Source organism: Grus americana, chromosome 1 (genome assembly GCF_028858705.1).
Source record: "Grus americana isolate bGruAme1 chromosome 1, bGruAme1.mat, whole genome shotgun sequence".
Taxonomy (NCBI): Eukaryota; Metazoa; Chordata; class Aves; order Gruiformes; family Gruidae; genus Grus; species Grus americana.
The window spans coordinates 24,257,841-24,402,019 of NC_072852.1; the positions used below are offsets into that span (position 1 = coordinate 24,257,841).

The following is a 144,179-nucleotide window of genomic DNA, read 5'->3' on the forward strand; positions in this document are numbered from 1 at the left end:
TTTGCTTCCTCTGCTCACTCCTTCTCCATGCAAAACTCTATATTTTAATTAGTAAGAAACTACAGTATTTGAGTCAGGTAAGGAAACTATCATGCAGCACTGATCCCCATGGTCCTATTTTATGTTATATAGTGTTGCTATGTTTGCAAAACCTCAGGCACTAATACTTCGTTCATAGTTTACATTTTCACCAGAAATATCAATCACAGTGCAGGTCAGAAAAGGTAAAACAGTGTGTATGGTGTATTGATACTGGTTTTGTCTGGATGCCTCTACATGTGTTATTTCTGGTTTATGACTATGATGGCCACAGCAGAGAAAGCCACTGTCGAGCACCAGGAGCTCCTATCAGGACATGCTTCTGTGCGCTGTAATATATGCTGAACACAACTGAGCAGGACAGGAGATCTAGGTACCATGAGATATCAGAAGCCCAATTATCCTTACTCTGTACCAGTAGAGAACACCAGATGATTTGTCTACAGGTGAAACCAAAATGAACTTATATCAATTTTTAACACATTTTGCAGCTCCCTCAGACACAAGAAAAAGTAAATTTACAGTAAGTGTAATATGCTATATGGCAAATATTTGAGCTAAGCCAGGTTAGTGATTGAATTTGTTGGAAAAAGATTTCATTAAAGAAAAAAAAACCATAACTGAAGTTGTTAGTCCTGCAGTGAAACTATTGCAGCTTGCATATTTCATTGTAGAACTGAGGCCAAAGTCATAACACACTTTCATGTTGTACTAACTCTAAATTTAGGGAATCATGCAAGATTTCATTTTTTTTGTCAGCACCAAACTTTCAACTATAATAATCCATTAAAAGTAACACACTTTTCTGTAGTGCCCAATAAGAAAAAAAAATGCATCATGGTTGTTATTAGTCAAAGAAAAGAAAAGACCACTATTGTCTTCTCTATGTTAGTCTACGCTAACCTTATTTAAAGTTCTTATTAGCTTTGTGAGATAAGAGAAAACAAAGTAAATGAATCTGGCTTGCAATTTTCTATGTTTATAATACATGAAAAAGTAAAAGAACTAATTTCTGCCCCTAAAATATTTTCTACAGATAGATTTCTCATTCCCAGCTGCACTGATACATAGCGTACAGACTTCTCTTCCAGGTGTCTCTGGTGTCCCCTGTCCTTCCAACATGATTCATCAAAATCCCAGCCTACTCATGTTTAATATTTTCATCCAGTCATTGCCAAACTTCTCTTCATATAAAATCCTTCCAGTCTTCGTTCATTGGTGCACCAAATCTTGCACTGATCTTCTTCCACTCATTTAAAATTCCCTTGTAGGGCACTGATCATGTTTATTGGTCTCAGGAGCAGCTTTTAAGCAGCCTCTGCTCCAAGCCCTTCTGCTAGTTTTATTCTTTGATATTGCATGCTTATCAGATTGTACGGTGATCCTTTAAAATGTCACAAGTTAATCAGGGTCACCATTAAATGACAGAATTCCAGAACGGTTGAATATTGGAGAAATATTGCTTGTATTCAATGCATGTTGTTTATTCCTAAAAGTAAAAACCAAGCACACGAGATAAAAAGGGAACTGGGAGAGGAAAGGGTAATGTATTTTAACTGGAATACAAAAGGGGGTTTACTGATTTGCAGTTAGCTGGAATCTACTGGTGCTTACAGTCTATCTACCTAAATGTTTCAAACATAGATACCATTATTCATTTCATAGTAGTCTGATTTCAGTTTTCATACTGTCTAGTCCCCCTGGTGACTGCTACTTGATATTAATTCAGAGCAAAATTGCATGTCACTCTACTGCCTGTTCTTACCTGCTGTATGCCAGTCTGAACATGGTTGTATTCCTGCGGCAGGTGAATAAATCCTATTTACCTGTATCTCCATGGAGTTGTGATACCTAATTACTGCTTGAAAAGCTCTCTGAGATCATTGATTTAAAAAAAAAAACCCTTCAGCCATCCCAAGAATCATAATACAGTGCTCCTAATAATATCTTCAATTTAAAAGTCCTATAGTACATTTTCTCTGAATAGAGCTGCAAAAGAAAAAGAAAGAAGCTATCATTATGCTTGTTTTTTTAAAAAAACATCTAGATCAGTCAATTCAAGTATCAGAGCAAAATATATCAGGGCAACTCAAAACACACCCTAACACTCCAGGACCATTGTCAGTCATCCTCAGAGCACAAATTCAGTTCCTCATAGTACCAGTTTGTTACCAGGATAAAAACAGGTCTTTGACAGAAAACATGTATTCTGTATGAAGTCTACATACGGACTGTAGAAGCACTTAGAGACACTGTAGTTTGCCTCTTGACAAACTGTATTGGTTTCTTATTTTGCATACTGGAACATCTCTACAGCTAGGACTCCAAAAAGAAAATCCTAAATTACCTCAAGTGAAGTACAAAGAAATCCAAGATTAGATTTTGGCTCTAAAGCTTTACCAGTACTCTAACGCTATATCTCATAGAAATGGTGATGAATGATTTCCAGGATTCCTACTAGCTGATAGAAGAAGAGTGGAAGGAAAGACAGAAAAAAAAAAAATAAAAAAAATCATACTTCCTGAGGACTGTCAGAATGAGGTGCATTGTCATCAAAAGAAAATAACGCTGTGTATCCCTGGAACTGCCTGCATGGAAAGAAGCTAAGACACTGAGATGTAATTTTGGCAATACTGGCATTGTAACACTACCGCATTGTGGAAATCTTCAGTTGCTCTGTAAATGATTTTTCCAGTCTTTTTTTTTCTAATCCATCAAGTCTTCAGCTGCTGTTTCGGAGAAGCATACACAATTTCACTTTATGCCTTTTCAGATTCACCAACAGATTTATTTTATTTATGTCCAGAATCATGAACGGTCATCAACTTTTCTTTATTAAAAAATCAGTTTGTTCCCATAACTTGCAATCCTGTGGTTTACTCTAGGTGATTATGATCTGTATTTTAATGTCTCACATCAGCAGAAACAGAATGCAGGCATTTATTAGCACATCTGTCATTTGTTCCTATTTAATAGCATAGTCTATGTCTTATCAAAGACTTATCTCCAAAAATTTAGAGCCAGAAATCTTAATACAAAGATATTTTCCCCTAAAAGTATTTAAAAAAATAAAATCAGATTCTTTGTCCTAAATGAAAGTTGACTTCAATCAATACCAAACAAAAAGAAGATATTTCTTTTTTCAAAATCAATGCCCATGTCTAGTTCTTCTAAATACACAGAGTCATATATATACAAAATCATAATCTCACGAATTCAGTTACAAAAAAGTGAATTCATTTTCTGGTCTGTCACCCCACTTTCTGCTGCACTTTTTTATCAGAAGCTTTAAAAGTAATCTTTTTTCTCAAATACACCCCATGGTGTTGGTGACTTGACTGCCACCCCCAGTGATTTCCCACACTGTCCAATTGTTCTAGCTGTTAAAGACTTTTTCTTAATGTCTAACTTCTTAAGCTTTTTCTTTCCTAGCTTCAGGCCATCACTTCTTGTCATGCCATCTTCTGAGACAGTGTAATTCCCTTCATTCATTTTTATTGTTACCTTGATGGTGTTTATAGACTGTGATCATGTTCCTCCTGAGCCTTCCTTTTCCTAGACTATAAAATGTTGTTATTTCCCCTATGCTTATCCTTGGACTGAATTATTCTTGTTGAATCTCATTGTATTTCTTGACTCCCTCTCCGCGTCTTTCTTCAGTATCAGAGGTGCCTGCAGTTTGTCAAGTGACACGCTCAGTGGCACGTCAACCTCCTTCACATCGTTCTGGTGCATCATAACTATGCATGAGCTTTTTGCTGTGTTAAAAAAAAAAAAAAAAAAAATAGAATCTACTGGAGTTCACAACGTTCGGATGTATTCTCACTTGGAGTCCCTGGGGTGGGCAGGGCTGGACATGGCAGCCAGGGCCCATTTGGCGAGGGATGGGCTCTGCCTGCGGGGTCCTGCCCTTCTGCACCCCACCAGGAGCAGGGCAAACCAGGGGGGCAGCAAGCAGCAGCTCCAGCCCCAGGCATCGTCCCTGGGGACAGGAACGGGCCCTGAGAAGCAGTGTGCTTCCTACTTTCTTGCCCTAGAATTAACTTGTTTATAATTTTTGGCAGTGCCTTTCATACAACTTTTACTCTACTGGTGTGGTCAGGTCATTTTGCAATTATTTTTTGTGTCTCAGTGGCTTTCGTACCCAGCTGGTATTGGTTTTCAGAGAATCCTTCCATTTTGCTGGAAACAAGCCAGGGGACTGGGGGGACACGACTTAGAAATGAAGTACTGATTTGTGCTAGGCTGGGAGCCTCAGTCATTCAAATCAAAGGACATACTTCCTAAGACATTAATATGAATGTTGTAAACAGGAATGATATATCAGAGTAAAATATACCATCGGACAGATACATTAAAAAAAATCACTTTTTGAAAAGCTTCATTTCTATCAAATTATCTTCTTCCAAGAAAAAACAGCTTCACTAAGAAAAAATTATTTGTTCTGCTTAGGAGTAGTGAACTGGTAGAAAAAAGATGCAGCAAGTGTCAGATAACTAAAGTAAACCCTTAATAATTATGGTTGGCTAGGTCTCTCTGATGTCACCATTGTTAGGACTACAGCACACTATGGTCATCTAAACTAATTTGAAGAAAAAAAATATACTTACAAAGAAGCAAGCCCACGATGGGAAATTAATAAAAAGGTAAACAAGAAGTGGGCATGTTTCTGAGCATTGTGTTGTCTTTGTACCACAAGAGATGCTATCTGTAAACATAATCATGATTTAATTTACACTTTATTCTATAAAAGTACAATTCCTTTTACTTCAGAAATCCTATTCGCCTTTCTAACCCCGTTAGGTTCTTCACTTAGCTATTTCTCTGATAGACATCAAATCCATGCTACAGTATTTTGGTCCAGCTGGTGTACATCATACAGTATGCAATTCTGTAGATACAATTGATAGATTGAATTCCTTTACTGAAATCACTTTACCAGACAAATCAGGATATTGAGGACAAAGGATTGCTTTCGTTTGGTCAAATCACTTTAGTAAACCTATCTAGCTCATTAGCTGCCAAGCGCCATTTTACAAAAATGGCCACTTTTCCAAAAGAGGTTTAGATAAGTGGTCATGTGCTGGGCCTTCATACGGTGCTGCAGAACCCAGCGCACGCGTGCCAGGATAGTCATATAGTGCCAGTGGCACGTTCACAGAACCTTCCCCATCTCTTCAACATTTTTCCTGATTTTTTTCTTTTTGTATAATCTGTTGGTAAGGGGTTAACACAGCTAACGCAGAAATCATGTGAATTTGTGTAAACAGAATAAAAGATTAAGCTTATCATCTTTCTGTGTATTTCTCTGTGCGAATGCCCTATTAGGGGTGGATTTGCTGGGGGAAGGAGAAATATGGAGGTCAGATTATATAGTGCAACCACATAGCCCTATGCAGAAGAGGATGACATTCAGCAGCGCGTGTGTATGTATATGTTTGTTCACTTTAAACTGAACTTACTGGAATTGAATTACACTGACCTTTCTCTAAGTCCTTTCTGACTCTCCTCAGTATGTAATATATGTGTGTGTGTGTATATATATACACAGACATATATATTTCAATTCTAATAACTAGAAGAAAATAACAGAATCATAGTTAGTTACACAATTCCGTTCCATGCCTGTCATTTCAGTAATACAAACAGTATATGCCTTTTTTTTTTTTTTTTTTCCCCACTGGAATATGAAAGAAGACAGAGGAAAACACATTTCCACACTGCCATCCACTGATTAACTTGCCAGGACAGTTATTAGCCAGACTCCATTTGCAACCTGTGTGGCGTGCTGCTGGGAGAGCTGACAGCCAGAAGAAGAATGATGGTAAGGGGTCAAATGCTGCTCTGCTACCCAGGAGGAACCCTCAAAATAACTCCACTGACTTTGAAATCAAAGAGTGACCGCATTGGCACAAAATTCCAACATGCAGCAGGGCACAATGTAATCACTGCGCAGAGCATCTCTCTTCAGTAGATATATACTTAATGTTTCTCTGGAAATGTTTAAGAAAACGCTCTCATCTTCAGTCAAGTCAGGCCAGCTCCAGTGCCTATTGAAGTCCATGACAAGAGTCCTACAAGAAGGTAGCCTGAACTCTCCCTGTTATCTGTTATGCTCTTATGTTGAAGGCTTTCAAATGTTTCTCTCATTATTTCACTGACTTCAATACAGTTTTACAAATAGTTCCAAGACTTACTATGAAAGCTGAACTAGAAACAAAATTATTGTGTAGTTGTTGTAGAGAAGAAAGTGGGTCAAAAGAAGAAAGCTGCAGGCCGGGGTCTGGATCAGTTCCAGCAACGCTGCTCTTAGCTCTGATCTCTCTTGAAGTTCTTTCCTCTGTTCATTCATTTTTGGCACCATTTCAAACATAAAGACATAAATATGAAAGTTCTCTCTTTAGTAAAAATCTCATTTATATGGTATCCATGTATACTTTTGTGTCTCTACATTTTCTCTCCAATAATTTTTATTTATTCAGCCTAAGATTATCTCTTTAAATACATTGGTTTCAGACAGCAGCAAAACCAGCCCAGTATGTTATCTTGCATTTCTAGTAGTTTTCCCTTTTTCACTTATAGACCATTTTCTTTCTATTCCAACACTTATCTACAGTACTGCTTGCAACTCATTATTATGTGCAAATATCAACATCCCTGTGGGGCAGTGTTGTAATGAGGATCAAGAAATTCCATTTAAAAGATCAGGAAGGGAAGGGAAGGGGTGGTATTAGCACCACATTTTTACTTTTAAAGCTCCTCCTTTGCCATTTGAAGGAAATAAAACAATGTTACTTTTTGTTCCAAAAATGTATAAAATTGAACCGTAAGTAAGGCGTATTTTTTACAAAGGAATACCCAACGGATTTAATTATGCGGAAAGACTGTGACACTTATGGAATAAATATGACACTATATTCAAACCTTTTATGTATCCTTCATCCACTAGAGATTGCTGAGCTGACCTCACTGCAGCTGAGGAGTCAGAAATTTGATTTTTAATGTCATAATCACAGCAATTAGTACATAGTGTCTGGATATTTGACACATCAGGCAGAGGCGGAAAAGTCTGTAAAATACGGTCTACTGAGGTAAAAGGAAAACAAAATCAAAAAACACGCACAGACACAAAAAAATCCCAAACCAAAAGAAAACCCAGGTAGAACCAGAGGAATCCTGCAGAGCTGATTCTACACGTGCGGTTGGATTAGTGCCTCCAAGTGGCTCAGCTTCATGACCTGTAGCGCAATCAGTAAACCCTGGGTACCAAATCAAGGTTTAGTGAGGTTTTAAAGAAAGAGTTACCTAAATGCTGAGTTATTTAATTTTAATCATAAAATCAAAATACGAATTTGGAGGACAACATAAAAATTACTTGTGCTATTTCTCTGTGGGAGAACGAGAATTAGAGCGAGGAGCCAGGGGCCAGTGAGCGCTCTTCCTTTGGATCTGAGGTGATAACAGGGGGTAAATAATTGGTTGCCGTCTCTTTGTTTTATCCTTTCCTCCACCTGATGAGGCCAATTTATTTTCAGTTAGAGGAAAAGGCAACTGCATGACTGAAAATAACATTCATAATAGGATAAACAAAAAATAACCCTTATTATCTGAATGAAGTAACAACTCCCAATGCTCTATGGTATATCACAAGTGTGATCAGCCGTTCCTACTCCATGTTGTTATTTTAAATAAAAGAACCCATACTGGAGCAAGTGTGTATTATAAATGCATTTTAAAGTGTTTCAGTTTAAGGGAAATTGCAACACATGTGGATATAGAATCATAGAATCATAGAATCATAGCATGGTTTGGGTTGGAGGGACCTTAAAGATCACCTAGTTCCAACCCCCCTGCCGTGGGCAGGGACACAACTGTAAAACCATATTCTCTGTTATTCCATCTATTTTCTCAGTATATTGCAGATATATGACTATATAGCCATCTCTTAATTAATTCTTCTGCAGGCTACCTGCTTTATGTGGAGAGATGTTGGAAGGCTAAACGCTAATGCAATTTCTGACTGGTTAATAATCTCTTAAGGCCTATTACCAACTAGCACCGATCATTTCAGGCCCAAGGTTAAACTATGCTACACAAAGTCTGGTACAGAGCAGGCTCAGGAATCAGGGAGAGAAAATGGGATTCTTCAGTTTTCCTTCTTTATCTCCTTCTGGTTACAATGGAGAGAAAGGATCAAGAGACTGAAACAAAGTGGTCTGCCATTAGCCAAGATTTCTTCTCAGTTCTCACCTGTTTGAAAGCACTGCTGCTCTTTCAGCTTCTGCTTCTCACTGCGAAAGGACTGAGTATAATTTGGCATTGTTTAGGGTATATTTTGATGGGCTTTTTTCTTCTGTGGTGGAAAGTGAGGATAATGGAATGGTCTCCATAGCTAAAATGTTACCTGCTTTGAAGTTAACGGGACTGGATTTCATCACCTGACTGTAAGTGGGAACATGCTACTCAGCATGTGCCTAGTGCAGAAATTCTGCATCTCTTCTCCATCATTAAACAGTTTCAGTTCACAGTAGTTGTGGATCCTACTTTCTATTTAACGGAAGAGCAGAATTTAATTTTTAGTGGTCAATAAATACATATTCATGAAAATTTCAATAAGGGGTTGAGGTGAATAAATATCTCAGGGCAATATAAATTCAAAGTAATTTTGGAAGGTCAGTTAATTAAGTCAAAATTTCATGCTCTCCTTTAGTTTAACCAAATATGAGTTTCATTCATCTGGTGGTAGGATCTATTTCACTTAACTACGTGCCTAGTTTGGGCTTGTCATTCTTCTCTAACCCATGGAGAGAAATGAGCACACCCAGAGAGAAATTAATCCCATTCTGTATGAGAAATCTATTTCTAGCTACAATGACCCAGACTCTGACAATATCTCCACTGACTAAAGAGCCATCTAGACAACCACTTCAGGCTAAACAAGTAATTTTCATATAACTAAAGTAAGGTGAGACATATCCTATTCAAGTGTCAATGAAGTTAGCTTGATACCATTTTCCAGGCTAATAGAAAATAGTTATCCATAAAATTTACATGCACAAATCTGTGTTATCAACAAATAACGTGTTTTAATTAAAGTTTTTACTAGTTGTCAAGGAAATATCAAGCCACCCACTTTCATGTTAGCATCCACTTTGGAAGTGCACAGTCCTCCATCAACAATAGCCATTGCTTTGTGGCTACAGCAAATTTATAAAAAAATACTGCTCTGGATTCTTAAAATGTAGCCTATGCAGTGAGGAATTCTACTGAACAGCATCTGCATTCTTGAAGGAGGGCAGGTGACATATTTTGTTGTTAAAGGTGGACCTTAATTACCTTCTTGTGCCTCCTTTTGTACAGTTATTATGGACAAAGACTAAAATACTTGTTTCCAGAAATTTAAGCCAGATAAAATTATCTCTTAATTTTCCCTTTAGTTCACTTTAGTATTTGTAGAAGTACAAAGCATAATACGAATCTATTGACTGTCTATTAAACAAAATTAATTTATTCTGCCACTAAATCCTCCAAGTAACTTATAGTAATTTCTAGCTGTTAAGAAAATCCAGAGATATTTTTCAAGTCTCACACATTTCTGTATGCAAGCAGTGTGTAATGGTAGTTCAAGGTACTTTGTTCTTACTGCCAAACACAGAACAACCTTCCTACATTTTCTCTAACCTGGTTTTATACATAATAACCTCTTAAACAGGACTAACACTATCTGAGACATATTTACATTTATACTGGAAGATCAAAGATGCAATTTTTAAGTCAAAAGATTTTTTGAAATTATCTCAGACAGTGTTTTCCAAAACCATCCCAGAGAGATCATGATGCTATTTTTATGCCAGTCCCTCTGTCAAATCATTTGCACTGTCACTATGAGATTTGCTGCCAAGAAGGAAGGCAGCAGATACAGTACTTTTTTGTACGTGACAGCCACGTCACAAACCTGCTTCCTAGCTAAGAAATGTGAAATGTTTGTCAGGTTATTGGCATGAATGCAACAGTCAACACAGTTCTGCAAAGATGATGACACATGCTGTGAATCATTTTCTGTTACGTTTTCTTGTTACCCACTGGGCAATGGGTGTTAGGCGTTGCTTTCTGTGCCTGATCGACATAGTATTTAGAGTTGTTACAGCAGACAGTTAAGATCAAGTTGTATCGATTCACGAGCACAATCTGGAACTCCCCAGTTTGGTTTTTAATGCGTCACAGAGTCATGGCTATGGCAACACCGAGGAAGGACGACCAAGAACTGAGGCTTTGAAATGTTTGGGATGAGATTTTGCAGAGAGACAGTGATTTTTTAATGTTTTGGAACTGCAAACCCCACTGGTTAGAGCCTTATTGTCCCCTTCCGTGCCTACTTGCACGCTATGTGTAAGAGGCTTACTGCTGTGAGAGACTACACCAAGGGCTACAAATCTTTTCTTACTGTTTAACCTGATGTACCTACTAAAATACTATGTTAATTCCAGAAGGCTGAAGACTCTCAAAAGAATGCTCATGCATATTTCAGGATTCACACTGTCAAGAGGTGCCTCCTATCTTCTGAAATTGTATCTGCCCTGAGCTACAGAAGTGCGATTTCCATTAGTTTTTCTGAGGTATGTCAAAGGGATATAGTACTATAGAGTGCAGAACTGGCATGCACCGTATTTCATATATTCTTCCCTTTCATAGAAAAATCACACACAGTAAATGTTTTTCTGTTGACCTAGGATAGTGAGAGCAAACCAGATGCATAAAGACAGAGCTGAAAGGAGCCTCTTCGATCAGTTATTTCCTTTTTGTTTTATCTCCTGCTTGTTATGCAAGGAGCAGATCTATCACACTGATGAGCACGGTGTAAATGCCTATATTAATGGGTTTTCCCCAAAGTATGCTTTCAAAAACATTAATTTGCTCAAATTATGTGTGCATAGGGTAAATCACTTTAACAAACTGAAATCCTGCAGAGTTTGACTCAAAATCCTATCATAGGTCATATTCACAACAGTTTTAAAAGGGATACAGCTGACACGAACAAAGTGGTGTCGGCTTCAACTCATACCTGCGGAGGAATGAGAGGTCTCAATGCGGTTTTGATGGATGTGGCATGCCTATACATTAACAAGTATGAACAGAAAGACACCGCAGTGGCAGTCCTTCTCTACAGTGGTCAGAGGAGGCTGAGCCCACTTCGTAAGTCTTTTTAATGGCTACAGTGTCCTGCAATTAGAACAATGCCACCATTTTTAACTGCTCTCGCAGAGGAGACTCTACGTATTATTAAGTTGTGGCAGTAGTATTCTTTAAAATGTTGCATTGTTTATTTGTACTCATGTACAAATGAGTTTAAAACAGATTACGATTTAAAGGACAGAAGCATGCTTTTTTTTCAGCGTTTACATGCTGCATAAGTTTTAGTCTGTAGACATGAGCATCTGAATATGAAAGAGTTTTGTCACTGTATCAGATCATGTGCATTTATAATGCAGTGTGCACTCCTGTCTTTTGCAGCAGAGAAACTGATCATTGTAACAAAACCTAAAGAAAAGGTAAAGCTATGACCTCTAGGAAACATCGAGACATTTTCAGTATGTGCCTTAATGTTAAAAGAGAGAAATGTATTAGAAAATAGCTTTTCTACTTGGTTTCAAGAAATTCCCATAAGCTTTAGCAGCCTTTAAGATATTTTTTATTTAAAGAATAACACACTATGTAGAAGATGCAAATGCAGATATGGATGTAAAGTATTATTAATATTTTAAATAATTATTCCTATTAACATGGACATTCCTTAAATTCCTTAAAGTACTTAAATGAAATGACTGCCAGTGAGAACAAGAACCTGGACATTGTTCCTCGGGGACAAAATAATTCTTCTAGTCTGTTTCCTGGTGATTCGTCTGGTCGCAGCTCACAGTATTGGTGACTCGTTCCAGCTTGAAGCTTACGCATTTGAAGGCAGGGGGGTGGAGGGGCTGTGTCTTGGAAGCTGAGAACGTGTATGAACCCACTTGTATTTCACCACAGCTGATGGTCATCTTGTGCATCCTAAGTGACAGTCATACTAATCTATGGAAAAGGTAAAGAAAAAAGGGTTGAAAAAATCACTCAATAAGGTACAATAACCAAAAGGTTTTGCTGTTGGAGATCTGTAGACGGAAAGAAATCTGGATAGGAGAAGCTCAGGAAGAACACTGACACTTGGCAGAAGCCTACCTATGAGAGTGAAAATACATGTTTTGAAATAATTGACCAGCCTGTCACCAAAACGTTTCTAAAATTCCTTGTTGCTTGCCACGACATTTGAGATGTAGATGAAGGGGCTGAAGAGAAAGGTAACTACAATGGGTGTCCCGACTGTCCCTCACAGTGCAGTGAATGACTGCCAGCATCCCACGGGAAGGGTGCGCGGAGGATTACACAGATCTGCAGAAGAGGCTTACAGCACTGCAGGCCATGGAGCTTCTTTTCTAGAGAAGTAGGGACAGGCTAATGCCAATGAAAAGATGGTTCCATCATGTGAAAAGCTGGGGATGTCTTAGCACTGGGAGAATTTATTTAAGGATTAATTCTCCCAACTGATGAAAACTATGCAAGTAGCCAAGAAAATACACAGATAAGACAAACTTTCAATTGCTAAATTACTGAAGAAAGTTGTAAAAAATTATGTAGCGCCCATGCCTGATTTCAGTACAAAGGAAAAGGAAAATCAGGCAATCAAAGAGACAGGAAAGAGAAGGACTACAAGAGGAGGAAAATGGAAAGATTTATAGGAAAAAGGCACTAGGAACACAATCATTGATAGAATGAAACCTAATCTACTTGGAAAATTTGGTGAGGGCAGTAAAAAGCTCAGAAAGCTTGTGCACTGTTGCAAGGAACAAAACAGAAGAATTTGAATTACTGCCATAGGACATAAACCCCTTATATTTTACAAGCAGCAGACAGGCAAGAATAATAAAACATAGTTTCTGAAAGATATCTATTATTAAAGATAGCTAGAAATAAAAGTGCTGAGGAAACACTAAGTAAATAATGTTACAGGGAGAAGTGATAGAGCAGATAAAACTGATTCAAGCACTGGAAAATAGTATGGAGGAATTTGTTTCAAGGTCCAGAATCAACTTTAAATACTGATGCCGTCTCAAATCCTATGACTATTTATTCATGTACATTATGCAGAAGATTGAAATAGTCCTGAGAACTCAGGCTGGAACCCAGATGTCTTATACTGCGTTTGAGCATTCATTTCTTTCTCATTCACTTTGTTGTGCACTCGCTACGCTCTGAGGCTCTCTGTCCACTGGTTAATCCGGGGACTCTGGCCAGGACCTAGGCGCTGGTTTCCCCAGACTGGACTGCTTCTGTGCATAAGCAGGAGGCTGAGTTCACAAACCTGAGGAACTCTGAAGTTCAAAATGTTGACACCGAATTAAGCGATGAGTCCTGGGGAATAAGCTTTCGCAATAACTGTGTTGCATGTTCCAGCAACATGTCCACACTCCGCCAAAAATCCATCCTAGGTGCCAAAAAAAAGCCTCTGAATGTCACCTGGCCTCAGGAAGATTTTAAAACAGAGTTTGTTGAGACCTTCAGTTTCACAAATCTCTTTTGATCACAGCAGAGTAATTTCTTATGGGTTTAGGTCATCTTCTCTTACTGCTAAGTATGAAGAAAGCCAAAATTCATTTTACTTTCATATACTGTTCCCCTAAGCCAATCTGCACTGTTTGTGGAGAGGAAGAGTTTGAGGCAGAAGGAAGACAAAACAAATCAAGTGAGTAATAGCACGTTTTATTAGAATAGTCAAAGACAGATGAAGGAAATAGGTCCTGCTCCCCAAATACCATAGCTTTCTACACCTGGCCAATTGCTAGTAGAACACTTCGATTATTTGTTTTTCAAAGCATAGATAAGGAAGGTATGTATTTATGAATGTGGTGCTCCTTTCTAAATTCATTTACAAGTGTGTCTATACAAATTTGCAGATATGTAAACAACTGCATGTTTACCTGAGGTGAAGCTAATAAATGTTTAATGTATTCTAAAGCAAAATAACCTTTTCAAGCCAGTGCCACAGCTGAGTCTAATGCTTGCTGACAGACTCTATTTTGGCAATTATTTTTAAAGGTCTGTTTCTCTTCATTTTATTAGTGCATGATAAAGTCAAACCCTAAGGCATCCAATTTCTGAGTTAAATGATGAAATACAGTAGTTACTGAAGAGGACTAAATTAAAAAGATAGAAATAATATTATGTTTGGAAAAAAAAACTCCACGCAGAGTGATTTTTTAGAAATTTGGCCTCTTACAAACTAGTAAGTGTAAGGTGACAGTATTTTATTGGCAGGCCACGCTTTAAAAAAACCCGCTTTCTATCCTTTCAGTTGTACTAGATGGTAAGGTACATGTTGTTACCGAATGCAAGCTATAATACTAACCCCTCTGCCTTTGCACTGCTTAGAGTCAGTCGGTTGTTAACAGACTTGGTAGGAAAGGTATTGACAAAACTACCGAGAGAGGCAGCAAGCTGGCAAACCAGCAATAGCTATGCCGAGGGTGAGCGGATGCAAGCTATCGATTAAAAGCCTCTTCCTTTTGGAATTGCAATGATAGAGACAGAAATGTGAAGAGAAAAGCTGTCTATCATTTCAAAACATACCTTTTTGTCCAATAAAGCAGCATGAAATAACTAATCTAAGCTCAAAGACGTCTGTCACTAATTATCCAGACATTTCTAACACCAGGGGAAAAGGATTTAAAGCAGAACACCGTTTCATCTTCTTAGCACTGCTTATTTACATTTTATGGAGAAGTCTTAGGACTGAATGGTGGTGTGCAATATCTGGATGTAAAGGGCATTTGACCTATGTCTTTTTGGATACATGAAATATCACAGTGTCAATAGGAAACTAGTAATCAGTAGACATAAAAATCTTTTGAATTGTAGATGTGAGAAAGAGGCCTGGGACAGCAGCAATAATACCAGCTTACATAAGCTGTTCAAAATAAACAGGGTCTAGTAACAGCATTGCAGCATGACTACTAAATGGCCTCTGAGTCAAATAAATACTGCCTTTAGGGAGAATAAGCTTATTGATTACCTTGACCTTGATGGAAGAGTATTATTGCTAGTTACTGGTGTACTGCAAATAATCAGAAGCATAGGAGATGGGATGCATCTGACTGTGTGTAAATTCCTTCTCTGTCTATATGTAAGCTAGTAATTTAGACTCTATTTATAATGAGTGGTGAAAAAAATGGGAATTCTAGATGGTGGTATGTCTCATGTTAGAGAACGTATCTTAAAATAAATCAGATGAATAATTCTTGTGTTTTCCTTTGATGGTAATGGGATACCTGTTGTGGATCTCTACGCTATAAATGCACCTAAAGAGAATGTGATGAATTCTAACTCCAAATACAACAGAAATGAGGGTTATGTGCACATATATGTGTGTGAGAAAGCAAGAAATAGAAAACATAGCTATTTTAGGAAGCACACACTTTCACCACATGAACACTGGTTTATGCTGAGTGACTGATTTTCCGCAATTCCATTAGTATGAATGTATTTTTTAAAAGCTTCTGCTACTTCACTGTTAATTTCCAGTACATCTTTTTCAAATAAACAGAAGTATAACTTCTAGAATATGTGAATTAAACCTTTCAGTTTGTTCAGTCATTAAAAGAATTCAGCCATAGTGGTTTGAGCACTGTGCCACAAAAAAAGATGCAGACCGGACAAAGAGATGAGAGGAGAATAATAAGAATATCTAGAAACATGCCATATATGCAAAAAGTCCGAAGGACATAGGATTGCTTAGATTAAAAATAACTAAAAAAAAAAAAGGAATGGACATACTTGCAGTCTTGAAATACATAAAATACTGTTGAGAAGAGAAAGGAAGTAATTTGTTTTCCATTTCCACAGTGGATAGGAATAATGGTCTTCAGTCGCAGCAAGACTCATTTAGGGCAGACAGTAAGGAAACACTTTGTAACAATAAAGACAACGAAGTACTGCCAGTGTAAGCTCAGGTGTCATCATGACTAGAGGTTTTTAAGTGGTCAATCAAGCAACTGTCAGAAATGCTTTAGCTCTAATTGATCTCTAATTGAAGATAGTAGCAAATAGATTACATGTCTTCAGTCCTTTCAGGTGTATTATCTATGAGGCATATCTGCTAGACCCCAGATTCTGCTTCCCAGAACTGAGGAGAATTTACCACTCAGAAATGGTGCATTGTTTTCATCTTCTGATCTTCCAGCAATTAAGCTCTCATCAACAAAGACAGACTGTGAATGTACTTCAACAAAAATAAATAATCTATTCAAAGAGGAAGAAACAGGACTTATTAGTCATGGAATCATAACATCATTCAGGTTGGAAAGGACCTTTGGACATCATCTAGTCCAATCACCTCCTCCAAGCAGATACATATGTGCACCAGAAGGCTCTAATTGCCCTAACCACTCCATAACTGCCATTCTCTGTAACCTCTTTGCCTGTGTCAAAGTCAGCTCCACAGTGGAGATAGTAACACCCTAGAGGGATTGCAGCCCATGGCCTGTGGACCATGGAGGACCTATGCCAAAGAAGGTACATCACTGAAGGGACTGCAGCCTGTAGAAGACCACCGCCAGAGCAGAGAAAACCATTAAGAAGGAAGGCAGAGTAAAGAACAAGTAGCTGCAAAAAGAAATCGCTATGTAGTGACCCCAGCCTCCTGCAATGCCCACTGTCTCAAGGAAGGGCCTGAGGGGAGTGCAGACTAGGAAAAGGGAAGGAGAGGTGTCTGGAGTGAAGTTGAACATGGGAAAGGGGGAGGAAAGGTGTTTAAGTGTTTAAATGTTTGTCGTCTTTGCTTCCCAATACTGGATCAGTAATTAAATGTTTTAAATTGAGTTAAATTTCCAAAGTCAAGTCTGTTTTGTCCATGATAGTAATGGGTGAGTGATTTTGCTGTCTTTATTTTGATCCTTGAGTTTTCTCACTCTGTTTTTTCCTACTTTTCTCTCCCATCTCACTGTGCGTGTGCACAGGAGGACTGAGTGAGCACCTGTGTGAGTGCCTGACTGCTAGTCAGGGCCAATCCACCACACTAACGTAGTCCAGGATGCTGTTGGCCTTCTTCGTTACAACACTGTGCTGCTGGCTCATGGTCAGCTTGCTGTTCACCAGGACCCCAATGTCTTTCTCTGCAGAGCTGTTTTCCAGCTGGCCAGCCGCTGTTTGTACTGGTTGGTACACAGGGTTATTCCTCTTCAGATGCAGGTCTTTGAACTCCTCTTTGTTGAACTTTATGAGTTCAACAAGTCCAGGTCCCTCTGAATGGCAGCACAACCATCTGGTGTATCAGCCATTCCTCCTGGTTTTGTGTCATATTCAAACTCGCTAACTGTCCCATCATCCAAGTCATTAATGAAGAGGTTAACTAATATTAGCCCCAGTATCAGCCCCTGAGGTACACCTCTAGTGACTTTCCTCCAAATGGACTCTGTGCCACTGATCACAACCCTCTGGGCCTGGCTGTTTGGCTAGTTTTTAATCTACCTCACTGTCCATTTATGTAACCCATATTTTGTCAGCTAATCTATGAAGATGTTATGGAAGACTATGGAGGTTACGTCAAAAGCCTTACTAAAGTCAAGGTAAAGAATATCCACTGCTCGCACCTCATCCACCAGCCTAGTCACCTCCTTCACATTGGTTAAGCATGATTTCCCTTTCATAAATCCATGACGACAACTCCTGATTCCCTTCTTATGCTTTACCTTCTTGTGCTTCTAGTGACTCAGCACTTGTGGTTGCAACCCATCAGGCTGCACGGATTTCTGTATGTTCAGTTTGGTTATGTTCTCCCTAACATGGTCCTCCTCCATCAAAGGTAACTCTTCCTTGCTCCAGACTTTTCTCTGGTCTCAAGGGCTTGTGATTCCTAAAGGCTGGTTTTACCAGTAAAGGCTGAAGCAAAGAAGGCACTGAGTATCTTGGTCTTTTCCATGCCCTTTGTCAGCAGTTCCTCTTCTCCATTCAGCACTGGGGCCAGGTTTTCCCTAGTCTTGTTTTTGCTGTTTATGTAATTATATAATCCTTTCTTTTTGTCCTTCATATCCCTTGCCAGATTCAATTCCAGGTAAGCCTGGGCTTTCTTAACCCCATCCCCGCATGATCAGACAGCAGAGCTGCCTGCTCATGCTGCTCCCTGGCACAGAGCTAACTGCCGAGGTTGGAGCAGGTTGCTCAAGGACTTGCCCAGTTGAGATTCTGCAGTCTCTCTGTGCAACCTGTCCCTGTGCTTAACTGCTCTCACTGTGAAGACTTTTTTTGCACCTCCAATAACAGTCTAGCTCCATCTTCTCTAACCCCATTTCAGTAGGGGAAGACCCCCTTGGCCTAAACAAATTCAGCTTCACAGCCCCTCTTCGTACGTTTTATGCTCCAGGCCCATAAACATGTTAGTGGCCCTCCACTTGATTCTCTCCAGTTTGTTGATGTTTCTCTTGTATTCAGATACCCATACTGGGCAATCATAACTGTTTAATGACAAAACATTTAAAATGATGGTCATCTTCAAATTTTTCTCCTCTTCTGAGTAATTCTTTTAATTAAAGAAAATAACTTCTGACATTATTAAACAAAAAAACCATGCTGACATACAACAATAAAAATTTAAACAACCTAATCTTTCTAGCTAGCCATCCTCATCCCTATAGGGCTGGGATGAGATGGCTTGGGAAGGATATTTAAGGAACAACAGAAACAGGAAACTGAAACAACAGTTTTAGGAAACTGAAACTTGTTAATTGGATTAGGGCAAGGCTGAGACATTCTCCTTGTTCAAACCTCCTTTCTGCCTCCTCAGACTGTGAAATACTTGTGCATCTGGTCTGTTTATTCTTTCTTTTCCAGTCATCAAAGAAAAAAGGAATGGAATGCAGTGATTTGATTTTTCAAGATGCTTTCAGTCAATGCTATAGGGTTCAGAATCAGGGTTTGTATTTCTTTCAACAAAAAACCCAATAATCTAACACAGCCTTCTTTTAACATGATCCTTCTGAAAATTTGGACTAAGAATTTTAGGCTGATTGCTGAAACTCTCAGAAAAGAATCAGGAACAAAATAAAGGAGAAAAAAACCCCACAAACAAACATGTCATTTACTCATACAAAAATGGCTGACAGCATTACTGGTAATGTTCTAAAATATAACAGTAAAAATCAAATGAAGTCATAAAAATAGATGTTTAAATAACATTTAAAGCTTTAGCTACCCTCATAAGTCAGATGATGGAAGCTTTTACATATTTTCTTCCTATGTGTTACTACTATACTCCCATACAGGAGCTGCAATATTTTAAGGTGTAATAGGCAGAGACTATAATAAAATGTTTAAAGAATGGAGTTTAAGATGCTAATTTTCTATTCTCATGCTTTGTGTTAAGTGGGCCCCTACGTGCAATATGCTTATGATTAGAGAGCTTCCTGACAACAGGAAAGATTTGCCTATTTTTTCAGAGGTAATTAAGAAACAAAGCAACAATCGACCAACATTAGTACCATACAACTTTTCCAGCCCCTAGTCTGAGGAGAGCTACTTCTCTCAAAATATAATTATTAGTTATGATTAATCATTCTCCCATACAGCCTGGCTAGGATTACTGATTCACTTTAGAACTTTTCAGTTTATTGTCTCAAAGGAGGATATTTAAGCTAACAGCAAACAGGAATGATGCTGAGATGGAGGTGATGTCAAAATATTTAAACCAAAAGGGCTGAAACACAAGAACGTAATCAAAGCAAAAGGACAATGTGCAACATTTATATATTAGTTCTCGCCCTTCAACAAGGAAATGCCACATAACACCTGTCTTAAAGTCTGCTTGCTCCTCTCATTAGCTCTGCCTGTTTGATTTCATCTCTTAAAAATAGGTCTGTTGAAGGATGACTCCGTGCTTAGCTTTTATGCTGAGCAAATTTTTTTTGTTTGTCATGCTACAGAAATTATTGCACATAGACAGTGTGGTTAAAGTATACAAGTACACATTCACCCTTGCACTTCTCCCGTCCAAATTAAGGTTCTTCTTCAGATCCAGGGCAGATTATTCAGAAAACTCTAGCGACCCAGCTGCTTTGGGGGTATCAGCAGATCTTCTAGGGTGTTGTAGGCCATGCAACCCATTGAATTTAGCTTCACTAGACTGGAATAGCCACTGAATTAGCAAAGGTCCCCAAGACTAAGTCCCATTCCTTGCCAAAACTATTGCTGGGGAGCAGCAAGAGGCAGGCTGCTCCACAGGGAGGGTGAACCACAGGTAAGGTTAACCACAGCATCACAGTGTTCTCACCAGCGGGGTGCAGACCCACAGTATGAGTAGGGTGAGCAGAGCAGTGGGCCCCACACGCAGTCCGATGGACCAGACAAAGCTGAGGTAATGAGTCATGTCTAATGTCAGTCCAGGAAATCTAATCAACAGCTCAGGAAGGGCAGTGGACAAGGCTGGAGAGAGGTAGACAAGGCAAAGACTAAGGGCCCAAGCTTGTGGTGAATTGGAGCTCCTGGCCATGGACAAGGTGAGTGGCCGAGGGTCCCAGGTGAGGTTATTTCACAAAGGGATTCAGGAACCTCAGCAGAAGAGGTTTTCACTGTTAGCAAGAGGAAAATGCTCTCAGCAGGGCCCCTATAAACTGTCCTCCTACTTATGTAGCAAAACATCCCAGTCTCATTAGAGTTAGAATTACCTTGGGTAACCGACTGTGAAGGAAAAGTAAATGACTGTAGACAGACCCATAAAACCAAAGAAATAATTAAATAGGTCCTTGTGGATAAGTAGCATTCCAGAAAACAGAACAATGGTTGAGCCTATTTATTATTTGGTAGATGGTGTTCTGACTTTATGGGAAGAATTAAAGCTGCTTATTACTTCTCCCGTTTTCAGTATTGATCCTGGTATCGTAAAAAATAGTACTTGGATTATGATGCCAACTGGTTCCTGGGAAGGTAGAAAGCACACAAACCATATATTTTACATGTCCCTCCTGATGCAACAGCATCACTCATCCTGCCAGTTTCACCCATGATTAGTGTTAGTTAAATTTAAAATTAATAAAAAACTAGTATAGATTAAAAGAGACCTTCTTGCTCTTTGATTCTAGCCCCTTGCTCTCTGTTCTATAATACAATTCATAAATGACTAAGCTTAGCATTTGAAGTAATTGGTGGTTTTGCCGTCACTGTTTTTTTCAAGGCTACTCCAAGCTATTTCTTTGCATACCCTGTGGTCACGACGTGCAATTGTCAACACTAGTGGGTCTTAAAATCAAATGTTCCTGACAGATTTTAAAAAGAAATGTCTAATTTTATGACTGGCAGTATCAAGTTTTTTATTTTATCAATAAAAATTGATCAATTCTTATTCTTCACTGAATCCATGAATGGAAGAGGAAAAACCGTTACACAACTGATACGAAAACAAAGTCCCACCCTGCGAGGCAGGGATGGATCATCACAGTTTTCTCAGAAATATCACTGAGAGTCTCTCAATGGTGTTTGTCCAATACGTTGAATGAAGGGTCTGATCAGAATAAACAGCTTCACTTGACATCCATAGAGCACATAAGTGCTGCAAATAGTCATGGCAAAGGGAATCTCCACCTGACAAAAATTCAAGATAGTTTAAGTTATGTAGTGATATTTTTCTGTTTATCAGTTTTGCTTCATTCTGTCTCCCTTCCCCCAACTATTCTCCAGTCTGTGGCAGAGACATGGTAATAACGGAGTAACATTTAAAAGAATCCTCCTTCCTCCAGCTCTGCCAGTTTTTTTCAACTATCTCACTATTGCCAGTCTCTATTTATCTTATATTTCATGTATCTTTATACTACCGTGGCTACAACAGTACTACTGACGGTGAAGGAAGGTCACTAGATCAGCCTTAGTATTGGCACAACAGTTTGAGTGCTGGAGTAGCGGATTTGCCATGTAAATTTGGATAACATCAAGCTACTCTTACGAATAAGAAAAGTTGAACTGGCTCCTGCCTTACCAGGATCATAGAAAGAGAAATTTGGCTTTGAGGATAGTTCACCAGATCTCAAGGGAAGCTGTGAGAGAACTCAAGGGAAGATTCATTGGTCTTAGCTTAGTGTTCGAGAATTATTTAATACAGCTAAACAGAATTTTTAGAAAAGTAAACAACCCAAGGAGAAAGGATAGGTTTTTCTATTTCAATTGCCAGCTTTAACTTCGGATGTTGTGAGCTGGATCCATATCTCTCTGTACACCTGCCAATTACTTTTCCGTCAGGAAATCTGGTACAGCAAAAAGAAAAAAACCCTAGGATGGCCAAAAGAGCTTGTAATAAGTTACCTCTGCTCCTTAATAAAATCCTGATGTTTCCCCTTCAGAGAAATCAGTTTTACAGCATGAGAATCTATAAATTACATTTTAAAAACCTGAGGTAAAATTCTGAGGAGATTTTTTTTTTCCTTCTTATATGAATTTTCACTGGAAGAGAGAAGCCAAACTTGCTAATTCCTTTTAAGAGAGCTGACCCTTACTTTTCTTTTTATTTTGTGGTCATGAAAAATTCTGAATTTTTTCTAAGCCTGCTCCATATGACTATGGAAAGTTTTCAAAAAAAAATGTTTTATTTTACTTATATGTGATGCTGTTGCAATTACCAGTATTTGTCCTTAATATCAGCTATTGTGAGATGTCCTACTGATTTCACAGGGACTAGTTATGTCAGTAATATTAAATGCATGCATCTACAAGCACAGAGAGTTTAAAATAACATGAATTATTGCATGCCTTAAGCAGTTAATTTTATGTGCTTCTTGCATTTTTTGATGTTTTGTTGCACATTGCATTTACAGGAACAATTTTTTTTCCAAAGCTTCAGTGTATGTATTCTGGTGGTTCACAAGGGGCATAAGTATTAAATTCCTAGACCTAGGTAGTTGCAGAGAAAAGTTTGAACATCTGAGATAAAACACTTATGGTAACTTGAAGCAATAAAAGAAACCTTAAGTTATTTTCTTAATTAACCTTTCAGCCAGTTTCCTAAGTATGAAAGACCCAACTTACTTTTTCTGAATGCAGCCTTAGTAACTCTGGGTTGTAAGAGATCAGAGGGAGTTTTATGGAGATCAAGTAAAAACGAAGGGAAAAGAAAGATGAAACACCTGAGAATTATGCTAGCAAATTAAATTTACTGAGAGTATTCCTGGGTCTTGAAACCAGCTGGCACAGAAAAGGTTGTTTCCATGCTAGTAATCGCTGTTATCCTGGAAAATCCAGTGGCTGCATGCAAACTATCTATTGGCAACCCTCACTGGAACTTTCCAACTTCAGAATCATGCCCAGGAATTCTTTGGGTAAGTTATTTGTGGCACATGAAAAATCATGCCAAAAACACAAGCTAAAAAGCTAAAAGCTTACTAGCACAGGCAGTTGTGTTCCAGCATTCAGAAACCACTACAAATTGCATAAAGAGCTAACAGTTTGTGTCCAGTATTAGTTTTGGATGAAATATATATATAAATTTTTATAGATACATAAAATGAAAATATAAAAAATAAATGCCGGAACAGTCACATAATGTGGCAACAGCTCCTGTGGCTTCCGATGTATGTTCCAGTCTCAAACATTATGTCTACTCTCTAGGGACAGGTTGACACTGATTCAACTTTACATCATGTCCCTACATTGGGTTAATCTAATGCTACATTTACTTATTCAGTATTGATCTCACACATTGCTCTTCTGCCCCGTTACAGCTAACAGTCCCCTGGCAAGGGAACCGCTGCATTTTCACTGAGACAACCCACAGAGCACAGCACGGAGGCAAAACACAAGACGTCTGAAGTGCACGTGTTCCGTTTGCCACATATTTTCTATCATTATTTATAGCTCTGCCATTCTTCAAGAAAATCCTCTAACTCACCATCATGATCACAGAGCACTCTCAAGCTGGTTCTGCTGACCCTTCCACCATGCAGTAGAAGAGCACCTTACATGGACAAGGCTGGAGTATATGGAGCTGATGACCCGGAGCTATTAACAGGCTCCACAGTGTATAAGCTACAATAACATACAGCAAAAGGGAATTTCTCCTGTCTAGGTAAACTCTGTTGGTGTAAAGTTAGCAAAAAAATGTACACATGGACTAGACAAATAAAACTGTTCCCATGCAGCTCCAACCAAATCCAAACTGCCTTGAACTATGCAGCCGCACTGGCTACTTGCAGCTGACCTGCTCTACCATGGTGTATTTTGAGTGCACAGATCATGACCTCAGGCTGAGGAACCTTATTGCAGGAGACTACCAAACACTCCTACAAAGATGATTAAGGGACTGGAACATCTCTCATATGAGGAAAGGCTGAGAGAGCTGGGTCTGTTTAGCCTGGAAAAAAGAAGACTGAGAGAGGATCTCATCAATACTTATAAATATCTAAAGGGCAGATGTCAAGAGGATGGGGCCAGACTCTTTTCAGTGGTGCCCAGTGACAGGACAAGGGACAACGGGCACAAACTGGAACACAGGAAGTTCCATCTGAATATGAGGAAAACCAACTTCATTTTAAGGGTGGCCAAGCACTGGCACAGGCTGCCCAGAGAGGTTGTGGAGTCTCCTTCTCTGGAGATATTCAAAATCCACCAGGACATGATCCTGTGTAACATGCTCTAGGTGATCCTGCTCTAGCAGGGGGGTTGGACTAGATGATCTCCAGAGATCCCTTCCAATCCCTGCTGTTCTGTGAATCTGTGAATCTTGGTAACAGAAAATAGAGAGGAGAACACTATGGCTCTTGTTGGCCAAAACCAGCCATGATCTCCTCCTGTGGTTTTTTTTCAGATGATTAACAGAGTAAACACTGTCTCAAAGCACAAGAAATTTTTGAAGGCTTTGTGAACAAACTGCTTCACAAATTGTAGGCTGGCACAAATGTCTTGGCCTCAAAGAAAGCCAAAACCCATCCTCATATTTTGAAGCATTTTTCATCTCAAGGATAGAACATCAGTTTTGGGACATTTACAAACTTGCCAGGTGAAACAGTCAAATTTATTTCCAGAAAAGTGTTTTGAGCAAGAGTGGTTTGATTTGTCAAGTTTGGTAGCTCTCTCTGCTGACAGAGAAAATGTCAGGTGTGGTAGCACAAATCAAACTAGCTCAAGTGATGTTTGCATGCATGTAGCAAGAACAAAAGGGTTTTGTTATTACCCTGGGCTCTCTGACATATAACTGCCACAGCAGAGCCAAGCACGCCAGTTAGTGCTGAGACTGTGAGGAAGAAGCAATTGCATAAAAGACTGAAATTCACATTTCCAGTCCTGTTTGTGCCATAAATCCTCCAAGGACTTTGGTGATTTTGTGAGTATCAATTACAAATCTCTGCCCATGCATTCAAGTAATCTTGAGCTCATACTTCTGCCAACATCTGAAAGAGTCCTGCTGCTTTGGCCAGCACTGAAAGACCACTTCTTGTCCTCTGAAGCAACGCCACGTATGTTGCTCTGCTAAGCAACAAATCTGCTTTGCCTTTGTTCAGTGTCTGCTATTGTTATTCAGAAAAAGCCACTGCAGTTTTCAAAAAGCTGAACTAATCTCTCCACTTCATGCAAGAGATTAAATCAGTATAGGAAACAGTAGAAAAAATTGAATCCCTCAAAATTTCTACATCACATCATGCAATGTTACCGTGACGCTTCATTTGATAAAGTACAATGATGTGAATGAAACTTAATTCCAGCTTAGAACTCCACACATTCAGAATTGGTTTATAAGTTTGCATTTTAATTTTCCTCTTCACTCTTTTTTTCCCCTAGTAATTTATATAGTTTTGCTTCTTTTAACTTGTGGCATCTGTTAAAACATGGCAAAAATCAATTTCTCTAAAATAACACAAATCACATGTGTGAAAAGGAAGTAGCAGAGAGAACTATTAAGATCTACCCGACCTTTTGTTGTTTTACTGTCATATGTATTGTAACAGCTTAATACCCTGCTCTTCTCTGCAACAGGAAAATAAAAAAATAGCAAAAACTATTATGTGGAAAACTTCTTTGCAAACACAATTTCAAACGGACAACATCTGAGGAATGCAGAACTCAAGTTGTTTATCCAGCCTGTAAAATAAGTGGGTATTTTGCTCGTCCAAGCCCTTAAAGGTTGTATCCTCATCGTTTTTATAACACACACTCTAAGAGCTTAGAAACATGGACCAAATACTTCCTCAAGGGAAGCATTGAGTTTTCCCAGACCAGTGAGATTTTTCTGAAATAAATCTTTGCCGCACAGCAAACTCTGAGATGTTGTTAGATAATTTTTAATGAAGTCCTCCTGCTACCTTCCGAGCTCCTTTCTTTTGTTGAGATTTAAAAATCTCTTACACCGTTTCTAAATTAGTCACCCTTGAAGCAATCACCAGGGGCTTCTTTGCAGGTGTCTCAGAATCGGTTCCTTCAGAGAAATGTTGACTTTATAAACTGTGAAAAGATTGGAGAAACTGACAAATTTGTCAAGCCTGAACTGGACTGTAAAGAGCTTGTTTGATGCAGTAAATCATGTGAAAGCTATTTCCAAGGAGCCTTTTGACAAGCTGTCAGGACACTGCTTGGACAAGCACCGGGTAGCACTACTCAGGAGTGAAACAGTGACAATGGTAGGGAAACTCATGTCATTTCAGTTCTGTAGTCCACTTCTTGAGAACTAGTTGTCATATGATAGAAAACATCCTTCCTGTCAGATTGATGATATGTGCTAGGGCTCTACAAGCTAGCTGCTTAAAAGGTGCACGTTCACAAAGCGTAACTTCAGGTACAAGTGCCTAAAGTGTGCAGGTTCCTCCTTTCTCAGCCAGTGGTGAGAGACAGGCTCTTCCACAGACTCCTTCAGAGATCACAGGTGACGCTCCTTTCATGAATTCCCTCTAAAATGGCTTGTCTCCCGTGTTCTTGTTGGCCTGCTTCTCTAGCCTGTCGAGGTCTCTCTGAAGGGTAAGTAGCACAACCATCATCCACTCCTCCTAGTTTTGCATCATGTTCAAACTCGCTGAGGATGCACTCTGTCCCATTGTCCAGGCCATTAACGAAGATCTATTGGTCCCAGAATCAACTCCTAGGGCACACCACTAGCAACTGTCCTCCAGCAGGACTTTGTCCTGATGATCGCAACCCTTTGAGCCCAGCTCTTCAGCCAGTCACTAGTCTACCTCACTATCCACTTATCTAGCCGGCACTTAATCAGCTTGTCCTCAGAGACAAGCTGTTATAAGAAATAGAGCCGACAGCCTTACTAAAGTTGAGATAAACTGCTTTTCCCTCATCCTCCAAGCCAGTCATCTGTCACAACCTAAAGGGTTACCCAGTCTGCGAGTGTGTAGAGATCGTGACCATGGGTTCTTAGGATTCCATAACAGACAAGGACATGGAGGTTTTTATCATCTAAATTTATCTACTTTGTTACAGATTACCACAGCTACCACAAAAATCACCACTAGCCAGTATACCTATGATCAATAAGGAAAAAAAAATCCAACAGATTTGGAGCTATTACAAATTATTAGCAGCAATCAGTAATACAGGATCAATCAATGGTATGGCAGCAATCAATAATAGTACTAATCAATAACAGCAGCAATCAATAGCAACAATCATATAGCAATAATCAATGTAATAGCAACAGCCAATAACAGCAACAACCGATAATATTACAGGTTACTAAAAACATCATTAGTGAAGCAAACTTATCAACAATGTAATATTCATGTTCATATACTTATGAAAGATTACTTATATGGACATATAATACCTGTATCAACCAAATCAGACAGATTTCAGAAGGGGACAAACCACCCCAGAGGTGGAACCAACCATCCCAGAGGTGGGAGGACAAACCGAACTGACACCAAAAGTGTGGGCCCAGAGGGGGACCAACAGAATGACAGAGTCTCACTGCCAAGGTGATCCATGTCACAGAGTCCAAGCTCTTGCAGAAAGGTCATGTGGAAAATTCAACCTGTTTAGCAAAGTAAAAGTATGTGCAGCATGGGAAGTTCCCAGAGAGAAGCTCTGTTTTGGGTAGACATTAACTCATTTTTATATCATAGAAGCATAAGGGGGCATAGGAGACCACCACTTTGAGCAGCCAACAGGTGCAGCTAATTTTTATTTTTCACCTAGAACAGTCAACAGTTGATTATGTTTTCTGTTCTCTCAGACCAATTTTTATTCTTCCAGAACTGTTTTCCTGTTCTTACAGTTAGAACAGCCAATGGCAGTTACTGATTCTTACGAGGATGCTTCCCATTTTTGTGGAAAATTGTGAACAATTTTCAACAGTATTTAAAAGGACTATAAATATTTCTGCATTGATTTAAAAGAAAACAAATGTCAGACTCATAGCCCCACCTGATGAGCTCCCACCAGTACCTGACATACTTTGGTTTTTATAAGAGCCTTACAAAATTTTAAAGTCTACTATAGGGGTACTTCTCCTTAGCTATCAATAAACCTAAAACCTAACTGTTAGTCTCCCCTTTCTTGGAGTTCTTAATCATCCTAGTTTATGCCCTAAGGGAGATGGTAAAGATTTACAGTAAGTTATAGATGTCTGGACAGATAGTAAAATGTTAAATGTATCTTTTGTTGTTTTTATAGCTGCCTTTTTTCTTGTCCTGTTCTTTTTCTATCTTGTTTTCCATTTCAGTTCTTCATAACCCCTTTCTCTGGTTTTCTATGTAGATACACCTATGACAGCTAAATATTTCATATAAGGATTGTTCATGACTTCCCATAAATACCCACTAATTTCTGGAATGTCACTCTATATAGAGAGTCCACATAAATTCTCAGATTTACATGTAACACCTGTTGATATCGGGGGAAGCTGTGCTCTGTCATATGCTATCATTTGAGGCAGTACTGATAAAATTTCCGTTTTACCAGTAGCGCCTAATAAACATTTCTAGAACAATCTAATTCCTGACATCTATATAAGAAAGGCAGGTTTTTAATATTCCGACCAGTGTGTGATATTTTGTTTGGCAAGCACATTATGTGGGAAATCACTCTATATTTCAGTGATTATTAAGTTTAGAGTGAGATTATGGTAGCAAACAGACTACCAATTAATCAATGTCTTACTATTATCTTTACTATGAACTTCATGATTGTCATCTCTGCATCCTCCCATTTGTGAGATGTGCCAAACTGCAGTATCGCTGTCCTAAGAAAACTCAGTAGAAAGCCTTCTCCATGGAGGCCAGAGATGCTCACAGAATACAGAAACACTCAGCTTGTTTTCTTCTGATCCCAAGAGTTTCATGAAACTATTTTGAAGAAGGGTAGGTGAGAAAAAAGGCAGATTGATGGTATTTTCAGAGTTTAAGAGATGTACAAAGTAATTATCTTTAACCATTACTGCAGACCTTTTTTTTCCTTTTTTTTTTTTTTAAATTATCTCTGTGATTTCTACAGTAATTTAGCCAAATACACTAGCTGTGGGATATCTGAATCCTCTGGAATGGTTACCGGATATTTCTCCAATGAAGGTAATGACCTGCACTGTCTATTGTGATCCGTGTTTTTTTAAATCTTGTCCACCACAGTTCATGCCTTCTGGCTTTTTTTCCCTCTTGACTTTTTCTCACACGTGGAGACTGGCTCCTGTCAGACAAACAGGAAAATGGACAGATGACTCATTAAGAAATTGGCTTGGCAACACCTAATTTGCTGCTGTGCTAAAACTACCTCTCATCAGGCTGACCTTATTACCTCGCTGGCCTTCTCTTGTCTTCTACTGGTTGAAAGCACTTACTGTCAGCAGCTGTTGTTCTCTTCAGGACAATGTGGTGTTTGTTCCCGATACAGCTCCTGCTTGCTACGGTAATAAACCTAACAAATAAGAATAAAATTTGCCCACCCTGAGAGAAATTTAGAGCTGGATGTCAATAGAAATGAGAAATATCTTTGTCAATGCATAGCAATATCTGTTGAATATCACATAAGTCAGACTAATAGCTATAAAATACATGTTTTATATATTATTTGTTTGAATTAAAAGCCATGAGGCAGGCTGAGAAGAAAGTAATGATGAAAGCTGATGACAGCATGCAGAACTTCACATTTCTGATGATTCTAATTCAGTTCTTAAAGAGTGATGATGGGATATGGATTTTCTGTCTGAAAAAGCAATGTGATAGAAGTTTCTGTGTTGGTGTGGCAGGATTTTGGCAGCGGGGAGTTGCAGGGGTGACCTCTGTGGAAGAAGGTCAGGGACTGTCCTGTGCTGGACACAGTCAGTTCCAGATGGCTCTGGATCCATTGCAGGCCAAAGCTGAGCCCATCAGTGAAGTCGGTGTTGCCTCAGTGACAACGTATTTAAGAAAGGACAGAAAACTCCAGAGAGAAGGAGGGAACATGGAGAGAACGAGGGAGCAGAGATAGGAGGAGGGAACCAGAGGGAAACAGCAAGAGAACACAGAGGTCACCAAGGAACACCGAGGGCAGGAGGTGCTCCATGGTGGAGCAGATATTCCTGAAGGGACAGAGCCTGTGGAAGACCCATGCCAGAGCAGAGAAAAAGAGCAAAGAAGGAGCAACAAACAGAAACCACTATGTCCTGACTGCAAACACCACCTCCCCTCTGCTGTTGCTATTCCTTGCGCCACTGAAGGCACTGAGCGTAACCTGCGGCCACAACAAGGCGGGACAAGAGGTGTCTGATATGAAGTGAAGCCTGGGAGAAGGAGTGGTGCATTTTCCCTAAATGCTTTAATGCTTTTTTCTTGTTTTCGTTTCTGGTTCTTAATACTTGAAAGAGTAATTAAGTATTTATCTTAATTTGCAATAAATTAATTTCCCCAAGATGAGTCTATTCCGCCTGCCACAGTAATTGGTAAGTGATCTCCTTGTCTTTATCTCGACCCACAAGCTGTCTCGCTCGTGTTCTATTTTCTCCCCTCTCATGCCGAGGGTGGGGAGAGTGAGCGAGCAGCTGGGTGGGTGCTTGGCTGCCAACCAGGGCCAACCCACCACAGACTTTTTTGGTAATTATCATTTTGGTAATGTTGCTGACCTCTTCAGTAGTCCCTACTCCTAAAAAGAAATTAACCTTGTTTAGAAGAATCTACCTGGCTAAGCCACAGGGAAGCTAAAACTCCTGCAGTCCTCACTGCTGTAAATAATTCAGACAGCTTCAGATTTGAGAAGATATATTCAGACATGTAGTGTTTGATCAAATGTAATGTTGTCCTGTGAACAGAATCGCACAAAATATTCACATGAAACTGAAACAGAAAAGAAATACTCATATTCACCAAGGTGGAGATAAGCATGATCTACATGACTCTTCCTAATGTGTCTTCTTCGGAAAATGTCCTATTTTCTTAGAAAATGCCATCTTGGACATCTTCTCTAGAGCTATAAATTATATCAACATTAATAATCATATGCAAATAAATTGACCTTCTCCTGTAAGAAAAGACTATTTGTATTAGCAAGAGTTGCAAGCTCCAAATTTGGTGTGCTATTATGCTCCTTCATGCTTGACTGCTTTCTTAAAGATGCAGAAACCAGTATCAGGAGCCCTTGTCTATATTCAGTGCAAATGCAGCATCCAACTGCAATTTTTCAAAATAATTAGATGCTTGGTTGAGCACCTAGTTTTAGTCAATTCAGTTGAACGCATGTGTAATTATGATATATCAGAAAACACTGTTTACAATGTTTATTCCTTTTTGCTGCTAATCAAATTATCAAATTTTAAAATTTATTATGGAAACCACTTAGCACTTCTTTTTATATTTGCATGAGTTATCTAAAAGACAACAATTAAACCAATAACATTAAAACACACAAACCACAAAATAGAATGACACTGTCAATATACAAAAAAAGAACAAAGAACTAATGCAGCATGAAAATGTGGCAATGAACAATCATGCAAGATTGTGTAAAATAAAACTAAATTACAGCTTTTAAGCACGTATTAACCACATCCAATCAAATACAGTGAACATATACTAAGCCACAAAAAAGGAACAAATTGTAAATATTTATTTCACAGTCTATATATGAACAGACTTCCATCCTTGGCTAGTGATTGCTTTGGGTTCACGTGAATAGCTTAGAATAATGCCATCTGAGAAAAATACAGCTTTAAGAAGCGAATAAATTTAAAGTAAGTAAAAGTTTCACACCAAATCTTACAGAACCATAGAAAAATAGAATTGAAATAACCTTCAGAATGTATCTTATCCATCTATCTACTCTGAGACACACCAGCTAGTTAAACTAAATATTTTATTAACCTGGTCTAAAAAAATCCATTCAATAATGCAGATTTCAGGAAAATTATTCCATGCCTCAGCCTTTTTTTTTTTTTGGGGGGGGGGGTGCGTGGGTGTCAGAAAGTCTGTCCTATTGTCTAATATGAATAATTAATTTTGGAATTTAAGCTTATTAAGTCTTCTCCTATGTACCATGAACACAGAGAAACAATTATTCATTCTTTATTTCTGTTTTTTGTATAGCACATGACTCCACATGAGAAAAACATACTCTTTAGGCTAAATAACCCCAGGTCTTTCCATTCATCTCTGGAGGTCATGTTTCCTAAGCCTTTCATTGTTCTTGCTGACGTCCTTCAGAACCTCTCCAACTGACCTATGTTTTTCTTGAAGTTTTATGACAGAAACTGAACACATTACTTCAGCTTATCAGAGCTCCTGAACAGAAAGGTTGTTTTATGTATCTTACAGGTTATTTCTGTCATTTGTTCTTTTTCAGAACACAATGACATGGCTGACTCACAATCAGCTTGTGATTAATTCCATTTTTCTCTGAAGAACCGCTACTTACCCCATTGTTCACCTTCGTGTATTTATGCAGTTGACTATTTTTGCCTAAGTGCAGTATCTTTTGCTTGTCCCTGTTGACTGCATCTTATTTTTTAAAACCATTTTCTTCAATTTGACAAAATGCTTTTGCAGTACAACAAAGAATCAACATCCTTGGTATCTGATATTATTATTTAAGAGTCTTTCTTCAGGTTACCATGCTTCCCAGGTGAGCTATATTTTAGAGACCACAGCAACAACTTCATGGCCAAGGTTGTAAGAACATACCAGCATATTCTTATAATTCTGGAGAATATCTATTCTGACACTTTTAGGAAATTCAGCTCATGCAGTACCTCTTAAGAGCTCAGTAGTCTGTTAAGATCTTAACACAGCTGAAGAATCCTTATTTCCACAAAATTCCATGTGGCTTTAAGTCCCATTGAAGTCCGCAGCCATGTAAGACATTGAGTACCACACAGGTGCACTCAAAAAAATGTGGCCAGTAATGGATGAAATCACAAGCACTCTTGAGCTAAGCAAACTCTAGAAGTAAAGATGAGTGAAAAATCACCACTAAACTGTTATATCAGATGCTATCACAGAGGTCACAAGTTTTTCCTGTGCTTTCCCCTTATTCAGTTGCTGAAGAACACTCTTTCATTTCAGTCATGGTCAAAAAGTGCATGGCATATTTTGCCTCAGTTTAGGTATTTTGGCTGTCTCTAAATGTAAAACAAAAACAAAAACAAAAACAAAAAGAAAAACAAACCTTTGTTTACCATGTTTTGGAAAATGCTGTTTCTGTTTTTCGGTAACACGGAAGCTTCAAAAAACAATCACCTAGCCTAAAAAATAAAAAGATGAAAATGTTTGGAAGATTAAACACAAACATCTTCAAAGTTATGTAAGTTTTAAAATAAGGTGGCCTGTCATTCATGGTAGAACAAGTTCTGTTCAGTTTTTCACAGAACACTGAAGCTAAAGAGTTCAAGAGCACTGCATGCCCAATGCGTTAGCTTCAGAGGACCCAAAATCACTTAAGGTCCTTTGAGTTAAAATCTGAATTAAGGACCTCTTAGAAAACATTCAGGATATCTCAGGATAGGAATGATGAACATGAGTAGTCATAAAGTCATTCTATTTAAGCCACAGGTCTTTCCCCTCCTTTATTTACTTAGTTTTGATTTTCACTTAATTTTCCTTTTATTTTTGTCTTACTGAAAGCCAAAAGAAATGTATAATTGAAACAAACAAACAAACAAAACAAAAAACATTGATGCAAAGCCAAAGTGAGAATTAAATGTAAAAGAGCAGGAAAAACATAGAGATATAGATTTTGAATAATCCCGCTACAGACCATGAAGATAGAATTATCAGAATTGAGCCCTAAGAGCTAAAGATTTTTCAAGAAAAAGAACAAATGCTTTCTGTCCTTTTGGGGTATTTGATATATACCAAAAAGTCTGGGGTTTATTAAAGTGTAAATTTTATGTATTGAAGTTTTCTCCAGGCTGGAGAATGCAATGATGTCTAAAAAGCTGGCACCATTATCACACTAGTGAAAGCTAAGTAACTCATAGGAACAGGCTTCTCAGTAACATCTCTTCCCAAGTCTCCTCTTGCTTCCTCTTGTACTTTTTGGTTTCAGAGTATCTCGCTATGTTATAAATTAACTCCAGTTCTAACTGGCTCACTGACTTCTTTGTTTGCCATAACATTGTTATACACAAAAGGATTCCACTTCATGATGACATCTATAGGGTTCCACAGGGAGGACAATGATGCCTGTGATAATAACCACAGTGAGACGTTCATTCCTGAAAATGTAGATCTTGAATTTTCCAAATAAACTGGTTCATAAAGAATTCTAATTAAAAAATAATAAAAAAATAATTCTCAGGCTTTAGTATATATCATAGAAAAGCAATTGCTTCAGTTAATGAAAATAACAGAGCAAGAAGTACTTTACTATTTTACAGGTAATACTTAAATAGGTCTTACAGAAATAGTTCTATTTATCTGCACTCACACAACTGCATCCTTTAATAAGCTCTTTTAATGACTTCCTTCAGAATATATGCTTGGTTCCTGTCCGCTGTTGTCAACTTATCAAAATTCACATGCAATGAACGGACATACAAACAAAAGCTCCAACATTAAGTACAACCACTTAAAAGACTAAACATCCCAGTGATGTCATTTTGTTTTTAATTACCTTGTACCTATGAATGTTGTACTTTTCTTGCAGAAATATCTTAAGATATTCCTGTTTTTATTCCGGTGTTTGCAACAGAAGATCCAGTGCTTCTGAAGTGTTGGGGTTTCTTTTCATTATCTTACTCCCAGGAAATATGTCACGCTAACACATCAACTCCTTGGGAAATTTTATATATTAGATTTATTTTTGCATTAGTCTTCTTAGCCAGTATAAACTTATAAGCATCAGTGAAGGAAGCAGCAACTTTTATAGCTAGTCAGACAGCTGAGGTTTTAGAATAAGGAACAGTATCTCAACATTCTTAGAGCTAGGGAGTATTCAATTTAAAATATAGAAAAACTACTATGCAAAGAGATAACAAATATCCACTATTGTTCATTTCTGCAGAAGGCTTTTGGGTAGCTGCCTCATTAGAAAATAAAATCCTATTGCTAAGCAAATTAGCTAAGAACACAACCACAGAGCAAGCATACTTAATGAGTGTTTCAAATTTAGAAAAATGTTTCATTTTAAACAAAGAAGTAGACTTAATAATGGCAAACAAAAATCTAAAATGCAGTATCTGTGATGACTCAATGAATAGGATGCCCTTGAAACCAATGGAAAGACTAACATTGACTTCAAACAGCTTTGGGTCGAGTTCCAAAATTTACACTGACTGTAATAACTCTTCGTATTCTATTAACATTTGTCTTATTAATGCTCAAAACTCGAGTAAGTTTTGAAGTAGCCAGTAGGCACAAGAACTATTCCTTTGTGAGAGACTCCACTCCACACATCACCTTTTACAAGAAGACACTGAGATTTTCAGACATTTTTTAGAGTTGCTGAACCACAGAATTGCCACAAGCACAGGTATCTCCAGAATCACAGTAGTGGAGACCTTCTTCACTCCCTTGCCTACATTCAGTCTTGCTTTTCCCTGGATCCTCTCCCATTTCTTTTCCTTATCCCCTAAATATAAGTGAAAATTGTCTCCTGCCCAGAATGAGTCTTTCTTCACCCACTCCTCCGTTAGTGACTTATTCAAAGCTGGCTTCTTCTGGTCAGGGAGCCAGTCATGAATCTGCTCTGTGAGCTACTGAAATACCATCAATAGTCTGTGAAAGTGTTCCACTGCTATCATATAACTTGTACAATCTATAACCTACACAACTTGGTCTAATAAGAGGTTTATCTTTCTCTGAAAATCTTCCTTATTAAATTATGATAATGTACCTATTAAATACCTGTTAAATGTATGTTCTATTTATTTTTACATCCACATAAGCTATATCCATCTAAGTGAGCTTCAATTGCATCGAATGCTAATATGGTACAAATGATGACGAATTACTTATTTCAGTCCTCCATATATCCTTATTTCAAAAGACTAATTCTGGCCTCTGCATTTCAGGTTTGCCAGCAGTGACAACAAAAACTCATGGATCTGCCTGTCCTTTACAGAAGGAAAATCATTTTAGCACAGAGCTTTGTAGTGAGAAGCATGCTATAATCATACGATTTCTTATTGATTCATTGCACATAAACTATGTTTATAAAGATGCAATTAGTCAAAACACATCCTTGGAAATCATCTAGAAATTATTAAACATTTATACTGTAATCATTTCAGTAATTTTAATAAACCTGGATTTTTAACTTCTATTAGCCTATCAACTCTAACAAGCAACACATCATTTCAGATGTACTGCAGAGGATCTCTGCTCCATAACCGACTGAATTTGGCCTGTATCCATAAAAGTCTACTAAAAATCAAGTGCTGTCATCAAAGCAAAGTTAAAGGAGTAGAAAAGGGCTGTCTTTAGCTGTGGAAGTATTTGGAAATAGTTTTACAATAGCTCTCAAATGAAATGAAAGCTGAACCTTTTTGAGAGCTGCATTATTTAGAATCTGAGTGTATACTTCACATTTACCATTGTATCAGCAGCCGATGAAATGTCTCCTGTTGAACTTAGAAAACCGTATACCAAGACAGCTGCTAATGGAGATAGCCTGCATTCCTATCGGACAATTCTCTTGCTATTGTTTACTAAGATGTCGGAGGAAAATAAGGTCAAACAGGCAGAATTTTCAATATTGCTTATGGACTTGACCGCCATTGCAATGCGTGTTTTTCAAAACACATTCAAAAATCTTGCTCAGTATTTTCAAATGGCTCCAAAAATTTGAAAAAACCATGACCTTTAGGCAAGTTTCCCAAGCCCCTATTTAGTTTCCTGCCTCATTAACTAGATGTTGATTTAATGTATAAGGCTTCTATTTCTGAAAGCTCTGATTCAATATCTTACATTACATGTATTTTCGATGTACAGGGGGAAGTTCTGGTCTTGCTGAAGTGAATGGAAAGGTTTCATTATTTTCAGTGCGATCAGAATTTCAGTTGTATTTGAGGCTTTCAAGAATTCCTAAACTGGTCAGGAGCACGGGGATCAGTTACCTGTGGACCCCCTTGCAACTCCCCATTTTAAAACACAAGTTCAAGAAATAAGGCTACCATGTTGGTACTTATTTATGAACTTTCATTAAGCAGTGAAAGCTTTAAACATGATTTATTGAAAGTCACACAGCACACCAATGTCAAGATCAGAGTTCCACTTTTTTGGGGGGGGTTGGGGTTTTTTCCCTCTGCAGAGGTATTATTTTCTGCTATGATATGTGCAAGTTCCAGCACATTTCAAGACTACTGCAAGTAGCATAAGAACATACAGTACATATTTAATGGAACATTAAAAATCGCCTTCTGATGTAATTTAATTCAATATATTGTTCATCTAACTTCTCATATTGTCTGTAATATTCTACTGGCAGAAACTGGATACTTTCTTGAACAAAAATTAATAACTGAAGAGGAAGATGACTATCATTAAAAAAACAGTATTAGAAATTAAAGAATACCAGATTTCAGGCTAAATTTATGACAGACCCAACAACTGTTCTGTCCACACATAAAACTGGGATCTACTTTATTTTGTCAAAATTCTGCTTATACAACTTCTCCTTTGTTTTTCTCTTTTGATTATATATAGTACAGCACATACAAAACTCCAATTCCTCTAGGTTTGAGATGACTTTGTAGAATTTAATGCTAAACTTAGAAAAGGTAGCTGGGAACAGAAGCAGCAGCAGATGAGAGAAGTAAGATGAGAAGATCAAGTAACCATTTAAATTACACAAGAGTGCAACTTGCTGTTTCCAAATGATTTTAATTTAATTCATCTATAATGTATAAGCTTTCCATGATTTCACTCCACCATAATTATAATTGCTAAGCAGATCTTTTACAGACATGAAAAAAGAAACAGAACAGAGAAGCGCATCAGCAGGTTAAAGCCAAATTCCCTTACTTTGCACTCTCGAATTTTCCAGTATTTTTTACTCACTGATAAGGGGCTCTACAAATTTTTCAATAGTGACTGTATCCTCCACTGCTTTATCAACTTTTTTGCTAATCAATTTTTGATGGTGATCAAAACTGTTGTTTTCAAAATGTAAATTTAAAAATAGAGGTCATAAGAGAGGACAAACAATATTCAACCAGAAATGCTCACTTGACAGAACTTAATTGTCTAAAAATAAGGTTTTCTCCAAACCTTTTGATGGAAACAAAGGATGTGGGCAAGTGACACCAATCTTCTCAGCCTATCTACTCTGCTGTAGTTGGCTCGTCAGATGGCCAGATCATTAGTCCTCCAAGTAACCAGGTGCGCTTAAATTCCCATCTCCATCTTAGCTCTGACTGTGGGCTATTTTTATCATGCCTGTATAACAAGGTCTTAATAATATTTTTGCTTATAACCATGCATGCTACATTAATACCCAATGGAAGGTATAGGATTAAAATTTATTGAAAACAGTGATGATCAAAGAAAAGAACCTGTTCCAGAAAAGGTTGTCAGCAATGTAAATTAATACAAAACACAAATGTCAATGAATCCCCCTCCAGAGGCTTCCTGAACATGGATGGATTTAAGTTCCAATTTTTAAATTGAATTCAAAGTGTAACTACAACATTTCAGAGACTTAATTGAAACAGTTCCAAAATAAGGGGAGGGTTGTGAAGGAAAAGATTTAAAGGTAGAGAAAGGAGAAAATTATTTCCAGTGGGACTTTTTTAAAGTCACTAAGTGACGAGAAACAAGAAAAGGAAAGCTGTCCCAGATATCCAGTACTGCCGAGATGAGAAAGGGGAGAGAGTGCAGGCTGGCAGAAGACACATCTCTGCAGTACTGGAGAGAAAGCTGAAATCTCTAAAGGAAGAAGCCTTGCTGTTACGATGTTGAGCTATGTATACTGTAATTTTGAATTGGCAAGCAATGCAAAGGGGATCTTGGCATGTGTCAACTTGCAGGATCCAAATATCAGCAAACCTGAGGGACCCTGTGTCTCTGACAACGATGAATACTGGTTTTCAAAGGCTGTCCTGATGCCTCCTGCCATTTAAACAACACGCACCAGCAAGCAGCAGAGGTTGTTTTTTCCCCCCTACATATTTTTTAAACTTCTGCAGCCGACAGCTTTTAAGTGCACCTGAGCCAGGATCGCGTCATCCACATCTACCGGCCACCCAACATTGGGCCTGTCCCTGTCAGCACTAGGCGTCCCCTTCAATGAAGGCTGCGAGATGGGGCTGCCCCGGGCCTCCCCCAGCCCGCCGGCAGCCCGAGCAAAGGGGGGAAAAGGCCGGGCCAGGGCCGGACCAAGGCGAGGAGGGGCCTGTCCTCAGGGCCGGCAGAGCTCCTATAAGCGGGCCTGCACCGACACGGCCACTGGTGGCCAGTACCGCGGGGCAGGGGGCCGGGCGTCGGGCCGGGCCGGGCCGGGCCGGGCCGGACCGGCCGGCTGGCCGGCCGGCCGGCCGACCGACCGACCGACCGAGGGAACACTTTGTGCCCGCCCCCTCTCCCTCTGCTGCTCCCGGCCCGGCCCCGCCCGGCCTCTGCCCGCCCGTCCCAGCAGCACCTCCCCGCCTCCGCAGAGCGCATGCCCGCACGTACCTCTGGCGGGGCCGACGGCCGTGAGGGCAGAAGCGGAAGCCGGCGCTGCCGATGCGCATGCGCGGCCTGCCCGGGCATGCTCTGTGAGCGGTAGGCGCATGGTGCGGGCGGAAGTAGGGTTGGTGGCTGCTGCGGAGGATGCTCTCCGCCTCGCGCTCCGAGACAGGTACCGGCGGGCGCTCTCCGCCACCGCGGCCGTGCGGTGCTCTGCCCCCTCCGTAGGGCTGAGGGGAGCGGGCGGGCGGGCCGGCTGGCTGTGGAACAGGGGTCTCTCGTAGCTGCGAGACCCCGCCGCCTCGACCTGGCTGCTGGGCCGCCGTTGCCCCGGCCCCGCTGTCCTGTGCCGCCCTGGCGCTTTGCTAGGCTCTGCTTTCCGCTGTGAGACCTACAGTGACCTCGCACCGTCCTGCCCTCCCTGAGCAGCCCTGCACACGGGCTGTGCTGTGGCAGTCGAGTCCCCGCTTTGACAATCACAGTGCTTTACGGACTACACGTTCTCTTTTCCAGCACTGGGTGTACTGAAAATAAACTTTTGTTGTTAATATGCCCGTGCTAATGCACCTTTAACGAGTTACCAGATTAGACTATCGCAAAAATTCTAGACTACAGACTTTGTTCTTCACGAATGGTCCTCTTGATTTCATTAAGACTGCTGTATGACAAAAGATTTCTCTCGTCACTGATTGTAGGTTGAATTTGTTGTAGTTCCTTACTGTCTGCTTTGTTCAACTGTGTAAACGTTCATTTTTATGAGAAAATCTCACATAAACTACATGAAGAGTTTATGGCTGTGTCTGCGTATGTGTGCACATTTAAAGTGAGGCATTACTTAGTTCTTAATTGTTGTAACTTTTGCACAATTAGCCCAGATATTGCACTGACTAGTATTTGTGTTTACAGGGTCTTCAGATAGCTACCATTTTGAATGACCGCATCAATATGATGGTGATGTTCTTGGCTGTTCCTGCATTCCTCATGAAACTTTGGTGAGGTTTTCTCCGGAGGTCCACACAGTCATGCGTTTTATTCTCTGATTTGGAGAATGAGTTTACGTGTCTCTGCAAGTAGCACCTGCTTTTTAGAAAAGTAACCTCCTCGTGCCTCTGACTGCTACAGCTTCTTTTTCCCAAAATGACATTAATCCCCTTTATGTCATTTTTGTATGTCACTGAACTATTTCTTGGGTGTAGAGAAAGGAGTAATCTTTCCAATTTATCTCTCACTTCTTGTGCTTTCTTCGCTTTTCTGCTCCAAAGCTAATCTCTCATTAGTTCTTGAAGAAGAGTGTTCTAGAGGAGGCTACAGAGGAATCCATTTGTTGTAGTGAGAGTTAGCTAGAGTCAGGACCCAGTAGTGTGCATCTTTGGCTTAAGCAAAGGTTCAAATGTTGGGTGAATCTGAGTAATCTAGGCAAAGAGGTGTTAATTACTTGCTATCCTGTGCACTGGATTGATGTACTATATGATAAATCATAACAGAAAACGCATCCAACTTTGTCTTTTTGTTCCATGAAGTTAATTCTGGAGTCAAGATGGAGAATATTAATATGCTTATTTTTCAGTCTTGTTTTTTTCAGGATTAAGGACTTGTGGTTTTTACAGTAGAGTTCTATTGTCTATAATATTTCCTTTATATTTTGAATTTTTGGCAGTATGAACTAAGTGATGAAGCTTATCTTACACCTTACTTATAATTTAGAGTGCTACTAGGGACTTAACAAATATAGTGGACTTATTCATCAAATAAAGACAATGGGGAAAAGTCTTGCTTTGTGATCTCTTTGTCCTCTTCCAGAAAAATGCTTGTTTCTCTTGATCTGGGAGGAAGAAAACCAAGACATTAACTCTGACTGTCATTACCCTATTTCCCTTATATTACTTGTTCCTCTTATGTCCTCAGGTATATGAGGTCTATGGGACATCATTTCATTACTAGTGAAATGAGTTTTCTTCTGATTTGTTATCACCTGTTAATGTTCAAATGATCCTGAATCCTAGAAATTCTCCTTGCTCAAAAGAATTTAGCAACTTGTATATCCAGAATGTACATGGAGCAATTCCTGGCTCTAACAGGAGGTTGACTTGATCCCTTTGTCATGGCTAATAAGATATTTTGCACTGCTAGAATGTTCCCTGGGGCTTTAGACTATTACAAGGCATGTTGGGGGCTTTAGTTTAACATTGACAGTGTATGGGAACATTTTTGTATACTGACCTTGCTATCTACAGCTTTTTGTACTGAAATCTTTTTAGAAACTTTGTACTGCTTTACTATGTTAATTGCCGTACAAAATTTGGCTATTTCATGTTGCTTGAAGAAGCATGGAGGAAGGAGAGAAGCAGTGATGAATTGTCTTGATGATAAGAACAGATTGCTTTTCCTACGTGGCTTATTTTTCTTTTGTTCCTGTCTTTCAGTCATGTTGCACTGGTGTTCATGTCAACAGTTCTGTATAGTTAGTGGCTGCATTGTATTAACTTCACTTGCAACTGCAGGTTGTGGTTTCTTAATGATTTGCAGTGTGCACTGAAGGGTGATGTAACTAATCTGAGAGTTTAAATTCTGGTGTTTTTTCAAACATAATTTAAGATTTTTTTTTTATTATTACAATGAAAGTTTTAAAAGCCTAGAGAAAAAAGATGTAAGGCTTTCACAAATAGACTTAAATCGTCAGGTTCTTCCTACCACCCTATTTTGCAGTGCAGAGCTCAAAAATTACAGTGTTTAAACCTCTTGTAGAGCTACTGATTCTATAAGCGCATAAGCCTTTGGGTGTATATTTTGTCTCAAACACTGAAGTTACCAGGCTCATGGAGCTTTTATCTGGGGTGTGCTGCACCTAAAAGGAAATTCTAATTACTTTTTTTTCTGTGCGAACTGATGAAAAGACTGTGAGCGTGAAAGCTTTTCTTGTTTCTTGTGCATGCACCCCAGACCATACCCAGCTGCCTAATTCAGGTCTGTGGATGTTTAAACTCTCAAACTGCGAGTGAGAAGGATGAGGTAAAGTCCTTCAGATATATTACAGGAATTTTTCTCTTGCTTCTGGACTGAGAGATAGAAGCATCCTGTGACTGCAATATTTTGATGGAATAATGTCCTCATTCCAGAAGAAAAAAATCTAAAGTGACTGCTTATTTCTGTTGTAGGTTAACCGTTGCTCAAAGCCATTTTTACTAGGCAATTGTTTTCTGGTGTACTGTGGTTTAAGATGGTTTTTATGCTTTTGGAATACATGTCAATATTTTGTAGGCAATTAAGACAGAACTAGTGGGTTGTAGTAGATTGTTCCACTGTCAAAAATTTAATGTCTAGAAAATTGGTGGGCAGAAGGATGGAACAGAGCAGCACATAAAATTTCAGCCCATAGGCATCCTTGGTGTTACATTTTACTTGCTTAAGCAAGTGATATATATCGTTTTCCCTTTCAGGGTGTTACTTCTGGGTTCTCATACAGTGTACATCCTTTCATATAATGATCTGCTTGTTAAAATTATTAAGCTTTTTGGTCACACTCTCTCCATATTTTTGACACCTTCAGCTATTGGAAGGCAAAAGACGTTAGTGTGTTGTGCGTTCCTCCTGTTCCAGGAGTGTCCCATGATGCTGTCTACCTTTCTTGCAGCCTCTTTTTTTTTTTTTTTTTTTTTAAACAACCCATCCTTATGAATAGCTCTGTTTATGCCAGTTAAAGACTTCTTGAACAGCAGACTCAAATTAGAATGATTCTTGTCAGTGTTATGAAGTCAGCCTTTTGGGAACAACAAAGATACTTGACAGACTTATTTTCACTTAGTTGCTATTCAGGAGAGTGCATTAAAGATATCTTCATGTAGATTTGGGAAGCCAGTGCTATATCAGTTTGGTTTTGAAAATTTACTTTTATAGCTCTTAGAGCTGGATACTCATGTCTTTGTTTTTTTAATTGCAGAGAACAAGTATCCGGGAGCTTTAATGGTTAGCAGTTAAAATACATGACCTTACTTTTGTATGTACAGAAGTTTAAGATCTGAAAAAAAAGAAGTCTGGTTTTCTACTTGAATGTTGTATATACGAATGTCCTAAATTGTAGGAGTATACAGTAAGTAAATAATACAGGCAGGTCCCAGTGCATCAGCTTACGTATGGCTCCTTTTTAGAAATTCTCCTTTGTAACTTTGAAGGCACATGTGGAATATTTGTCCCATTGAAATAAATTGCAAAGGTTATTTTTAAATGAAAGCAAGGGAGCTGCAGAATTTGAAACATCAGTTCTTACTTTTAACAATGATGTTTGAATTGTAACAAAATACATCTTGCTGTTAGACATCTTTGTCGGGAGAAAAAGGAAACAGGAAAGTCTATTTAATTGCTCGAGTACCATAACAAGGAGAAATACATTAAGAAAAAGGAAGTATACTTTGTATATCAGAGATATACTTTGTATATCTCCCTAGCTCATTATAGTGTTGCTGGATGAAGATCAATATTGCTAATTAACTTTGAAGTTGACTGTTTCTAGGTGGAATAGATCAGCTTCTCAGCCTCCTTGAATATAATGTGAATTAGATACTTTCGACTGAAAAGCTTTGTAAGACTTCTAGTTGCTCTTTTCGCTATAGGCTTGAAATCTTAGTAAACTAATGACAATGCTATCCTGGTTCATGTTTGAAAATACAGGTAAAGGCATAATTTTTAGCGTCAGTTAGTGATATTTTATAGAAATTCTAACTTCTAATACTTCTCTATTTAAAGCAGGAAACAGAGGGAACAGCATCTGCATCTCCGCACCAGGCTTTTGCCTTTCCTTCAGCTCAAGTAGAAATTGAAACCTGTCTGGTGTTGCACCTCCCAGCTCTGTGCTGTGGTGGGTTGACCCTGGCTGGCCGCAGGTGCCCACCAAGACACTCTTCTCTTCTTGTCCTCTTGAGAAGGGGAAGTGACAAATACAATGAAATGCTCGTGGGCTGAGATAAGGGCAGGGAGATCACTCATCAGTTACCATCACGGGCAAAAGAGACTCAAACTTGGGGAAATTAATTTAATTTATTGCTGAACAAATCAGAGTAGGATAATGAGAAATAAGAACAAAGCGAGGAGAGAGGGGCAGGTAAATTGGAAGCTAGGAGAAAAACAAAAGGCAGTCATCCTATGTATAGTCATTTTGGCTGAGAGATCCTTGAACCAAAGTATTTTATTTTATAGAATTCTCATTAGTGAATGTGAATTCTTGATAATATCTGTTAGACAAGAATAACATCTCTGGGGAGTTTCCTAGAAAATGGGGAGGGAGAAAGGACGGTCATTGTCAACTGGAGAAATAGTTATGAGTAGTAAGTGAAGTTGGATATCTTTGGATACTGGAGTTACAGTGAGGTGGAATTTTGATTTTTCTGAAGAATAAGATTTTATTTTTTTTTAATCTATAATATTGCTGAGTGTCTGCAGCTATATGCATTGACTTCTCTTTATAAATTATGATCCAGTGGTCTTTCCATTTTGCAATGGCTTCCCATTTCCATTTAATTGTAAGTGAATATTTTGTAAGAATTCAGTCTGCCTAGCACTGAAAAAGCACTTCTGAACTGAAATGAAAACATAATTTAAGTTTTTATTTAGTAGAATACCAAGATTTTTTTTTCCATCCGAAAGTATAGGAAATACTTTTTTTTTTTTGTTCTTCACTGTCATATAAAAATTGATAAAACTCTGTCTGAAATTAGGACTGTGACTATAATACTGCCAGCTGAGTTTTTAGGAAATAGTGGTTTTTTGCTTAGTTTATTAAAACTTTCTGAAACCAGAAGATTAATAACGGTGTGACTTTTCTAGAGATACGCATTTTAAATAAAAATTGTACAGCAAAAAAAGATACCCCAAGAAGGAGATTACTGTGTAATGAGGAAATATAGCAATAACTGCTATTGCTAGATCACTTTCTTGTATTTCTCATATGTGTAACTTCACTGTAATAGACTACTCTTTCTCTCTCCTATTCTCAATATTATAACAGTGATGTCACCAAGAATTTATTTCATTGACTTCTAGCACAGTGAAAACAAACAATAGACAACACAGACATACATTTCTTAGCTTTTTTCCAGTGCATTCAGTGTTTAGCATTTGTAGATACCCATCTTTTTTCTTTATTATTTTTTCTTTGCTTGATACATCGATCAAAATGGCAACAAAATACTAAAACATTTGCAGTATTTTGGAATGTTTGCAAAAAAAGTAATTTGGATGGCTGTCTGTTGCCAAGGAAATGTTACTTTCTCTCTTCCTGCTATTCATGGTACTAAGAGATGAGGCCAATCCCTCTGAAGAATTTTAGTCTTACTTAATTAAACTTTCTTACTATGGAATAGGTAGATAAATACTCCCCTTCTGGGTAAATTGCAAGTTCTAGTAACTCAATTTGAACAAGTTGAGTAGCTTCAGGAGTCTATTTATTGTTTTTGTTTAGAGAAAGCAGCTATGCCTGTTCAATTGCTGAAGATCATTAAAGGAAAATCTGAGACTCCACTGCCAAGCCATTTGCAGAAGGAGGATTTGAAACATTTGCAAGAAGGCTTCGATCATACCAACAAATACTTTCAGGTAACTTGCTAATAAAAAAATTTTGGCTTCGTTTGAAGGATCTGGTATATTTATAAGGGACTTCCATATTCCAGCTCAGTTGGTGACTTGCTGCAGCTGTGTGTCTTTGTGTGCATCTGTTGCCTATTTTAAGCAATGCAAAATTATGACTCTGTTGAACTTCGTTGCATTGTTGCTATAGACTTCATTGATTCACTGTTCTGCCCCTTACTTTTACATTGTCAGGCTTAAATTTTATAAGAGGTTTTATTTTCTTTGTTTCTAAACTGTGGACCCACATTAATATGGAGAAGGCTGTACTGAAAACAGAGGGATTGGGGGGGTTAAGTGGTATTTTGTTTTTAAGAAAATAGTAGTAAGTACCACCATTCTCATAAGGATCAGTTTTCAGAGTAATGACTTCTAAAGGAGTTTTCCTTTCTCGTATGCAATATCCAGTTTTATGAAAACGGAACTCTGTAGCAACTTTCTGCATCAAAATCCAATTAGTTTTTTTTATCAGGTATGCATTAATATTTTACAGTAGTCCAAAGTATATTTCAGATTGGAAGTACAATCCTGGTGTACTAGTGAAGTGCAGAAATATTTTTTTCAGCCCTAAAACAAGTATACTGTGTAAAATGCAGTGTCAAATCTTAAGGGTTTTTGTTTTTAACCTGTTTTACTCTTTTTTTGTGAATGGTTTCGAAAATCTTTTTAAACATCCCTGACGCTTAAGGGGCAAAAAATCAACATCATCCCAGGCTTGCCTTCAGCCTGTTAGGGAAAAAAAAAAAAAAAAAAGCCGGGGAGGGGAACCTAATTCTGTAGAAAACCGTAGGTGGTTTGAATTCTTCAAAAATTGCACAACTGTTTTAAAAATATGAGCTGAACTGGCCTAATGATTTTCTGTATCCAGAAAGCATTTTTGCTTCCCCAGCTGTATATTCCCAGTTCCAGCTCTAGTGCTTATCTGAGCTTGCGATGAGTCCATTCATGAGAAATAAACTGGCAGAAGACTATCCATATTGATGGAGAGAGGGTAGTTTGCTGCTGCTCTCACTCTCTGGTCTGGTTCATTATGGTATCAGAGATGCAAGGAGTAGTGCAAGTAGGTAAAGCAAAGGAACAAAACTGCCCTTTTTGGGAGCAGACAGCAGTAGAGTGTGATAGGAGGTGATTTGATTGAGCATGATCCAGCCTCCCTTAGGTCTTGTAAAGGAACAAATGGAAACATCAATAACCAATGTTGCTAGTAAACAGGGTTTTTATTCCTCGGGGTGTAATTTTTCTGTCCGCATTCACCTGCAAGGCATATAGGCTTTCCTGCTTTTAAAAGCTATGTCTGCAAGCACCCTGGACACTGAAGAACAGGATGCTTGTTCAGAAAAGAAATGTTAAAGCAGGCAAACCAGATTATAGATTAGAAAATGTTTCTGCCAAAATAAATGTTTCCGTTAGGAAAGCAGAACAATTATTACCAGACTGTGATTTAAAGCATACATACAGAGTTATAGCTGATTGCTGAAAGAGAAAGTGTATAGAATCTTTTTCTCAGACTTCTGCCTTATATTAAGAGAACTTTATGTTGCTGCCACTGACATGGATTAGTAGGTGACTAAAACAGCTTGGCATAAAAACAGTGCAACTGGAGAGCTGATAAAGCTGATGGTAATGCACCATTAAATATGTGGGAAAATCCAGTTCTGCAGGCTGAGCTTGAAGTGAACCTTACAATGTACTGATGTTGGGTTATCTTAGCGGTGGCACAGCACACTCACTCTAGACCTGCCAAAATAGGATGAGGTCCTGCTTTGAAGAAGGAGGAAGGGGAGAGGAAGATTTTTATGAAGTGTGTTCTGGGAAAAAGCAATAAAATCCATTCAGGATGCTTCTGTCTGGCTTGTGTGCCTCAGTAATTTCATTCTTCTGAAACTTTTTTCCTTTCTGGTATCCCTCTGAACAATACAAATTTTAATGTTTGTGGGAACACAGTACAAGCAGTGTCCATACATCCTCAGTTGTGATGTCCCTTAACTGAACTTGATGCCTCCTCCTGTTAATTCATCACCCTCTGGATTTTGCTGTGGCAAAGCTGAACCAAACCTAAAAATTAGCTGCTAAATCAGCTGTTGGAGCAGACTGAGGAATGAGGCTGTGGCAAGGAAGGAGACAGATTCACTGGAGGAATTGCAAATAGTCAGTTTGAGAGTGAGTCTAGTGGCACGTGGAATGGGGAGGGTTTTGGAAGAAGTTTGTCTGTGGGCTCAATAAGCAGTGCAGGATTTGTGGGGGAAGAGTGAATTAGAGCAGGTTTTTCTATGGTAGGTTTTGCTGAAGATGAAGCCCAATAGTTTCAGGCATGTTGAGAAAGCAGTGGGTAGTATTTCTGCTGAGGAAGAGAACTAGAGCATACTAGAGCATTTTTTAGTGTAAGAAAATTAAAATATACTTTGGGTTGGAAAAGGATGATTTGTGGAGTCTTAGTATTTCTTTATAAAAGAGATAGTAAAATAAATTGTTGAATTTGATTTGGATTCCTCCTCAGTTAACATGTTGTAGGACTAATTTTACTCAGAAAAGCCTCTATAGTAACAATTAACTGCTGTGTATTTTATCCTAATTTGGTTTAAGATGTGTTTACTAACATTTAAGTCAAGCTTTCCACTGAATATGTGTACTATAAAATCATTATGATTTACCTGACTATCCTCTTAATGTTGCTTTTGTGCATTTATAGACAGATTGCCCCTGCTGTCTCTTTACAAGAAGCCTTTTATTTTATTTCCTGTGCTGCTTGTGTTGTTCTCTTAAACGGTTTATAGAGTCTTTTTCAAATTTTTGTATTTTTCTTTATTAAACCAATTTCTGTGTTGCTGTCCTCGAGAAGGATACAGTGGAAGAACACATTTGACAGACATTTTTGCTGCTGTTGAAGGAGAACCTCTTTTGATTGAGATATCATCTTTCTAACAGAACACATTTGTTCCCAAGAGATGTTAACATAACTGAGGTTGCTGGCCTGTGATTTTTGCTTCATTATAACTTGAACTTTACTATAAAGAGAGTATTTTTACATAATTAGTAGAACCTTTGCATCTTTTAGAGCATTTGTATTATTCAAAAATTAATAGGTCACTACAGTTTCGAAACTTTGTAATATTGTTCTCCCAGCTGTACAGGTTTTTTATTTTTCATAGATTATTTATCATCATGTACATTTTTTATCTCCTGACTGTGGTTTTGTTTTGATATTTATGTTGTAATCCTTTGCCAGTATTTTTGGGGAAAATGCTGTATCTTTTAAGATTTTGATCACTCTGCGTTTTTATCTGCCTTTCAGGTTTTGTGCTAAAACTGTAGCCTTTGTGCTATTATTGTAACTAGTAAAAGGTACTTCCATAGCTGCTATTTCATTGTTTAGTCTAAGCTTATCTAGTCAGTAGCATCTAAGTAGTATTGACATGTAATATTTCCTTTATTGTATCCTAAGCATATTGCTCTTCAATGCTGTCTTTAGCAGTTTTATGATTTTTTTTCAAGAATTCATATGGTAATTTGCACTTACCACTTCAATTTAACCTTTTTTTAGCTTACAGATGTTTCAGCTGTTATCAGTGTTTGAGTAACTTGGGCATATAGCCTTCGTTCATATTATTTTTTCTTTTTACTTTTTAGGGAATAGTTATTCTTTCCTACCCACTAACAAAACTCAGAGATGGGACAGACTTTTTCAAGGTTGTTCTTCAAGGTGAGACATTTAAGTACACATTTTAAATTTATTTTGTTGAACTTCTTGACACTTTTTTTAATATCGTGGTGTATCAAGCTAGTACCTGCTTTTTTAATGTTCAGTAACATGTCGCATTTAAAATCCTCTCTAAAAGCATTTGTTCTCTACAAAAATAGGTTACTTTAAACTTATGCCAGGTAAGTTAATTGAAACAATACAGTCTCTATGTTTCAGTAGAATTTTTATTGCACAATCCTTTAAAATACTGTCCTGGAAGTACATTAGCTATATGTACACCTTAATGGTATATTTTTAAACTGTTTGTAAAGAAGGACTAACAAAAATACACACTTAACAGTTACCATATAATATACATAGTATATACTGTGTAAGTGCATATTTAATATAGGTCAGTATGTTGATTAGCAGCAAAATATTTGTATTTCATTCTGTTTTAATCTAAGCAGTTAAAAAAATGGAATTTCACCTCATTACTCAGGTATTCAAATATCAGTAGACACATTAACACATTGAAAGACTTAAGTTATTCATCATATAATAAGTGATACTAGAAAATAGTATGTCCCTTTTAAGTCCAAAGCTCATCAGCCCTTCCAGTCAGGAAAGAGGATGATGATGTCATTAGTCAGGAGTCTATGTTGAATTCAAGGAACTTTCCATTTCCTTCTCAACTCCTTCCTTACACTGGTTAGAGAATCATCACTCATTTTGTCTGAGCCTTCCTGATTCTAGAAACTCTGTGACAGTGGCCGAAGAGCAGGCTGAGGGCTGCAGATCCTGCCTGGTGATACTGCTTGTGACTGGCATTAGCAGAGGTGAATGGAGTTGGTGGGACCTGAGGCAGTTTCCCTGCTTGCTTCAGGGTTCCCAAAGAGGGACACAAAACTTCCTTGAGTCTTTCTAATTTCATGTGCCTGTTCTGGAAGGCTGAGATTTTCTCCACATTCTCCACAGCCACAAAAATAAGTTTGTGCATCTAAATCATTAGCATTGTTTCTGAAACAGTAACAGGTAGAAGACTCTTAAAATAACACCGTAATTTCTGCTTTAGTCCTCCTGTAAGGCTATTTATTGATATGTCTATGTCCTGGAATATCTCCATTTTATATAGTTCTACAATATGATCTGTGTTAATGTAAAAAATCAAATGTGACTGGATAATATTTCTTTTCTAACACTATACACTGAATTGCCCAAGTGGAAGTCTTTGTCATTTCCATTTAATGTACACTGATGTACAACGTGCACATTTTAAATGGCCTTCTTATGAAGAATATTCTACTTGTTATACCTGTAGTTGGCACACAAAAGTAGTGGTATAACTACTTGAAACAATTTTCTGTCTGTAGATTAATTGGAAAGAAAAGTGTTAGACTCTGTAGATTAACTTATTCTGGAAATCTCTTCCCACTGCTGTTTTGTTTTGGAGAAGGAATGGTGATTGGAATCGCTTCTGCTTTTTTCCCTCTAGATTTGGATAATGTCCACAGAAGTTCACGGATCAACAGCATCAATATTTTGATATATGGAAAAATGGCAGAGGATTGTGCAAAAATTATACGCCATGGGGTAATATATATGTGTATTTTCTCATTTTAGGAATTGTTTTCTACAGATATATGTTGACCTCTTATCTTGTCTTTGTATAGCTATCACCAAAATTAGAAATAGTCTATTCAGTCAGTTCAAATCTATAATACGAACTAGAAAAAAAGAAAAAGTATTTGCTTAGAAAAAATTTACATAACAATAGTATCAAAACAAAGCAATTGTTTTTGTCAGTGCCGTTTACCTAGCAAATAAGGGATCCTGAATATGGATGATAGAGAAGTCATCCATAATTTGAATGTCTATTGCCATTTGATAATACAGTTTTTAGAATTAAATTGATTTAAAAGACAGTTACACTAGAAGCTTTTTTTTTTTTAATTAATTCAAAACTACGTATATGGTTTTCTTTATTGGCTGGGTGCTGGTATCTTACTTCGTCAGAGATGCAAGCTTGGTTTGATTAGCTGCAGGGTAGAGGACATTGGCAAGTCAGCTTGTGAGTTCATGAGACAGTATTGCAAATAAAGAAGGGAAACAAGCTGAAAACAATTACCTCAACTTAATATTTTTTATTAGATTGCCTGTCAGTTTTCTGACATTTCAATATTAGCCAGATATCAAATTAAAATTAGTGTAGAGTACTTCATGAAGTCATGTTAGTGCTTTTTCATTTGTGATACAAATTCACACTAAATCATAGAATGGTTTGGGTTGGAAGGGACCTCAAAGATCATCTAGTTCCAACCCCCCTGCTACAGGCAGGGACACCCTCCACTAGACCAGGTTGCTCAAAGCCCCATCCAACCTGGCCTTGAACACTTCCAGGGAGGGAGCATCCACACCCTCTCTGGGCAACCTGTTCCAATGCCTCACCACCCTCACAGGAAAGAATTTCTTTCTAACATCCAATTTAAATTGACCCTCGTTCAGTTTAAAATCATTGCGTCTTGTCCTATCACTACAGGCCTGGTAAAAAGTCTTTCTCCATCAAAAAGATGGAAAGTTATTTAGTGAAGAAAATAGGGCTTTGTTTTCACATTCTTAGAAATATTTGTTATGCAGAAAAGTTAAGGGCTTTCTCAAATATGGAAATAGCAATAGCTTAGTTAGAATTCTGTCAGGGTTTTTCAGCTTAAATGGACTAGTACACCTGAACTCTGGTGATCTGTATGTTGAAAAAGGGTAAAAATTACAGCAGACCTTAGGGCATGACATCAAAATGACACCTAAAGTCCAAGTTGCTCTGAATTTATGGAAAGTTTTCAGTTCAGAGACAAGTGTATTATTTTTATGTAATTCAACCATTAAATAATTACTTTTGCTTGGTTCCTAGCACTATTTATATTCCTTGAAAGTGATCTTGCTATTTCTTGCCCAAGAAAGAGTTTAGTGTTTCTCTCTTTTCAACAAAGATGTAACTGTTTTGAGATTTTTATCACTTTTCAAATTTTAGTTGAAGTCAGCAAAGAGTTTGGAAGTTACAGAACATGTAGGACAGACTGACAGGGCAGTGAAATTTATCTCTGTAAAAAACAAGGCTAAAAAAATATCAGTTTTATAAATTTTAGTTAATAGTTGTAGAAATTTATTTGAAGTTATAGTTGTGACCTAATGTAGCATTTGAAAGGAGGAAAAAAAAAAAAAAGCAGAATTGTGTATAGGGGAAATCTTCCTATGGAAATATTCTGGCACATATCTTTGTAGACCCTTCTATCTCTTTGTGAGTCTTGCCTTATTTCCAGTCACATAATTTGTCTTAATAAAAATTAAATTAAGAATGCAAAATAATCAATAATAATATTAAATAAATATTAGAAATATTTACTGTATTTTTAATGAAACTGTAAATGTCTTTAGAAGTCTTGCTTAGCAATGCAATTCCTTGTACTTTGAGGAATTTTTCTGGCATTATTTACCATGTGGCTTCCATCAACAAATAGTTGAGCTTGTGTCGTGAACTGAATGGGTTAAAACTTTGTTTTTGAAGAAATCACAACATTATCCAGCAAAAGGTGCTTACTCTGACAGATAGTATGGTGGTAGATCTTGGGAAGTATGCATTATTTGTAGTGTGTAGTCTGTTAAATAACAGGCTGGGTGAGAGCAAAAAGATTCTATAGGACATCTTCCTCTATTTACATGTAATAACCTATGCTGGTTGGAGGAGAGATATGTGAAGGAAAAGTCAATAAATAACACCTAGTGATTGTGAATGAAGGATTTCATGTAATTCTTTCAAATTAATTTAGCTGTAAGAAATAAAAACTACCTAGATCCTTTTAGTAGAACCTGTCTAGAAATTGTGCTGGTTTTGACCTTGAAATCAGCGCATGGCCCTTTTCATCCCTTTGACATGTGTGAGCTTGAGGGAACAACTCGGAGGGGCTTTGGGCTGGGTGATAAGGTGTGCAGGTCAGAGAGTGTTCAGTTGTACATTGGATTCTGCTGCGAATCAAAGCCTGGTTTTAATGTTTGTCATATGTTGCTCTCTTTAGCATGGCATGTCTTGAAGATCAGCAAAATCAGTTCAGTCTGTTTACGGCAGAAAAATCTTTTACAACCGTCAGATATGGGTAAAATAAGAAGTGACAGTCTCTATACAAATTTCTTGATTCCACAGAATTTCGACAGTGAATCCAGGATGGGAGGTTCCTGAACTAACCTGCTAAATGAACAAGCTGCAGAATCATTTTAAATTTAAAGAACAAATCCGTTTTATTGTCCAGATAAAAATACAAATCTTGAACAAGGCCCTGAGCAGCAGTTAGAGTATAGGCAGATCAGTACTAAAGAGCTGAGTAGGAAACCACACCCACAGGCAGCAGCCCTTAGACAGCCAGAGTGCACTAAAACCAGTGTTTGGTCCTCCCCAGTGAACTGAACCTTCATGGTACTTTCCACATGTCTCAGATTTGGAAGAATCTGAATCTGAGTAAACAGCATGATTTCTGAAACTAGCAGAGTTGGAATTCGGCAGTTAGGAAATAGATTTAATTTTAAAAAACCCACAAAGTTTTAGCCATTAAAGAATTGCTTCAGTAAGGTCCAGTACTTTGTTTGCTGCTTACAATTTCAAATGTCACCGTTTTGTAGTTTTCCATATCGTACTTCCCATACTTTAACAGCTTTAGCTAATTAGCCCAGGGAGAGGAGAGGAGCAGGCTATTCCCAAAAATGTGAATAACCATGTTGTTCTCGTCTCCTGAGAATCTTCACGTTCTGTAACAGAATAACCATGAGGGAAAATATTGTCCTTCCTTTATTGCAGTCTTTTCACAGGTGTTTTTTGAATGTCATGTTACGCATTGCGTATTACATGAGAATAGTCACTAGTGATCTAATACTATTCACTAAAACCTTTCCAGTTATTGTCAACCTGTGTAAAGGCTTGAGTCTGTGTAATTCTCAAGTTCTTCTGACATAGGAGAACAAGACAAGTCAAGTCAGCTGTACAGAGCTCCAACCCTGACTCAGCAACCAAGTCCCAGAATCTTGTGCAGCCTGCAATCTAATAAAATGCTGAAATGGGAATATTGTATAGCAGGGCAAAGCTTTTTAGCTGAAGGTTGATTCTGCTGTTGAAGGAACACCATGAGCGCTATCAGCAACAGTGAAAGGAAAGACGCATGCTAGCACCTGGTTTCTGCAAAAGAGCTGAGTTTCCTGAAGCTTGTGTTTGTGTGTGTATCTGGAAAGAATGAAACAACCTTAATGTATGTTAGCAGGGCAGTATGTTCCAGGTGCAAGGAATATTGAGTTGTCTAATTGTTTTGACCCATTTTAACTTCCTTAGTGCTGAGTATGGCTTTCACTTAGGTGACTTCCATATTATCTTTTAGTCAAAATATACATTGTATTCCTATTTATGACACCACCCGAAGATCACCATGCCCTAAGTAGTTTCGTTGTGTATTAAACTATCTGATCCAACTTATGTTTTCTGCAATAATTTTTTTTTTTCAGATCCTGTGATAACTAAATATATCACTGTCACTTAAGCTAGCAGCCATTCTTTTTCTTGTGCAAAACATTAAGGTTTTGGATCTTAAATCATTTAGAGTAGCATTGTCAGATTGCTGAAATAGCAAAAAAAGAGCCATCATAGTGCAATATTCGGCTAAAACTGTCAACTTTCATCAGAAAACTCTTTTATTTGTTGTAATCAAATAAACACATGAACAAAAGTCATTCAGTAAAAGCTTATGGAAGTGCTTTTGGTAGAAGGTCAAATAGAAATAGGGTTCCAAGTCTAATATGTTTATTGGAATGGATCAAACTGGTATAGCCCTGCTATACAGTTCAGGTACCAAAGGAGCTGAGTGTAAAGAGCTTTACATTGTATCAGAGTTCCCAGCATTATCTTTGCTCAGATGCCTTTCTTACCACCTCTGTCTCCCAAATGTATTTTCTATCTTCTCCTTTTTTTTTTGGTAAGATTGCACTAAAAAGGTGAGCTGCTGCAGGGACTGAAATAATTTCCCCCTTAAGTCATCCTTTTCTTGGTCACTTTGTGGTGTCTGAGGAACTTCATACCAAAGTGAAAGTGCAGTTGTAAATGCAATTGCTTCCTGTGACAGAATCTCAGGAGTGATGCCAGAGAAGTTTGTAATGTCTCTTTTGCTACCAGAAACCTGCCTATTGATTGACCTACGTATTTGACCCTTAAAGAAGAAATTGGAAGATAGTTAAGCTTACCCAGAAAGGAGTCAGTCTTCAGTATATTCAAAGGGGAATGATTCTTTTGCTTTATTCAGTGTGACTCTTCCCCTCTAGCCCTAGTCAAAATTAGCGCTCAGTCACAGTAGCATCAAGGGTGTGAAAATTTTAGCGGAATTTGGGGGGGGGGGGCGGGAAAGGCCTAGCTGGCATTGGTTGGAAATATGCATTCCGTGGGTAGAAGAGCTAAATAGAGAAATTTGAAGATAGCGTTTAGAATTTGGTCAGGACTTTTGTTTCTTGAATGTCTTGAGACTTTAGGGTGAAATTTCATGTCACATACTCTTAAAACAGAGTACATGATACAGCCTATGTAATCATCTGTTTATCACCCTTTCCCCATAGGACACCTTCGTAGTTGCAGGATTTAAGTTGGCAAAATCACCTACAGCAAGACAGGATGGTAGACATGCTTGCCACCTGGAGGTGTCTGAAGAAGCTGGATCAGCCATTTATGTACGTGGGTACCCAACATTTTTTTGCCTTTCTTTTTTTTTTTTTTTTTTACAAATACCAACCTACTTTACAGTAGAAAAAACAATGAAATCTATTAGAATCTGAAGTGCCACAGTTTATTTTATCTCAGTCCTCCCAGGTAAATTTGTACTTGTTGAGTGCAGAAATTTGACCTTAGTTGGCTTTAGATAGATCTCTGGAGCTGCTTAAACCATTCTTGTGCTTAACACAATGCAATAATGCAGACAGGGTAGAGGGTGCAAGAGTGGTTTTAGGTCTATCATTTTTAGTTTTTTCTGGGCTGTGACTTTGTAACTGCTTTAACTCACATCATTACACTTTGCCTTTGAAATACATGGATTCCTAAATTCTTAATTTTTAAAAGAGAATTACACACCTTTTTTCTGAGGAAAATATTCTTTTGTACTATTCTCACATCAGTGTTGTTCATCTTAAATGCTTCCATCTGTTGAGATATGGGAGTGGAGATTACCCTGTTCTGCTGCTGCTTCTATTTGTCTGTGGTAATACATCAGCAGTGCATGGTTGTTGAGGCCACTGTGTCTTTGCTTCAGGAAACATTTGCTACTCTTTTTAAGCCTAGGCATTAGTATTTTAAAAGTTACAGGACTTCCAAAAATAACAGAAGTTTAAATACCATATGATTTAGGATATTATTCTATATTTAGAAACCTGTAGTTGAGAGGGGAGAGGGGCTGGGTGCGGAATAAAACTAAGGTTTCAGAAAACTGTGTTGGACACTTCAGTGGTATATTTCTAATATTTCTTATAAAAGTTATTCTACCAGTTAGAGGCATCTGGTGAGAAAGTGTTCCACACTTTTGATCACTGTAATTGTCTACTATTGCTAAAAAAAAGGATGATAGCATTGTATTAAACTCTTAGTGACAATGCTGCAAACTCCATTCTGTAGACGGTGAAAAGGAAAAGGCACCTTCAGTGGAGAACAATCTAGCATTATACTATATGGTGATTCCTTTGAGCCTATCCATCAGATTTTAGAACAAAGTTAGAAATAATTATAACAACTTAAACACAAAAACACATATGAAAGAGACTTACTAAAATAAATTGTGTGCCAATGTAAAGTTTTGAACTTTTGTCTGTATAATTGTTGTCTGACAATAATTTAAAGAATTTTTTTTTTTAATTTCAGATAGGGCTTTTTTGGTTTTTTTTCAGAATTGACCTCTATAGATAATTAAGGCTTGGCATGCAGCTCAATGAGAAACAACATGAATTAAAATTATAGTGCGGACTGTTTAATGACATTATCTGTTGATAACTATGAGATACATATATATAGGTAGAAAAAGTAAGTTTTATTGAAGAGGATAGCAAAACTGTGCCCTGAGTCTTGTCAAATGTGTCTAAACTAAATGTACCTAAATTTTAGGCACTACATGAGGCAAGCAGTTGAGTATTAGCAGGACTTCATGACATGCAATCTAATCCCAAGGAAGACGTGCAGCTCACTGAATATGTAGGTTGTGCTGGGGAGCTGCCTGTCTCATCATTGACCACAGAATGGAGCTTGTGGCACTTAATTTACTGACACACTCATTGGATGCTTAAAATTAATACAAATGACCTGATTTTTTTGTGTGCTTCACTTTCTCAATTGTAAGTGTTCGCCCAACTATTTAAAATTAATAAATGGAAGTAAAACTAACTTCAGGAATGCAGTTGAGGGTGCAGAGCAAAACCAGGTTCTTAGCGGGAGTCTGCACTGCTGAGGTGATGCACGGCTGTGAGATGGGACCCTGTGTCTGGCAGACAGGCTGTGGTGTTGCATCAGGATGGCATCTGAGCCCTGCATTTCTCATTATAGGGTGGGTATGCGTTGGTGTTATATCAAATCACCACCATTATTTCTTTAAAAGACCCTACACTGAAGTCTAGCTTATACGTATGGCTCTAAAAGCTTAGGACCTACCTTTAAATAGAATTTATCCCATTCTGGTTCATTAGCCTTGACCATTTTTTTTTAAATTATTTTTCCCCCCAAAGGAGAGTAATGAGTCGTTGAAAGTAGACCTGCTCTAAGCATTGACATGTACAAAACCTAAACCCATTTAAGTTCTCTATTAAGCAAGTACAGTTTTCAATTTGTGGCCTCTGACTTTCAAATGCTGACTCTACTAATGTGACCTGACTTATATTTAACTAAGTCTACTTTAGAAAAATGTATGTGTTATTTAAAGTAGATTTTTGTCTGGGTGTAATTGGAGTGAATATTATTTTCTTTTTTTCTGTAGGATAAAATTTTATTGGTTTCAGAGGTGATTCACATGGCAAAAGTATTTATAGTGCTGTTTTGTATTTGCTTGTAGCATTATATTTGCTTCAGAGTTATCAAATGTTGTATTTGCAATGCCTCAGTTTTGTAATCAGTTTACTGTTTTTTTTCTCCCCAGATTTATACTAAACCAAGAACAAATGCTGCTTCAGAAACTGCATCTGTGGTGAGTGTGTATTTGGGATGTTTTTAAACCACATGAGACTAACTGCATGTAAATAAGAGTGTGTGGAATTCTTCTTCTTTCCTGTTTATTTTGTTTCCATAATGTCATTCCAGGAGTCATTTGTTTAGCTTTTAATTTTTCAAATAAAATGCCTGGAAAACAGAATAAAATATGAAAAAGTAGTACTTTTTCTATACTTGCAGCATAGTTCCCATCTCAATCTCAAAATAGGCTGCATGTTGGCTTAGGAAATATGAGCTAGAAAGGTAACTATCATTCTAAAGAAGATTGTATGCTGGTGCTTTAAAAAAATGGAAATATGAATCTTCCTTTGATTTAAAATCAGACTTCATGTACTAGTCTTAAAATTTCTTTTGATTACTGTTTGGAACAAGCCTTTATGTGTCTAAATTAAAATTCTACAGGAAATAGTATATTAAAGACAGAAATTGGTGTATGAAATTTTAGCCTTATAAAGAACAATAAAGATTTAGTACCAAAGATGATACAGCTTGGCTTCGTGTTAATTTTATGAAGAGTTTCATTTTTTTTCCCCTTGATATAGTAATTGAAAACCACAGTTTTCAGTCAGTTTGGCAGAACTTGTATTCTTGGAGAGACTAATCAGCATGTAATATAACCTTAAGATGAGAGGGGAGTAGTCCGTAAATAGTCGAAGGTAGTCCTTCTTTAGTCCTCCAACAAGTGTGTGCTATTTCAATAGGAAGACTTACACAATGGATGTGAGAGGTAAAGCCTCCCTGCTCCCCTTCCTCCAAGCAGTGATTCTGTGCAGTGACACTGCTAATAAGAATTACAAAATTATTTATGTACTTTAGAAAGCCCTTTGGATGGACATGTTAAAAGCAATCAGTAGAAAATCACTTTCTTTAATGCTTTATTGCCTGTGAATATGTATATATTTATCTTTAGAGAGTCTCAAGTGAATAAGATAGGAAAAAAAAAAAGATAATTTTTTTTTTAAGATGAAATAAAGCATTTTTGAGGGTGGATGGTGTTAAAATACAAAATTCTGGGTGAATGTTTGAATAGTATTTTCTTCTGTTCCCTAATTTTATCATGCCTTTCCAGTCTGTTGCCCCAAAATATGCATATACTCCTCTGAATCATCTTAAAGATGGAACTATAGTGAATTTGTATGGCGTTGTGAAATTCTTCAAGCCTCCATATGTAAGCAAAGGAACAGGTATGTACTATATTCAAAAGATTTAAAATCTTCTCTAAACAGAACTGTTCTTAACTATGCTTGCTAAAAATCAACCAAATTCAGGTGATCTTTGACCATGGTTCTCGGCTAACATCAAGGAAACAGAACAACAAATAGGTAAGGAATATCAGAGTCGATTTAGGCAGAGTGGTGGAGATAGCAAACAAAGAAAAGGACTTGTACAGAAAAAAAAAGTATAAAAGCCCTGCACCTGTCCTTGTGGGAAAGGATTTTTGTCTAACTATGTGCAATTCTTCCACTCTCGTGAGACCCCACCTGGAATACTGCGTCCAGCTCTGGGGGCCCCAGTACAAGAAAGACATTGAACTGTTGAAGTGAGTCCAGAGGAGGGCCACAAAGCTGATCAGAGGGCTGGAGCACCTCTCCTATGAGGACAGGCTGAGAGAGCTGGGATTGTTCAGCCTGGAGAAGAGAAGGCTCTGTGGAGACCTTATAGCAGCTTTCCAGTACCTAAAGAGGGCCTCCAGGAAGGTAGGAGAGGTGCTATTTACAAGGGTGTGGAGTGATAGGACAAGGGGTAATGGCCTTAAGTTGAAGGAGGGTCGATTTAGATTAGATATAAGGAAGAAATTCTTTACTGTGAGGGTGGTGAGGCACTGGAACAGGTTGCCCAGAGAGGTTGTGGATGCCCCATCCCTGGAAATGTTCAAGGCCAGGTTGGATGGGGCTTTGGGCAACGTGGTCTAGTGGAGGGTGTCCCTGCCCACAGCAGGGGGGTTGGAACTAGATGATCTTTGAGGTCCCTTCCAACCCAAACCATTCTGTGATTTTGACAATAAATGTTATGATCTGCTGTAAATGCAATGCCAGTATATTTGTTACTTGTAGAAGCTGTGCAACAACTGAATAATTTTTTCTCTCTGTGAGGTGAACTCTTACTGATTGTGCTACTTTTGCTAGAAGGTTGTACCATTTCACTAGCTGCTCAGTAAGTACACAGCTAGGTAATATCCCTTCTGAGTTTGATTAAACAGTAGAATTTCTTATTCGATGCAGAATTAATCAAAGTAGTTTCTGCTTATTATAAATTTACTGTGCATTTTAAAGTTGGGGTTTTTTCCCTTCTAAATGTGTTTCTAATTGGAAAAAAAAGAATAGATTATAATGGTGACTGTTGATTTTTATGGTCTTAATTATGCATGCAAGTTTCTTGAGTAATGCCAATACCCGTGAATTTGGCTTCTAAATACAGAAATTTAAGAAGTGAACATTAAATCAGAAACAAGAGTTAGTGGTTTGTCTGCAAAACTTTCGGCAAACAGATCTGTGTGATCTTGCTCAAAAACTACCAGCAGCAGTCTGAAGGAGATGCACTCAGTAAATGCCTTTGTGATAGCACAGTGCTATACCTGCAGTACCATGGCTTCCAGAATGAGGTTTACTTAAGCATAGGTAGCTTGAGTTGTATGTGGAATAGCTGAAGCCTGTGCAAACATGGTGGCACACCCAGATAAAGTTCCATGTCCAACTAAGGTTCAACTAATGGCTTCACTTTTTGAAGACCAAGCAATCTTCAGCCTTTGTTTGAAGCAGTCTGGAGTGTGAGTGGGAGGAACATCTGGGAGGTCTGTGCAAATGTGTGTGCTAGCTTCAGTATGTTGAACTAACTATACGGATATAATCTGTATTGTGGGCATGCTTAATTACTTCCATTTGGCGCATGTAGTATTCTTCTAGATAAACAGATGTACTGGCATGTCATGATTTAACCCCAGCTTATAGCTAAATTGTGGCTTCTCTGTACTTGTGGTCTGATGCTTGCCCACAGAAAAGACAAGACCCATATGTGCTGCTCTCTGGGCTATTGTACACTGTCAGCTGTAATATCGGCAGCCACCGGCCCAGTCAGCAGTCATGGTTAAGTTAAGCAGAATAACATAAGATTTTTCAAGAATATATTAGATTAACTGGGTACACAAGCTAATGAATAGCTTTTGGGAATTCAAGAGCATTTTTATGTGCTGTTGACCATGTCAACAGAAGAAAGAGTGTATCCGCAGCACTCGGGCTCAGTGCCCTGGTGTCTGCAGGACAGCAGTTCTGTGCTTCCCATACAGTTGTCGAAATGCATTCCCACTGGTGTTTATTATAGCAGGTGACAAGACTTGCTTTTGGAAAACCTTTCTGTTCTACATTCTTACTCAATGTTGAGAAGGCAGTAGCGTTTCCCAAAATAACTCTGAAACATAAACAAAAAAACAAGTCTGAAGAATATGGGGTAATCTAATTTAAACATTAACGTTTAAAAATAGATGTAGTCATTAAGTTGGGAACTGAGCCAGTAATGGTCCATCTGTTTTTATAGCAAATATAGTGCATGAGGTTTTTTTCCTCTTGAGACTAAATTAAAATGAGCATCATAGTCTGCATAGTCATTGATACACTAAAATTATTTTGCTAAACAGTAAATAGGCAATCTTTAAGAGGAAATATTATTTTAATTGTTTTGTATGGGAAAAAGCAAATGTTGTTAGAGAAAGCTGTGGAAAAGTTGGATGTCACTGTTTTTTCAGAAAATAATTAGGTTTTGATAGTCCTGTAGGCCAGTAAAAGTGGGGAAGTACAAATTCCAATTATTTTACATTATGAGTGTTAACAACACCACAGATATTTGTAGATGTAAATGAGGAATAATGGTAAGTGAAAATATCTGCAGGAACTCAGTGCATTTGGACTGGAAACAAAAAAGTATTCTGGTATCTAATTAGAAATGCAAACATTCATAAAGTAATTAATTGTGTGCGTGTTTGCTGTGTGTATAGCAAATCAAGTTATACTGCTAGCTTAGAAGTAATAAAAATTATTCTGCCCCTAGAGCTGAATACTTCTGTGGAACTGTGATGTGATTTAGCTACAGTTAATGCTTAAATAATACTTAATACTTTAAAAGTATTAATTCGGAGAAGGACTCCAGAGGGAGCTCTTCAAGATCAGAGATAGATTCCGAGATAGTAGTGAATGGGTGATGTTAGGTTGCTGGGGGCTTAAGGAGAAGGATTTGGGGCTGCCAGGCATGGAAAAGGATTGAAAATGGGAAAGCAAGCTGTACCGGGTGTCCATGCCCTGGTACTGACAGCGGGGGCTGCAGGGCGGCCTCTGTGAGGAGAGACCCACCACAGGGCACAACTGAGCCCCTTGGCCACAATGGTGGCACCTCTGGGAAAACAGTTAAGAAAGGGCAGAACGTTGCATGGCAGTGAGGAGTGAGGAAAATGTGAGAGAAACAGCCTTGAGACCCCAATGTGAGATAATCCAGAGGGGAGAGATGCTCCAGGTGCTGGAGCAGAGATTGCCCTGCAGCCTGGGGAAGAGACATCGGATGAGCGGATTGATCCACACTGCAGCCAGTGGAGGACTCAGGCGTGAGCAGGGTTATCCCACAGGACTGCAGCCCATGGAAGGACCTATATCTGGAGCAGGAAAAAAGTGTGAGAAGGAAGGAGCAGGAGAGAATAGGAGCTGTAACGGACTGACTACAGCCCCCCATTCCCCTTGCACTGCTGGGGGGAAGAAGTGGGGAGGTAGAGATGTTGGGAATCATAGAATGGTTTGGGTTGGAAGGGACCTTAAAGATCATCTAGTTCCAACCCCCCTGCTGCGGGCAGGGACGCCCTCCACTAGACCACACTGCCCAAAGCCTCATCCAACCTGGCCTTGAACACTTCCAGGGAGGGGGCATCCACACCCTCTCTGGGCAACCTGTTCCAGTACCTCACCACTCTCACAGTAAAGAATTTCTTTCTAACATCTAATCTAAATCCACCCTCCTTCAACTTAAAGAAGTGAATTTGAGCGTGGGAAAATGGAGTGGGGGGGAAGGGTGTTCTAGTCTATTTTTCACCATCCTACTCTATTGACAATAAATGAAATTAATCTTCCCCAAGTCAAGTCTGTTTTGCCTTGCGATGGTAACTGGTAAGGGATCTCCCTGTCTATCTCAACACACAAGCTTTTTCACCTTATTTTCTCACCTGTGCTATTAAGGAGAGGGGGTGAGAGAGCAGCTGGGTGGGCACCTGGCAGCCATGCTGGGACTATCCCGGTTTTTCATACTTTCCTTTTATTTGGGTTAGAAAAAAATGAAGATAAATGTGGAGAAGGGATCTTAAGAAACAAGTTTCCTTTGAAGATAAGAGTCTCAGGGGAATGAAAAATCTCTTTAGCTTAAAAAGAAGAGCAATAATAACACAGTCTTTATGCCTTCTCAAATGGAAGGACCAAATTAAAAAGTTTACAAAGCGCTTCTTTTGGGTGGGACATCTCATCATTGATATTCTTTTTGCTTCATGTTCCACTAAAACGTGGCAAGGTGCAAGTATAGTCTAGACCTGTACAGAGCAGAGAACAGTATCTTGTTTTTAATGTAGAGGATTGATAAATTATTTCAATATTGATTTACTCAGTTTGGTCTTTTCTGCACAGGCTGCCAAACAACATCTGTCACTATAGCGAACTTCTCAAAATCTCCATTTTGTAGTGTCTGGTGATTACTTGTTTATGCTAGACCTGTTCAAATGCTATCAGTCTTACAATATATAGTATATAGATGTAGAGAATACTTTTTATTTATTTGAAAAGTTGGGCTCTCACTGATATTCTCAGCCTGCATTTGTAATAGATTTCTTAGCTAAGTTTATAAGGAACTGAAAATATTAGCTTCATCTGTAATAATTCAGGATATTGCCGGTGGTGAACAGAGGTACTTTCCTCTTGAAAAATATTGTAGGTTTAAAACTCAGGCTTAAAAGCAAAGAAACAAACGAAACAAACAAAACAAACCCCACAAATCTTTTAAAAGTTTTGTTTCCTTTGTTCACCTAGCCGACGACCAAAAGGGTAAGAAGGGTAGGAATTAAATGTAGAAAGTAGTACTTTTACTGTTTGAGAAAATCATAGAAGGGCAGTTCTTGAAGGATCACATGGTCTAGATTTGTCATTTGTCCAGCTGCTTTAACAAGACTTTGGGGACCTGGGGACTTTGAACATCTTGCTTAGACAAGCACCGATTGCTGAAAATTATTGACAGCCATTCTTTCCAGATATGTAACAAAAATAAAGTTAAATGCGCTGATTTTCAATGTAACAGGTCTCTGAAACAACTAGTACAGGTTTTGCAACTGAGTTATTTGACAAGTTAATCACTTCAGTTTCATAAGTAGTAGAAATTTAATAGGGAAAATGATGATTTACTTAACAACTAGTCCTTGCCTAGATGTCATTACTAACTTCCTAATATATCTTCCCTGTATATTTTGAGTTCGGAATATTAAAAAAAGCACAATGCAACAATATCAATGGAGATCAGGGACACAATTTGAAGTTTCTTATTTATGAAGATAGTTGTGCTTCACTTGCTACTTTATTGTGAAAATATCTAAACCAGTTTTAATTTATTTGGGGTTTAGTATAAAAATATTCACTACTCAGTTAAATATTTCAATGGGGTTCTTTTTGTTGTTTGGGTTTTTTTTACTCAATGCAGAGTTGTGTCTGCTTGAGAGGGCCCAAAATGCTCAGTGATTGCACTGAATCGCTAGAGCATGAAATGGCTCTTGTCAGAAAATTCTGTTGTCGCATTAGATCTGGCACAATCCTATACTAATACATTCTCTTTCTGACACTGTTAATATCAGCTTTATGCTGGTACCTGTTGGAAGCATGGGCAGTGGAGCCACTGTACTTTATCCATATGGGTCTTTTTTCACTATATAGATATGTGCCTAGACAGAAGATACTGCTCCTTCTTACATACGTTAAAGCTTAAGGCTGAAACTTCGCACTGTGTTCCCACTGAAAGCAAGTGGTACCTAATTCACCCTTGTCAGTTTATGTAAGCTATAATTAAATGTTCATCATTTCAGTTGCCATTATTGCATTAGACTTATGTTAAAACACTGATGGATGAAATGAGTTTTCAGTATGATCATAAATTATTATTTATTCCATAGAAAGTTGTTTTAACTGAGCATGCTTCAGCTCAGGGTGTGTAGTTTGGAATGTCTATACGTGAGAATTTTCTGTGTTCTGAAAACTGTCCAAGGAAGTGTTTCAGATCCTGCTTGGTACAACAGACAGATGGGTTTCTGTCTGCTGGAAGTATTCAAAATTATGTTCTAGCTTTCCTTCCCAAATAGTTTGAGTCTCAGGTATTTTAAATTTTTTAACAAAGGTGATTCTCTCCTCTCCACCACCCTTCCCTCCCCACCTTAAGCCTCAAGCCAGTTACAAGTATTTAGCCTGAGTAAAAACACTAAACATAAAAGAAAAAGAGCCTCTGTCTTTCTAGCGGCCAATTACAGAGATTATGTGCTTGACCATGAAACTTTTGGGACATTGCAATGTGATGCTACTGCTTCCCCAACTCTTTCTCTTTTTTTCCTGCAGATATTAGTCAGTGTTTTCCATAAGGCAGGGAAGAATTATGGCAAGAAGAATCCTTGATGCTGGTAAACAAGAAGTCATAAGAGTAATATCCCATTTTTGTGGGGGAAGCCTCCACCTAGCTTGTTCTCTTAGATATATGCTGTATATTCATATGTCACATGTTGAATTAAAATCTCATTTTAGCCTACCTAGACATGCATGTGGACAGTAACCTATTTTATTTTTACAAAATATTTCTTAGAATCAAAATTAATAAAAGGTAGCATTTTCAGAAAGTATACGTCTAAAAACCTTGAACAGTTCCAGGTCAGCAGTTCTACATGCCCAAAATACAGCTTAAGAACCCTAAATCAGATTCTTAAAGGTATTTTGAAGCCCTAAGTTTTATTTTTATTTTCAATTTTTATTTGACCTTGAGCCAAGTTCATCAACAAATTCTCAGAATTTGCTTAAAACTATGTAGCTGAAAAATAAATTACTTTAAACTGTAGCATGTGGGCAACTTCAATTAAAATAGTCAATTTTAGTAAGTAATAGCAAACCAGATTTAGAGTGCAAAACAAACCAGTCAGACTGTTGTGCTATCTGATGGACTATTTGTGAGGAAACAGACTCACAGTTAAATCTGCAGTAGTTTTGTTCTTTGAAGTATTGTGTTCCATTTTATTTTTTTCCAAGTCAAAATATTGAGGATGCTTTTAAATTTTGCAGACCAGAATAAAAACTGTCACAGAGGTAAAGATGGTGATTTCATTTCTGGAGCCTAAAGATGAGAGTAATGTTCTTTTCCCTTCTGTTCATGGTGGTTTGTATGTGTTTCTTTTTTAAATAATTGCTGTTTCCTATAATCTAAAATTGAAGATAAAAATTAAAAAAAAATTAAAAAGAAAATGAAAAATGAAACGAATAAATAGTTAATAGAAAGAAATCTCAAGACAGTTACTTTGATCTACAATTTACAAATGATGGCATTAAAGCATCTGTTTAGCCAGATGCTTCTGGTAGTTACTGAGTGTTTGTATCTCAAGTGCATCGCCATGTTAGAAATAACAAGCTATAGTAAAACATCTTTGGTTTGATTCTTTAGAGGCCTTGTTTTAGGCTTCTGCACTATGTATATATACATATATACGCACACACATAGGGGTGTATGTATATTTGTATTATTTTTCTCCTTGTGTTTTGTTGAACATATTTGGTAAGTTAGCTGGTTCAACTTTTTTTTTTTAGTACAAAAACACTTGTGTATTGAATAACCTCAATAATTCTTGGAAACAGTATTAATGTTTGGTGTAGTTTTGAAGAGAGAATAATTTGCTATGATAATCTCTCTGTTCTTGTGTGTTTTGAAATATAAGAAACAGAAGGCAGTCTCTAATTAGAGTCCTTCATTGCCAGCAGCATTGCCACCAACCTTTTGATTTCTTTGCAAGAGGAAGCTATTGATCCAGGATAGTGGGTTTTCCACTTAAATGTTAGTCAGGAATACATATGTGATTGCCCAAATTTGTAATTTGTAATTAGACCAATGCATTGTACCTTAGAAATTTATACGGGCGTATTTGTTAGGAACTGCTGAACTCCTCCGTAAAACCAAAATAAACATATTTAATCAGTAAGTACTAAATGCCTTCCTACAACATCAGTAACTATTAATCTGGAAAGCTTTTGTAGTAATTCTGGTTTTGTTATGATGAGTGAAAAATAAGTTTGTAAGTGCAGCTGTAGATTTGGTTGTTTTGTTGGGATTTTTATATATCTATGCTGTGGAGAGATGCTGAATTTCTGAGCATGTGAATGACTGACGTAACTGTCCATAAAAGAGTGGAATTGGTATAGCATTTATAAAAAGAAAGCTGTAACCTGAAGAATGAACTTAAACTGGCATCATAGTGGAGGAAACTTAAGCTTTTCAATGACCGTTAGAATTACAGGGCTACAAAACATTCCTATTTCAAACTTTAAAGTCAGGACCTAGAAGTTGGAGATCAGCGTTCTCAGTGTAGTTAATGTAACCTTCCACTGATCTTGACTTGGAATTTTACTGATTTTAAGATAGTTTTTGCAGTAATAATTAATTCCTTTTGTAAAAGCTGCTTCAACAAATAGTTGTGGGGTTTTTTTATGAGATAAAATAAAAATCTAGGTAACAACTTAAAGTAATTGTATTTTTAAAGAACAGTAAGGACTAGTCTGAGAGGGTATGAGAAGCATATAAGACAGATGCATCACTCTGTGTTTCCTATTTAAACCAAACATTGCTTTTCTCTCCTTGTTATTTTCATAAACACCAGTTCTGAGGCATTACAAGCATCCTTACAGGTAGTTGCATTGCTGGTGGTCCCTCACATGATGTTAAGCTTGAGTGGGAGTACCTTTTCATAATAATAAAATATATTAAAGAAAAAAAAACACATAGGTGCAGTTTGGAGTTCTGTGTAGTATCAGCCTAAAGCCAGTGATTTTACTGAGTCAATCTAGTATGAAAGTTAATAACTTTCTTTTATAGTCTATAAATTTGCTGAACTGTGCATCCATTGTAGCATACTTATAAGCCAAATGATTACAAGTAAAAAATACCGGTGGTAAAATCTCCCTTCTTTAAGAAAAGTTATCAGTCAAGTAAATTTATCTAGTAAAGGAAAATTGATACCAATATGTAACCTTTTTTTTTTTTTTTTGGTACCTTGGTAACTGAGGGATTTTGCTTCACTGGAAAGTATATTGTGAAAAAATCAAAATTTTCAAAAGTTTGAGTAATGACATTTATTATATTGTTTCCTGTAACACTGGAACATTACTGATATTCAACAATTTTTTTTAGAGCTTGACTCATTATTTGTGCAGAAAAGTGAATTAAATCGCTGAACTATAACGCTGCTGTGGAAAGCTGACTAAGGTATATAATCACAGCATCAAACAGTAACGACAGTTTTGATGTGGAATGTTTTTGTTATTTTACTGTCAGCTCCTATGTTGGATTGTATCAGTGCACTCTGATATGTTATCCTGTATCTTCAAAGGATTGGAAGTCTGTGAACCATATGGTTTTTTCTTCTTAATTGCTCATATGGCTTTGCAGCTGACCTGTCAAGTTAACCTTTAGAATTCATACCCAAAGAAATACAGCAGTAATATTTGCAATTTTGTGTCAGCTATACTTTATACTGGCTATACTTTATTCATGTCTGTTTATCTTAGCATAAAATGTCAGATCAGGTGATACACAAACACTTGACCTTGTGCCTTTGGCAGGAGCGTGCAAAAGAATGATGCTTGGCAACTTTTGAGTGCAATAAATTAGAATTTATCATTATTGAGTGTGTGTAGAAGTCTTGGGGAGGAGGAGAAGTATCCATTTTATGGAAATACTTCAGGGTACTGTATCTGTAGGAAAATTAATTTTATTTTTCTTAGTAAGCTTTCACTGGATTTCTTTTTTCAACGCTTCAGTCACTGAAATCATTAGAGAATTTAAACTCCCGAGTTTAAATGATAGTAAGATTTAAGGGTATATTTGCTGGAAACAGCAGAATATTTCTTTTAAAGGCATAGGCAGGGCACATACGTTATACTGAATTAACATACATGCTTGTATCTGTCCTCATGCTTGGGGAATCTGTTCACTTAGTTTACATACGACAGTTGTTATCTTTTGACTGCATTGCTATAGTTTTTACATAATGCAAATCTGTCATTTTTAGTAAACTGATAGTATTCTCTTTTTCAAAGCTGTCTAGCAACAATTTATTTATGTGTGTCTCTATAAAATGCATGATGGAGATTATATCAACTTTGTTTTAGCGTTATAACATCTTTGTTCACTTTCCAGATATGTAAACTCTGGTTTAGTGTCATTATCACTAACTGCTTTGTAGAATTATAGCTAGGGGAAGTTGGGGGTTTGGTTTGGTTGGATTTTTTGAGAGTTGAAAAGATGTCAGTCACAGGCAAAATGAATCAAGCTCAGCTTCACTCCAGGCAACTATCCTTCCCCCTTCCTAGTCTCCACTCCTTGTTATTGCTGCAGATTACACTGTGTCTTTTAGGGGGGGCAAAGGGTGGCACAGGAGGTTGGGGTTGGTATATAGCAGTTTCTGTCTGCTGCTACTTGTTCCTTACTCTTTTTGTATTCCTTACTGCACCTTCCTTCTTAGTGGTGTCCTCTGCTCCAGTGCAGGTTCCTTCATGGGCTGCAGCCTCTTTGGGGGAGTACCTGCTCTGGCAGGGGTTATCCATAAGCCGCAGTCCCTTCATGGACATACCTGCTCCAGCATGGGCTTACCCACAGATCACAGTCCCTTCAACCTCCATCTTCATTTATAGTCTTCTGCTGTGTAATTTCACCATTGTATAAGTTGAGAAAGCTCACATTGTCAAACAAGAAGCTTCTGGACAGTTGTTTCAAATTCCTGTTTTATGTAAACAGTTTCTGTAGGTTGTTTGAATATCAGCAATAGAATTCATAAACATGTTAATTCATTGTTTTATTAATTTTGCTGCTTTATTATTGACTTGATGCCTGCTGAATTATGAGGATGTCTTTGTGTATAACTTTGTTTAGAGAGTATTATATGTTGAACAACGTATAATGTGTTCCCATTCTTGGTACCTCAAGAGAATGGATGCCAGTCTTCATGCAAGTCTGTTTCTGAGAGTTACAACTACTTTCTTTTTACACTGTTGAGATTCTATTGTTAGCTGTTACCAAAATGTAACATAAAAATTGGCAGAGAACTTGTAGTTTATATGGGAGTCCACAATAGCAGAATTATAGTAGGAGTAAATGGGTTCTGTATATAGAGGAAGTGTTCCTGCTCCTAGACCGTACAGCTGCATTTTATACGCAGGTCAGCTATATGAGTAAATTCACATTTACCATGAAAACATACATTCTTAAAATAGGTTTGTGAAAGCAGAAGTGTGAGTTAAAATAAATGGTATTAAGAAATTGGAGAGTTGCCCAAGTATTTCGGGTAGTTCAGATCTAGTTACTTACACTTGTTTTAGTCAGAATGAACAATAGCTACCAGAATAATTTCATTCACAGTTCCAGTCTGAAAGCACTGTGCATGCTGCAAACAGTTTAGATATATCTACTCTTTTCAGAATACAGAAAAATGCTAAGAGAAATATAGTTAGTAAATTACAGATTTATACCTGTGTGGAAAAGTACAAAATTATTTGATTTACAATTTGTCGCCACTCTTACTGACTTTGTGCTTTCTCATTTTAGCATTTAGGAATAGTATGCTCATATGGAACTAAGGGAGAGTTCACCATTGCAAGAGTTCAAACTTTAGAAATTTTAAATTATAAATCATTGAGTACTGTTAATATAATACCTAAAAATTGTGCTTTTTGCCTCAGGATTTTGCTAACTCTTTCTTAAAGCCAAAATTCTGTGTACATAAATGTTATCAAGGTTGTCATCAAGGTAAAAATAATAGGTTATATCATCATTGCTCTGTTGGTCTGCCGAAAAAGTTGTAATTCAGCCCCGAACTATAAATTCAGTAAATGCTAACATAAGTATGCAAAACAAAAGCACTCTGTCTTCTTGATGAAAAGCAACTAGGACAAGATGGGCAGGTGTTTGAGTCTCTAAACATAAAGCCAAGTTGATCTTGGGTATTTGAAAAGTTCTCAGGCAGGTTAACCAGCTACCGTGCTGTGAAAGAGCAAGTGTACTCTCACTCCATTTTACTTTCATGACATATCTGAGCACACAAGCTTCTGTAAGTGGAAATGGAAAATACAGGTTTCACTTATGTCATCTGCAAATACTGCTCTATTCTGGGCTGCTTTCTCTGTCATATTTGTGTCTTGTTTTGAGTTTACTTTTTAGGTCACTAATAGAAGCAAAATTTTATTACTGAAGTTTAACTTCAAAAGGGCACATTTCAGATTCTTACTGCACTTTCTAACTACCACTGTGTGACTAAATGTTTGCCGTATGTATCTTGCATATTTTAATGAAGGGAAAGATAGGTAATTTATCCTTTAATTTGCTTTTACAACTTGTAGAACTCATTACCTTTTCAGAAGACAGTGCAAAAATAAATCTTAAAAAAGGATTGTACAAGATTGTACATATCTTCCCCATTTGATAGAGGAAGTAATTGAAACCTGAAAAAATAGCACGCCTGTTGCAGGTAGAAGAAAAAATTTTGTATCTTGCTGGCTCGCAGACCTATGGTTACTTGCCCATTTCATTTTCAGTTATTTGGGCTAATTATTGGCAAGATGGGCCACACCTCAGTTGTTACAGCACTGTAACTAAATTGACTTCAGAAGAGTTACACAGTTCATAGCAGAAAAAAATTGGTCATATGGTTGTTCATCCCAAGTTTAATATCTCTGTATTAATAACTCTATAATGCCTATTATTCATTCAAACACTTTTATATCTTACAGATTATTGCTCAGTTGTAACACTTGTGGACCCATCAAATGTCAAGTTAACGTGCACTCTTTTTAGTGGAAATCTAGATTCCCTGCCAAAAATTTACAAAGTTGGAGATATTGTTCGATTTCATAGAATAAAGGTATGTATTAGGATGCAGGGGGGATTTATGTGTTTGCTTTTTTTGCAGTGATAGGACTGTGGGAATAACATAATTCTTCATGTACTGAAATTAATGTGTGGAGACGTTGGATAAAGCAATTGATTGATAAAACAGCTATGGTTGTGGTATGGACCAAAACTGGAAATAAGCTGTCAATTTTTTTTAAACAACAGAGCACTAGGCTGAGATCTCTCTTTAAAAAAGTGTTAGATGTGGCTCTGACAACTTCAGAACAGCATTCATTTTTTGAATATTTGTTAAAGTAGTTGACAAAAATCACCTGGTAATACTTCTAGATGAACAGAATTTAGTTGACGCAAATGTGCACACTTTATTCCTCTTTAATACAATTGAGGGATTACTTTAGAGCTTCTGGAGTTTAGATCAGCTGGAGAGTTACTCAAGTAAATATAATCTATCTGGGGTTGTTAGTGTGCAGTATGCTCTAGCTGCTGCTTTGATGTTTTCCTGCCTTACTCCATATTTATCTGTATCAAAGGCCATGAAGGAAACAGAGTTCATACCTTTGGTACTACTTCTGCTGGATGCTTTTCTTATGCCTGCTGCAACTGTATAGGGAAGAGGAACCATAATACGGAGACTAAATGGAAGTCTTGTAATGCTGGACCACACTTAAAGAGGTGTAGAATAATACCAAAGACGTGATTTTACCATGTTACACATTAATTTGCAAGATAACCATACATAATTTTATACTTTATTTTTGCTTAAAATTATTATAGCAGAAATGAATAAATATCCTGAGGGAGGCCAGTTAAAAAAACAGTTTGCATATTTGAACACTCTTGAGACATCCAGGAAATTTAGAACTGTACAAAAGGATGATGAAAGGGATAAAGATCAGTAGTACTAAGTATGTAAGTTTTGATATGTTGTAGTAGGAGAACAAAGAAGAAAAAAAAACCACATGACAATAAACGTAAAATGTGGAAAGATTGAAATAAAGTAATTGAAATTTGTGCCACTGAGATTATTAAGAAGGAACTTGTTAAGCTTCAGAAACAATCTTCAATTATTCATGTGTATTATAAATATTTACAATCGAGATAGAAATTAGCTAATTATTCTGGGTTAAGGTCATCTTTATGTGTAATTAGAGTGGAATTAAACTATATTTAGATTTTGAAGCTTGTGTTGCTAATCAGTACCTGAGATGTATTGCTAGTCTTGCAAGTTCATTGACTGGAAAGTCTTAAGCTAAATTTAGATCCTCTCTAAATCCAGTAGGATGACTATTACCCAGATACACTTATTTCTGAAAGTCAGTCGAGGTAGAAACATATTTATTTGTTCTGAAATCAAAATACATATTTTATAATATATGTGTGAAAAAGGAGAAAGTAGAAAGGAGACTGATTAAAATAAGAGAATTGAAAAGTTGCTTGTCCATGGTAGGTTAATACTTTATTTATTTGTAATGTGGGAAGTGCAGTTCAAAAAACCAAACAAGACCACTTCAGGGAAGTTATGTATGCACCCTCTTTTATGAAAACTAATAGTGTCAGGTCCACTATTTATCTTTAATATAAACTTATTAAGGAAACCTCACTGTTCTAATTCAGCAACAAATTTTTGAGGAGATCATTCTAAAATCCTTGTCAGTTGCTCCTTCATCATTCTCCAAGATCATAGAATCATAGAATATCCTGAGTTGGAAGGGACCCATAGGGATCGAGTCCAACTCCTGGCTCTGTACAGGACCAGCTGAATCAGAGCATATGACTGAGAGCGTTATCCAGATGTTTCTTAAACTCAGTCAAGCTCGGTGCTGTGACCACTTCCCTGGGGATTCCAGTGCCCGACCACCCTCTCAGTGAAGAACCTTTTCCTGATATCCAACCTAAACCTCCCCTGTCGTAGTTGATGTTTTAGTATTTAAAGATAGAGTCTGTTAATCCCTTCCCCCCACATACACTTCTATTTCATCACAGCTGAGCTGGTTTAAGTGGTTTCCAGCCCTAACTGTCCTCGTGCTGCTCACAATCCATATCTCCTCAAATACATAAGCTGACAGCTTGTTTAATTTATTTCTAAATTAGAATAATCTAGATTCATTTAGTTGTCTTTTTCTGGATGGGGATGTTTTGACTACCCCAGGCTAACAAACAGTTGACTGTGGAAATTTTCTTACCTGATCTGAACAGGTAGAAATCTCACAGAGAAGCCTGGTGCCAACTGCTGGGAGTGAACTTGGAGGGGGGTGATGCCTTCCTCTCTTTCACCTACAGCCAGCATAGTATGTGTGATTGCTGCACAACACAGTTTTCAATTAAAAAAAGAAATCAACTCTAATTAGAGTTCTAATTACACTGTCTGCAGTTCTTCCTTCACTCTCTTCTCCTTTTGTCTTCAAACCTTATCAACTTCTCTTAGCTTGCTGAATGGAAAGCAATCAAGGGTAGCAGAGGCCATAGTCTGGCAGAGCTGTGCTTACCAACAAGGACAGATATACATAGTCCTTACAGCATGTATTCACATTTCCGTGTCCCAGATATGCTTCTGAGAGACACTTCCAAGAAGTTGACGTTGATAGCAAACACGTTTTTAAAATGACTGCTCCCTGCTACAGTCTCAGCTGCTAATGAGTAACATCTCTTCGTAGTGACACAGGTGTTGGCAAAGTCCCGTGGTTCAGCACCAATAAGAACTTAATGGAGAGGATTCTGTTGGGATTACTCCGGGTAGAGTATCTTTTTTTGCTCAGTATTTGTTGCAGAGAACGAAAAATTCAAGTGTCTTACTAACAGAATTGAAAGGTAGCCAGTTTTAATTAGATTTCTGTTAATATTTCTTGAAATGCATTTTTATGGCTTCTTATGATGATTTCTCATGAATTATAGTACTTAGTGAATTGCAGTACTGTATTTGGGCCTTCAGCCACAGTCAGTGCTCTGCAGAGATGACAGTGTAGGGGATGCCCCGTCAACATAAAAATTAGGCATATGATCTAATTGTCTAGGTTCTCTCTATCTTCATGGCAAAGAAGGAATTATCTCAAGTGGAGTTTTCTTGGAACTTATTTTTTTTCTGTTTCACTGTGGATGCTCTTAATATCTTAGACTTAATGCCTAATATTTAAGCTGTTAAAGAGAGGGAAGAGGCAACCTGTGGGTACTGACTAAATTTGCAGTATTTTACCCTCATTTGACTTGAAAGTTTTGGCGTGTGTTCTGCCTGCCTTGTATTACTCAAATCCTGCCACAACAACAGAATCTAGGAATTTCCTCATTGGCTTTTCTGTAGCATTCCTTATTACCTCTGAGTTATTCACAAACAAGAGTTTATTTCCCCCCTCCCAGTGAAGTGAATTGGTATTTGATTTCCATTTTAATGTTTGGGAGTTGGAGAAAAGTGAAGCACATTCTTATTTAGGTGCTCATCTTATTCAGCATACTCTAGTTGTCTGATACAACCACCGTCTAGGATGTATTTTGGTGGGTCTTTTTCCAGAATACACACCATTGTAGAGCTATATGACTTGTGGAATACTTGGAGGATGAAGACCAAATGAGTCACCTCTTTACTTATGTGACTTCCTCAGCATAACACAATCTCTGTAATAATTACAAAAATCTAAGCCTTAATTTTCTGTATTTTTTTGTCATAATAATCTTGCTACTATTCTCCTCTCTTACTTTCGTGCCTTGACTTCTTCCATACATAGGCTCCAGTTGCTGTAACAAATGAAGCAAGAGTCTTAAAGATGACAGCTTCTTTGTTACACAGCACTAATTCATCACCACTGCAATTCTCAAGTCATGCACTGCATAAGAAAATGTCCTGTAGAAAAATAGGGTAATGGAATGGAGTATCATAATATAAATGCCTCATGGGCTGAACTGTGTTTGCACAGACAACAGTAACTATATCATCTACTAACTTTGGATTAATTATGGTTTGTAATTTTAATGTTTTAGCTTTGTTGTTAGATGCAGCATTCTAGATCTTCAGAATAACAAAATGGAGAAAAACAAGAAAAAACTAATTCCTTGCATGCCCTCAATTGCATATTGATCTGGTTCAAACTCTTTAGATTTACAGTATAAACGCACTGCTTCTTTGAGCAAAAGTACTTTTTAGCCATGATATAGATGGTTATTCCCTCCGTAGGTCAGTCAGTTGACAAGTATGAGAGATATGTTTTGTTAGTAAGCTTCTAAGCTGTTTGCCTGTCCACAGAGGGATGGGAATCTGAATATCAAGCATATGGAGCGTGGCTTCATAAAAACATAGAAGGATCAATCACACTCCTTTTTTTGTTATCCTTACTAGTTCTGTCCTGTCTCTCTTCTTGTGCATCGCTCTCCTTAACACAGCATTTGTTACCATAGCGTACTTAACATAGCATTTGTTCCACTAGCTTACCTACTCTGATCTTTAATCCAGTCTGCAGTTATTTCTAGGAGCAGTCTTACTTTGCTAGCAGTTTCCTTCTCTCTGTGTATTCCCTCCTTTAGTTTAGTCCAATTTGTCCCATGAAAATTAATTCCTTCTCTTTCTTTCTACCTCATGCAATATGGAAGGCACTGAAACACACACACAGGAGAAGTACCTGCTCACTTCTTATTCCTAGGCAGCTGTGGCCATAGCTGTCAGGTTGATAAGGGTGAGAGGGGAAGGTCTGGAGCTTAGATATGTAACACACTGAGTGAACATTGAACTCTGGGAGAATTTAACTGCCAGACTCTTAGTGTCCTCTGAGTAAATGTGGTCCAAATATATAAATTTGGCCAAAGTTAGGTTTGAAACTTTTGCTAAAAAGGATGTCTAAGAACATGTTATATATGGCACTGCAACCTTGTTTTCAAATTCTTACTCTGAAGAGTGGAAGCAATGAAAATTTTTTTTATTAAACAATTATGCAATTCTTTTTAACACAGAGAAACCAACATTTTTCTCAGAAATATCAGTTTTACTGTTGCTTTTGGCTTCCCTTAAAAAATTGTGCAAGGCATGCAACTCACTTTGAAGTTTCAATGGAGTTTGAATTAAAAACAAGTATTTGTCTTGTAGGGACTGAGAGAGTTCCTCCATAATTCGAAGTCTTAGAATTTTGCACATATGTTTTCTGAAAATTTCATCTGAGTACTTTTGGTCGAGTTACCTGATCATGTCTTAAATATGTAGGAAATATTCCAAAATAGTAATTTATTACTTTACTAGAATTTTCTCAAATATACTATGCCACTTTCTCTGAGAAATATTTCTAAAGTATCACAATGCCTGCTGGTTTTTTTAAATTATTATCAAAACAGGAATTATTTCATCTGATTTAAGTATATATTCTTTTTACGTACAGATTTTTTCTACAAAATAGTTATAATATGTTTATGTGAACTGGTAAATGTACAACGTAGTGTTAATTTTCTTCTTTAATTTGTATTTCCATTGCTGCAGACGTTTCTGATAATCTTATTTTGCAGACAGCAGTTCTCAGCAATAGTAGAGGATAAGCTATAATTTATGCTCCTAATATCTAGGTGTATTTTTCATGTCTTCATAAAAATTCATTTTATTTCCATATGACTAGCTTTGTTAACTTTCTTTTGGAAGGTGTCTGCAGATAGTTTTTGTAGTTGAATTTTCTTGTTGTTATATTTAAACATTTTCCAAATGGTTTAATTTATATAAGGACACAAATTATTTACTAAGTTACTTCAAATTGCTTCTCTATTTCATTATTACCTCTCTTCATACAGCTGGAGGTACACATGTACTAGGATTACATTATTAAAATACAAGAAAATATAATCAGCATACCATGTTATCCAAACTTACTGTAGTTTAACCTGGCTGGCAGCTAAAATAACCATACAGCCATTCGCTCACTCCTCCCTCACCTAGTGGGATGAGGGAGAGAATCGAGAAGGAAAAAAAAAAAGTAAGACTCGTGAGTTGAGATAAAGACAGTTTAACAGGACAGAAAAGGAAGATTAATAACAATAATAATAGAATTTACAAGACAAGTCATGTATAGCACAATTTCTCACCACTCAAAGCCGATGCTCAGCTAATTCCCGAGCTGCCCCACCTCCTGGCCAACCCCCAATTATATATGGAGAATGACGTCATATGGTGTGGAATATCCCTTTGGCCAGTTTGGGTCAGCTGTCCTGGCTGTGCCCCCTCCCAGTTTCCTGTGCACTCCCCACCTTCTCGTTGGCAGGGCAGTATGAGAAGCTGAAAAGTCCTTGACTGTTTGGCAGCGACTAAAACATCAGTGTGTTATTCTCATCCTAAATCCAAACCACAGCACTATAACAGCTGCTAGGAAGAAAATAAACTCTATCTCTGCCAAAACCAGGACACTTTTGTTTAGACTGTGATTTTCTCAATGTGAGAAAACATTTGCAGAATACAAGGAAATTCAGTTGTTTTTTTCACAGGAAACTTTTTTCGTATAAACACTATCAGTGACAATCATCAAACTTTCACGGAGAAATTAATCTCTGGATCTGATATGATGTTAAGGTTCAGGTTCAATTGCTTAATTAACTTATTGCTCAAAAATATGCTAAATTGTTAAATTAGTAACAATTTTAAGGAACCATAGTTATTTTTTGGTGTTGGACTATTTGTCTGTTTGCATGTTCTGTTATGGGATGTGTATATCATTCAAATGCTTGATCTGCAACTTGGAAGTTTGTCTTCAGTATTCATGATGGATTTTTTTAGCCTTCCATCCCATCCCACCCTCTTGTATTGCATGACACTCAGAATGGAAAGCAAGTATTTCCTGCTTCCAAATTAGTTTTAAAAATTTGGGGTTCCAGATTGTGGGACTGAAGTTGTTTTGATGTTGCCAGGTCTGGAGAGGGCTAGTGAGAAATGTCTCCAAAGGTCTTACTCTAACTTTTTTAGACTCTTAGTCCTGTGCAATTCCTAATAAAGCTCAAGAGTTTCAGCAGTAGTATAACAGGGACAAATTAAGGGGATTAGTTATTAAAATTATTGTAGGTGATGCTGGAAATACAGTGTATTGTATTCAGTTGCTCAAGCCTCCGAGATGGACAAATCATCATAAATCCAGGACTTTGATTTTTCTCTTAGAAGTCAATAACACAAAGGAGCAACTCCTATTTAATAGAAAGGCCATTGTTGAGCCCATTCATACCCTAAAAGACTTCAGGACAATTCTTTTGGGGTTTTTTTCAGCTAGTTCGAGGCATATAAACATAATTTCTTAACAAGACACCTTCTTAACCTTCTTCTGATTTGTTTCTTATTTAAAATGTCAGAACCACTGATAAAGTAATAGCATTTAACCGAAGAAAGCAACCTTTGTTTATAACCCATCACTCCTGAAATGGCAAGCAATACTTATGGGATGTTTCTAAGTTTTAAAAGCTCTGCGTTTCAGTTCAGACAGGTCTGAAACCCATGCTGTCTTGGACCAGTGGCTCTTAGATGCCATTCCGTTCTGTATTGACTATTGGTGCAGTCAAAAACAGAAAAGAAGCAAGCCAAGGAAATAAGCTGAATTCCTAAGTGAACTAATTTTTTGTCTTGACACAATGGAAAACCTATATTTTATTTGTTTGTGTTTTTCCATCAAGTCTCTGCTCCAGCTGTTCTAGACCATTTTTCAAGTTAAAGTGCAGTGTTCTGTCTCTAAAACTTTGTGTAAGGTGGCGAGTAAATGGGGAAAATTGAAGAGCATCCCTTTGGGACTTGGAACCCCATCCCTAGCATAAGGTAATTTTTTTATCCATCTTCTAGAAAGAAATCCTTTTTCATAGCCATCATTTATAAGAACAAATCAGAAGAGTTTGTGGCACCTAGTATATTGTGTTCTTTTTTTTGCATATATCCCAAGTTCCTGTGTTGTTTTTTGGATGGAGTTTCCCTTGAAACATAATCCATGTGCAGGACTTTTTCCCAAATTCCTACAGATCTTTTTAAACATTCAATACAATCAAAATATATAGTAATCTGTACTGGGGAACTTCATGGATCTAGAGATGCTGAGTCGTAGTGCATGGCAAAGGGAATGTTTCCAAGGATGGTTGTTGACTAGAAGTGCGTTACTGAAAGAGGTTACCTGGGGAAGTTCTGGAGTCTTCATGCTTGGAATTTTTCAACGCTTAACTAGCCAAAGCCTGCTGTGACACAGCGTTGACAACAGCCTTGACCTGACCAAGGACCTCATGATCTCCTGAGGTCCCTGCCAACCAAAATCCTGTGGTTCTGTGATTACGCCATACCCTTCTAGTACTTGGACAGTATCCTTTTTCAGTACAGCCATCTGTAACCCCATCTCTACCTTCATAAAGTTTTTTGCTCCTGGAGGCTTCTGTGTTTGAGGAGAGGGGGATTTTTCCTTTGTCCCAGCTTATTTGCATAAGATGTCTTGCTTCTACGTCAACCGAACCCTGTTTGGGTCTGAGTGGCGTGTGCTTCTATGGATGTGTTTAACTGAGGGGAATATTTTGCTTGCCACAATATCTATAATTCTTGCAAATGCATTGCCTGTAGGCAATTTTTAACTCTTTCTTTGGTTTTCACTAGTATCTCACATGTACTAAGTTTCTGCAGTTAAGAGAAGACTGGGTAGCAGCATGTGAACGTTGATCTTCTATCATTTTGTTGCCAACCATGAATCACAGGGATCATAAGTTTTTCACTTTTGCTTAGGTAAAAGATACCTTACCATGAGGCCTTGAGCTGAATGCATACTCAAATTGGAACAGAAGTTTGGACAGTGCATTTCAGACAATGCAATAATTCAAGTAAAAAAACCCAACAAACCACAACACAGCTTGCTGTCTTAAAATAATTTTATATATGTAGATAATAATCAAGTTCTAAGCTTAATGTACTAATGTTTCAAAATACTATCTTGAATTTCTGATCTTTCCTCAAATGACTAGTTAAATTTATTTTAGGAAATCCCCCTTCTTAGTGTAAGAATGTGTACATTAGCTTAGCATGTGTTGTTTTACCAGGCATTTTTTTGATATTCTACAATGATCTGTGACTGCAGTGGTTTCGTAATAACCCTTTGTTTCTGCAATTTAGCAGTCAGTTTTGATGGAAAACTACCTTGGAGATGCTATTATTCCAGCTTTATATATTACTTACTCTCACACTTTTCTCTTCCATTGAGTGAGGTGGATAACACCAGCTTCAGTTAAAAAAAAAAAAAAAAAGTTCAGGTGGTTTAAGTTGCTGTAAATCTACTTATAAATATTTCAAGATATTCTTCTTTTCACTTAGCATATTCAGGATAGAAGTCACTAGAGTTTATTGTCCATGCAGTTTGTTGAGGTGACATTTCACCTTTTGTTCTTTAGTTTATAAAAACTATGCCAAAAACTCCCACAATATGTGTTGGATTTACTTTCCTGCTTAGAACAAGCCAAATACATACTATCTGCTCCATTTTTGTCTCAGAAGATATTTTTGTTTAGCAACCACTATTTATTGAATTTATTTAAAATTCTCAGGGAATTTTTAAAGTGATAGCCATCTACCCCCTTCCCTGTTCTTCCCCCCACCAATGATTTTTTAAAAAAATCCCAAACACCTCTAGAAATGACACAGAAATCTGATAGTGGGAATTCTCATCATATACAAAAATCTCAGATTAGGTCTTTTCCCTAAGTTTAATTCCATTTCAAAATCGTTTATGTGTGGAAAATATAACTAGTTTACAGTATCACTGTTTAACTTGATCTGAGATCTGCTTAGAGTGCCATAATGAAACAACATTTGCCTACGGATTTTGTTCATTTTACACTCCAGTGATTCCTCATCACTTCAGCAATGATTTGTTTTTAAAGGACAAGCCCAGAGAGTTTCTGTTGACTGTCATCTGTTCTGTGGGACTGACATAAGTAATTTTCCAGCTGTGAAATATATTGTTCTGTAACTCATTCTACGTTTACTTTTCCTGTTTGTTCTGTTGTTCACTAAATAATGTTGTTGAATGCTGTTTACCTTTGAGACCACTCAATGGCTTCTCCACGTACCTATGCCTAAGGACATTCGGTTGTGCTTCAAGATCATTGGTAATTTTCTCATCATGACACTTCAGGTTTACCTTCTCGCGTTTCTTTTGTTATTTTATAACTGCCTTTCCCTACATTAAGGCTGATTCAAATCCACTAAATGAGGGTACTAGGAGATGTCAGAAGTACAGTTATGTTGAAGCACAGCCTTATGAATGCTCAAAACGTGACATAAAGGATTTAGGAAATGGGAAAAATAGTCTGTAGTGAAATATTAGTGGAAGCCCAGGGAGACAAAATAGTTTTTGAACTGTTTTCCTCGTTTAGAGCCTTCATAAATAGGATACAGGTCTAGGACAGAATTTTTAGTAAGAAAGAAGTCAAAATATTTTGATGATGATTTAAAAAGAAGTAGTGAAGAAGTAAATTAGGTAAATTGGAAATTAAAACACTTTGATAAACATTTGACATGTCAGAAAAGATACCTAAAAATACGCTTGAAGTATCTTTTGATAGCGGATGAATGAGTAAAAGTGATGAAAGACAGTTTTTCTCCCCTCTGCGTGTTACCTGTTCTGAGAAACTATGGAATATAATGCCAGTGGCAGCAACTAAATTAAATCTACGTATATTAGATAACATCTTAGTGTTATAGTGGAACATTTTTTTCCAGATCATGGGTAACAGGCATGAATTGATTAAGAAACTATGTATTTTCCTGATCTGTCCATTGACTTTTCTTGTATTTTCAATATTTAAATCTAAATATTGAAAGACTAAGGCTTTTCAGAGTTACAGTGAAGAAAAACTATATCATGAATTGATGTACTCCATTGGTCAGGTCTGGAGAATGCTTAAGTAAATTAAAGTTTATCCTAGAGATGATCCTTAATGCATTTATGGATTATGTCAAAGTAGCAGGGATTAAAGGAGTTCCTGTCACCAAGATTGAACTGCTTCGTGTGTGAATTTCCAAGGAATATTTGATTTGTGTGCTTTTTAAATTTCAGTGTGCGTATAAAATTCAGGCGTAAATTGTTGGCAGTGTTTTGGTTAAAAATTGTTGCTGTTTAGAACTTCTGTCACACCTTTCAGATTCTGCAGTTTTCAGTCAGTAGGATTTTCAACCATTTGAAAATTAAGCACTGGGAATCCTAAACTAGATTCTCACAAATGCTGTATTCAGAAGTCTTGTTGCTTTTTTGCTAAGCAAATTTTAATTAAAAAGGGATGGATCAAAACAGCCAGTTTGAGATTTCTGGATAATGAGTCATGCAGTGCTTTGAGATATATAAAAAGTGCAGGGAACAATAAGACTTGACTAGATCCTTGAAGGAATGCTTTAGACTTTGAACACTGTGTTTTATATGGTAGTAGATACACAGCTAAATCAGTAGGATACAGGGGACCTGCCATGTGCAGGGCAGTAGACGAAAGAGTAATTGTGAAAGCTGTATTCATAATTCAAGGGATGAAAGCTGGTCACTGTTTGCTTTATAGAAAAAAAAATAGCTCCTAGAACTGATATTTTCTTCTTCAGTTCCGTTATATCAGGAAACGGAGCTATTGTGAGAGGCAGAAATAACACCTTTCCTCTTCCATCGCTCTTCTGTGTGATAGCTAAAAATTAATTTATATCATGCCTCAGCTTCCCCATCTGTAAAAGCAATCCTGATGTGTTCCCCACACAAACATTTTGAGATTTGTGAATAAAATACTCTGCACTGATGCTGTGTATTTACAAGTAGGTATTAGCCTGCCTCTTTAAAAAAAACACTGTGGGTGATTATATTTTCTGCTGATTGACTTTGTTTCATTGTTAAAATTAATTTCCTTTTTTGTTTTGTTTTTCTTTTGACTACCTTCTAATAACACCAGGAACAAAAATGATCAATGGTCTATTCTTCATGCATATGATGAAACAGAAATGTATGTATATTTCAATGCAGTGCAACCATTTTTTTATTCATGTTTTGTTGCAGATCAGGGAATACAATGGACAGATGCAGGGAATTACCAGTGTGGGATTTGCATCCTTGACATTTGATGGAACTGTAGGAGCACCAGTAGTTCCTCGAACCTCTAGCAAAGTGTACACTTTCATGGATGAAGAACAGAAGACAATAGAAGAATTACGTGTTTGGGCAGCCAGTAATCTTTCCATCTCTGGACCAGCAGCGAAATTGTCTGGTGTTCAGCCAATGCTGTTCTTTGATCTCACTTGTCAGCTGGTAGGAAAAGCAAAAGTGGATGGATCTTCTTTTCTTCTAAAGGTAGATTTATTTATTTTTAAATAATTTGTTGGATTGATTTATTAAGACATTGTAATTTTTATAAAACAGACATCTTCATTGATTTAAATAATATTATGTAGGTAAATATTTCAAGGTTAAGCAAATTTATGATCCTTGACCATTTTATTCATCTGAAAACAAAACAGAAATCCTAGTTCTCTTTAAAGTTGTTCATCTGACATTTCTTTAGAGAGGTTTTGTAAGATAGCATTGATATGGATCATCATTTCACAAACATTTGTAGATAAATACTGCAAGATTTCTTGAAGTTGAAAAATATTTTTTAGTTTTAAATTTTAACCTTGTTTTTTAGTTAGCAGCAAATATTGCTTGTTTTTCTAGATCTGATAGATGTAATTAATGCAGTAACTAGCACTATCTAGGAAATGAAGGAATGGATTATGTTACCTATCTTGATGGATTTTTAAGTAGCTTCTTTTAGTTATACAGAAGTGCTTTGGGGATCAGTGCTTACTGGAAGTACAAAACGCAAAGTGCTACACAACAGCACAGTACTTTCCAAGGGTGATCCTTCACATCAGCTAAATAAAAAGGAGGTTTGCATAATTTTCTTGGATTTAGCTCCAGATGTATCAGTCTAGTGTTATTCTGAAATGCCTCTTTTCTTTTTCTTCCTTTTATAAGTTGACTGTTAAAATGTGAGTGATGAACAGCGTGTTTTCATTTTATGACTTCATAAAATTATTTATTGGTTCTGCTGTATTAAACTGTTTTGTTACAACATTTTTAGAAACAGCACACTGCATTATTACTTCATTAAAGCATCAAAGATTTTTCTCATGTAGAACAATGCATGCACTACACAGAAGCAAACCTTAAGTGTCATCCTATAATATGCTTTGCAGCTGTTAAAAATATTTCCATTTAATTATCCCTTGTGAAATAAATGTCAAATGAGACCTAGTTAAACTTCAGAACTTTGTGGACTGTAATTAAGTTGTTCATTAGTAAGTATATGTTCAGCATTGAAGGACCCTTTGCAAGGACAGAGACAAGTGCTTTCGTAAATTATTAACATTTCTTTACGCTCTTTTCTGTGTTGTAAAAGCTGAAGTTGATTTTGTCAGTTTTGTATAATAAAGATAATGACTTGGGGGGGAATTTAGGATAGACTCAGAAAGGTAAAAGTTTGAAATCAAATAACAGTAGATCAATTTTTCTGTTACATAATTCCATTGACAGTGTATTTTTTAGTAGTATAAAATATTGAATACTTAAATATGTATTAAAATACATCAGACAAGCTTAAAAATGGTAGACTAATGTTGATACGCTGTTGCTAATTCCTCCATTTTTCAAGCTGGGCAAAATCCCTTTCTCATATCAAATGTTGGTCATGATAGAAGAGAAGCCTTTCTCAAAAAATATGGACAGATCTCTGATTATTTTGTTGATTCGCTAAACAAACAAAAAAACAACCACCAAATTCAATACCAGCTCAAATGGAGTGATCATGAAGTATTAGTATTATATTATTTTGGTTATACGTTTTATAATAATGATTTAAATTTATCATGTCATTCCAAGTATATCAGTTATGTTAATCATTGATTATACTATAAAATATAATGATTACTTTAAGCGTTGAGCTTGTGTAACTAGTGGGGATTGCTTCAAAGACAACTAAAATGATTTTCTGTGATTTTGTGCATCACCCATAGCATAACTTTCAATATTACGCTTGATAAATTAATTGGGATATGTACAGCGCCTGAGGCTGACATGGCATAAAGACGGTATCGCTAACTTGTTAGTGCATACCTTTTTCTGAGAATTTTGTTATTCAAACTGATGGAGACTAAAAAATACACTGGAAATTATTCTGTCATTTATGCCTTTCATAAGAGTTTTACTATTATTCTTTCCTTTCCTTCTGTCTGTCAGTTAAATTGTCTGTGTAAAGCTATGTCATACAATTAGCATACTCTGCTGAAGAGAGAAACAGGTTTCAGTGTGTCTCTCCTATTTCAGTGTTTTGCTGACCGTGGTGATCGAAGTTTGTCACTAACTATTCCTTATCTTCAGTCTGTTCATGACTAGTAATGGAACCATTTGTTATCCGGAATTAATTTAATTAGTGTTGGCTTTTAGACCAGTGTTGGTGTTTGAAACCAGGGCTTCTGTGCTTTCATCCATAATTTGAGTAAAGTGAAGCTGGCAAGCCCCTGAGGTAGAGAGCTTGATCTATTTTCATATTTGTGCACATAAAAACCAAACCCAAGTACTCTTCTAAGGATTGTTGGGTTTTTTTCTTGTAAAGAAAGCTTTCAAATTCCTTCAAAACATGCCCTGTTAGCCCTGTTAGCTTTAAAATGTCCTTCACTAGAAAAACTAAGTAGTCATCCTTATATCCTTATATCTGATCCTGTTATTCAGGATTCAAACCATTTTTCAGATGTATCTCTTAAGTGTAGAACTACCAAAGTGTCCCAAGGAAAGCCAGATGAAAAATAATGGGGAAACTTGACAAACTTAAGGTTCTTTATTTTGTCAGAGTGACTAAATTTGTAATATGTACCGCACTGAATCTATATTTCTCATGCTCAGTTCTCGAAAAGGTTTGCTAATTCAAGCAATGGGCAGCCTCTCTTTCAGAAGTGGTTTTAAGTATTTCATGGTACAGGATCAGAAGAAAACAGGGTGTTTTTTAATCTGTGGCAGCATGTACCACCTCATTATCTGGGTGTTTCAGAATACACTCTTATTTGGGAACATTAATTTGATGTTATGGGTCATTTTCACTGTGAACAGTTTTCACTTTTATCTCTTGATTTGGGATGAGTATTTCAACCATGAGTTATTCTCAGTGTATTTACACATGGCTTTGCTGGTTCTTAGATCTTTTCCTGAGGGTCCTTTGATCCACAGCAGTTAAGCATAAGGGGTAGAAACTCTTTAAAAATTAAGCTTTGGTGTCTTTTTTTTTTCTCCCCCTCTTCAGTGCCTAACTCATGGGACAAATGCCTTGGTATCAGAAACTCTGAAAATTAGCTTCTGTTGAACCTATATGCATGAAATCCTATGAAATGCAGCATTTCAGTCTTATAGTCAAATAGCTCTAGATTTTTCTTTTTCTGTGCCAGTGTTTCAGACCATTATTTTGGTTGATATTTCAATAGTTCAGTGTATCAGGAACTTAGCTTTCAGCAAACCATTTTTAGAATCCTCATTATTAACTATACGTTAAATACTGATGTTTTTCTAATATGTTCTGGATAACTAGCAGTGTATACTGATGTAGGAGATCATCAGTAATTAAGGGAGTATATACTGTGCACAGTCTTCACAAACTAGCTGGAGTGGTTTAAAAAAAACTATAGCAGGATTAAAATAGTAAATATAGACAGTTCTGAATATGGTGAATTCTAATAGATGTAAGGGCTAGATAAACACTTTAGGTTTTGCTACCACTGATTTATTTTTTTTTTAAATATTAACAAATCCCAGGTTTTAACACTTGATCATATTCTCTATAGAGGGTATTATTATACTCTGTAAAGAATAATAATTAAAAAAAAGTGCCATAAAATCCAATTTAAGTAATTTAAGGACTTTAAGACTGAGACTCTAATTAAGATTTCTTATTGTTACCAGTTTTTAATCAAGCAACAAATTTGTTAAAAAAAAAAAAAAACCACCCAAGTTCTTTAAAATCTCAATCTAAAGTATTCTGAGCATATTGAAATAGTTCAATTTCATTGCAGGTGTGGGATGGCACAAAATGTCCCTACCCAACATGGAAGGTGCCTGTGGAAGCAAGAGACCTGGAAGGAGAAAAAGTTCTTCTCCATCAGCTGCGAAATCTAACAGTGGACATTCTAGTCTATGATAACCATGTACAACTGGCAAAATCACTTAAGGTAATGCACAGTTTGGTATTTCTAGCTTTCATTTTGTGGCCTATTTTCTGCTTAGAACTAATTTCAGAGAATGTATCAATTCAGTTTTGCTGTTAGTTTCAAATGTTCCTCTTATCTTTCACTGTATTTCCCATACCTTTTATTTGAATGCAAAACTTCTTCAACATCTGTAAAACAGCCTCATTACCCTAAAATTGCCATGAAAAAAATTCTTTCAATTAAGCAGTTCTTTCCAGACACTGTAATATGATATATAATCCAGTGAAAATAATGCACTCAGAAAATGTATTCTGTGCTTTAGAATGGTTTTTTAAAATTATATAAAGTGGGGTTAAATTTGTAGTCTCATTAAAGGCCCGTAATTCTAAAGTCAATAAAAGATTTTCTGTTCTATAAACTTCTGCAATTTGCAGTGCAGTCTTCATTTAGTGGGTCAGTAATGTTGATTATGCTTAGATAGAGAAAACAACAACATAATTAAACATTTGATCTTCAGCAATACTGCCATCTTGCTTCTGAATACAGTATATTAGCAAAGAACACATCTTTCATTTTATGCCTTGCCCTTTATACCCAAACATCGTTTTTAGGAAAGTGTTTACCAGAAAATAAAGATAAGTGATAGCCATTTGTTAGGCTGGGGCTATCAGCAGACATGAAATCAGTTTGATATATTAATGCCTGTTCGTAAGTAAATGACAGATAGCAAAATAACTTGACTTTATGTAAGTATTCATAACAAAACTTACTCACAAAAGTATTTCATTAATTACAGGTTCTCTTCCAGAATTTTTCTCTTGCTAACTAGTGTAATTTATGAATATAAATAACTGCAGATGTTCCAGTGAAGAGATATGCTTTCAAAATTAAGGGAAAAAATATTTTAATATTAATAAAATGTATTTTCTTGAGTAGCTGATGATACTCCCTTTATTTGTCTCTCCTATTTATATTCAGGAATTCCTGTTGAGTATGTGGGATGTCTTCATCAGTTCTCTCCATTTTTTTCCTTCCTATAAGCCCTTTCTTTCTTATCTCTGTAGTATCTGTGCCTTTGCTGGATACTGCCCTGTGTAGCCAAAGCTCTAATGTCAAAGGAGACTGTTAGGAAACCTGGTTTGACCAACTCAGCAACACGCGCTGTTTTTCTCCTTCTGACTGTGTCCAAAGTTGCATTAGTTTCACTCATGCAAGCTGTAGAAGTTTTAAGCTAGATTGTTTTTGAACACCACATTTTAGTCAGTTGTCTTAGTGGAGTTATTGAAGAAAAAGTGCTGATATCCTAACAATTAAACATCAGGAAGATTTATTAAGTTCAGGTTGCAAAACATGCAATTAATTTTATTTCACAGAATAATCTAGAGATAATAAAATTTTGGATGACTCTTCCTCAAATGGAAGATTTCTAAATATTAATGGAAATTATGTCTTATCGTAAAAAAGTATAATTGAAATACTTTGTATTAATCTGTATAATATTTTTAGTTCAGGGTCCTGTTACGCAAAGGTGTTTTTAAAAAAAAAAAATCATTTATGTAGAAGTGTAAAACCGGAGAGTGTTTAGTGTATGCATGTGCACCTTCCCGAGTGTGAGCACGAGAACAATGTGGACAGGAACTGTACTAGATGTTTAGCCAGTTTATGGCTTCAGAAACAATAAAAGAGCACTATTTTTCAGCCATCTCTTCTGCTTTTGACAGTAACTTAAATTGCCTTTTTTTAATGTAAATTGTTATGGAATTGTTAGGTTACACTCTCTCATGTTGTTGTGTACCATTTGCAATGACAGTTGCAGCCCTGAAATGGCATTTTATGTAGGAACAATCACTTTTACATAGCTTTAATACCAAGAAGGACAGATTGAAGAAAAAAAAAAAGAAATATTTGTTCTCATTTTAAAATTGTATCTGTAGGCACGTGTTCAGACGAGGAAGCTCTGAGTAAACACTACAGTCGAGAGAAAGTGCGTAATGTATTACAGTGAATTTTTAGCAAATCCTGGAGCACAGTGTCAGGGACATTCCTGCAAGAGTTTATTAAAAGCTCCTTGTTTGGATTGTCTGTCCAGAGGACACTGAAGATATGAACATTTTATCCCATTTTCTGAGACAGTCAAATAATATTTACAATTTTCAATGGAGAGAACTTCAGTAATATTGAAGGTACACTACAGTTGATACTATAAGTAGACTTTTGTCCCCTATATTTACTGGCCTCCCTTTCCTGCTGCGTAAGATTGTGGCTTCTCAGCATTTGCTGCCTTAGCAGAACACAAACACAATTTTCAGAAATCTCATCTCTGAAGTAAATTATTTCCTGGTGCACAAAGACACAAGAGCTACAACTAAGCAAAGACAACGGTATTCACTGCTTTTTTTCCCCGAATTTTTCTCTTCCTCTGGCTACCTAGAATGCATGAGGCTTTCTTGTCACTCTAAGAACCCCAGCCTGCAACTAACTCTCCAGAGTACAATTTTGCTCCCCATCAGGTGTAGTTTGTTCTTCTTCAGCATTTCTTATTACAGTTTTTCCAGAGGTTCTCAGGATTCACTCAGACCTTGCCATACAACTTGGGAATAGGTCTGTGACATGGGTTTCTCCATCTGGGGCATTTTGCTAGATGTGCTCAACAATCATGGCAAGCGAGCATCAGTGGTCGGTCAGTGCACAGTAGGGCTCCAGCTGTCCACAGCTGATTGGAGACTTCCTTATGTACTGTCATGCATTGACTATGTGGTACTGTGCATTCCTCTTACAGCTTGACACCATCAATTTTGTGTTGCCATGTGTTTTCTGGGTAGCACAGTTAAAACAATTAACCTTGAGCATGCATACAAGTCCTAGTTTGTAGTTTCACAGTATTTGCTTCTTGTTATGTATTGTCAGGTGCAGAATTTGAATCTTTTCAGCTGTTCTTCCCACTGTATATAATGTCATGTCTTTTTTGAAAGTAGTTTGGACTAAGCAGTCTTGCTTGCTTTTGTAGTGTCTGAGTCACATTTCCAACCTGCAACTTAAAATGACTTACATGGCTGTAATATCTAGCTTCATACTTTTCAGGCCTGGGCAGCATTCCTTTGACCTGTCAGTGGTATTTTTCCCGCTTCTGTCTTTGTACTCATTAAAAGGGAAAAAAACCCAACACCACCTGTGCCACCCCCAAGTCCTCCAAACCCTTTAATGGGTTTAAGTTGGTATTTGTTATTGCAAATGACCACACCCAAATACCATGTATATGTTTCCTCTCATTTGCAAAAAGTTGTGCACAGTTTGCTCAGTAAAATTAAACTGTTGGTATGATAAAATGATGACAAAGAAATCTCATTGAATATCATCAGCCATAAAATAGGCATAAAAATTAGTACAGATTATTTTGTTAAGTGATTCCTGTATATAAAGATAGCCTATTGTCATGAGTGTCTTTCTGGCCAAACGTGAACATTTAACTGCCATGATAAATGACCATTCTGAATACATCGGTGTCTTAAACGTGAATGTAGCCCTATAAATTTTGAAATAATTATGAGAATTTGCTATGCTAAAAAGTTGTTTTAGTCGGCTAGTTACAGGGAACTGCGTGTGTGGCTTCTTCATTTTAATTCTTTTTTTAGCCTTAACGGGTGTTTTTAAAATAGTCATATTTGACTGAGACTGCAAATAGGATATTTGTATATTTTATATTACTGCAAGAAATATGTTCTTATTGCTTTAATTTCATTTTAAATGAACTTGCTCTTAATGAGGTAGGTAGTTCATAAACAGAACTGCTGTAAACTCCAGTAAGGAGTTGGGTTTGTAGTAGATTTTAGTGATGGCTCTGTAAATCGTGGTGTTTACTTTAATGTAGATTATAATTTCCTCTCAGTCAAGTATATAAAGCGTGCTCAGTCTGCAGGCATTCTGCAAACAGCAGAAATACAGTAGCATTTTTAGCCCTTTCACACATTTTCTCGCCGCTACCAGTGAGCAATGCTGCCTCCCGAAGGAGTTGGCAGAGATTGCGCTCCGTCTTGCACACTCAGATCTGCTGCTCTGCGGTGACATTCGCGACCTTCCGGACTTTCTCAGTATTTGGCAATGCTGATTATGATGCATCTCTTTAGTAAAGTTCTTAGGTATATTAAAATGCATAAATTAATAACATTTTCAGAAAAGGGATCTAATGCATATATAGGAAGATATATTTTATAGTGATCATAAGTCTTGGGAAGCTGAGTGTTGCACTAAAACATGCAATTCAGTTGACTTTTGCATGACTTTCAGCGCACAAGTTTAGAAAGCAAAACCAGAATTTTGTATTCTTGGCTGCTGGGCTCTCCTCTCACATGTTTAATGTTTGTACATATAGTAAGTACTTAGGTTTTTCTTACATTGTTTTTGAAATAAAGAAAGTCTGCAATTATAATAGACTCTTTCCTGCTTATAAACAAATTATTCGGGGGGGGGGGGGAAGTAATTTGGCACTATTATATTGACATAAGGTTATTTGATAAGCAGAACTTAGCTAAGTACTAAAAAAAAAAAAACTTTCTCCAAAAGCATTTGTCATAATCATTAGATTAGTTTTATAATATGACTGTCTCTTGCATTTTTTGATATTCAGTGTAATTAAGTGAAATTTAGCATCTGGAAGGAAAAAAGAAAAATCCTCTAGATAAGCCTCTTAACTGGCATCTAAATGCACAAGCTGTCCTGTTGATATGCTTTGAATGAACAAAATGAGCAGCCCCCTAATAGTGCAGATCAATTAAAACTCTGGTAAGAACTCCATGCCAGAAGCAAAATAGGTGCAGGCTGAAGTATACTTTTTATGTCCCTGGTGTCTGAATTTGAAAATATGCTGCCTTTTCCACATGTGATTATTGTTTGATACCAGCATTATATAGTCATAGTCTGTTCCTTGATGCAGAGGAGAATTTCAGAATAAAGATGCTACTCTATCTGCTTTTATGCATATATACATGCATGTATAAGTGTCCTACTAATACCTGGCCAATCCAGTCTAATAGGAATACTTTTTAGGTTTCTACTGGTTATAGTTACTCTAAAGTGGGAGCTGAAGCTGATATAAGACTTAACAGACTGGCTGCTGTAATATTAATGTTAATTGAAGTCAATTGAAAATAATTTATCATTTATATAGGGCTACTTAAAAGATACTTAGAGAAATATAAATCTAGATTATTGAATGTGTACTTGCAACTGTCAGCTGGATCTTAGGTTATACTTCAAAAAATTAATTTGGGTGCTAGTTAATTTGATTCAAGGCCTTTAAAACACATCAGAGGGAAATTAACTATGTCATTAAGTCTCCAGATTATTTACCTTTAGAACCCTGGTTTTAGTTTGGGATTTTGGGGCTGTGGAGGGGAGAGATAATATGTGTGGTATTTTGAAATAAAAGCAAAGTTATAAAGAAGTTTTTGATGTTTAGCACTCCGTAACTTCTTTCTTAATAGGTACTTGTATTAGTTAACCTAAGTGTTTGTGTAACTTGACAAAACTGTTTCAGAGAATACAAAATAACTCTAAGCAAAATGAGAAGCATATTCTCCATGTACGTGAGGAGAAAATCTAACAGTGCCGAAGTATTTAGTTAGGAACAGTGCCAAAATCTTTGAATTTCTAACGTGTGTCACCTTTTGTCCTGGTGCTGAAAAAGCATTACGTGTAATGATAAGAGTGAGATATGATAAAGAAATCTGGGTAAGCAGATGCATTTCCATGTATACAGAAACAGATATGCCATGCATGATGATGGACATGAGGTCAGTTGCTGAGTGCAGTCATACATGGACAAATCACAGCACGTCGGTCTCCGGAGGGCTGTGTTGTGATTGTAGAAGACAAATTGTGCCCTCAGGAAACAAAAATACTGGCTTGTTTGATCTGTCTTCTTAAGGCTGCTTGAGAATCAGATTTTGTAAGAAGGCTTATGCTGGTTCTGAATCAGCCTTTGCTGCCCGTAATGTTGTCTGATAAAGCAAAACAAACAGGTCATCCAGAGAGGTTTTGGAGTGTCTGTCTTTGAAAATATTCAAAACCCAGCTGGAAACAGCCATAAGAAACCTGCTCTACTTGGCTCTGCTTTGGGCACGGGAGTTGGACTAGGCAATCTCCAGAGGACCCTGGCAACTTCAGCTGTTCTGTGTGATTCAGTGAAAACAGGGAAGAAGCTTTATGAGGCCTAGAATATTCCCAGTAAATAGCTAACTGTGTTAGCAAATTTTTATTTTTATTTTTTCTTCAAGATTGGAAGTTTTCTGAGAATTTACAGTATTCATACAAAACAAGCAAGTGCTGACAATGAAGAAGTCTCACATATAGAATTTCATCTTCATGGTGGCACCTGTTATGGTCGAGGAATAGGAGTCTTACCAGAAAGTAACCCGGATGTTAAGGAACTAAAAGCGTAAGTTCCATATTTTTTATTTTTTTTCCTAGACGATTCTGGAAAACTCTAAGCTAATGTAACAACTGTACGGCTTAGAATTGTAAAGATATGTAAGAACCAGAAATTCTGGAACAGAATATGTCTTTAGCACCACTAAGATGAAGAGTAAGTATTTGGGGGGATTGGTAAATAAAGGCTAATTTTTCAAATTGAAAATACAATAGGAATTAAGATTTGTATGTTATAGTGCTGTAGTAAGACCTGGCCACATTAACATACTTATTCTGTTTTGTAGTGGCATGTAATCTTTTCAAGATACAAGCTATGGTTGAGCAAATAAATTGAGCACACTTTAAGCATGTGTATATATGTTACTTGAAAACAGTGAGACTTAAAAGATGTTCAAAATGAAGCATATATTATAAATACTGAACTGCATCATATACCTAAGGAAAGACTAAGTAACCAAAGTCCATGTTCCTTTATCAGGAATTCTGTTTCCAGTAGTACAGATTTCTTTTGGCACTATATTGTGTTCAAAGTTCCAGAAGTGATTTGGAAAGGAGTGTCTAATCTGCATCATTAATATACACTCCTGCAGCTTCTGGCTCAATTGGGTTTTATGTCTCTGCCGGAAAACTTATGTCTGAGCATTATACCTGTCTATTGCTAAACAGTAGGTTTCATATAAGTATATGTATAGTTATATATATATGTATGAGAAAGACTTCTCAAGGTTGTGAAATATTTAGCCATTTATTTTTAGTTTCTTAGAATCTGTGGATCTGGCAGACAGTCAGATGGAAAGCATGTCTTCAGTGGAATTAGATGGCACTTTTAACAGTGTTACAGGTAAGAGCAATTGAAAGCTGATTTGCTCTTTCTCCTAACATATATATGGTCAACCTAATGTCACAGTTACTGCTTCTCTAAGTGTATGATGTTCCTTTCACATACAAAGCCTTAGAGAATTCTTTTGGATTACAAGACTGGACATTGACATTACCCTATCCTATCTTCCAGCAGCAGCCTTTCATATACACAGAAAAACACTTTCATAAGAGGTAGAGAATAAATTATTAAACACTGATGGTGGTGTTAATCATAGTATATTAAATCATAAAGCAGAGTGACATAGCTCCCTCCATCTAAAGGGGAATTTCTCAGAGACGAGCACTGGAAACACTACTAAACAGCTGGTTGTTGAGGAGCCCTTCAAAAGCCATTGGATGGAAAGTTGTGTCAGTGGCTGAGTTGCAAGGTGCAGCACCATGGAAAAGCAGTATCCTATAGACAGTTCTACAGATTCAGTATTATTCTTTTGATGGCATTTTTAGCCCAGAATAACTAAAAGTGAATTTAAAGCTAGCTGGACAAAGTCTGCAACTTTGCTTCTAGCTTATAAAATCCTATGTTACTTAGCCATTAGAAACATACTGTGACAGGATATTTCTAAAAGGGTGCAAAAGTCAAGAATAAATAAATACTTTGTGTCTAGACCAAAACATAGCAAATTTAGAAAGAATTTTGTGCAGATTTACAGCACTGAGTATGTGTAGTAGAGGTTATTCAGAGGAGGGGCTACGCAGTCCATATTTATTTTAAATAATGTGTTTATGTTCTTGTCCAGAAAGATTACAGAGGAATTAATACAGTTTATATGAGCAATATCATTCACAGTATACATTTCAAAAGTGTTCATTTTGATGGGCATTGCTATTTAATATATGCACTAAATTCTCCTCGAATATATTAACTCTTGATATCTAATGTTTTTCTCCTGCTTGCTTTGCTTTTTCCTTTTTGCTATATTGTTTTCATACATTATTAGGATTTTTGTTTTTCTTCAGCTTTTTCTGTTTTGTGTGTGTATCTATATGCCTATCTGTCTGTTTTTGTCTGTCCACATGATGAAGAAAAGAAGGAAAATAATTAGGAAATTCTTCTTGATTTTAGATCTTGAATCACACTTACAGAGATGTCAGCAGTTATCTGTTACAGGTAGGAAACATTTTAACCTCAAGGTGATTTTTATTTTTAGTAAAGAAAAATATTTTTGAGACATCAGCTTAAAGGTTGAAATAATATCTTCTAGAATAGCTCTTAGTATAATAAGGAAGAGTATAAGTTTATGAATGTTACATTGGTTTTATTCCATTTTTAAAGGAATACAGCATGTTTAGATATTCTACTTTCATTTATTTTTTTCTACACGTGATGAATTTCTGTACTCTGAAGTACACCATGCTCCCACAGCCTGTTGTGATGTATTTTAAAGGCTGCAGTAGCATGTTGTATTGATAAAACTGAGGCTGCAACTGGGGAGGGAAGAGAATCTAGGAATTAAGGGAAGATGCATACCTGCAATGGCCATTTCCAATATTCCAGGTATTATGGTGTTTAATAGGTGTACATGGCTTTTTTTTCTGTGTGTTGTTATTTTGCAGTATTAACAGATCATCAGGATTTGAATAACACAGAACTGAAAACCATTCTGAACAGCACGGCTCCTCAACAGTATCGCATTAGAGCAAAGCTGAGAACTTATAAACCCCAGAAGCTCTATCAGTCTATTAAACTTCATTGCTCCAAATGCAACTCTTTGTAAGTTTTTCACACAATGAAAGTAGTTAGGAATTGTTCTTTATGTTTTGGGATGCCTAGATGTTCAGTGTATTTTCATCTTCTTTGTGTAAAATGAGCTGAATGTAAATGTATTTCATTTTGAGCAAAGCTTTGAAACTGATAATAGGAAAATTTTAAATCATCAGATGAGTTCCATTTACAGAATCCTTTGAGTGCTTTCAAAACAATTTTTCTTTATTTTCAAATTTAGCAGTTTTTCCCATACAGAAGGTGTATTTAAGTACTTGCTTCTGTCTTGCGGTTTTAAAATAGGATATGCAAAAAGGTGTTAGTCTCCAAGTGAATGAATAAAATGTTTTTGATTAAAGTGTATCTTCCAGACAAGGTATATTGTCTTGATCCAAAAATATCAGGGAAACACCGTTCATCTTTGTATTTTTGTCTTTTTTCTGACCTGAGTCATTTTACTGTGACTGAGTGTCTTGTATTACAGCGCTATTAATGATCATCTGAATCCTGTATCGCTTTTTTTTGCCTAACTTAGCCTAGCATCAGTCCTAAGCAAACAGCTTTATTGTTACTAGTGTAAACTACTGCTTTCTTTAAATGATGGCACATTAGCATTCTCCTAGCCTTTTGAATTTTTTTGCACAATATAGATTTACTAGATACAAACATCAGTGAGAGAAGAAAATGTCACTACTATCCTTCTCTTACAGCTTTTGGATGCAAAGTAGCATGCTTGCAGCCTTATCAGATGTTGTTACAACATTCTCTTGGTTGCTAATGTAAAAGGAAATGCTCCTTCACCTTCACAACATACAAGTACATGGTCTTTATTACCAAGTGTAAAAAGGAGATCATTACCAACTCTCTCTGCCACTTATGTCACTTTTTTACTAACTCCGTATAGTAATAAGCATATACAATTGATAGAATTTTGTTTGTTCCTTATCAACTTTATCGTTATCCCACAATTTTCCATGGCTTTTCTAGCCTTTTTATATATTCTTGACTTATTAGTGTCTTCATTTCTGTTCGTTTGAGTCTCCTCCTGTTTCATATATTGCTGCCTTCCCTTTGCCACACAATTAGAGCAGACTTTTAACCAGATAGATTTGTGGGGCTTCAGTTATCATATTTCCTACAACTACTACCACCATCCTGCTGCAATGATGGGACTACTTGCAGTGCTTTTCCAGAAATTTAGCTTCTCTTTTGAGTGAGCTAAGAGGCCCAGGAAAGAAACATGAGTTAGGGGCATCCTTCCCTACTAAATGTTCTGCTGTGGTAGAAGAAGTTGTTTCACACTTTATCATATGCTCTAGAGCCTGACTGAAAAAAGTACAGTGCAAGTTTGATCCTTTAACATTTCGTGCAGTAAGATGCATATAACGCATGGGGTATAAAATCCTTGAGAGATGTATTTTTGGTTTTTAGACTTTGACTGAAATCTTGTATCCACATTACAGAACTTTAAATTCTCATGTTTAGTTTAATTCCAAAACTGACTTGTTCCATTCCTGCCTCTGTGGGAAATCTACAGGCAGGCTGTAGAGGCTGGAAGAATTTAATGGGTATATCTGGAAAGATGACCTGTTATGTTAGGTCCATTGCTTTTGCATTTAAAACAGTAATCCAGGAACACAAGTGGAAAGAGTTCATGTGAAGAGCTCTATCCGTGTTCATGAAATTGAAAGCTCAGGTTCAGGAAGATCTCTTGTGTGCCAGTTCTACAGTCATAACAGAATAATATCAAACTTTGGTTTAATAGGCAGGAATTGTTCTATTCACTGGTGGAAGCAGTTGCTCTTGGGTTTGACAGTGAAATCAGAATAATCTGCAGGAGTTGATGGTATTTTTTCTTTAACTGCACTCTGAAGTTTCCTACCTACTTTCTTTCAGTGTTCTATGAAATAGCCCAAGCTTTTGCCCCTTTTTTTTTTTGTTGTCCTTTTTGTCACAGTTCATATTCCACCTGAAGCCAGCAGGTCTGCCTTGCTTAGGAGAAAACATTCCAATGCATTTTTTCTTTGTGTGCTAATCACTGGCTTTTTGCCTGCTGTTAGTAATACTGGTAAAATCTGAATGGCCTGCATTATTTCTCTGTGGATGACAACTGGAAATTAACATGCAGTGCACTCTAGCAGGACAGGAAAGAAACAGTGTGATGCAAAGTTGCAGATTTTCCCTTTACAGTACATATGTGAAGCTATTCTGTTCCTGCCCTTTTTTCTTTTTTCCTCCCCTCAAAATATGCAAAATAAAATAGTCTATAACGTAAAACTTGAAATTATATGAGCTTATATCGTCTTTTCACTCTACTGAAGTGGTATGCACTTGTGTGGCCCTTTTAAGGCCCAACTGAAATCTCATAAAGCTGATATATTTGTTATTCCATGGATTTATATGTGTGGATGAAACCACTAGGCTGCCTCTGCTCCTAGGTAAGATTAGATTACTTAACGTATTTAATAACACGGAAATTATCTTTTTGTACTGTGCTATACAACTCTAAATGCTTACACTGATATAACAACAAAGTTATTTTTCCTGTATATACTTTAACTGTCATGACTATATTTTAATATTTATTCAGACTACTGCCTTCCTTGTTGCTAGATTGCCTGAGAAGCTGTTAGAATTTACTTGCTCATTTTGGAAATTGTTTTAGGCAAGAAGTTCCAGATGGAGAGAACTTTGACTTAATTTTACAAGGCTCTACAGTTACTGCCCCCAACCCAGAATTACATAATACATCCTGGTATGATTCTGCAATGTGGACTACACAAGACCAGAAACAAAGGAAAATAGCTATCCATTTTGTAAAGTGTGATGAAATGCTTCAACAGCCTGAAGATACTTTGCTTATGATAGAAGGTAAGATAAATTGCAAATATACCACTTATGGCACAGTGTCCACTCTGAGTATCTACAAAGTTAAGATATGTTGAAGTTGTATTCAGTGTAAGTAGTGATGATCATAAAGGCATCTTCAAAGAAAAGAATAAGTCAGCTGGAACTGTAAGTTACTGTTGTGCAAACAGGAAAAAGTCATCTGTGAAGGTCTTGTAAGGTGCTTCTGTTTATTTTAAAACTATACCAACAAGTTTATTGTTGATTCTGCTGAAATTAACATCTGAATATGTTTTTTTTCTAGCTGTGCCTACTGATTTTTCGTTCTGATTTGAAAAATCACTAAGTTTTCTAAAAAACCCTATTTTTAGTCTTGATGTGGAAAAGTTTCAGAAGGCTTCTGATAATACAAGCCTACAATTAACTTTGTCAGCCTCTGGATGTCAGTGTTGTTTCAGATTAATAAAGCTTCTCGCAGCACAAGGGTTTTCTGGTTTGGTTTGGGTTTTTTCAGATTCTCCCAGGGAAGAGAAATAGCCACAGAACTTTAAACAAAACAGTTTAGCAAGAATATTAATAAGGAATGCTTTGAATAGAATAAAAGTAATAAGTAATTGCATATAGTACCATTCAGAGTTTAAAACAAAGTCTTCAATTGTGCTCAAGTAGTGGTGTGAATAAGCAAGTGTAAGTCAGGTGGTCCTTTGCGTAAGGGTCCATGACAAAACCCGTTCTGTTTTCTGCTTTGTTTTATATTCAACTACTTCTGATAGCTGCTTTATTTCTGACATGTTCCAAACTGTTTTGTTTGGGTTTTTTTGCAATCTACCATTATCTTTGTGAAAGCAAAAGAAAAAAGAATCTATTTCTACTCTATTTTCCTAAAATAACTGAATAATACTACTTGGTAAATCTTTTTCAGATATTAAAATGCCAGCAGCTAAGTGTGTGTGTGGATATATACACTTCATGTTGAAGCACAAGGAAAAGGCATAATTGATGATGAACCTTGCCAAAGCTACATGCTATTCTAATTTTTACCTTTAAGTTTTTGGAGGTGGAGATTTTGAAGTCTCCCTAGAAATCTTCCCAGCACTTTTCCAGATATGGACCAGCCTCAAAGGCCAAACACACTATGTTTATTAGACAGACATGGTCTAGATTTTACTCCATCATTAAACACAAGCAATTTGCTCTTCTACAACACAGTACTCTATTCTTCCCCATAATCATTATGATGAAGCAAGGACTTCTTTGAGCGTTTGGCATCTATTGGGCTGAAATTGAGGAAACAGTTGGATAATGGACAGAATTTTACGTGACCCCGGAGTGAGGGGAATCTATAACCGTTGCTACAGATTAGTTGAACCAAAGAGTGAAATGTTACGGTTAACAAGTAGATTAATGCTCCTTGCGTATCCTCATTATTTGTACATGAAATCACTGTGATTCATGTCATTGTCAACCACTGGTTAATTATCTTTGTTCTGTGCCAGTCTCTTAAAAGCCAGAATACATTTGCTTGATGTAACTTCGTATTACAGCAAAGTTGAAATTCTGGAGACCTTTTAGCAATGTCAGTTAAAACTACCCTGAATTTTGTATGTTAATCCCTTGAATGAGAGTTCAAATGTATATGAGAGACTTTATCTGTATCACTGTACTTGGAGGACCTTTTGTTTTCTAACCTTTTGGGAAGCCATTTCAAATATCTATGCCTCTTTATTTTTTTATTAGAAGTTAAGTTAATTGAGGAGGTTTCATGTTGTACATTTTTACATCACCATTAATAATGCAATTTTATTGATTTTATTTTCTTCTTTAGTTACCTCTGCAATACAAGTAACAAATATATGCAAATATTACTTGTCATAAAATCCTTGAAACATCTTAATTATAGTTAGTGGTAAACACCACATGTATAATATAATTTAAAATAATTTGCTCACTTTTTTATTGTTGTTCACAAGCTGATTAAATCATATATTTTTATTGAACTATTTCCAAATAACTGTTCTCTATGTGTTAAATTAATAAATTTAACACATTTCCACTAAATTAGTGAAATGTCAGAAAGATTCCGTACTCAGTTCTGCAGTCCATACTACAGAGACTGAAGACAGGTTATCCTGTGATTTATAATAATTTGAAAGAACTTTTTCCTGTCATTGCAACTGGAAAATCTCAGGGTTCCTGTGTAATATATTAAATATCTGCTGTGTTCCTAGCATGGCCCCGATTTAGTAGTGCTCAAATTAGCATCAAGTTTGATGGTTCTGCATTTCCTACCTCATGTCAATTATGACATGGCTGAATAGCTACTTTTTCATAAACTGATGGTTAAAAATTAATAAGTTTTTGCCACCTAAAAGCTGAAAGAATAGTTACTAAGGAGCAATTGCAAAAAGTCAGGGGGTTTGTGTGTCACGCCCTCCCCCCCCACCCCCCCGAAAATTGCTAGTAAAATTAAATTAAATTATATGAAAGTGATGCTAACTAAATACAACTTCATGAGGAAGATATTAAGGCATCTGCTCTGATAAATGCCATCTCTGATTCTTTATTGAGTAACAATGAGAAGATTATGGACCATTTTTTTCAGTTTTCCATAGTGGGTCTCAATTTTTATTGAAGTCCTGAAATCAACACCTAATCAGTAAAGAAATGCAAGTTTTTCAATTTATTTTTTATTACAGTTTAACCATGTTTTTCTGTTTTTAATAGGTGGAACACTAAAAGAAGTCTGGAAGCTTACAAAAAGATTTAAATGCGTTATTCCTGTGAGATCCACAAAAGATGATCTTGAATTATTAGATCTTTCAGCTCCTTTTCTTTTACAAGGGAACATAAAATATTATGGGTAGGTTAAAAGTATTTGTTGATATTTTAGTAGTTGCAGTAATAGATAGGGATCATCCATCAGTAATTCAAACCAGTGCTCAAGGGATAACTGACCAAAGAGTCTTTGATGCACAATGTATAACATGATCAGCATTACTGAGATTGGGGATGAAATGCCATACTACTACCTTGCATCAAAGGACTCAACTGCAGTTGGGCTTTATCTTGCTCTATAAATCTTAGGCCCTTCACTAGACAGCACTCCAGTTTCAGTCTTGCCTGTGGTGTGTGGTTAGGGCAGTATGCTACAGAGACGGAAATGCCTTTAAGCTCTCTAGGCTGCAAAATGCCTAAATCTTCCTCTTTTGGTCCAGATCTTCCATTTTCTGGCCAGAAAAGTACCATTTTCTGGTTTTACTTGTTAGACTAAAGTCAAAACATATGTTGCTTTCAAACTGTAAGCTGGTTGGTTTTTTTTGTACACAGATAATTTTAAATAGAGACCTAGAAAATAATTTCAGGCTGTCAATCCACGTCTCGTTGTGTGTCTCATTCCTAGCGTTGGGAAAGCTTGGGTTTTGGAAGAAATATGGGATTTTGGGTAGCCTTTCTCACCATTTGCCGTTTATTGAGATCCACAACACTGCAAAGTGGCTTACCTATTTGTAGATGTCAGTCACTGTAGGGACAACTTCAACAGGTTTCTGAATTCCACAGTTCCAGGGCTGTGGAATACGTTACACATGTCTAGGTGTGATATCTGTGCGGTGCCATGCAATCCCATGTTCCTGCTCAATGAGAGCTAGCAGCAGTATGTTCTCCCAGTGCTGCATGGCAGCATGCAGTTACTGAGCTCAGAAGTACCAGTCTACTTCATGCAAGCTATTGAGTCCTCCCTCTCAGTGGTCCTAGTAAGTTCCAGCAGAGCACTGGGCTGCACTGCTTCAGTCCTGTAGGCAGTAAAAAAATTTCTGTGCAGAAATATTGCATGTTTCACATGAACCCTAAAGCTTCCCATAAGGGCCTGATACAACAAATACAGATAATTATTTCTCTTTGTCATATATTGTTCTGACCTTTCCAGATACGGATGCCCACAGCTTTTTTAAATAAAGCCAACATATGGGTATTCCTGCTGGGAATGGATGTTCACCAGTACAAAGTACTTGCACTTTGATAATCCATATATTTCCCCAGCTACATGCAAGTCACCTTCAGACATAGTTCTCTGTTTAAATGGCTGTATTGTAAAAGCCAATGCTCTATAACATATTCCATGATTCCAGAATATTTAGGGAGCAACCTCACAAGAATGTTGACATTTCAGAGCTTTGTTCCACGTGCTTTTTTATCAGTAGCATATACTTAGCATAGTCTAAAAAAGGTTGCGTCCAGTAGAATGAAAAGCAAAATTAGTTTTGCTGAAGGAGTGAGCTTGAATACCTGTATAAATATTTATATGTGTGTGCATATGCATGTATATTCATATACACACTTGCATATAAAAGTCGAAATTAACAGCTAACTTTATTGGAGTTTGGGTGGTTTTTTTTAAAGGAAAAAAAGTAACTTAATTGAGGTTGGCTTTATATAATTTGAGCAGAACTAGTGCTATTGATTTTTATGACATTTTGCATGTAATTCTAAAAGATAATGTCTATTTTAGGTTCTAACTGTAATATACTAGCGCAGAAGCTTAATTTGGAAAAATAGTTGTTCTATAATTTTATTTCTTGAGGCAAATGAGAACAACTTTAAAAACAGTTCTTCGATATTTTCATCCATTTGCAGCATTTGTTTACTATGTCACATGTAAGAGATTGTTTTAATAACTCATGGCTAATATTTTTTAACATAGGTAAAGCCCAATTTCTCCTCTAACCCTGTTGTGTTTTTAGTGTGCCGCAAGTTCAGATTCATTCCTCCTTTTACAAAGTGAGATGTTTGTATCGCTAAACAGAAAATAGTGACATATGAGTGTATGTTTAGTAGTGACATATGAATATATGCTGAGCAATGTAGTGATCCTAGCATCATAGAATGGTTTGGCTTGGAAGGGACCTCAAAGATCATGTAGTTCCAACCCCTCTGCCACGGGCAGGGACACCCTCCACTAGACCACGTTGCCCAAAGCCCCGTCCAACCTGGCCTTAAACACTTCCAGGGATGGGGCATCCACAGCTTCTCTGGGCAACCTGTTCCAGTGCCTCACCACCCTCACAGTGAAGTATTTCTTCCTAATATCTAATCTCAATCTACCCTCCTTCAGTTTAAAACCATTGTTTCTTATCCTGTCAGTATGGACCTTGGTAAAAAGTCTCTCTCTGTCTTTCTTATAAGCCCCTTTCTATATTGAAAGGCTTCTATAAGGTCTCCCTGGAGCCTTCTCATCTCCAGGCTGAACAACCCCCACTCTCTCAGCCTTGATGTACAGTTTTCCTCCTTTCTATTCACTGCGGTGGTCTTTTCCAGACCAAAAGGATTTATTTCTTCTCACGGATAATTCAAAAGCAGCATTAAGAATTTTGATGTGGTCTAAAGCGTGTGTTTCGTAAAACAGTTATTTTAAAGAGCAATAGAAATACTTCTGCACTCCCACTGACTACGGAAATCAGAATTTTATTTCTTCTCTGCAGAAAGTTTCTAGTATAAATAAATCAGTGTTTGGTTAGTCTCAGTATCTTGTTTTAAATGCTAGGTGCAAGCAGTGTTCAACTCCAAAGTCTATCAAGAGTCTAAGTTCCATTGCAGCAGAGCAACGACCATCATGGGAACCAACTGAAATAGCACAAGGTCAGCTGATGTGATATTGTCCTGAAATAGTTTTGTTCCTTGATTCTGAAGTGTTCATATGAAATAGTTTGGTTTCTGGGTTGCAGTTTTGTATAGAAAGCATGTAATTTATGGCTATGCTTGAGTATAAAATTGTAAAATTTTTTCACATTTTACCAGTTGAAATAACATTTACTTTTCGAAACCATTACAGTATGAATTAAAGGATTTTTTACATGTTGAATAGTTTCTTCTACCATAGGTGTCACATAACACCTATCGTAGTACAGATGTGATGAATTTTTGGTTGCAGATGTCATTTTTAAACTCTGTACATGCTTGTAGTCCTAGAAGTCAGGGTTGTTTTTCCTTTTGAAGATACAGTTTTTCTGACCTGAGCTAAAGAGAATCTTATTTAATGACTAGTACAAGTTAGACTTTTATCTTCTGTAAGCCTTATCAATGCTAAGCATATTCCAGAGAGTCTGCAAGAAAAAATACTCAAATTAAAGGAATTATAACATATATGTGTGTTCCATGCTTTGTGTGTTCATTGTATTACTTTATGTAGTCAACACATTCAAATGCTGGAGGTAAAATGGAGCTTAAAACTTCACAACACCTTAAGGAAAAAGAATGTTTTCATGTTTATCAATTCATGTTCTAATGTATTAAGTTGGAATATCTAGCAGTATCTAAACTTGGTAAAGTCTTCATAAAAGAAAAAAAACTAATACAGTGGTTCTCAAATAAACTGTCATAATTACATAGTATTAAATAAATGTAAAGTAATACATAACTGGTAGTGTTACAGCACCTGCGACTGACATTTAATTATCTAAATGAAAGTAGTCATTAAATGCTTTCTGGCATTAAAATTATTTTATACATATTATTCTTTTGATCATCTGTATTTTCAGACTAAATGATAGCCTGAAGTATATTAGATCGGTTGAACATAAAATGACTAGCCAATTTAAGTAGATGTACCCAGAAAGGACTGATGCAGAGCTGAAGTAACTTTGTATGTTTAAGATATTTTATGTTTGCAGCATAACAGTTACTGCTGCCAGTGAGACAATTACTATAGTCTTTTACTTATGCTGGAATATTTTCAGAACTGCCAGCAAACATTTTCTGAATAAGATTTTGCCTGGTAGCTTTTACTATAGCATATGAAACAAATTGTTTTCCTCAAAAGATACCTTTTCAGGTGGAATGCTATCTTATTGTCACTGAATTAAGAGCAAGTCTCCTTTAATCTTCTGTGGATAAAAGAGGAGGATCCTACCAAGGTAGGATCTAAGATCTAAGCAAATATTAGCATTTCTTTTACTAGGATGAGAATAAGTACTTAAAAAATCTTTCAACATTTATATAGACTCATCTATTAAATTGCAATGTGCTCTCAAAATACAAACCACATTTTGCTATTCAAAGCCTCTGTTTTTTCGCCTACCGATTTATACTTTTAATTACAGTATTCCAAGTCACTTACTATTAAAGGAGGGATATTGCCAGCTTGAGGTGTTATGGTTTGTCTTGCATATTCACTCTAAAAAAAACACATCAATTTATTTTTTTTCTTCAGTTTTAGGTATTGAGCCGCTCCAGTATGTTTTTATTATGAAGTTTACACTGGTTGATGGAACTGGAGCGCTAAATGCATACCTTTTTGATTATGTAAGTAAATCTAGGTAAAAGTAGACTCTGCAGATTATGTGGGTTTGGATTTTGTTTTTAGTATGTACAGCAATATTCATTCTATGTTACCCGCAGTGTTCTGCGGGGTCAGTTAAAAGTGGTGTAATGTTATTGATACCGTGCATCAATGAAGATGCACAGAATGTAATTTTTAGTAATTTTTCAATAAAATATTAGAGTATAGAATCAAAGCCTAAAGACAAAATTGAAGCTTGTAGATAGATTATTTGGTATTCTCATAGACTTTTATACGTTTCCATGGCTGAATTACTCTTTTATTGACAATGTTAAATTACGCAACCTGAATGCTGTATGAATGATGGGAGTGTTTCAGGATTTGTGCAGATAACTTCTGGATTAGTTCAAAATCTCATTACCTCTTTTTTTAACTCTCAATAGAACCTATCCATTCAGCAATTCTTGATTTTTTGTTTCATACACCGATGAGGTAGAAGAGACCTTCCTTCCCCTGAACCTAGGCAGGACTCAGCTATAGCTATACAGATATTTGTCTTTGATTCCAGAAGCAGTTTATTGGACTACTTTGCTAATCTTAGAATTAATCTATCTTCAGTTTTCTCTGAAGCAACTTAGGACCATTCCTGCTACTTGAGACACTGAAGTACTGATGGTTTTCCTGTCACTACACACTGTATAATGATTTTACTTGCTGAAGGCTAAAAAAACCACCATTCATTCTGTCTTCTTCCATATAAAAGTTTTTTTCATATCACAGGGGTTTTTCCTTCCATATCAGAGTTCTTTGAAAACTCTGACCATCCTCACTGTTGTTTTTCTGGATTCTTCCCAGGTGGCCCACATCTTCCTTGAAGTGCTAAAACAGGACCCTAGGATAAGGGATTGCCAGATAATGCTTCTATATGTATAAACCAGTAGGGTGATCACTTAATTTCTTGCTTACTGATTCATGGTATAATCCCTATTTTAATTACTACCCTAAATTTTGAGCTGGTACATCAACCATTTTGAAAAGGGAAAATAATAAAAAAGTGAGAAGAAGTTCGTAAAGAAGGTAATTACAATCTAAAATAGATTAGTATTACATTGTACCTTTTGTCCTTCTATAAGTGTATTTGTGTGTGTTCTTATTCCAGCAATTCATAGCTGGAAATACTAGGAACTCACAGTACACATTTGGAGTAATCTATCTACTCAAGTACAAAATAGTCAGTGTAGTGGCACTTCAGAGTTACAACTTTGTCCAAAATGGGACAGAGAAACAATTCAGTGGGATTTTTTTTTCCCCACAGCAGGACTATTTAATGTGTATATATCTGCATATTTTTCACCATTCTACTAAATGAATTTAAATGGGACTTTGAAGGGGATACTCTTCCTTGTTTAAGACTGTAAGTAAAAATAATATTGGGAAAAATGTACGTGTGTTTTCTTAAAATACACAGTGTATTAGCAGTAAAGGAGACTGCAAAAAATGCAATCCCCATTTCAGCTAGTCATCTTTTCCTTCTACTGTCCTTTTTCCTTTTTATGTCGAGAAACTAAACTGCAAAAGGAAGGTGGGGGAAAAGATTTTAAACTGTCTCTTGATGCAGAATTCCAAAAAATCTCTACTTCTGGGTAGCTCAGATTCTTACCAGATACTGGTCAGTACTACAGCTTAGCTGCAGGAAAAATAACACTAATTCTTTTGAAGTGCCAACAGCTAGCATTCCCGCTGGTGGTACTTCAAAGACAAGCCAATATCTTCTAAGCCTAAACTCGGGTCCTTCAGCACCACCTGAGAAGAAGCTGGGCTACTTTGAAGTGCAACTTTACACTAGCTTCTAGTTGCACTTCTGTAGGAACAGTCTTCATTCTTTTGTTTCCTCTCCTCTTTATAGGAAAAGTCAGTGAAGGAAAAAATCAAAAAGTTTTATAGTCAGAAGAAGAATTGGAAGAGTGAGAGGAAAAAGTATTTATGTGTGTCATTTTTGCTGCTGGATTATCTGCTAACTTCTGATCACTTCTATTAAATGTGTCATAGAAAATTGTACAAAGGCAGATTATTCTCTATTTGTGTCTTTTAACAAAAAGGAGAAATTGCCATCAAAAACCTTAGCTCACTTTGAGAATGTACAAGATGACGAGCTTTTAGAGATACAAAATCAAGTAACAAACTTGGAAAGAATAAAACAGGAGTTTTGTCAGTCATGTTTACTGAATGGTTTAAAAATACATAGAAATGGTTTATTTAACATTTCAGTGTTCCATTCTTTATTTTACTCCTCCATTCAGAAATGCATCCCACAGTATAAGCCTTTCTGCATTGTTTTTAAAGCTATCAAAAAATGAAACTCAGACTAAGGGAGTTCGTTCCACTTGTATGAAGCCAGGTTGCAGTGCCCCCTTGTTTTCAAGTGACTGTATTCCTCTCAAAATGTTCTGCTCAGTGCAGTGGGGGGCTGCTGAGGAGGACTGACCATCATCTCTGGCCATAACATTGTCTGGTTATGGAGACTTAGGAGGAGTATCTGCCAGTTATATATACAGGTCTACATGTGTGCTTTCTGAGTGGCTGTAGTCCCTGAATACTCAGGGATACTGAAATACAGACTATTACTGTATTCAGACAGTTTGTTTTTTTCTGTATCTGAACAGTTTGAGAAGTAATATTGTTCCGTTGTGTTACCTATCTGGATAATTTTAAGTTCCTTAAATGATAAAAGAACATACAGTCAGAGTTCTGGCTAATGATTTCTTGCCCTTCCTCCAACACCTCATACTTTTGTGTTCTCTTCCAGGAAAAGTTTTTCCAAATTCCTGCCTCTGAAATCTTAACTAATAATTTTCTTCAGCAAAAGATGGAGATGACCATGAATACGCTCTGTCCTCCAGGAAGAAAATTAGGTCAGCTTGCCATTATTTTAAAAGGGGTCGGGAAGGGAAATGGTGTCTCAATCTGCTATTGCATATGCAAAGTCTTAGAATTCAACTTATGCATGGACAAAACTCAGAGAAATGCAAGAATCTGTAAGGAGAGTTCCCGTTAATTTGTTTTGATACATTTCTTTCTCAAAAAGGAATTCTACTATTAAAGAAAAGTAATGGTTCAGTAAATTCTCATGTAGCATGCAGTGATGTGTGAATACAGTCATGTCTATGCAGGCACTAACATGTCATCTGTAGTCATATGGAAGTTAACCAGAACACCCTTGTACTGAATGTCGCAGCACGTTAGGGAAAACTGAAAGGGAATTCAGCGTATGGCACGTGCTTTGGGTGAGATTCTACTTTTGAACGCACATGCTGATTTAGAACATCCCTTGCTACAGGAAACAGCCATGGAAATTGAGCAAAAACTTAATCCAAATCCCATCACAGAGGTTTCTGTGCAGTATTTCTGTTGTAGCAGACAAGAGCTCTGCCTAAACTACACATGTCCAAGGTAGTAGCCGTATGTCTCTGCTGCAGCTCCAACCTCTGGAGCGTACTCCCCCTAAGTACACGGCTGTCAGTGACCACCACCACCACACTGGAGTCTTTACCATATTTATAAAAAGTGGTCCTATCGTAAAGGGTTGTCGTGGTTTAGGCCCAGCCGGTAGCTGGGTGCCACGCGGCCGCTCACTCACCCCTCCCCCAGCGGGATGGGAGAGGAGAAGTATAACAAAAGGCTTGGGTCGAGATAAGGACAGGGAGAGATCACTCACTAATTACCGTCACGAGCAAAACAGACTGAATGTAGAGAGGAGATTCATCTAATTTATTACTAGGCAAAACAGAGTAGAGCAGTGAGAAAATACAATCAAGTCTTAAAACACCTCCCCCCACCCCTCCCATCTTCCCGGGCTCAACTTCGCTCCCGGCTTCAACCTCCTCCCCCCTCAGCGGCACAAGGGGGCAGGGAATGGGGGTTGCGGTCAGTTCAGCACACATTGTCTCTGCCGCTTCTTTGTCCTCAGGGGGAGGACTCCTCTCAACATTCCCCCGCTCCAACATGGAGTCTCTCCCACGGGCTACAGTCCTTCATGAACTGCTCCAGCGTAGTCTCTCCCACAGGGTGCAGACCTTCAGGAGCAAACTGCTCCAGCGTGGGGTCCCTCCCACCTACCCTGGCGTGGGCTCCCCTCTTCACAGGTCTACCGGTCCGGCCCGGACTTGCTCCAGCGTGGGCTTCCCACGGGCCGCAGCCTCCTTCAGGTGCCTCCACCTGCTCCGGCGTGGGGTCCTCCACGGGCTGCAAGTGGAATCTCTACACCCCCTCATCCTTCCTCCATGGGCTGCAGGGGGACAGCCTGCTTCATCATGGTTTTCACCATGGGCTGCAGGGGGATCTTTGCTCTGGTGTCTGGAGCGCCTCCTCCCCCTCCCTCCTCACTGACCTTGGTGTCTGCAGAGTTTCTCACATCTCGCTCCTCTCTCCGGTTGCAAAAGCTTCCTTTAACTCTTTTGTTTTCCTTCTTAAATATGTTATCACAGAGGCGCTGATTGGCTTGGCCTTGGCCAGGGGCGGATCCATCTTGGAGCCGGCTGGCATTGGCTCTATCAGACACAGGGGAAGCTTCTAGCAACTTCTCACAGAAGCCACCCCTGTAGCCCCTCCTGCTACCAAAACCTTGCCACACAAAACCCAACACATTCCACCCCTCGCCTCTGTGAATCACATATTTAAGAATTATCATTAAAATATACATTCAACACAAAAAATTCACAAACACTAATCACATTACAAAGAAAAAAAAAATTCCCCACACCAAAATCAAAACAACATGGAATCCACCTCTCATCCCTTCACCACTATTTCATTCTCAAACTACGTTCAGTTCATGTTTTGCCCATTACCTCTTCCAATTACTATCCTTATCTCGAGCCCAAGCCTTTTGTTATACTTCTCCTCTCCCATCCCGCTGGGGGAGGGGTGAGTGAGCGGCCGCGTGGCACCCAGCTACCGGCTGGGCCTAAACCACGACAGGGGTGTAAGGATGTTCCCTTTGGGACTAATTAAATTATCTTATTGAGACACATGGAAATGAGTTTTTATTGTTGGAAAGTCTATATGTGCTATACTGTGGTACAACTACTAGTATGAAGTGTTTTGAGGGGCACTGGGGCGGGGAGGGGGAAGCTTGGAAGATTGTCACTGAACACCATTTCAAGTGGTGAGGGAAATTTTAAGGTACAAATTGGAATTTCAAAATCAGTAATTCATTTTTCTTCCTGTTAACTGTTGTATACATTTAGATATCCTAGTTAAGATCCTGCTCAAGTTGTACTTCTCTTATAAAAGTTAGAAATGGGTATTAAACAATAATCTGGGTTTTTTTGTAGATGACTTGCCATGGCTGGAATGCTTCATCAAGTCCTATAATGTCAGAGATGCAACAAAACATCGAGTTTATTACCAAATTTTTGACACTACCGTTGCTGAAGATGTTGTCTAGTGATATGTTGCTAAAAGGAAGTAATCCAGTAAGAATCCAATTTTGAGGTTTTGGGATCAGAGACTGCATAAAAAAATCGTTGTTCCTTTTTGGGAATTCAGCCTGTATGTATGATGTTTTAGTTTGTATATTAAGATGAATGGGAATTATGCTTTGATGTACTTACCACTTTCCTGGCATACAGCCTTGTGATCTGAGTGCAAGTAGAGGTGCTAAGCTTTTCACTGGAGGCTGCTTGGCTCAGGCTGATGGAAGCAATCTAGTATCCATCTGTCCTTCAAAAAGGCAGTGATGAAGTTACTGTAAACTGGTGAGTTTTGCTTAGAAATATAGTCAGAATTATGCTGATTTGTTCATTTCTGTATTAAAACAATGTCAGCAGAGATAGGGAAAAGGAGCTCTTTCTCCATAAAAGAAAGTAAACTTTCTCTCAGACTACTTTGTGCAAGCATATGTTGCTGTTCTCAGTAAGCCAGTTTGACAGAGGGGTTGTCTGTTTCTAGAGCTTTCTGTGATTTTGCACTGATATGCACATGTAGACAGAACTCTTCCTGTTAATCATGCTAAGTGAGGTAACTGCTATGTGTACCAGTTACTGCAGATTTTGATGGAGTTATGAATGTGACCGTGTAATAATTACCACTAAAGTTATAGTCAAGCCATGAAAGTAAGGTAGTGTAAATTTGTAAAATTAACATTCGCTAGATTGTAGAGTTTTTTACGGTGGCCCTATTGGGCACAAAAGTTGTTAGCATGCTTATTAGCTGGGTCTGTGTTTTCAAAGCCTCTCACATATCTGGCTAAATTTACTGTCAGATTACACTGCCCAGATCTGCCTTTTCTGTCTTACATAATCAGATTGCATGACTAAATTTAGAGATACAGAACTGATACAGTGATACCCTGCCTTGAATGTACTGCTGAACTAGAAAAATTACTCAGTGGTTTTACTTTGTATTCAGAAGTCCATAGGACAAATTGAGGACATGTTTTTCCAACGATAATTAATGTAGAAATTCCTGTCAAGTCAAATGCTTTCCATCAGAGCAAAATTACTTAATATTTACAACAGCTGTTTTTTAAGGGAGTTCATAAGCAAGATGGAATACTTGTAAGTAGGTTATTATTGTGATAGTAGATGACATTTTATATTTTAGTTTTTCAGGGCTGTTTAGTAGATTATGCAATTTGTCATTTAAAATGTCATCTAAATATCTTCTGATAATTTCCTGGTACTCTAAAAAATTATACTGGGTTTACATGTCATAAACCAGGAAATTATGTTCTATATTGATTGGTGTATAGGGAGAACGAATATTAAAAGTGATTTGTGGATATTTCCTTTAAAAAGTAAGAAAAAAAACCCCCAACTTTGGAATAGAACAATCAGTTTACCAAAGAGCAATACTGGCTTATGAAAGCTTGTCTGATTCTGTGAATAAACACATAAGTGAAAAATAGTTATAACAGGCTATTAAATGGATATTATAAAATTTTAGACACTGGACCATATCCAAATTATTTCAGAAGTTAGGGGTTAAATTGAAGGCAATCTTTTTTACTTGTATATAGTGTATGAAAACATTGGAAGGAAATGCTTTTATTTTTAAATTTTTGTTGACAGCTCTGATAGATAATGATATTGTACATTTTTTCTAAATAAGTCTTTGTAAAGTAATAAATAAGAATGTTTTGAACTTTGGTGTAAACTAAATGAATTCCACCATATCCCTTGTCTGATATCCCTGACAGAAAACTCTGCATATACACCACTTGATTTTTTTTTCTGTTGACTATTGTATTAAAATGTTTAATAAATATTTTTCCAAATATGGAGTTGTTCTTTTACTTGACCATGTTCATAAGACTCTGAAAACTGCCATCAGTAGCCTTCATCCAAGAAAATGCTCCAAATGAATGTTTGTATAGTTTATTAGATTGAAACATACATGTTTCTCTTTGTGAATATAATTCATATAAATAATTTTAGTAATGAAAAATTATTATTTTGACAATACTAGAAATCACTGCATAGAAAGGAATTAGCGCACAGAGAGTTGAAAATGTTTGTGTCTCATTGGTAGCCTTTATATGGAGCAATGGAAGTCACTGAGATAGGACTCGGACCTTTACTCGTGCATCCTGGTCGATGCCGAGGCCTGCGAATAGCTCCCTGATGGATGGAAGTCTCGAGATTGCTGTGTCCTGAGCTTAAGGCACCAACAGACTCCAGTTTCTGAAAGCTGAGCATCTCAGCAGCAATGACTTTTAGCCATTACCAGCAACCTCCTTAACTGAAACAAAAGTCACGTTTCCCTTGGTCAGTTTCTTAACCAGCTATGTCGCTTCTAAAATATTAATAAAAGGTCAAGTGTCTGTTTTACTAGTTTACAAAAATTACTGAAATAGATCATAATGTATTTAAAGGCACTCAGAAGTTGAACCAATAGTAGATCAGTTTAATGTTGGTACACTCAGAACCAATGAAAACTCCAGGCATGTCCTCCTGGTGTCTCATCTTCTCCATCCACATGCATCCCACTTAGTGGGTAACTGCATCAAAACATCAGTATCTTTTTAGAAATGTGAGCTAAATGGCAAATATACGTAGAGTGTGAAGTATATAGCACACAGCAACATCGCCACAGGCAAGGGCAAAAAGTATCTTAATTGTAAAGGAGGAGCTATGGGGGAAAATAAAAAAAAACTATCAAAGAACAATAAGGGAACGAGCCCATCCCATCCCCACCTCCAGTTACACAGGTGAGCGCATAAAGATGGTAAAATTGTAATTAAAAACCAAAATTAATGAGAGTTTTCAGAAAAAAAAAAAAGTAATAGTATTTTCAGGAATGCCTGTGTGATTTGGCCCCTTGAAGTCCTTGTTTTAAGGGGTTTCAAACGCTTACGATTGGAAGTCTTTCTGTCAGTTGAATGTAAGCTCTTGGATGCCTCACACTTTTGAAACTCCAATTGAAAAGACAGATTGTAAATAAATAGCATATATTGCAGAAGCAAGGAGTCATTCCTGCTAGGTGACCTGCTGTTCAGTGGTGATTGAACTTTCTCATCAGCTTTTGCTGTTACGGGATCCAGAGATTTACAGACAAGATTTTGAAATGCTCTGCTTAATACTAATCCTTTGGCTGCTGAGCAGCAGGAAGTGGAATTGCAAAAAAGACAGAGCCCACAGGCTAACAAGCTGAGGTTTGCAATGGAAGGAAGAGAGTTATTGTGTTAACAGAGATGAGCGCTTAGCTCTTCAACACCACAGTTTTTTACATCATAAGAATTTATTCACGTTAGGTCATTGTTTTGGCCAAAGCGATTGCATTAATATGTGAAACTGGCAGGAACTGGGGCACAGCAATAAGGGGCAAGGCCAAATATTGAAATGGAGTTGTGGAAAAAAATAAAGCAAATATATATGTTCAAGTTCTTCAAATAGAGTACTGCAGAAAAGTTCAGTGGAGGAGAGAAAAATTTCAAAGAATAATTTTGCTTCAAATCAGCATTATCCCAAGTGTACTGAACAGTGAATATTAAGAATTGGAAACCAGGAAATTCAGCAGAAAATGGGAGAGAGAAGAGGGGAACGGTTTCAGAGGACAGCAGCAAAGACAAGAAGTGATAGGAGAGAGTCTTTGTGAGACCATTTCCTGCGGCTCCTGTTCACAGCATTTCCTGTACGTGAAATTCCCTGTAAGAACTATGGTTTGTGGAAACATCCGTCTGATGGAGGTTTACTAGATCCAAAGTGCTTGGAAAAGGTAGAGCAGAATTACAATGAGTTCATACTTGTGGTAAAGCTATGGATGGACTTCACCCCAGAACAGTGCTACCATGTGGGTTTCCTTGTTTGCTGCTACAACTCCGACACGTGCATACAGCGGTACCTCCATAAAGCTGCTGCAATGTTACCATTTGTCTGCATGAACCGAGCAAATTGAAAGTCTAGGAATAAATCTACATTTAGTAGATACTTGTTTTAATTTGATTTTTTGCAAGTAAACTAGGAGGAAACATGCTTAATCTGGAAATACACAGCAGAGAGAAAAAATGATATTTTTTTGTCTCATAACTGTTCTCTTGCATGCAAAGTTTTAAGCATAAATTTGCCCTTTGCCTTCTCCTGTGTGTGTGCAGCCTGTGGACTATCACTGTTAAAAAAAATACAGTTTTGTGAAGTACAAGCTACATCTTTACAATTGAGTCGGTATTTAACTGTAATTTCGAAGGCTGGCTATCAGGTAGCTTTGAATTATGGAGGTATTACTTCACTGAAAGGAATTCTCTGAATGACAGCAGTTTAGAAATGCTGCTTGAATTTTGTGACTAAAAGAGCGGCAAAATGAACGCTGAAATCTGCTGATCAGACAGATTTAAGTACAGGCTTTATTTCTTTCTCCTTCTGTCTACAAACAACCCCTTAAGCAGCTCACAGCCCCTCCGAAGCAACGTTTGAAGTGACAAATATGATCAGTCACAGGCAGGATGTGTATTACCAGAGGGGTTTTATAGTTTTTAACAGGGGGGTGGGTAAGGGCTGTGCACCAGCACAGCAGCGTTTAATGCTGGTGTTCTGGCATACTTTCATACGATACTCCATCTTGAAGGATACTCTTTTCCTATCACTATTTACTATGCTAAAGGTGCAAAATCCCATAAAAAAATGAAGCAGTTGCAGTGATTGATTTTGACATAAACCCACAGTATAAAGAGATGTCAGAGGTCATCTTGACATGCTGCCCTTCGGTTTCTCATCGTGCGTAGGTACCCTGGAACATACAGTGATAGGCATAAGGTCTCACTGCTCATAAAGCTACAGTTGTCCTAAAGGGAGATGACTACTTTATGCTTCCGCTATTAGCTGTGTTTCATGGAGGGTAAACCAACACTCGTTAGAAGTAAGCAGAAAGGTGAAGAATTGCTTTTCTCCTATAGGTCAGTCGGTGCATTTGTTAGCGATGTGCCGCTGCTTGGGTCCTTCTTGCAGGTAAAAGCAGCAGCAAAGAAAGCTTGTAAAGCTGCGTTTTAAGGGATGGGAAAGGTCAGACGTTACACACAAAAGGACAGTTCAGAATGAGGAGTGTCCCTTAAATATCTAACAGTGCACATCTAAAAATCAGATAATATGACTTAAAATCTTGATGCAAATCTGTTGACTTCTATAGTCTATATGATTTGATAATGAATAACCATTTAAATATTATTCCAATCTGCATGTAAGTGATTAACTAGACTACTAATTCACAATTATGTTTCTAAACAAGTTTAATTCCTCAGGATTTAGTTACTGGAAATTGTTTCTGTCGGAACTGAGAGACGTCAGTTTGTTTTTTTCTTTAAAATCTGAAAGTGTGAAAGAAAAACTTGGCAAAATTACAATATTGGTCATTAGCTAGATGCGTTCTTGCACATCATCAAGTACCAGGGCCTGTTTGCATCAGATCATTTTTTCTGGCAAGGACTGTGTTACACGATGACACCTTGTAAGCGTACCTTTTCACAGCAAGCTTACCAAGGCATTGTAAAAATAGCAATAGTTTTCAAAGCTCATTTAGCTCTTCTGTAAGGCCTGGAAAAATGTGAATGTCTTTGGCCTACTTTTCAATCTGGGTAAAGAGGTGGCTGATGTGATGGGCAGGGAATTCTTAGCTCATTTCTTAGCGGCTGTGGCAAAGGTACGCAAGCCTTTTTTTAAATATTGAGGTCATCGGCTAATATGTGTCAGGAAAGCACAGAGCTGTACCAAATACTCCTGTCAAGAGTACATGCAGCAAAGCAAATCAGAATTGGAAATCGATTCCAATTGAAACTGACACAAGGAAGAATGTGACAGTGATATATTCTTGTGGTGGGTTGACCCTGGCTGGAGGCCAGGTGCCCACCAGAGCCGCTCTATCACTCCCCTCATTCACTAAACAGGGGAGAAAAGGCATAACGAAAAGCTTGTGGGTCGAGATAAGGACAGGGAGAGATCACTCACTAATTGTTGTCACGAGCAAAACAGACCAAACTTAGAGAGGGAATTCATCTCATTTATTACTAGGCAAAACAGAGTAGAGGAATGAGAAAATAAAATCAACTCTTAAAACACCTCCCCCCACCCCTCCCATCTTCCCGGGCTCAACTTCACTCCCGGCTTCAACCTTCCCCCCGCTCAGCGGCACAGGGGGACGGGGAATGGGGGTTACGGTCAGTTCATCTCACGGTGTTTCTGCCACTTCTTCATCCTCAGGGGGAGGACTCCTCTCATCGTTCCCCTGCTCCAGCATGGAGTCCCTCTCACGGGGTGCAGACCCTCAGGACCAGACTGCTCCAGCGTGGGGTCCCCCACGGGGTCACAAGTCCTGCCAGCAAACCTTCCCTGGTGTGGGCTCCCCTCTTCACGGGTCCACCGGTCCGGCCAGGAACTTGCTCCAGCGTGGGCTTCCCACGGGCCGCAGCCTCCTTCAGGTGCCTCCACCTGCTCCGGCGTGGGGTCCTCCACAGGCTGCAAGTGGAATCTCTACACCCCCTCATCCTTCCTCCATGGGCTGCAGGGGGACAGCCTGCTTCACCATGGTCTTCACCAGGGGCTGCAGGGGTATCTCTGCTCCGGCGCCTGGAGCACCTCCTCCCCCTCCATCTGCACTGACCTTGGTGTCTGCAGAGTTTCTTACATCTTCTCACTCCTCTCTCCGGCTGCAAAAGCTCTCTCTCTCTAACTGTTTTTTTCTTCTTCTTAAATATGTTATCACAGAGGCGCTGATTGGCTTGGCCTTGGCCAGCGGCGGGTCCATCTTGGAGCTGGCTGGCATTGGCTCTGTTAGACACAGGGGGAGCTTCTAGCAGCTTCTCACAGAAGCCACCCCTGTAGCCCCCCCGCTACCAAAACCTTGCCACGCAAACCCAACACAATTCTGCTTTTGGTAATTCAGCTTTGGTAAAGAATTCTGGTCTGAAACTTAAACCAAATAATAACGAAGACTTAACCTGATGAAAAGTGTAATGAAACTGCTTGCTCGAATAGAGCAGAGACCTCAGAAGAGGCACTGTATTGAGAAACACTTTTTTTCTTATTGAAGATCAGCTTGTCTTCCTTGAGTGTTTCATTCTTTAGGCATTTCTTCTCATAGTCAGTATACTTGGGTTCCCAGTCCAGCCCAACCAACCTTTGGATTTTCCAGCTTATTTTACTGGAGCTGAAGTCTAACCATCTATGTCAGCATGGAAACACCATCACTTGGAGACTGTCATTGCTTTGGGATCTAGGAGGCTATCCTGAACATACCAGGTGATAAGAAATGTCACTAATATTAACAACCCCTCCGTGCAGTCTTTCCTGCCAGTGGTGAGGCAGCTGGAAGACCATTGTACGAGGAGTTAGTTAGAGATCTGTGTGCTTGCTGCCTTCTCATGTACACAGGTGCACTCTGCCTAGCCTGTGAGAGCTTACCAACAGAGTAATCCGTGATTACTCACATGTATGCCTCTGTACCATGGATACTATGCAACTGCTTTACACAATAGCATCATTAATCATGGTATACATAATAAATGCATAAGTAACCAATTTGCATGTATTCAATATGGATTCAATCATATGTATAGTGCCTTATCTGGTGCACTTCAAATAATATCTGCACCTCTTTGGGAGCCATACCTTTACTGACATGAGTATTGGAGCGCACTGTCCAAGGGACTCGTCAAAGCTGAGTCCAGATTCCAAACGTGACAGCTGTCAGCGACGGATGAGTCTGCACCTAGCAGTGCCAGTGAACACAGAGCTGGTGGACCCTGCCACCGACCGGAACGCCGTGCAACGTGCTGTGACCCACAAGGAGGGGCTTGTCTGATTCTGCAACAGCTACGCTTCCCAGCTTCAAGAGGGACGTAAGCTGGATACCACCTTTTCTAGAATTTCCGTTCTTAATAAATCATCTAACCAGCTTTGAGTATCAGTGCCTTTCTTACTGACACCCCAAAAGAACTGGCATCTCCTCGCTGCAAAACAACATCATTGCTCTTCTGGGAACACACCAGTAGTCCCCTGGTTTTCCTCAAATTCATTCATGAAGATTGAATCTTAAAAAATACAGCAGTTGGTCTTGATTAAAGGAGAACACTGACAAGTTCAAAATAGCAGCAGCAGATTAAATCGCAGTTTGCAATAGCTGTGTCTGCACAGTTGCAAAATACGTATGGACGAGCGTGCATAATGCCAGGTGGTACTGTGGTAATACAGCTCCTTAATTTCTCCTTTTCAATTTGTGCTTACTTCCAGGGTTTATTTGGTTGTAAAAGAAATTTCTTCTTCATTAAAAAATTACTTTTAACCAATTTCCTTGGTTAAAAAATTACATTTCTATTTTTTGCGTAGGAAGTACAGGAAAACAATTGCTAGTTGGCACTGTTTGAATGTTGATAAACTTATTTTTTTAGAAGATTGTAGAGAACTAGGTGCTGTAACAGATGGGATCAGTGGTAATAGTTATATTTGCAATAAGCCCAGCCAGTATCCCACCATATTTCATTGCAGACTGGAGTGGGGGGATGGGCTACAGGCAGTGTTCTCACTGCAGACAAGTGAACCTTAGGGCAAACAATGTTATGACTTAGTTGTATTTTCTTGATAAATTTATTTCAACCTAGGAATGGACCAGGTCTTCAGGTCTCCCACAGTAATGTCCTGGCTGAAAGAACAAGTGCTTCCCCACTGTCTCACACTACACTGTAGTTACACTTTTTAGTTAAAAAAACCCCCAAAACCAACCAACCAAACAAACAAACAAAACCACAACAGAAAACCCAAAACAAAAACAAAAGTCTAACCAAAAAACCCCACTATCGAAGCTTCTCAAGCTTCTTGTAGTCGGAGTGGTGGATGCGGATGTGCATAACACATATAGAGACACAGTACTGAGGCAAAGGCACCTGAAAACAGTACAGCAGTCTGGCTGGTACTATTGCCCAATGGAGACTGGAGAGATGGGTGAAAATGAGAGATGGAGTTATTTGATTTAAACAGTGAAATTTTATCAGAGTGGATTTCCTGATAGCCCAGCCTCCCTACTCTGAAGACATCAGACTTTTTTGTAAACAATTGGGAAGGAAGAGGTTTATTCACCTTTGCATATAGAGTACTCAAATCTGCATCTGTATATATTTCCACACCCTTACACCTGTGCTGATGTCACGGTGGAACAGGAGGGGAGAGCCCGTGTCCCTCCCTGGCTGCAGTGGGTTGACCTTGGCTGGTTGCAAGAGACCCACCCAGCCACTCTCTCACTCTCCCTCCTCAGCAGAACAGGGAAGAAAAAGAGAAAAGCTCGTGGGTCAAGATAAAGACAGGGAGATCACTTATAACGGGCAAAACAGACTTGACTTGGGGAAAATTGATTTAATTTATTGCCAATGAAAAATAGAGTTGGATGATGAGAAACAAAGACAAAAACTGTAACACCTTCATCCCATGCTCTTCTTCCCAGGCTCAACTTTACTCCTCCGTTCCTGGCTCCTCAACCTCCTCCCCTCCTCAGCAGCGCAGGTGGATGGGGAATGGGGGCCTGTGGTCAGTCCACAACAGGTCCTCTCTGCTGCTCCTTCCTCCTCACACTTTCCCCCTGCTCCAGCGTGGCTGCAGTCCTTTAGGATAAACCAGCTCCACTGTAGCTTCTTCCTATGGGCTGCAGTTCCTGTCAGGAGCCTGCTCCAGTGTGGGCTCTCCACAGGCCACAGTTCCTTCAGGAAATAGTCACCTGCTGCAGCATGGGGCCACCACAGACCACAGTATGGATACCTGCTCCAGCATGGTCTCCTCCACGGGCTGCAGAGGAATCTCTGCGCCGGTGCCTGGAGCATCTCCTCCCCTCTGGCTTCCTTCACCCCAGGGCTGTTTCTCACACTTTTTTTTTCTTCACTGCTCATTGTTCTTGCAGTGTTTTACCCTTTCCCAGAGGCTATCATCTTGGCTGAGGGGCTCAGCGATGCCCTCTCCTCACAGAGGCCACCCCACGCCCTGCTGCCAGCGCCTGGGCACGGACACCCAGTGCAGTGTCTGACTTTGTAGGCACAGGAGCAGGCTCACATGCACAAATACACTGACGTCTTGCCATTAGCGGCTGAGATGTCCTGATTTTAGTTAAAGAGAACAGCACGAAAATTGACAGTATAATAAATAACGTGGAAAGTTGTTAATCCAAAAATTCTAGCCTTTTCACTGATGGAACAGAGCCAGGCTCTTGATGAGATGTGAGGTTTTGGTAAACACAAATATGTTTAGGATCCATAAATGGCTCGATTTCCCAAATTAAGAGCAGAAGTAATGTGGGACAGAAGTGTTCAGTGCTTTACCTTTCTTTCCCCAGCTCTCTGAAAAACACGTTATTAAACACTTAAGGGTAAATTCTTCCCTGTAATAGATGCACACAACTTAAATGGTAGTTGGCAACAGAGGACTCGGGCATTTCAATCAAGAGAAGAACTTAACACTTAAGGTCTAATTGTACAAATAACCCATCTGTCTTGTACAGTGCAGAACCAGAGTGATATTTTTAAGGCTAAATCAACCCCTTTTAGAAATTAGGTGATCTGTTGCCATTTCTACCCAGCTGTACTTCAGGCAGTGGCACTACTATCCATTAACTCATCTAGTAGTAAGCGACATGCAAGTGGAAGGAAAGAGCTTCAAATAATTGAGCAAATTATTATCCCATCTCTTCTTTTAATGGTACTGGAACTATTGGAGCCCCAAAGGTGTATGTACTCACTGAAAGAAAATGTTGTTGCATTTATAAATGTGTAGAAGAAGTAACTGGGAAATTCTCCACAGATTTCTCTTAATCTGGATTTTATTATTATTTGCAGATATTGTATATTAAGTGATTGTCATGTAAATAAGATCTTCATGACAAACCCTCTAGTGAGAGCCTTTTACTCGTCCTTTTATTCTGTAATGGGAATTTCTTTGGCATATATCTGGAGGATGTTTAAGCTTTTATTGTTTACTCTTATTGTTCTGGTTGCATCAAGATGCTTTCAAAGACAAACTGGCTTTAAAGATACACAAATTGAGGATGACTGAAAGTTAGCTCTAGAGAAGAGACAAGCACACATACAATCCCAGTAAGCCTTTTGTGAGTCCTTCTGCAGTACTGTCCCACAAGACGATGAAATTTTAATTTTTTTTATTAGTTTTGCTATAGACTCATTCATTTGGCTGGCCATGTGTCCACTTAGGCAAAATCCAAAGCCAAAACCTATGCAGTATTTCTGGAGGCAGTGGCTATCATCTGGACAGTTCGGTCCATTTATTCAGCTATTATCTTTTGCAGCCACTAGAGATACAAAAAGCATTGTGAAACTGAAGAAGCTTCAAGGTATACCAGTAAATTCAGATATTCATTCAGGACAGGTAAATGAAACAAGTGGTCAGGTGAAACCATTCCCCAGTATCTGAAGTAATTGCTAATACCTGAAGTAAACAATGACAGCTCTGAATGAAAAATGTGTTAGATATAATACTTTTTTTTTTTTTTTTTTTACCAGCATCAGCATAGTGATAGAGGAGCATTTTAATTCACTGTGGTCATACTTCAAACTTAGCTGAGAACATCAAGTGAGATTCAAACACAGAATAGGAATGAAAAAACAAATTCTTACACAACGAGCTGAAAGGGAGCAAGGATTAGTCAGAAAAATTGCCTTTAGACAGTCATAATAGCAACCATGTTTCATTGTAATTTACCTAAAAGAGTAAGACCTCAGCCTGAGCAATCATGTTATCTCATTAGAAGTGCATCTGAAGTATTTGCTACTTGATCTCCATAGACAGAAAACATCTGACTAATACACATCATTTTTAAGCCAGTCAAGCCAGGGACCACAGCCAGAGTTGGGAATTGCGTGTGTCATGCCCCTCACGGACAGGCATACGGAGATAGTCTTTGTTGTAGATTGTGCACATTTATAGAATCGTAGAATCATAGAGTCATAGAATGGTTTGGGTTGGAAGGGACCTCAAAGATCATCTAGTTCCAACCCCCCTGCTGTGGGCAGGGACACCCTCCACTAGACCACGTTGCCCAAAGCCCCATCCAACCTAGCCTTAAACACTTCCAGGGATGGGGCATCCACAACCTTTTTGGGCAACCTGTTCCAGTACCTCACCACTCTAACAGTAAAGAATTTCTTTCTAACATCTAGTCTTAATCGACTCTCCTTCAGCTTAAACCCATTACCCCTTGTCCTGTCACTACATTCCCTGATAAACAGTCCCTCACCATCTTTTCTGTCGGCCCCTTCAGGTACTGGAAAGCCACAATTAGATCTCCCCGGAGCCTTCTCTTCTCCAGGCTGAACAACCCCAACTCTCTCAGCCTGTCCTCATAGGAGAGGTGCTCCAGCCCTCTGATCAGCTTCGTGGCCCTCCTCTGGACTCTCTCCAACAGCTCCATGTCTCTCCTGTACTGGGGCCCCCAGAGCTGGACGCAGTACTCCAGGTGGGGTCTCACAAGAGCGGAGTAGAGGCGTGGGATCACCTCCCTCGACCTGCTGGTCACACCTCTTTTGATGCAGCCCAGGACACGGTTGGCTTTCTGGGCTGCAAGCGCACACTGCCGGCTCATGTGGAGCTTCTCATCAATCAATACCCCCAAGTCCTTCTCCTCGGGGCTGCTTTCAATCCATTCCTCGCCCAGCCTATAGTCGTGCTTGGGATTGCGCTGACCCATGTGCAGGACCATGCACTTGGCCTTGTGGAACTTCATGCGGTTCACACAGGCCCACCTCTCCAGCCTGTCAAGGTCCCTCTGGATGGCATCCCTTCCCTCCAGCGTGTCGACCACACCACACAGCTTGGTGTCGTCAGCAAACTTGCTGAGGGTGCACTCGATCCCACTGTCCATGATGCCGACAAAGATGTTGAACAGTGCCGGTCCCAGTACTGACCCCTGAGGAACACCACTCGTCACCGTTCTCCACTTGGACATTGAGCCGTTGACCACAACTCTTTGAGTGTGACCATCCAGCCAATTCCTTATCCACAGAGTGGTCCATCCATCGAATCCATATCTCTCCAATTTAGAGACAAGGATGTCGTGCAGGACAGTGTCAAATGCCTTGCACAAGTCCAGGTAGATGATGTCAGTTGCCCTTCCCTTATCCACGGACGCTGCAACCCCATCATAGAAGGCCACCAAGTTTGTCAGGCACGATTTGCCATGCTGGCTATCACCAGTCACCTCCTTATCTTCCATGTGCCTGAGCATAGTCTCCAGGAGGGTCTGCTCCATAATCTTGCCAGGCACAGAGGTGAGACTGACCAGCCTGTAGTTCCCTGGGTCTTCCTTTTTACCCTTCTTAAAAATGATCAGATGCAACACATAAATGAAACGGATTAATGGAAGGGGATGTGACAGAAAGGATGTCAGGATAACAGTACAATTAACAAACCTGCACAGCAGCCACAGGCCAGCTCATCGTGCCCATTTTCCCTGAAGGGGCGTCACTCCATTTCAAGTCCACTGAGTTGTTTCCATTCTTAGCTTTGCTACAGGTCAAGTTTTCAAATACTGCTCATCTCCCACTTGAGAAAGTAACTAGGTTTTCAAAAGCACTTTTTTAAGACCTGTTCAGCTTTCTTTTGAAAAGCTGGCAAGTGTTTCGCCCAATGACTTTGTTAGAAGCTTTCATTCAGATGTCTGAAACACTAGTGAATTACTCCTTTTCCGAAGGAAGCAAACTCAAGTCAACAAGGCACTTCATCATGAAGTATGAAATAGGCCTTTCTTCCATCTTAAAAATATAGCAGGAAAACCATTATATATGGAGAAAGACAAGTCTGATTAAAGTCCATCACTTAACACTTCTAAAATAAATAGGAAAAGCTCCTACCTTCTGGGATTATACACCAGAGTCTTGATATTATGCATAATGCTGTGTGGGTGTAAAAAGTAGCTAAGAACTGGATCTTTACAACTTCATGATCATTTTTTGTGCACATCCAAGTGAGGCAGGAATCAATTTTTGAATGTTTGCCCAATGTATCCATGCTGGTTTTCATTTTCAAGCAAGTTAAACACCTTTTTATGCCAGCAGCCTTAGAATTTGAGTTGAGATTGACATAGCCCTTCTTTGAATGCTGATGAGTGATCACTATCTTTAACATTTTATCTTTCGAAGTACAGAGATGAGTCCTCTTGTTGCTTCCTTAAACCCAGTGAGCCTTATTCATCCCTTGTGTAATTATGGCAATTTCAAAGCAGTTACACTACGGATAGGTTGGATCACTCATGTGAATCAGATTCCCCAATGTATGGCTCTTTCTAGATAATGGAATGAAGACCTAAACATATTGCACTTTATAGTAAAGATTTACTGTCTTCAGACTGCTCCAGTTGACATTAGGCCTTAAAACCAAATGTTTATGTGAACACACAGAAAAGCTTTCATGATTATGATTGTTAATCTTGTTAGAGTGGCGCAGTTACCAAAACCGTCATGGGGAAGTAAGTATAGTTATACTAGTACAGGCAAAAGAACTTTGAAACTTATTTCACTGGCAAAAGTCTAGAGCTCAATTCTTCCTAATATAGGAAGCAATCGTTATATCTCAAACCCTCTATTTGATTATGTGTGGGTTGGGTACATGGCATAGAATTCCTCCAACAGATTTATCCCTTTGACAGATAAACTATCCATTACTTCTACCTTTTTGAGAAAAAGGGGCTTGTGTCTATATATTTCACAGGTTTAGCGCTCCTGCAGGAATTAATTTAAAATTGCATCATCTGTAACAAAGAACATGGATGGAATTCATGCACCTGAATGCAAGAGTAGCTGAGAGCTCTGGCTTGATACTAAGCTCTGTGGAGCTGCCTCTGTGTCCAGTTTACCTAACTGCGTTCTGAAATGCTGCCCTACTCTGAGAACTCATTTTGTGGAAGGACAGCAGTCATTTCCTGGCCTGGGAAGGACAGTGTGGGTTCAAGTGCTTAATTGATACTTAACGTTAGATGGTAGGTCCTCTGAATTTCATCTGGGTTCTGTGAAATCAGCTTGCCACTTTGCTCTCAGACGCCACCATTGATATCCTAAAATATCACCACTAGATCCTGTAAAAAATTGCTGCCCTCTCTAACATCTCCATGGAAAGCCCTGTGTACCAGCAGGCTTTGTATAGACACAATTCTTTCTGAAGATGCAACTTCATAAATCACTTAAACCCCAGCAAGTCCATGATGCAGCCAAAAAGATGAGTCCTGCATTTATGTCTGGTCATAAGCTCCCAAGGCCTCCTTCGTGCTGGTAGTAGTAGGGTTGCATGACCTGACTCACCAGCTCCCTGATGTAGCTCAGAACTAATCTTTGCAGGGAGAGAGAAAAGGGGGGAAAAGATGTAGAAACCTTCTATGTAGATGCAGACAGCAACCATCCATTTTGGCAGCATTATTGTCTCAAGTCTTAGGCAATTAAGAAACCTATGAAACTGTGTCCAGCCAGGGGCCATTGTAAGAGAAATAGTACTAATGGTTGGCTCTGCAGAGCTCCTTGAAAAAACTCAGATTTGCCTCCTCTTGCTGCTGGAAAGATTTACCATTCACAGTGGACTGTGCAAATCTTTGCAACATGATTTCTCCTTTTAGTGTGATTTGATCAACAGTAAAGTCATTAAGAGGATGACCACAAATTGGTCTCATTAACTTGTCACAGCGAAGATGAGTGTAGCTCACATGTCTCAGGACTGTTATTTCGGGTTGTCTCCCTGCAGACTGAGGGAGCAATTCCTGTGCTGCTTTATATTTATCTTGCTTTTGATTCCCAACTACAGGGTTTAGATATTTTCTTTTCTTTATTATCTATCTATCTATCTATCTATCTATCTATCTATCTAATTTTGAGGGTAGGGAGAAGAATGTAAATTTTGGAGGGTAACAGGCAGGAAAATACAAAATAGTCTGCTTGCATTGTCCTTGCTATTGCACAGTAACTCCATGTCCTGCAATGGCTTTAGCAGCTACCTGCAAAGCCATCCGTACTCTTAAAGTCCTCTCCCAGTACACACACAGCTTCAAGACTGCAATTTTACAGTCACTTTTCAAAATCGAAGAATGTTTTAACCTACAGCAAACCTTTTAGTACTGTTCCAGGGGCTCATTCATAACATCATAACCAGCTAAGGTGTTTCTCCTGATGATGACAGATGTCCACAAGAGATTCAGCACTGAAATTGCTGAATTAATTTCTACAAGGTCTTAGGTTATATACAATAAGCCTTAAGAACAGCCTTCTGAAAATCATCACCAGTAGAAAGAGAAAATTTGGTCAATACAAAAAGAGAGTCCTCTTGCAGGCCAAAAGTAAAGCTGTGCTAGAGACTCCCTCAACACTCTGTCACTGAATTTCAGAGAAAACATTTGTATTCAGATGTTGACCTGCAGACAGGAACACAAATATTTTACAGCTGAGTTCAATAAGGAGTTTAGTACTATGCAGGCATGTATATTGAACAACTATTACACAAAAAACCAGAAACAGTCCGGAGAGCAGAGATTAGGACCCCCTTGGGTCACACATAACCTGGTTCTCATTGGCTGGCTGGAAGCGCTGCACCCCCCATGAGTCGTTTTGAGTTGAGATTGTGGGAATGCAAGTGCTTACACAGGGCTAATATTGAGGGGCTGAAGTTCTTTACTGCGCCTAGTCCTCATTCTCTGACTTCTAGCTTCTCCATATTCAATCTTTTTTTCTTTCTACCTCTTCTCTCCTTTGCTGCACAGTGAAGGGCAAAATAGCACGTAGAAGATCTGTGCACTTTCCTTCATTGTTGAATAGAAAATGTGTCTTTTTTTCCCCTTACCTCTTATTTAGGTATGGTTGTCCTGACAATATGCGGAGAAAAAGATTTCATCTTTGATAAATTTTCATCAGCAGAATCTGATGGATTATTTCTTGTGTCCAGAGGCCATTAAGAGCCTGGCAGTTCTTCCTTATTGTCCTGTTCTGAAAATCCTTTCTGAATTTTGAGAATTTCCCCATCAAAACCTGATGAAAAAGAGAGCTTAACTGAGAATTTTCAATTTTTAAATTACAATTAATTACTAGTTAGGGGGAAGCAGCTTTCTCTCCACACAAGCTGCTATTCTATTGGCAGCAAATCCAGTTCCAGATTTATATTTGTATCCAGCTGTGTTCTCCTACATCCCATCTCCAAAAGTTTATCATCTCCTCTGAATTTCAGTATGGCAGCTCTCCAAACAATTTTTAAACATCTTGGCTGAAAAGAAAATTTCCTTAAAAAGAAATAGTAGAAAGTGATCGCTTTAGTCTATGTTATCCCACAAGCTCAGCTGTGGAAAGAGTCACACAAAAAGTTGGGTTACCAAAACTGAGAAGGAATGGGAGTAATGGAAACGGTGGAGGTAACTTCTTAACTGGATTTGCTGATGAGCATATAGTGACGTAACCACAGCTAGAAAGACCAAGTCAACAGGGCAATGCTTGGGTAGTGTACCACAAAGTATTTGTACTTATTTTCTGTTTTAATTCCTGGTTAGTTCTTAAAATCTGTTGTATTGGAGGAAGTTTGTAGATCTGTTCAAGACTCATCATTGTCTCTGTTAATTGACAAACTGTTGTTTTCAAAAATAATATTCTTAGATAATATCAGCCCTCTTCTTCAGACTGAAAAAATACAGTGTTTTACAGTGCTTCACAAGCTATACACCACCCTTACTCTGAGCTGGCCAAAAGCCACAGGAATATGTCAGTACACTGAATGATCAGACCAAGCTCAGAAGTGTACTAGCCATGCCAACATGGATTTCATTCAGCTCTGCGCACTGGCAGGACACGTTTCCTATGAAACACCCCAAGTAAAAGACTGATTCCTTTGCTGAATAATTACAGCACCTAGTCTTTTTAAAGATGTGGGTAGCTTTGCCCTGGGAAAAAACCCCTTGTTACATTGAACTCTGAAGTAGGCAGAGTGAGATTTCACCCAGACGAGTCCATCTAAGTGAGACTTCACCCAGATGAGTATGTATAAGGAGAACGTAACCAGGGAAAGAAAAGTAACTTTCTTAAGGAGCATCTGTGTCCTAGAATAATCCAGTAGGATTATATTGGCTAAACGTCAGAGAAGCTCACTGAAGTACAAACTGTACAAAACAGAGAAAACAGAGGAGATGATGGAGGAAAAGAGAACAACATTTTATTTTATGTGCTTGTGATTCACCTTCCAAAAAAGCTTGTGAATTGCTGCTGATGACCATAGCCACAGAGGTGAGAAGGGGAAGGAAAATATTATACACTGATGCAGTCACTGGATTTGTTGCTCTTGATTTTCTTGCATTCTCTGGCAGTTCAGAAGGGTTTCTAGCAAATCTCTGGTACTTGGTTGTCAAGTGAATTGGGTTTGGCCATGGTCTTCCATGTTTCCAAATTAAAAACTCTGTATTTTCCTTCAGAGCAACTTAAAACACTTTCCACATCACAAGTTTTAGCCATGTCTGAACTGTAAAGTCCTCACAATTACAAGTTTGCTTTTAGTACATTGATAGGGAAATAAATGTACCTACTTCCTAACACGGATGATTTCTGAACATGAGAAAGCATAAATGAGAAGTGTTCCAGTCCAAACTGTTTATAGCCAGTTAAAAAAATAAAAAAATATCAAAGCCAAACAATTGCAGTGGCATCAAAATCCATATGGCAAAGCCCTTACTCAAAGAGTAGCTTTGGCTATTTTCTGAAATACACAGACATATTTAAGAATTAGAGGATGGAGCAGTGTTTTCCAGGTAGTCCCATATTACCGCAAGGATAGAAAATGGACAGAAGTGCTGCTGTGGGTTGTTGACCTAGCAAAAATGTGGGCTGTGATGTGGTAAAAGCAGGCTAAAACTTGCTTTGTAAAATGGAAAATGACAACTAAGTCTAAACAGAAATATTTTGCAGAAACGCATCCCATTCAAAGCCTTCTGCTGGAATGTAGACAATGCTCAGCTGGAGGCTTGCCAGCTGCCTGGCAGCACCAGATGCTAAAGAGCCTTGTTTTTCAGGGTCCATTGCTCTAAGGCTGCATCACCATGTGGACGGCTCTGGGCCTCCAGGGCTCCCAAGTTATCTGCTTCCCATCGTGGAGTCTGGAAATCAGGAGAGCCTTGACCTGAGAAGAAAGTCTGAAGGACAGGCTTCTTGCTCCTTAGCAGGAAGCCATCCATCCACAGCATCTGCATTAGGGTTTAGTTCAGCATTTCTTTTCATTTTTAAGTCACTGTTTCAGAATTACCAGCACATCTGAAAACTTAATTTGCTTATAATAAATCGATACTTGCATAGGATCCAGTGGAAAACCAGATTTTAAAAGGCCATCTAGTCCTTCTCCCACCCCCAGGCAGGACTAGTTATGCCTAGATCTTTCCTACAAATATTTGCTTTGACCAGCTGTAACTGGCCTTACTGCCCATGGCAAGGCCAAGAAAAGGACCTGGAGAGTGGAATGACTCCTGTGAGGGTAAGTTATGCAGCACGGCAACAGTTAACATGTACACGTTGTTGTGGGACGCACAGCATCCACAGAGTTTCTTTAAGGCTATACCACTGTATAGCAAGATTGACCTACATCTACTCAACACAACTTCAAATTTCTGTCGGGAAAGACTGGGTGAGTCACCTCGCAATTCATACATGGCCATGAAATCTGCAATGTGGATTTAAGTTTGTAACAGATATAATCCATTCTGAATTTTGTGTAAGCAATAAGTACTGAGCAATGATTAGCTAATTAAAAAAGTCAGGAGGAGGAGGGAAACAAGGAAGAGGGAAGCACATTATAAAAACTGAAGTGCTGAACATTTTAATAATCAGTGAATATTGCATGTCCTTTTCTTAATAATCCAGGAGGAACTTATATATAGATTTGTGGTGGATTGAGCCTGGCTGGAGGCCAGGTGCCCACCAGAGCCGCTCTCTCACTCCCCTCATTCACTAAACAGGGGAGAAAAGGCATAACGAAATGCTTGTAGGTCGAGATAAGGACAGGGAGAGATCACTCACTAGTTGTTGTCACGAGCAAAACAGACCAAACTTAGAGAGGGAATTCATCTGATTTATTACTAGGCAAAACAGAGTAGAGGAATGAGAAAATAAAATCAACTCTTAAAACACCTCTCCCCACCCCTCCCATCTTCCCGGGCTCAACTTCACTCCTGGCTTCAACCTTCCCCCCCTCAGCGGCACAGGGGGATGGGGAATGGGGGTTACGGTCAGTTCATCTCACGGTGTTTCTGCCGCTTCTTCATCCTCAGGGGGAGGACTCCTCTCATCGTTCCCCTGCTCCAGCATGGAGTCCCTCTCACGGGGTGCAGACCTTCAGGAGCAAACTGCTCCAGTGTGGGGTCCCCCATGGGGTCACAAGTCCTGCCAGCAAACCTGCCCTGGCGTGGGCTCCCCTCTTCACGGGTCCACCAGTCCGGCCAGGAACTTGCTCCAGCGTGGGCTTCCCACGGGCCGCAGCCTCCTTCAGGTGCCTCCACCTGCTCCGGCGTGGGGTCCTCCACAGGCTGCAAGTGGAATCTCTACACCCCCTCATCCTTCCTCCATGGGCTGCAGGGGGACAGCCTGCTTCACCATGGTCTTCACCAGGGGCTGCAGGGGTATCTCTGCTCCAGCGCCTGGAGCTCCTCCTGCCCCTCCATCTGCACTGACCTTGGTGTCTGCAGAGTTTCTCACATCTTCTCACTCCTCTCTCTGGCTGCAAAAGCTCTCCCTCTCCAAGTGTTTTTCTTCTTCTTAAATCTGTTATCACAGAGGCGCTGATTGGCTTGGCGGCGGGCCTGTCTTAGAGCCGGCTGGCATTGGCTCTGTCAGACACAGGGGGAGCTTCTAGCAGCTTCTCACAGAAGCCACCCCTGTAGCCCCTCCCGCTACCAAAACCTTGCCACGCAAACCCAACACAAAATTTCATTAACATGTTCTAAAACTTGGCATATTATAAGAAATTGTTTACGGAGAAAAAGCTGCCTTAATATCTCTCCCAATCTGTCACTAACAAAAAAAAGCTAAATCACTAAACAAAGATCTTGCTTGGGGAGCTTTGCTCTCTATCTAACCAACAACATTCATGATTGCCTCATTTTTGAATCATTTGACACATTCTTTGTGAGACCAAAACTACACATTTGGAAGTGAAAATAAGAAAAAATATGTCTGTTAACAATTTGCATAAACTCTAATTTCAGACCAGACAGTGCAAATTTGTCATGTATCATAAGAAAAAAACACAAATTGAAGTGGATATTATAGAATCATAGAATCATAGAATGGTTTGGGTTGGAAGGGACCTCAAAGATCATCTAGTTCCAACCCCCCTGCCATGGGCAGGGACACCCTCCACTAGACCGCATTGCCCAAAGCCCCATCCAACCTGGCCTTGAACACTTCCAGGGATGGGGCTGCCACAACCTCTCTGGGCAACCTGTTCCAGTGCCTCACCACTCCAACAGTAAAGAATTTCTTCCTAACATCTAATCTAAATCTACCCTCTTTTAGTTTAAACCCATTACCCCTTGTCCTGTCACTACACTCCCTCATAAACAGTCCCTCTCCAGCTTTCCTGTAGGCCCCTTCAGGTACTGGTAAGCTGCAACTACATCTCCCCGGGATCTTCTGGGGAAGTAGCAAAAATGTGAAATTGAAACATGAGAAGCTAAAATCTTACCACCCATTTGTATTTACTTTAGCTATGTCAAACCTTCAGTCAAGTTAGTAATAAGCATGCAGGTCATTAAACAGCTTAATTGAATTTGAGTGACATCTGCTTTTGAACAATTAGATGGCACAGCATATTTTCATAATGAAAAAATTGACTTAATTTCCCTCTTCTCTCACTGAAAGTTTGTTAAGTAGTTCAGCCATTAAAGTGCTTATTTATTAGTGAAGCCCAGATGGCCAGCCACTATAAGTGTAAAGAATAGCTGAGCCATGTCAGACCTTAATTAAGTGATTGCAAATTAGAGGAACATCAGTCAAAGCACAGAGGCTGAAATTACACTTTTCTGCTGTTATAATTCCATAATGATTTGTGGAGAGGACAAAAAAAATCTAAATATGACTCATTCAGAAAGTAAATGTAACTATAACATAAGGAAAACATATGGTGTACATCCCTGGTGTTACCCTGGTACCAAAGCTCTGTCACTGCTTCTGTTGAACTTGCAACCCCTGAATACTCTCTTACGTGCATTTGCCAGGTGTTACCACTCCTGTACTTCACATGCCCTCGATGGAAACTGAGGGTACTCAGGAGCTGAAGGATTAGGTGAGAAGTCTGTCATATGTATTTAGTTATAAATCTTCTTGTTTCCTCACTCTGAAAGGAAATGAGCATGTAATAGGCACGTACAGTTTTTTTCTAAACGTAAGTAGTGGCTAAGGAGTGTAACACAGGGTGAGACAGGTGTCTTTCTTCTCTGACTCGACTGGTTAATTTAACATGCGCCAGCTCCCATGTGATTATTTCCTTGGGTGAACATTGAGACCCACAGCCCCACCCAGGCCCCATCTTAGCAGATTTTTTGTCCCAAAATACCTTCTTTACAGAGGATGGAGAATCACAGAATCACAGAATGGTAGGGACTGGAAGGGACCTCTGCAGATCATCTAGTCCAACCCCCCTGCTAGAGCAGGATCACCTACAGCAGGTTGCACAGAATGGCATCCAGGTAGGTTTTGAATATCTCCAGAGAAGGAGACTCCACAACCTCTCTGGGCAGCCTGTTCCAGTGCTCCGTCACTCTCAAAGTGAAGAAGTTTTTCCTCGTATTCAGATGGAACTTCCTGTGTTCCAGTGTGTGCCCATTGCCCCTTGTCCTGTCGCTGGGCACCACTGAAAAGAGTCTGGCCCCATCCTCTTGACACCCACCCTGTAGATATTTATAAGCATTGATGAGATCCTCTCTCAATCTTCTCTTCTCAAGGCTAAACAGACCCAGCTCTCTCAGCCTTTCCCCATAGGAGAGATGGTCCAGTCCCCTAAACATCATCAAGGTGCCATGATTTAGATGATAGTGGATTTGCATTTCCTGATGATCCACAGGTACCACTCAGGCCAGTTTTCTGCCTGCCTTGCACAAAGCTGGTGGAAAAGACATCCCAAGACCAAGTTTATTAACAAAGGATCATGACAAATTTAAGCCCTTTGCAAATATAGATTTATAGTTACCATAAGATGTGATTTTTGGCAGCCAGGTTTTTCTGTGGCTCAGCTTCTGTTTTCATTGCTTATTTCTAAGCTGAGTACTCGGGCAAGACTATCACAGCTTAGGTAACAAAAACAAATTTTGTTCAATGTTTAAAGTTCCCCAGTAAGTTCATGTCTCAGAAGCACAAGAAGAATTTCCATAACAAAACATAATTCTAAACCAAGATGGGACCCGTTGCAACCCAGGCATTCAATACTGTTATTTAAATAACTGCAGATACTAATTAGACCCCCTGTTCAGGCTAGTGCTCAAACACTGAAAATCAATTTAAGCTTAATGTTGCACATAATTCTTCCTAGTGTAAAAACTGTGAAAAATCTATAACACATTTCACTTTTCCTTCAAACATTTAGGGACTTTCTGGATGTTGCTATCCATAAAACAACTAGAAGACAACACCCTTTAGTTGAATGCAGTCATGACACCAGCCCACCAGTCTTTTTATTCCCTGCACAGGGTCCTTAGTCCATGTGATGTCATAGGAAATTATTTCTCAGGCAACGCACCAGAGGTGACATTGTTCTTAAGGTCACCCTGTGCCTTTTGGATTTAATTTTCAGTTGCAAAGGCCACAAGCAATGAAGATTGCTTCACAATCAAGGTTGGTGTTACCCCACTGCAACCACACCACCTCACTGCAGGAGACACTAGATTAATTTAGCCATGGTTTTAGGCCATCAGTTGAAACTCTCAACATTTTGCTCCTGTGAATTGAAAAAGCTGCTGGTCACACCACATTTCTAGCACGAAATGGGAGGTGAATTTCAGGCTGGATGCATTAAGGATGAGAAAAGCAAACAGATCGAGGACAAAATGGTGATGAACTGGTAAATGACACAGTCAATACATTGCTGATGCTGCTGAAATCAATAGGCGTGTTTTGCTTTCAATTTCAAGAAGGGCTGGATTTCACCAGAAGCTTGCCTGTGCTTAACTCCTGACGGGATTTATGCCCACAGTTAATTGCTTAGCAGTTCCTACTTCCAGGCTATTCTTGACTAATTAGAAATATGAACTCTCTGGCACAGCACATCCCTAAACCACTAAGGCACATCAAGGGACATTATTCATCAGCGCTATTTCTTATACTCTTCCTCAGCTTTTGTCAGATGGAAGAGACAGGGCTATATCTTATCAGATTTTTGCAGTTAATTTACTTGAAATTGTCTTGCAATTACATCTGGAGTTTGAGAGTTTACAATTCCGCTTGTAACTTTGTGATGAGTGTACCAACTGTTCCTTTAGCTCACATTACTTACAATCATAGAATCATAGAATACCTGGGGCTGGAAGGGACCTATAAGTATCATCAAGTCCCACTCCCTGCTCCTTGCAGGACTACCTAAAACTAAACCACACGACTAAGAGCATCGTCCAGATGCTCCTTGAACTCAGACAGGCTTGGTGCCATGACCACTTCCCTGGGGATCCTGTTCCAGTGACTGACCACCCTCTCAGTGAAGAACCTTTTCCTAATGTCCAATCTGAACTTCCCCTGATGCAGCTTCATTCCATTTCCTCGTGTCCTATTGCTGGTCACCAGAGAGAGGAGATCAGCACCTCCCCCTCTGCCGCCCCCCTTGAGGAAGGTGTAGATAGTGATGAGGTCACCCCTCAGCCTTCTCTCCTCCAAACTGAGCAAACCAAGTGACCTTAGCCACTCGTCGTAAGTCTCAGCATATTCCATTGTAGTTTACCATTGGGTCTTATAATGCAAAATAAGATAATATTCTTAATGAGATATTACTGTCTTTTTTTAACAGGACTATAGTGTATTTATTCAACAGTTAATAAAGTAAATGGCTATCCATCTATTCAATCTTCTTAGAAAGCCTTCCTTCGGACTATAAAATGGGTTTGGCTTCTTGTATCAATAACTATTCTCATCATTTTGTCTTTGCTAAAGAGATATCTTTGAAAGGTCAGATATGGAGCACTGCAAGCTATATATATTCCTACATTTACATACTGTCCTCAGCTGTGGGCCAGTGTGTCATCTGGAAGAAGCTGGGACAGCATAGTCAATCTCAGTAATGTTATGCCCTTTATTGTGACCAACAAATTAGACTCCGGAAATATGATGTGCAACCCACCAAAATAGTACCAACAACACCAAAAAGTAATTGTGGGTTTTAAAATATTTGCTGGATGAAAAAAAGAAAAGGAAACAAAGAAAAGTGCATCAAGAACTCCATGTTACTAATTCTGTCATGTTTACTTCTGTTATTCCAGTAATAATTTGCTAATGACTGTGATCTGATCTTTATTCCTATTGCATCTTTGTCACCTGGAAAGATTCATCAGGAAGTAAAGTCAGAGAATGTTACATGTCAGCAGTGACAGGTGGAGACCTAAAGTGCTTTATATCCTGCACCTGCCTAGTAGCCACTTCTCATGGAAATGAGAATAGCGATTAAACCTGTTAGCTCATCACTATCTTTTTATTGTTCTTAACGTAGTTGGTTTTCTTCTGCCAACTTCTCCATAAATGTATATGTTTTACCAATCGCAAGAGTGAGGATTTCACAAGGACTTTTCTGCCATATGTCATGGTCAAAACTGAGAAGCTTAGCAGTTTGCTTTTGCTCTAAACATGCCTTGGTATTTTGCAGATCGGATGCTGGAAAATGATTGACATTCATATTTGACAGACGGTTTCAATGGCTTCTTATTAAAATAGCATATGTCTGGATCTACTTTTTTAGTACTAGTAGGTTGCACATTATTTGTTACTAAGCATATGTTGAGAATGATGTGTATAAACACTCTGAAGATTCTCTTTAGAAAATCAAGCGAAAGAGTCTGAAATTGGCATTTATTAACTGTTTTCAATAAAGCAGACTCAATTCCCACTTGTATAACTCTGACAAGGATGTTTTGAGAGCCAACACTGAAATTTCTAAAGGTAGAGGAATGCTTCTTTACAACCATACTTTCAGAATCAAAAGAAATATGTTAGTGGGAGTAAAAATAATGGACCCTTCAGTAGGTGCTATATAGCAAAGTTAATAGTCTGTTCTACAACTGTGGGACTGCAAAATACATGGGATCTGGCAAACTTATAATATCATATCAATTTCTAACTAAGGTCAACATATAAACTTCTTTGTTCAGTTTTCAAATCCAAGTGTCTACACCAGAAGGGGACCATTTGCATTCTGGGGTGAGCAGGTTTTCATGCCGCACAGCTGTACCTGCCCATTTACACCAGGGCTCTAGCTGTTTAGGACCTTAATCCTGGTGTTATTTGAAGTTAATGGCAAAACTTCCCCAGAGATCAGTGGAGTATCCTCAAGATTATAGATTTCTCATTTAAATTTGTAGTTCTGGGGAGGTCTCTGATATGAGGGACTAAGCCTGGATCAAGAATACAACTGAACTAGAATAGTTTTAGGTAAGTTTAAGGTTTTAGGTTAAGTTTCTTGGCCACCCCAGACCACATGCTGGGGACCTGAGTTTAGCTGTGGGCTACTTACAGTGTAATCAATGCCTGTGGGAGGACAAAGTGACTCTTAATGTTATGTTTATTAACATCAACAGCAGCCCAAGATCAGATGTACCTTAAAAAAACAGATGTGGAAATATGTTGTGACCTAAGGGACAGATAGAAAAAGAATCGTTGTATTCTGACTGGCAAACCTCTGGAAATAACCTCCTCTCAGCTGCTGGCCTGAATCTGCCTTGGCACCTTTTGCTGAGCATAAAAATACCTTTACAAAAGTGCTGGATAACAACATAGAAGTTTATTATTGTAGACATTATTTCAATTTTTTTTGAAATCCATTCTAGCATTTCTTGTAATTTCATACTTCCAATCTTCACACTAGGGGAAGAGGGGGACTTTGATCAATGCTCACATTATATTTATTATTTGTATAGCTGTTGCACCCAGGGGTCCCAATTAGTATGGATATTTCCAAACACCAGTTAAGCAAATGCTAGCAGAAAATATTATCTAAAACACTCCTCATCTTTGGTAAACCCATTAATTTACTTTGTAGGCCATACTTCTTACAGAAGATGCATAATCTGTTAAACTATTTCATACTTTTTTTTGCAAACACATGATGTGTTAGAATTCAGCAGCAAAAGGAAGACTAGGGAAAATGTGGGCCTGCTGCTGAATGAGGTGGGTGCCCTGGTGACGGAGGATACAGAGATACTGAATGCCTTCTTTGCTTTGGTCTTTGCTGCTAAGGCTGCCCCTCAGGAATCCCAGACCCTGGAGGTAAGAGAGAAAGTCTGGAGAAAGGAACACCTACCCTTGGCTGAGGAGGATAGAGTTAAAGAACATCTAGGCAAACTGGACATCCACAAATCCATGAGCCCTGATGGGATGCACCCACGAGTGCTGAGGGAGCTGGCAGATGTTATTGCTAGGCTGCTCTCAATCATCTTTGAAAGGCCATGGAGATCAGGAGAGATGCCTGAGGACTGGACGAAAGCCAATGTCCCTCTGGTCTTCAAAAAGGGCAAAGAGGACAACCCAGGAAACTACAGGCCAGTCAGCCTCACCTCCGTCCCTGGAAAGGTGATGGAACAGCTCATTCTGGGAGTCATCAATAAGCATGTGGAGGAAAAGATTATCAGGGGTGGTCAACATGGATTCATCAATGGGAAATCATGCCTGACCAATCTGATAGCCTTCTATGATGGCATGACTGGCTGGGTGGTTGAGAGGAGAGCAGTAGATGTTGTTTACCTTGACTTCAGCAAGGCTTTTGACACTGTCTCCCATAACATCCTCATAGGCAAGCTTAGGAACTGTGGGTTAGATGAGGGGACAGTGAGGTGGATGGAGAACTGGCTGAATGGCAGAGCTCAGAGGGTTGAGGTAAGTGGCACAGAGTCTAGATGGAGGCCTGTAGCTAGTGGTGTGCCCCAGGGGTCAGTACTGGGTCTGATCTTATATCAGTAACCTGTTCAAGGGGACAGAGTGTACCCTCAGCAAGTTTGCTGACAATACAAAACTGGGAGGAGTGGCCGACACACCAGAAGGCTGCGCTGCCCTTCAGCGAGACCTGGACAGGCTGGAGAGTTGAGCGGAGAGGAATGGAGTTCAGCAAGGGCAAGTGTAGGGTCCTGCACCTGGGGAAGAACAACCCCAAGCACCAGTACAGGTTAGGGGTTGACCTGCTGGGAAGCAGCACTGTGGAGAAGGGGCCTGGGAGTCCTGGTGGACAAGAAGCTCTCCGTGATCCAGCAATGTGCCCGCATGGTGAAGGAGGCCAGTGGTATCCTGGGGTGCATTAAGAAGAGTGTGGCCAGCAGGTCGAGGGAGGTTATCCTCCCCCTCTACTCTGCCCTGGTGAGGCCACATCAAAACTCACCTGGACGCGATCCTGTGCAACCTGCTCTAGGTGATCCTGCTTTAGCAGAGGGTTTGGATTAGATGATCTCTAGAGGTCCCTTCCAACCCCTACCGTTCTGTAATTTTGTGACATCAAATATTTTTTGAGACAAGATATTATGATAGATGAACTGACCAAACATCTGCAGTTCTTTCAGTATTTGTATTATTACACTATTATGCTATATACATGCTCACTATGACACAGATGCTTCTTTTATCTTCTTTTTGTTGGAAGAATGTGAAAGCCCTCTAATCAAAGAAGAGAAGTCTGAGAGACGCATAGTTTATTTATTCTTAGGGAAGAATTTCCTTAATGAGCTGTTTCTGTTATGTTTCTTAAAGACTTATTATATTTGTAAATGAATTTAAAACCTAATTGTCTGACTGTAATTCACAAATTACATGCTCTAAATATAGGAAATACTGTACAAATGGATCAGCAAGTGCAATTTACCACAGCAATCCAGTTAAATCGGCTGATTTTCCCTTTAACACTTAAGGAATAGGTACAACGTTGGTCCTCTATAGCTTGCAGCAATACCTTCTATTTTGCAGGGGAGGGAGCTATTCCCTGCATATTTTAGGATGTGGACATGTAAAATCATTCAGTGTGCTAAAGAGAAACATGCAGCAAGTGCGGCTACACTGGACAGGCTAGGGATGCCTGTGAAACATGCATTGTTGTGTTCTGTCTCCAAGATTAAAACAAATAGAGATGACAAGAACAGAGGAGATGCTTTTTCCTGCAGACCTTCAGCCTAACAGCATGTTCCAGCCACTTGCTTTGCCTCTACATCCCCACCTCATCTAGGGAGGAAGGAATATTTAGCTGAACCTTCTGGTCTGTTTACAGGTAAATGTGTCTGCACACACTGGGTGGTGTTAATGCCACAATCTTTTTCTGCCAATATAAATGAAATATTATGTTAAAAAAAAAAAAATCTTCTACCAAATCCTGGCTATTTGTTGGCATCTGACAAAAGATTTCCATCCCAGCTTTGTGCCCTCTCAGCTGCTCTGTCCCCACAGGGAGGCTGCACTAAGGGC

The 144,179-nt window shown here is 38.3% G+C and overlaps 1 protein-coding gene across 4 annotated transcripts; it reads left to right on the plus strand.

Moving 5' to 3' along the window:
- The first annotated feature begins 40,148 nt into the window (after positions 1-40,148).
- POT1 (protection of telomeres 1) lies at positions 40,149-116,297 on the plus strand. Of its 4 annotated transcripts, XM_054826948.1 has the most exons (21): positions 40,149-40,272; positions 41,007-41,092; positions 46,552-46,685; positions 50,343-50,415; positions 51,890-51,987; positions 57,031-57,141; positions 59,580-59,627; positions 60,720-60,834; positions 73,678-73,808; positions 85,783-86,073; positions 89,820-89,975; positions 96,227-96,387; positions 97,136-97,221; positions 98,326-98,370; positions 98,817-98,973; positions 101,630-101,835; positions 104,536-104,671; positions 107,351-107,445; positions 109,016-109,107; positions 111,891-111,996; positions 114,418-116,297. In XM_054826948.1, the coding sequence occupies exons 3-21, from the start codon at positions 46,563-46,565 to the stop codon at positions 114,528-114,530; spliced, it is 2,343 nt and encodes a 780-aa protein (XP_054682923.1). In that variant the 5' UTR covers positions 40,149-40,272; positions 41,007-41,092; positions 46,552-46,562; the 3' UTR covers positions 114,531-116,297. The 4 variants fall into 4 exon arrangements, with proteins under 4 accessions (XP_054682923.1, XP_054682913.1, XP_054682941.1 ...); XM_054826938.1 differs by lacking the exon at positions 41,007-41,092 and having other exon boundaries at positions 40,215-40,272; XM_054826966.1 differs by lacking the exons at positions 40,149-40,272; positions 41,007-41,092; positions 46,552-46,685; ... (3 more) ...; positions 59,580-59,627; positions 73,678-73,808.
- The last annotated feature ends 27,882 nt before the right edge of the window (positions 116,298-144,179 follow it).

What these genes read in the sequence shown, in the direction of transcription:
- POT1 (XM_054826938.1), top strand. Translation starts at nt 40,245, where the DNA reads ATGCTCTCCGCCTCGCGCTCCGAGACAG. An exon ending in ATACCAACAAATACTTTCAG is followed by an intron (nt 46,686 to 50,342) that starts GTAACTTGCTAA and finishes TTTACTTTTTAG; the next exon opens with GGAATAGTTATTCTTTCCTA. An exon ending in TCAGCAGTTATCTGTTACAG is followed by an intron (nt 98,371 to 98,816) that starts GTAGGAAACATT and finishes GTTATTTTGCAG; the next exon opens with TATTAACAGATCATCAGGAT.